We start from the raw sequence: 142,197 nt of genomic DNA on the forward strand, positions 1-142,197 counted from the left end.
AAGGAGAGGTTTCTATTTAGAGTGTAAAATTGTCTTTCACAGAGAGAAAATCCAAATTTCTTTATTTTTTTGGCAAAGGGCTCCTGACCTTCCTGAAATTTTGAGCTTGGAAGGTTATATCCCATACCCTTCTGAACTGTATGCTGTTTCCACCAGACCAGGATCTACATGGAGCAACTATCTCCTTTACTGTTTCCTACGGTTTTCCATCCGGGGAAGTAACAAGGTAAGTCACAGGTGAAGGGGAGAAGATGGAAGCTGAGCAGGTCATATGGAACAAGGAACAATGCAAGATAAGGCAGGTTAAAAGAAAAGGAGTATGGGCATTAAAAAATCATGGAACAACCATGCAACCATTACCCCAGGCAAGACACAGAAACCCAAGATAGTTCCCCCTTGCCCTTTTGCAGTGACTTATATACCCCCAAAGCACCACCATTCTGATTTCTAGTTCCATAGATTAGTTTGCCTGGTTTTGAACTTCATACAAATGGAATCAAACAATATGTATTCTTTTGGCTTTTTGTTTTTTCACTCAACATAAACATATGTTTTTGAGATTCAGTCACATTATTATATGTATCTATAATACGTTCCTTTTATTGTTAAGTACAATTCTGTTTTAGTCAGCTTTTTCTTGCTGTTGTGACTAAAAGATCTGACCAGAACAGTTTTATAGGAGGAAAAGTTTATTTGGGGGCTCACAGTTTCAGAGGTCTCTGTCTGGGCCACCCTGAATGTGAGCTAAGTACGCCCCCCTTCATTGAGTAATAAAGGGATTGAACTGGCAGCGCATGCAGTGCAAAGCAAGTGGGCCTTCCCTCAGCAAGGAAGTGCAGCTCTGGGCTTGGGCATCACCCATTGGAACGGGGCTACACCCCCCTGTTTCTTGTAACACAATCCCTTGCCTTATTTGGGTGGTATATTCTATCGAATGTCTTTTCCCTAATAAATACAGGGGTTCGGGGTAGCTCACTCTCTGTTGCCTCCCTAGCTCCTCTTGCCCTCCAGGGTGGGAGCTGACCCCTGAGGTCACAGAGCCATGTTTATGTGGTGTTTACATTGCCAGCCTAATTCACAGGGAAAGACTCCATCGCCCGCGAAGGAAGTGGGCAATAAGTCTCAGTCCATAGATAGCTGGCTCCATTCCTCAGGGCTTGAGGTAAGCAGAACCTCATGGCAGAAGAGTGTGGCAAAGGGAAGAGGGTCACATAATGATTAGAAAGCAGAGATAGACTCACTCACCAGATACAATATATACTCCAAAGTCACACCTGCAGTGACCCACCTCCTCCAGCCAAACTCTACCAACTTTCAGTTACCACTCAGCTAATCCCATCAGGGGATTAATTCACTGATTGGGTTATGGCTCTCCTAATCCGATCATTTCTCCTCTGAACCTTCTTACAGTCTTTCACTCGTGAGCTTTTGGGAGCACCTCACATTCAAACCATAACATATTCAGTTTGTGAATTTGTCTCAACTTGTTTATCCATTTTTCTGTTGATTAACATTTGTATTATTTTCAATTTTTTTGTACCTTACAATTAAAGCTACATTAAGCATTCTTGTTAATAGAAGACCACTGTACTGATGACCTCCATTATCTGCAAGCCAGGAATTGTCTCCCGTCTTTAGCACAATAGAACAGTATATTTGTAATAGGCGGAGATCTGGTACATATGCCACTTGGATAGTTGTACCTGAAATCTGATATTTCCTTGACTTACCAGAAGGTGAAGAAGTAACAGAAATACAGTAGACCATTCTGAGTAGAGAAATGCATTTACTTTTTATGCATTCAGTAACAGTCGTACATATGATGGGTGATTCATTTCTCTTACTGGTAGGACCTACATGGTAGTGTGATCCTTCCCGTACTTGATGCTACTTTCCATTTGCTGTCAGTTTGGAGATCACTGAACATGGACTTTGGGCTTCTCTGAGAGGAGACTTCCGCTATAAAACTTCTAATATCTTATCCAGAGTCATAAATTCCCCTGACTCGACAAAAGGTGGCTCAGAAACTCTAACCCATGGACTCTCCAACATGCATTTCCAATATTAGACAAGCTAGAATATTAAGCAGGTGATTGAAATCTGCCCGGGTTGTGAGGAGGAATGTCAGGTTGGGGAAAATTACAAAAAATGCTGTATCATACCACTTATCCAGCATGAGGGTTTGCTAGGCAGGATATGAATGTAAAAAAAAAATATGAAATATTAAGGTGAAATGGAAGAAGTCCAAGCAATCAACCACAGACTACAGGCAGAGTAGAGAGGAGAAAATATGTTCCAGAAGGGGAAACATTAAAGTAATTATAGAATAGAGCTCAGGAAAACTTGAAAGATAGGTGTGCTGGGTTTGAGAATATCGTGCTCAAAAATAGAGAACATGGGATTTTAAGATACCAAAGCAGAGCATTTCTGAGGGATGACAAATTTTCAATACAATATGAGAGAAATTAAGTAGTGTTTGGCATTAAGGAGACAAAGAAATTGTTAGGTTCAAGTGTGTGGGGGGGTCATCTACAAGGGTACAGACCCTCTGTGTGATAGAGGATGTTAGGTAGAAGAACTGTAAACCAAGTTGCAAGATCCTTATTGAAGGCTGGAGAGTGAAAAGGAGGCAGAAAGGGGCCACACCAAGAGGCAGAAAGCATGAAAGTAAATATGAAACATGAAGAGATACGATAAAAGGTGTAGTCATATTTGTTGAAATATATTTTATTACTTTGAGAAAAATATCTAACTTTTTCATTGGGACAAGAATTGAAAGAATACTGTTGGCAACAATTATATGGCAATGGCAATAAAGCACAAATAGTTATTAATTCCCATCAGAGAAGATTCCTGGTGGGTACTATATTTTTAAAGAAAGCTATTCAGATTTTTCAAACTTGATGATTTATTCTTAAGTGTAAATCATCCTGCTATTGTAATGAAATTACTTTCCAGACAACAAATTTGTAGGGAATTTCTCTTTTTTTGGCAAGGAAGATACCAGACAACCACCCTAGATTCACTGAGAGCATCTTCCATTCAGAAAGAGAGAGAATAGCTTAGAGTCATTAAAATTAGTCACTACCCCCAGAATCTTATGTGGAGTCATTTCAATTCCTTGGAGGCATCTCTCCTATATTATTTTTATGTCATTCAAAAAACTAAGGGTTGCATCTCTGAGGAGGATTGGTGGTTTGCTGTGTGGGGAGAGTGAGAATTATTTTGTGTTTTGAGAATTGAACCTTTTTACACTGCTTGAGTGCTAAAGAAAATATGTTGGTAGTTCTGGTCAGCAGGCATTAAACAAGTCCTACTTAAGTATCTGAGTCCAGATGACACTTAAGAGATAATTATATATAAAATAAAATGCTAAATATTAAATGCTGCAATATCCCTGGCCAAACTTCAACAGGCTTGGATCGCTCACTCTCCATCAAAGAACCACATCAATTTGTGCAGATCTGAATAAACACTGGCCTCACACAAAAAAGGAATAACATCCTCTGTGAAACTGTGGAGAACTATGTTGAACTTTGAGGACCAAAAAGTGTAAATCACATCACTTTCTCAAGGCTCACTAAGCAAAAGGCGAGCCAGGATTGCACCCACTTCCACTCACAATCACTGTGTGGCGCTGCTTTGTACTCTAAAGGCTGGTAGGCCAGAAGAAACCTTTGGTCAGCCGAGCAGACACCAACCTATTTGTGAACTCCAATTCACCAAGGTTGTTTTTTGTTTGTTTGTTTGTTTAAGTTTTAGATGAAGAAGTCTAACTCTCACAGGGTTGAGTATAGCAGCACATTAGTTATTCTGGCTGGCTTTTCCAATAGCTCCCTGGGTAGCAGACTTATCTGTGTCTGGAAAACAGCCAAAATCTAAAGCTCAGAATTTACTTTCAGATCCCCAGGAACTAAGAACACTCTCTGTCAGGCTTACACGCTACCAAGTCAACTCTCAAATGGTTGCATTTGGTTATCACTAATTAAGTGCAAGGAGATGTTAATGTTTAAAGCTCACAATTATGTTGGTTATAATCAGATCTCTATGTATCTAAATAATAACAAAATAATAATGATATTTTAATTTAAAAACAATACCTTGAAATTTATTCATAATTTTCTGCCCATATTATTGATTTTACTCTTCAACAATGATAGATAACACAAGAATTGTTATTATACCATGGCACTATATCATGGAACCTAAAAATGTAGACCCTGGACTTAGATAAAGGAGAATCTAAATTTGATGTTTGTTTAACTTCCTTAAGTCTTTTTACAGTCTTAGGGATACACATAAATAACCCAAGTTTCTTCCCATCCCAGCACATTGCAGAATTGCATTTGTATGTGCCTTTGAATTTAGATATGGCCATCTAATTTGCTTTGGCCAGTGAAATATAATAGAAAGTGATATATGTTGTTTCAGGGTAGTAATTAAGAGGCAAGGAAGAATTTTCAATTTCCCTCTGTCCCTCTGCCATGTGGTCCCATTGGCCTGGGTCCCAGAGTGAGGACAACTTGAGGCACACTCAAAACGGAACTGTAGTCTGGTCAAAAATTAAATCTTTGCTGTTTTAAGGCAATACAATATTTGGCATTGTTTGTTACAGCAGCATAACCTAGTCCTTTCTCACTGATTAAAAACCTCAGTTTCCTAATTGTAAAATTGTGATATAAATACAACATGCTTAAGATGTTATAAAGTTTAAGTCAGATGACATGTTTCTAAAAACTTAGTACCCTTCCATTCACATACTACTTCTAGATCAATAAGAGATACAAAAGGGAAAGTAGTAAAAAATCAGCTGATATCATCTAGATTTTTAATAATAGAACAAGGTCCTTTTCCCCAAGCAGTCATCTGGAGAGTCTGTAAAATGTTAATCATTAATTCAAATATGCATATTCTGGCTTCCAAATGTAGTCATTTTCACCAATATACATATTAACACTGTGATGACCAAAATTTCCCTTCTATTTGATATGCTTGTCATTTTTCAATAACAAGGTCTAATTGTAGGAAATTAAGTCTACTGACCTAGACTTTACTTTTTCCAAACCAGAGTAGCATTTCCTCATCAAGTATCTTCCAAAATTCTTCATTCAGTCCCATCTTAAAGGATTTTAAGAATACTTCCAGCGAGACACTAATGCAACTAATAAAACTAATAATTAATAATCCAATTAATGGGATCCACATCAGCCACAACATTGGACAATGTCCTAAATAATAAATTACCCTCTAGCTCTTACATCAGAGAATTATTACTACTGACCCAAACTTAAAATGGCATTTCACAAGTTTAGAGTCTGATAGAAAATGGAAAAAACATAATTAACCAACAAATGCCTGAATATCTGTTATTTTTTAACATTTTTAGTTGTAGATGAACACCTTTATTTTATTTACTGATTTTTATGTGGTGCTAAGGATTGAACTCAGTGCCTAACAAATGCAGGCAAGCACTCTCCCACTGAGCTACAGCCCCTGACCAGTCTCTGTTATTTTTAAGAGTTGATGTTTGGTTATGCTGAATATTAAAAAGAGCGTTTCTAACCTTTCTCACTGCATTAAGATTTTTAGTATACCACAAACTAAAATAAGGCATGTTTTGCTCTGCTCAGGCTGTTATAACAAAAATATCAAGTGGTTTATAAACCTGGGAGGTTTATAAACCACAGAAATTTATTTTTCACAGTTCTGGAAGCTAGGTGGCTACTGATTGTCTGATGAGGCCTCCTGTCCAGTGTGTAGATGGCCATCTTTTCACTGTATGCTCACATGCAGAAGTAGAAGGGAGCTTTCTGGTGCTCTTTTATAAGGACACTAGTGACTCTGCCCTCATTCCATAATCACCTCTCAAAAGCCCACCTCCAAATACCATTACTTTAGGGATTAGGCTTTAACATATGAATTTCACAGAGACACAAACATTCGCTCTAAAGCAAGGCATAATTTCTGTCCATAAGGATCTTATCATTTCATTAAGAAGATAATATATTAACATAAACTGTTAAGTAAATTAGCAATGCAAGACCTCAAATTCAACATGTTCATAGAATCCCAAATATCCCATACTATATAAAGACCCCAAACCAACTTTTGAAGGCCCTCAGTTGCTCAATAAGCTTATTTTTCAATGAGTTAATGAATGATGCTGCCGCCAATCAACAATTTATTTCCACTGAGCAATTGGCATTTATGTAACTGTTTGGCTATTTTACCTCATCTTGCCCATCTTATTTTATAAAAAGGAATGATAATATTAGTTCCATATAGTAGTGTAATTCTTATAAATGTAATATAATAGAACAAAACTGACAAATGTGTACATTTCCAAAATGTGGAAATAATGAAAGTGGTGTATCCATAACCTCACTGGATTTTCAAATGAGGAGGAAGGAAGCAATAAAGATTGAGCATAAAATACTCACAAAACGCTGAACATGCAGAACCTAAGTATGTGTCTAAACTGTGAGTTGTAAGTAGACCCCTATTCTCATCCTACACAAAACTCAAATCAAAATGGATCAAAGACTTAGGAATTAGACCAGAAAACTTATAACTGCTAGAGGAAAACATAGGGTCAACACTCCATTATGTAGGCGCTGGCACTGACTTCCTTGACGAGACCCCCAAAGCGCAAGAAATAAAACTATGAATCAGTAAGTGGGATGCCATCAAACCAAAAAGCTCCTGCACAACAAAGGAAATAATCAAGAATATGAAGAGAGAGCCTACAGAATGCCATGAAATCTTGGGCAGCTACTCCTCCAATAGGGGATTAATATATAGAATATACAAAGAGCTTAAAAAAACTTAACACCAAAAAAAAAAAAACCAGATAATCAATAAATGAGCAAAAGAACTGAATGGAAACTTCTCAAAAAAAGAACACGAATAGCCAAAAAAATATGTGAAAAAAATGTTTAACATCTCTAGTAATCAGGGAAATGCAAATCAAAACTACACTAATATTTCATCTCACTCCAGTTGGAACGGCAATGATCAAGAATACAAACAACAATAAATTCTTTGAGGTTGAGGGGGGAAAGGTACATTTGTACATTGTTGGTGGGACTGAAGACTAGTACAACCACTCTGGAAAGCAGAGATTTGGAGATTACTCCAAAAACTAGGGATGGAACCATCATATTGACCCAGCTATCCCACACCTTGATATTTTCCCCAAAGATCTAAAATTAGCATACTACAGTGAGAAAGCCACTTCATTTATAGCAGCACAATTCACAGTAGCTAAATTGTGGAATCAACCCAAATTATTAACCCATTTATTAACCCTGTCAATAAATGAATGGGTTAAGAAATTATGGTATATATTTACAAGGAAGTTCATAATTTACAATTATGGTATATATTTACTCAGTCATAAAAAATGAAATTGTGGTCTCTGCCAGTATGGACAGAAGGGGAGAAAATCATGCTAAGTGAAATAAGCCAAACTTAGAAACTCAAAGGTCAAATGTTTTCTCTCATTTGCAGAAGCTAAAGTAAAATAAAGGAAAGACGGGTGGGAAGGACAGGACAACAAAAAGAACCAATCAAATATATAATAACAGATGAGTGACTGGAAGTCTAGTGTAGTAGATGAAGAAGAATACGGAGAGGAGAGGGAGGGCAGGAGGGAAAAGGGGGGGATCATGAACTGAAATCAATTTCCATGTTTGTATGATTTTGTTGAGATGAACCCAGCCACGATGTGTTACTATAAAGCTCTAATTAAAAAATTAAAATAAATAAAATGTGAGCTATAGTTGGATAGTCTAAATTTCTTGGCTAGCTTGAAATAAACCTCCTTTTCCTTTATAACATGAAAATGTATTGTTTTGACTTGCCTATTCAACTCTTATTCACATTTAAAGGAATGCAGTATGATTCTGGTAGAAAATGATCCATGTGTATCAGCTGAGTGCTACAAGAGGGTAAGCAATATTGACACCCTAAGGAGGGAGACAAGCTTGTGGACTCCATCATCTAGGAAGGGGGAAGAGGACTGGAGCTGAAGCTTGGAAAATGAAGTACACATTAGATATACAAAGATGAATTGGAAGAAGAAATCATGTGTAAGAAGAATTGTCTATAAAGTATATGAAGACAGAATGCAGTAAGCATGTGAGCATAGACCAGGAAGGAGGCTTATTGATTGAATTTATGTGAGAAAGCAGTAACAAGATATAAGATTGGAAGGTAAGAACAGAATCAGTTAGGTTCAGATTTTATTCTATGAGTAATTAGGACCATTGAAGGTTTCTGGGTCAATTGAGCATGCTTTAGAAAATTTCCTCTAGCAGGAATACATAAGGTTGAAGAATTATAGGAATGTGTAGGGAAAGAAACTGTAGACAAAAACTCAATATATTAGAAGATATAATAATTAATTTTGTGTCAATTTGACAGCTAAAAGATGCCCAAATAGCTGGTAAAACATTTCTGGGTGTGTCAATGAAAGAGTTTCTGGAAGAGATTAGCTTTTGAATCAGTAGACAAAGGAAAGCAGATTTCCCTCACAAATGTGGATGGGCATCAACCAAACTCTTGAAAACCCAATTAGAGCACAAAGACAGAAGAAGGTTAAATTCCCTCTTCTTGTTTGAGTCATCTATCCTGTTCCTGGACATCAACCCCCCAGTTCTCAGGTCTTCAGACTTGGACTGGGACCTACACCATTGGCACCCCTGGTTCTTAAGTTTTGGAGCTTGAATTAAAACTACACCACTGGTTTTCTTGGACCTCCAGCTTGCAGATGGCATTTTGTGGCACTTCTTGGCCTCTACAGTCACAGGAATCAACCCCACTTAATAAATCTTTCTACTCTGCTTCCTGGTTGCTTTCCTCTGCCATGATATTCTGCATCATGTTGAGCTCAGAGCTATAGATCAGTCATCTATGGATGACCCCAAATAAGTGCTCCCTCCTCTACATTGTTCTCAGATCTTTTTGTCACGGTGACCAAAAAAAGCTGACTAAAACAGAAATTGATGCCAAGAAGTGGAGACATTGCTGTGACTAGCCTGACCATGTGATTCAGAAGCATTTGGAGCTGGTTTGCAGGGGGGAGGAATTTGAAAAAGTTTAGAGATGCAAGTTTGAAAACCTTTAGAATGTTTTAAGCAGAGCTTAATGGATGAAATCTTGGATGAAATGGGGTGAGAACTCAGAAGACCAGAATGGCCAATAGAACTGTGGACAGTAAACACTGGGCTCATGACATCTCAGAGGAGGAGGACTCTACTGGAAATTAGATTAGGGGCCAATTCATGTTATGTTGTGGTAAAGAATTTGTCTACATTTTCCCCATGTGCTGAGACTTTCCATTAGGCTGAATTTAAAGAAGATGGAATAATTATCTGGTGGAAGAAATTTCTAGGCAGCATAGCATTCAAGCAGTGACATGGATATTGCTGGAAGACTTTAGCCATGTTTACTGTAATAATCAGGAGCAGAAAGCAGAGCAGAAAGATTTTAAAATTTGGCAATTCAGCTTGAAAAGTGTAAGTAAAACTATGGCCAGGGAAGGTGTAGTGGTTAAAGAGATTACACCCACTAAAGGAATGCTAAGTACTTTACCCAGAAACAATTTAAAAAGATGGCTTGAGGGAAATTCATGAATTGGCAAAACCATATCCATCTCAGGTTCAAGGATGTTAAAGTCAAAATTCCTTTGAGAAGAGACCACTAGGGTGCCCTGTTTGCAGAGGTATCTAAGAAGTTATTTTCACCAGGCTCAGCTGCCCAGGTACTCAGAGGCTGCTGGAGCCATGTTCCCAGGAAGGTTGGTTACCCTTAAATGGAGGCAGAACTTGGCATTAACCACATAGTGCTTGTTCTCCAGGAATGCAAGATAGTGGAGGTAAGGAGTTGTGGAGGCTTCCATCAAGATTTCAAAGGAAGGCCTGGGAGGTCAGGCAAAATGTAGCAGGGTTAGAGTCCCTGTGGGGTGCCCCCTGAGATGGCGATGCATAAAGAAGTGAGAAGGATGCCAAAACTATAGTAGAAAGTCCCAAGATTAAGAGATGACAGCAATACAGGGCATCTTCTGAGGAAACCTGCAGGAATGGAGCAGAAACAAGTCAAGAGAGAGGCCCTGTGGGCTGCAATAGGCAAGGCCACAGGGGTGGAGCTACACAAGGCTTTTGGAGAGAACATCATAATGCCATATGCCCTAGATACTGGAAGCGGAGCTACAGGACTTGTTTGTCCAGCCGGATTTCAATCTTGCTTTGGTTTCATCCCCTCTTTCTGTGCTCCTGTTTCTCCCTGGTGGAAAGGAAATGTTTACTCTGCTACTATATATTGGAATGTGTAACTTGCTTTTTGATTCTTACTGTTACAGCTAAGAGTTTGTCTTTAGTCTCAGATGAGATTTTGGACTTGGACTTTGGGACAATGCTGGAATTGTTAAGACTATGGGGACTCCTGGAAATAGACTAAATGTATTTTACATGGTGAAATGGGCATACGCTTTTGGAGGCCAGGGGTAGAATGTTAGGGTTTAGATAAGAGGTGTAATCCCAAGAGCTCATGTGTGAGATAATGCAAGAATTTTTAGAGATGAAATTATTGGATTATGAGAGGTATGACCTAATCAGTGGATTAGCCCAAGGATATGGATGAACTGGGTGGTAACTATAGGCAGGTAGAGTGTGGTTGGAGAATGTAGTTCACTGCGGGTGTACTTTTGGAGTTACATTTTGTCCCTGTAACCAGAGCTCTCTTAGCTACCTGGCTGCCCTGTCATCGCTGCTTTCCTCTACCATGCCCTTCTGCCATGATGTTCTGCCTCACCTTAGGCCCAGAGCTATGACGTTGGCCATCTATGGACTGAGGCCAATGGAAGCATAAGCTCCAAATAAGCTTTCCCTCCTCTATGTTGTTCCTTTTGGATCTTTTGGTCACAGCAATGAAAATCTGACCAAAACGGGAGTCCAGTTTTTTCTTTTTTTCCCCTCTCTTTTCTGTTTTAGTATTTGGGCTACCTGAAGCCATTTTTTAGTTTCTGTTTTGTGTGATAATCCATAATGTAGACCATTCTAGTGACTGTGGGAAATGTATGTGTGGGACATATAAGTTTGCTAGGGTTACCATAATAAAACACCACAGACAGGATGGTATAAATGAATAAAATTTATTTCTCACATTTATGAAGTTAGAAATCCAAGATAAAAATGTTAGCAAGTTTAGCTTTTCCTAAGGCCTCTCTCCTTGGCTTCCAGACAACCACCATTTGCTTTTGTCCTTACACTGTCTTTCTGCTTTCTGTGTGCATCCCTGGTATCTCTCGCCTTCTTATGAGAATATACCAGTCAATTTGGATTAGGGCCCCAACCTTATGATCTCATTTAACTTTAATGACCTCCTTGCAAACTTTATCTCCAAATTTCTTCACATTGTTTGTAAGGTCTTCAAGATATGAATATTGGGAAGACACAGTTAAGTTCATAAAGGAAGGAAGGGTCATAGTAGTCTGCTTCATAGGCAGTCATCTCTGAGAGAGTTCCTGAAGGTTAGGGTTCCTCAAAGCATTCATTCTGATACTTTATCTAATGTATGCAATCACATCCACATGCCCACAAACAAATGTGTGTACACATGCGAAATCCAGAAAGAAAATGTCTGAGAGTAGTATAGAGGTAGAATCAATAATCAGTAAAATCAGTAATCCATAGAATAGAAATTAGGAAAAATTAAAATTATTAGAAACAAAAAATGATTAATAAATTTGAAATTGTATTGTGAAACAAAACATGCAGTTACATAAGATTTTGTATGTTATCTGACATTTATGTTTTCTAAAAGATAAACAGTGAAACATGAGAAATAAATAAAAACTCATTAAAATCTTTCTCTGTATCTCTATCTATATGCCCTATTGGTTCTGTTTCTTTAGAGAACAGTGATTAATACAGAAGGCTATAGGATGAGTATGAAAAAAAGTAATGAGAATTTGAGCTAATGAAAGAACTGAAAATAACAAGAAAGACAGTTGTAAGAGTTATCATCAAAGAATAGCCTGTTGGTGCCTGTTGGATGTAATGAGTGAGAAAAAATCTAATATAGTTTCAAAGATTTACATCTGAGCAACACTAGAACAGTGCAACTAATGCAATATGGAATTCAGAAGTGGATGCTCAAAGGTGAGAGGAGATGACAGAAGACGAGAAGGGAATAGAAATCACAACATTCTTCAATTTGATTTCCTGGGCTTGAGGCAATGGTGGGATAGTCAGCTTCAGGAATTTCCATATTAGGAAGTTTTAGAACATTCTAAGGACACAGGCCTATTACTAAACCAATAGCAGACTGAGTTCAGTCTGTCTTTAACGCCCGCAGTTACCTTTCTTGAGTTCATCTTCACCCCAGGTGTCCAGGAGTCTCACCTTCCTCAGTTTCTTTCCCCATGCCAGTTATCCCACCTTGGGGACTTATTTAAGCACCCTCCTATGCTCTAGCTAGCCTTCTCCCTAAGAGACTGGCACGTGGTCGCTAAATTCCACGCTGTTAAGAGAATGCCTGGTTATCCACAGATAGATCTCCCCAACAGCGTTTGCTGGTCTAGCCTGGAGTCCTCCCGCTCTGCCCCCCACAAGGAGATATGGACTTCAGCCATGTTACTACATCATAACCAAGAGTACCCAGGATAGTGCACTGGGCTCACCAGCCAAATTAGCCTCTCTGCTGAGCCAAATCTGCCTGCGCTGGCATGTCTCCCACTCTAGTTAGCAAATCAGGGGACCAACCTTGGCCCTTTCATGGCCTATGTGATCCTCCAGATTGATAACAGAGAACAAAAAACTGCTGAACACCAACTGTGTCCAAGTATGGGTACCCAATACAATCAAGCTAACAGAGGGGAAATGAAGTTCTTCAGAAAGGCCTTTGGATGTTGCCAGAGGCAGGGGCAGAGTCCCTGAAACTGCTACTATCCATCTTATTGAGAATAGCAATTCTTAAGAAAGTAGATCTTGGTGAGGTTTGTTTTAGTGATGGGGTGTGTGTGTGTGTGTGTGTGTGTGTGTGTGTGTGTGTGTGATCTCTAAAGGTGGATGCACTGAACTAGTAGGATCTACAGAGGATCACAGGCCAAAGTCAGATTATGAATCTGAAAGAATGTAAAATAATCAGGCAAATGCGGAAAAGCACAGAAAAGGTGGCATTCACAAGGAAACTGTAGCTACTAGCATTGCAAGCTGTCTGTGTCATACCTTGTGTATAAACTCTGGCCTCCTCAGTGAGCAGGCAGTGAGTGGCAATAGCAGATTGAGTGACCAGTGCCTGGAAACATCTAAATGCTTGTTTATGGTCAGTGACAATGATTGTTCAAAAGGTCTACCTTTTTATATCAGTATCAGGTCTACCCACCCTCCTTCAATCTTCAATCTCTCCAAAAGTGTCTGCATTTCAGACCAAGGTTATTAGAAGAGGGCATTATTTAAATCAAGGAATAAAGTACATAGTGAAAATTGTTGAGCATGGGGAGAAAAAACCTTGGGGCATTAAATTCTACAGGTTCACACATGGAAGGGCAGGTTACATTCTGCTGTTTTGAAGAGGTTTCATTCCCCTGATATATCTTTTATATAGCGTCAGAGTTTCCAAAACACCCTTTATATGACTACTGGAGAATTGCATGTTCAGCATTACCTAATTTGCTCATAAATCTCTTTCCTTTTAATCAGCTAAGTGGCTATCTGCTGAATTTCCCTGATTTATTGATATCTTTTGAGGGCTGAGGATATGTCCAGATACTAAGTGATTCAATGAGGATGAAATGGCACATCACCATAATTATGATAGAAACGAGAATCGTGACTAGGCATGCAAAACACCTTGTGAAGACAAGAGTAGACAGTTCTCTTTAAAGGGAAGGCTCCAGAGTTGCAGGGAAAACATGACCAAGCTAGTTTTTCCACAAAAATCTTCCCAACAGCTCTCAAAAGAGTAGCATTTGCATTCACCGACTCAGCAGTCCCACAAGAACCGTGATCCCTGAGAATATACTGAGCAGGAACCAGATTCTGGCTAAACTGAAAAATTTTAAATCTGCATCCTGTTTCTACTTAGCCCCCCAAATCTGTGTGAGCTGCTAAAGGTGTTTCAACTCTTCTGAACCCCCAGTTCTTCAACTGTTAAGCAACAGCAATCTCTGCTGAGGAAATTCATTATACCTTTTTTAAAAGAAAATAGATGTGGAAAAAAAAAAGATGCAGGAAAAAAAATACACTTGGGGTCTGGGGTTGTAGCTCAGTGGTAGAGCACTTACCTAGCATATGTGAGGCACTGGTTCGATCCTTAGCACCACATAAAAATAAATAAATAAATAAATAAAAGGTATCATTTCCATCTACAAATTGAAAAAAAAATCAAATACGCTAACAGGACAGCATGGTGGTGCTATAAAATGACACTGTTATTTATATCACAATTTCTGGATTGTTACAATTGTTAAAGCGCTACCTGCTGGAAAGGCCACTGATACATATCAATTGGATGAGATGCTGCTACCATCAGGTTAGAACTGTTAACTGTTACCAAAGAAAACCCAATTTCAAAATACAAATAGTGAACATGGCATAGGCAAAGTCCTCTCTTCTTATAGTGCTACCACAGTCCAGTTGCCCAATTTATCACATCTATACAATACTCGGGAACATTCTAGCAACTCTCTCATTCATAGGGGTCTTTTTTAATGCCATGAATATCTATTAAATTATTGAAAAATCAATATTGTTCTAATAGGCAAAAAGAATTTAGAGAAGACTCTCAGCTTAAGAATGTGGTGTTTCAAAAGCCTGCATATGCTCTTGATTTTCAAAGGAATCACCACATATTTAAATATTTATTTATTTGTTTGTTTGTAATTTATAGTGCTGGTAATTGAACCACCCAGGCATGCTTTACCACTGAGCTATGTCCCCAGCTCTTTTTTAAATTTTTAAATTTTGAGACAAAGTCTAGCCAGGTTGCCAAGGCTATTCTCAAATCTGAGATATTCCTGGATCAGCCTCCTGAATAACTGAGATTACAGGCATGCACCACTGTAACCTGCTCAATGAGTACTTTGTCATAAAAATCTAGCATGGTGGTGTGAACCTATAATTCCAGCTACTCAGGATACTAAGCCAAGAGGATCAAAAGTACAAGACCAGTCTGGGCAACTTAGCAAGAGCCTGTCTTAAAAAAAAAAAATGTTTTAAAGGGGACAGGCAGGTCTGGGGATATAACTCAGTACAGAGCATTAGCATGGCATGCATGAAACCCTGGACTCAAACCCCTGTACAAAGAAAGAAAGGGGGAAGGGAGAGAGGGAAGAGTTTGGGAAGGCAGTTTTAATAGGTTTCAGAGAATGAAAGTATATTTATTCAAAAAAGTAAAAATCCCATTGTGGCCATTCAGATTCCTCCAAATGACCTGTAAGCTCAGTATCAATTTCCCTCAATCCCACAGTAGCCCCCAAATAGGTATGTCTGCCTCACCTCACAGGAGACATGATTCTAAAAAATTGGAGATAAAAGATCTTAAATATATGAAGTCATTTAATGTCCACCAGGGGATTCAGTGAACCTAAGAAAACACACAATAACTATATTTTGTGAATTCAAAATCTTTATTTAGCCCCAATTGTTGTATTATACTTTTATAAAAAAAATTTTTTTCAAAGTTTTCTGAAAGTGTCATTTTGGTGGTTGATATTATACTGATGCTGCATGTTAACACTTTACATTGAAAAAGAATCATAAAAATCTCATGGCATTACAAACATTTTGGTAGGAAGTAGAGTCCTCTATCAACTAATGGAGGCTTCCTAGGCTCTGGGGCATACTATTCTCTGAAAAATCATTCATTTTATGTTTTCATTTTGATGATAATCTATTTTCTTTACCAGTTATACAAATAAAGTTTTCTCCTTGCTGTGATAATTTGCTGTAACAATAAAATGAGATCAATAGGGAATATTTCTGGGATTCATGAGAATTTTTGTTAAAGGATGGTATCCACATATTTGCTCAGGTTTGAGAAATCTTGGCATATGGCGTGAAGCTGAAAATGTAGAAGGGATGTTCACCGTCACAGACTTTAAGATCACAGTCTGCTCTGGGACCTGGAATGAAGGAACAAATGTGACCAGTGAGGACCTGGGAATGATGGAGGAGAAATATTTAAAAAGAGAGAGAGCATACAATCGAGAGGGTTCTAGGCTACTACATTCCAGTTTCATGCTTCCATATTATTCATTCTTTTATCTCAGAACCTCTCAAATGCTGCCCCAGCCATTTTCCCACCATATACAGTCAGTGGCCAGGACTCATCTGTGCCCAAAGGCCACAAGGCCTGTGGATTACTGCCTCAGCAGGACAAAACCCCAAAGTTTCCAACAGAGGAAACCTGTTCCAGAACCGCCCTGGACCATCCCTACTCCTGAGCACTTTGTCCAGGCTGGACAGCCTGCTTTCAGACCCTGCCCAAGGCTGGTTCCCTCCTGGGTATTCCCCCATTCTGCTCTCTCACATGTACCTCTGAGATACCCGCAGCAGGGCCCACACCTTGTCTCCCTCTCACCCAAAGGTTTTGGTCCTTATCACACAGAAGAAACAGGTCCTAGTCTTGGGTTCTGCTCTATTTTGGTATATCTATTTTTGATACATTGTTCAGTGTTCCTTTCTAAAATCTAACCACTGAGTGCAATCCATGCTATAGAGGGTTCATTCCCCCAAGTGTCTCTCAGCAGTCCGTGGGTTCTGCTTTCTCCTTTGCTGCACAGGTGTGTGCCATCCTCTCCAGCTACAAGAACGCAGATTGGGTCTCTGGGAGACCACTCTCCTCAAGCTTCAGTCCAAGGTTGTCAATTCCAATGCTGGTGACTGGGGGCACATTGCTCTCCGCTGGCTCTGCTGTGCGCGTTGGGGTGGAGCAGTACAGGATAAACCCCACCATGATGACAGTAAAGGACAGAATGTAGAGTCCTGAAAACTGGGAGAAGAAAAGAACAAACAATGCAAAGCGCTCCCGCATATACACACCTTTTGTCTATAGTCCTTTGAAGGTTACCTTCTCTTTACCTATTTCTGAAAGTTCTGTAAGAAGAAGCTAAATGCCCCAGACCCTCCCATGTATACTGGTGAATGCACAGGCTATCGAAACACCTGGCACATCATCCAACTACAGCCTTGCATCTTTAGGGAAATGGAACCTTGCCTTGCTTTGTGATAATTTAGATGTACCTCACCCTGAAACCAATCCAACAAAGTGGAGGAAATAAAAGGCCATGATGATGAATACCATGAGAGAGCCCATTTCAGATCCTAGACACAGTTTACCATATTGTTATAAAACAGAAGGACACAGAACCTAAGACAAAATATGGATGCACAGATGTCATATCTACTCAATAACTTCTCAATCTGTGTATCATAATTTGGATCTTTCGTGTCCTCCATAAAGCTCATGTGTTAGTCAATGCAGGAATTTTTTTTTTTTTTAGAGATAGAGAGACAGAGAGAGAGAGAGAGAGAGAGAGAGAGAATTTTTTTAATATTCATTTTTTAGCTTTTGGCGGACACAACATCTTTGTTGGTATGTGGTGCTGAGGATCGAACCCGGGCTGCATGCATGCCAGGCGAGCGTGCTACCGCTAGAGCCACATCCCCAGCCCCAGTGCAGGAATGTTCAGAGGTGAAATGATTAGATTATCAGAGCTGTAACCTCATCAGTGGATTAATCCATTTGATGGAATAACAATTTGAATGGACTACTGGGTGGCAACTGTAGGCAGTGGGGTATGGTTAGAGGAAGTAGGCTACTGGGGGTGTGGCTTTGGACTATATCTTGGGCTCTTTCTTGCTCATGTGTGCACATTTGTATTCTCTCCCTCCCTCTTTCCCCTCTCTCTCGCTCCGCTCCCCCTTCCAGTCTGGAGCCAGCCAACCATGGACAGAACATCTGAAACCATAATCCCAAAATAAATTTTTCTCCTATAAATTGTTCTTGTCAGGTATTTTGGTCACAAGGATAAAACATCTTGCTATTTCAATAAATTTCATTTTGTTATACTAGAATGAATTATCCTGTTTCTGTAGGAAATTATTACATAGTAAAATTTATGATGGACTGACTACACAGATTCAGATTTTTAGAGCTAGAAAGTGACTAAGACACCATTTTTCAAAAGAGTCTGAAGCCCAAAGAGGAGAGTGGGGTGACGACAGCCACAAGAATGAACCTGCAGGAGACACTGGCTACCCTCTCTGCTCCCAGAAGGACCAACAGAACTGGAGCCCACTCTGACAGACACACTATAAGAATGCAGAGCAGTTTTGGTGACTTCTTCAAATGATCCTTTTTAGGAATAAAAACATCTACCCAGGGCAAAATGCAATATAGACAGAAAGCTAATTCATTGGGTATATATTCCAAAAATGACATCTGACATACCTCCCAAAATTTAAACAAGTTATATTAGGTACCTTGTAAATGTTCTCTTATATGAACTGAAGATCCATACAAAAATTCAAGTATTAAATAAATTAATAAAATCAATATAAGTGGTTCCCTCTTATCCATGATTTCACCTTCCTTGGTGTCTATTACCCAAGGCAACAAGGATAAGAAGAGTACAATAAGACACATTTACATAACTCTTATTACAGTTTATTATTGTTGTCAGTAGTCATCATTAGGGTTACTGTGCCTAATTTATAAACTTTATCGATAGATAGATAGATATGGGGTTCAGTGCCATTCAGTTTCAGGTACTCCCTGAAGATTTTGGAACACACTGTATTTGCTTTTATATTAGCATGACAAATAAAGCACAGAAAGAAAATTACTGAAGTCTAATCAAGAATGGTGAAGTAAAAATTATGGAAACTACATGCAGGCGAGGTGGCACATGCCTGCAATCCCAGTGGGTCAGGAAGCTGAGGCAAGAGGATCACGAGTTCAAAGCCAGTCTCAGCAATTTATCGAGGCTCTAAGCAACTCAGAAAGATCCTGTCTCTAAGTAAAATACAAAATAGGGCTCGGAATGTGGCTCAGTGTTCGAGTGCCCTTGAGTTCAATCCCTGTACCAAAAAATAGATTTTTTTTAATTATGGAAACTATGTAGCATAAGTAATGCGTAATTAAATGCCTAGGATTTTTTTTTCTTGATAGAAGTAAATTCAGTTCATGAATGGTCCTGTTAAACTGATTTTAAAATGAAGAATGGGGGTAGAAGGGCATGTTATGTTATTCAGGTCAGTAGATGTATTGAATTCACTTAGGTTTTACATTATGTCCATTAAAAAAGGGTTTCAGTAAGGGGATTACAAAAAGAGCAGTAAGAAAACAGAATGGGCAAGGAAAAGGAAAGAGAAAGATTACAGAAAGAGATGAAAAGGAAAGCAAGACACATCCCTAAAGGTAGGTTTGTGAAATAAGTGACCTTCTATGGAACACCATTGGGTTTGACATGCTAATTTTCAAAGGTGCTTATTTCCTCTTAATATTAATCTTCATAAAGAACAGAAAGGCCACAGCTCTCCTCCCAAGGCCCGACAGCCTTCACCAGATTCAAGGATGTTTCAGAGCCAGTGACAACATCAAGCTGAGCAGTAAAGTTACCTTCTTACCACTGGCTTTAATTCTTATATCTAGCATTTAGCACGGTATCAACACACAGCTGGTGTCTAACGGATGCTTGTAGGGGGAACATTGATTCAGAGACTATTAGGGGAAGTTAAAGCTATTTAGAATATCCTAATTTTTTTTTAAGGTAGAGTCCCACAATGTTGCCTAGGCTGGTCTTGAACTCACAGACTCGAAAAAATCCTCCTGACTCACCCTCCCACGAACCTGGCATGCATCTCTGCACCCAGCTCATTAAACTTTTAAAGTCAGTATTATAAAAAGCAATCACACTCCCCTGTAAAGTGTTCAGAGGTACCTCTGGGGAAAGCTATATAGTTTGTTCAAAACATACCCAATTTGGTTTGGTGGTTTTCAAATGTTCTAAAGAAAAACACTGTATATCACTCTTAGGAAGAAGGGTGATGAAATGGAGGCACCTTTATTAGAATAGAGACTGAGGGAGTGTGGTAAGTCTCCTAAACCCTTTTTCCTTTATACAATTCTACCCTTTGAGTCTAGATCTATACAGGAAGTTTCTGGTAGCCACTTTATTCAACAGGTATTTACTTAAGGTCGATTCCAGAGGAACAGAGTGTTTAAGATCTGACACAGACAAGTGTAAAACTTTTAAACCTCTTTTCAATTGTCTTCTTCAAAAGAATCAAAGTTATTTTGGCTATACAATTTTTTAAATTGGTGGTATACTGGGCTTCCTTTAAAAACTGTCTAAAATGCTAGGTGTTTTCATTACTCCCTGAACTTTTTTCTACCTCTACAATTTAGTCTGAAAATCACTGCAGTCCTGCTCTTTGCTCTGTAAGTCTTGAAATGGCCTTTGGACAAAAAACAATAAAATCTAATCTGAGTTAGGAGTTAGCAACTAGACCAGCAGGGACAAAGGACCATAAAACAAAAGAACTGGAGAGGAATATATAGACTGCAAGTTCCCATTCTAAGAATAATACTTTAAAGTCATGTGCCCCAAAAATGACACAAAAGGGGGCTTTTTCAAGGGAGATTGAAGAGCAAATATTTAAGGTCTAATCTTAATTACTTATTATTAAGAGTTTATTAAATGACATATTTGTTAAGATAAAGAGTTTATGATAATGACAAGGGAACTTCCACTTAGAAGTTCTTTCTTTCTTTTTTTAGTTGTAGATGAACACAATAAATTTATTTATTTTTTTAATGTGGTGCTGAGGCTCAAACCCAGTGCCTCACACATGCTAGGCAAGCGCTCTACCACTGAGCCACAACCCCAGTCCTAGAAGTTATTTCTTTAACCTTTGCTCCTTTTTGGACAATATTTTACTTATGATAGGAGAGTAAAAGTTAAGCTACTAGAGATAAATCAATATGTTTGGTTAAAAAAAATTAAACAGCACTCGTGAGACAGGTCATAAATTTTACTTTTGCCCCCAAATGCTTTGTTTGGGTACAGAAGCTATCATGGGCCTGGAAAGAAAGTATGGAAACGCTGCCATCCCCTAGTGGCAGTCATGAGAAATGCAACCACAGAACCAAGGAGCAGCTCAGTTATCTTAAGAAGTATTTTGTAGCCCTTGACAATTGGGGGTGGGGGGGATGGGCCTGTCAGGACCACTTCTCAGATTCACTTTGACATTTGTTACTTTTTTGTGATGCTTCCAATAAACTATAAATACTCCTTCTGTCTTAATTCAGTAATATCTTAACCAAGTCTGCAAAGATAAAATCTGGTTTCTGTCCTCCATCGCTTTGCAAGACAAAGGTTTACAGTTCATAAGCAACAATTTCTGAGAACCCAGTGAGCTTCATGTATCAACAGTTCAGATAAGAATGTGAGTTCATGGCTGGTTCCTAGGAAAGAGCATACATCAGCATAAAGGATTACTATGTGGATACAAAGTTTACTAGAACAAAGAAATATAGCTGCTATCCCTTACTGAAATTAAAATTATCAGGTAACTGCCAACATGGTAACTATCTGCTCCACGATTATGGAGAAAGAGAGCAAGCAGGTCAACCAGCTTCTATTGTGGGTATGATGTGGGGGGAAAGCTTCTAAGAGAGCAGTTCTCAAAGTGTGACCCAAAGACCTTTGAGGGAACCCCTTGAGGGGAATCTGTAAATTCAAAACTATTTTCACAATGATACTAAGATAATATCTGCCCTTTTCACTTCCACTGTCTTACAAGTGCACAGAGGAATGTTCCAGAGGCTACATGACATGTAATCACAAGGCTGAATGAAGAAGCAGATGCAAGATTCCAACAGTTTTCTACTAAGCTGAACATTAAACAGATTCTTTGAAAAGTAAATCAGGGCTGGGTTGTAGCTCAGTGGTAGAGCGCTTGCCTAGCCTATGTGAGGCACTGGGTTCAATCCTCAGCACCAATCAATAAACGGGCCAAGGAACTAAACAGACACCTCTCAGAAGAGGATATACAATTAATCAACAAATATATGAAAAAATGTTCAACATCTCTAGCAATTAGAGAAATGCAAATCAAAACTAATCTAAGATTTCAACTCCAGTAAGAATGGCAGCTATTAAGAATATAAACAACAATAAGTGTTCGTGAGGATGTGGGGAGAAAGGCACACTCATACATTGCTGATGGGACTGCAAATTGGTGCAGCCAATATGGAAAGCAGTATAGAGATTCCTTGGAAAACTGGGAGTGGAACCAGCATTTGACCCAGCTGTCTCACTTCTTGGTCTATATCCATAGGACTTAAAAACAGCATAGTACAGGGACATAGCCACATCAATGTCTATAGCAGCACAATTCACAATAGCTAAATTGTGGAACCAATTTAGATGTCCTTCAGTAGATGAATGGATAAAGAAAATGTGGTATATATTCACAATGGAATTACTCAGCAATAAGAGAATAAAATCAGATAAAGGATGGAGTTGGAGAATACAATGCTAAGTGAAGTAAGCCAACCCCCAAAAAAACAAATGCAGAAATTTTTTTTTGATATAAGGAGGCTGATTCATAGTGGGGTTGGGAGGGGGAGCATGGGATGATTAGACAAATTCTAGATACGGCAAAAAGATGGGAGAGAAAGGGAGGGGTCATGGGGGTAAAAAAGATGGTGGAATGAGATGTACATCATTATCTTAATTACACATATGAAGACATGAATGGTGTGAGTATACTTTGTATACAACCAGAGATATGAAAAATTGTGCTCTATTTGTGTAATATAAATTGCAATGCATTCTGCTGTCATATATAACAAATTAGAATAAAAAATACATAAAAATGAAAAATAAAATAAAGGTATTATGTCCATCTACAACTAAAAAATAAGATATACTAATCTTTAAAAAATGTAAATCAATTTCATTTTTAAAAAATCTTAGACAACATAATTTTTCATAAAAATATCATTTATGCTATTATGTACTATATGAGTTTATTATTTTCTCAATGTGTTAATAAATGAATATTTTTAAATTTCTCAGCTTTAATTTCCAATATGATAAATAATAGGGAATAGTGACTTGAACTCTCAATTTTTAAGCATTTCAAAGTGTCCTGAGATCAAAAAGTATGGAAAATGCTGCCCTAAGAGTTCTCAAATAGGCTGTGAAGTCAAAAAAATATTTACTTATTTGGTTCTCTCTGATGTATGAGACAACATGATGAATTCATTAACTTGACATTCTCATTTTATAAATGAAAATGGCGGGGGTAGGAAGTTCAGTGAAAAGAAAATTGGATTGCTAGAAGAGAAAGAAGAGGATGACAACTTAAGATTTGGTCATGACTTCACCACTAACCAGTGGTAAAGCCTTGCTCACTAAGGCTAACCAACTTAACTACATATAACTTCCCTGGGCCTTTGTTTCCCATCTCTAAAATAAATAATATAATCAGTAATTCTCGAGAGAGGGTGATCCAGACTGAGGATACAATTTTTTCAAATTACATATTCATTCTCTTGCTTCCCCTGAGGACGCTGATTTATTTCCTCCCACCCTATTCCCCTTGATCATTAGTGCATTTAGCAGAAACTAATATTAATGATGGGAGTGGGTTATGCTTATGGTGTGCTGTGATGCTCTGGAGACAGAAAAAAATCTGAAAAACCTCTGGACTGAACTACCTTTCAGGTCCCTTATGATACAAGATTACTGCCAAAGAGGAACCCATTGCAATCACACACTCGTGATAATGTACCTTTTCCTCCTTCCTTTCCATCAGATGTTGCAGACTTTATATCTGGGCAAAGAGTGAAGAGAAAAGCCCCAAGTGCTCAGTCTAGTTTGCAAGGTCAATAGCATCTCTCTCGGATTGTTTGGTTATCACCTGGCAACACATATTAGCATTTCCAAAACCTAGTGTTCTTGGCTAAATCAAAAACAAAATGCAATGCATTTCGCCCTTTAGAATAACTCCAGAAGGGCGATTCTTATTTGGACCGATTTTCTAATTTGGAAACAAAAGGAGTTAGGCTTGTCCAGTGAAATCCTTGTCAAGAGGATGAGGTTTTATTTTTGGATAGAGAGTTTAAAGAAACCTGCTTAAAGAAACTTCTTTTCCACCAGGTAAGTGTTCTTATTTGAACATGATCTATTTTCTTACCTTATAACCAAACAGAAAGAGTCCAAAGAAAAGGCTGTAGAGATCAGCTGTCAGGATGCCCAAGTTGACAGAGGTGGCACTAGTGACTTTAATCACCAATGGCATGAAGCTGTATAGGCAAAACATACAGAGAGCAAATGCCACAAACAGCAGGGCTGTGGAAAAATGGAATATCTAATATTATGGGGGAGAAATCACAAGACAAAGTCACTTAAGCTTGGCTGCCATATAAAACTCCCTGATCCTTTAACACACTATCTACAAAGCTTCTCCTAATAGTAGTACTGCAAATGCGACTACAAAGTTCTCTGGAAAATAATAACAAAATACAAGCTGTGATGTAGATGACAAACCTTAAAAATCTAATAGAGTATTGGATGATGAAGACCATAATATCTTGCTTATAGTGTGACTGAGTTAACAGCTCTTATCACCCTCTGCTATCCTATCTATCCTCCCTGGGCAAATGATTCTGTGATAAAAGGTCAATAAAAACAGACTCAATGTCATGTGTCAAGAGAAATCACTCATTATCTTTTGTTCCTTTTATTTGTTTGGTCACTAGGGTATGGTTTGTGTAACTGGATTCAGAATAAAGTATTTTTAGAACATCCAAGACAGATATGAGAGATCTTTGTATTTTGTACATCACATTAAATTAAATGCTCCAAGACGGCACAATATAACTATCCTCTTTGGGACAGTGCTAGTCAAGTGGATGCTGATCACAATAGCAATGTTTCCGCTTTGTATCTACTTCTTTAACCTTGTGCTATGCTCAGTGCAAATATATACATATATTCATTTTCTCTCTCTTTCTCTCTCTTTCTCTTTCTCTCTGTTATTTAATTGAATCAAGTTATTCAAGCATGGTACATAATCTTCAGTGACATTTATGTACTGTTTAACTTCTTTTCACCCATCATTAAATACGGCTCAACTTTGTAATGTTTTGAACAACCAATAAAAAAAAAAATACGGCTCAAATCTTTCTTCACTCTCTTAACATTTTCTTCAGTTTTATTTTTGTGCAGACACCTAGCAATGTCAGATGAGAGGAGCAACCAGAGGTAGTGAGTGATTACACAACCTTTGATGCTTCCAGTTAATGCTTCACAAATTACAACAAGCAGATGGCAACTTTCACACGTTGGAGAACCTAAATACAGATCTAATTGAAAGCTAGTGTGACGAAGTTCAGTCATCAGTCTTGTTTAGAATTCATAGTTTGTTTTTTTTTAAAGCTATTCCTGGAGTTAAAAATTAAAAATTAATTTTATAAGGGTTCATCTACCAATTCTCAGAGAAAACTCAATGTAAATCTCTATCATCAGTGTGATTTTATAAAGACATATAAATATTATTAAAATGAAGCATTTGTTTTTTGGTGTGCCTTTTGTCAGTTGGGGATAGAACACGGATAACAAAATTATTATTTATTTACATACCAATTTTCCAGTCCCAGTGAATACTGGCAATATCCTTATATTCCACAATCAATCTAAGATAAAAACAAGAGGTTGCAGAGAGAGCCACATATTAATTTTTACTATTTCTTTCTTTTTTAAAGGGAGAGAGAGATGAGAGAGAATTTTTTTTTAATATTTATTTTTTTTTTGTTTTCGGCGGACACAACATCTTTGTTTGTATGTGGTGCTGAGGATCGAACTCGGGCCGCACGCATGCCAGGCGAGTGCGCTACCACTTGAGCCACATCCCCAGCCCTAATTTTTACTATTTCATAAGTAGTTTAGTTGCTATACTTCAGCAAAAGTATGTTGACTTTTGAATTTTTCTTAGGAAATAATTATCTTCAATAAAAATGACAAAAAATAAAACCAAAGGAGTCCATAAAGATATGTCAGACTTAGCCAGGTACATTGGCACACACCTGTAATCACAGCTGCTCAAAAGCCTGAGGCAGGAGGATTGCGAGTTCAAAGCCAGCCTCAGCAACTTAGCAAGGCCCTAAGCAACTCAGTGAGGCCCTGTCTCTAAATAAAAATATTAAAAAGAGCTGGGGATGTGGCTCAGTGGTTAAGCACCCCTGGGTTCAATTCCTGGTACCCCACCACCACCAAAAAAAAAAATGATATGTGAGACTCCTTTGCAAGTGTTCTTCAACAGCAATCAGCTATAGAAGGAAAACATGGCATACTCCTTTCCCTTGAACAAGATTAGAAAGTTAATATGTTAACATTTTTTCAAAAATAATTTTAAAAGAAAAAGTTCTTACTGGCAAGGCCTCCACAACATTGTAGTCAGGAATCCTATGGAATCCCACATGCATAAGAAAATAAAACATAATAATATTGATGTTTAACAATCCTCTAACAAATCTTTATCAGCTTTCTATTTCAGAAGTGAATTTGGGCTTAACCGAACTTATGAATATTAGTAGTTAGAAAGCAACCTCTGATATATTTGCTTAGTTCGTTCTTAAGAAAAATCTTAGACACTTACAACTGTATGCCACTGATAATTGTTCCAAATAAGCCCACCATTCCTAAAAATTCCTGTCTGCTCAGCTTCTTCACAATGTATTCTTCACACACATTAGAAATGGCATAGAGGGAAGCTCCAAGCAGGACCAAGAGGTCACCAATCAGCACGTCACTCCCTACAGGCAGGCAAGACACAAAGAGGAATATATTGTCAATAAGTGAACTAGGGGTTTACCTGATTCCTGTTCATATAAGTAAGATTTTTATTTAACCCTGGTTTCTAGAAGTTCATACAATTCTCACTATATGGCAAAGTTTTCATATTTTTACTCCTCAATAACTGGAAAATAATATATTCCATAATATGAGGCCTCAGAAAGTGATTCTATAACTTGACAAATTCATGGAATTTGTGGAAGGGGATATATTAAAAACCACAGGGCAGGAAGCATGGAAACGCTCTTGTCTAAATCTGACACAAAGTCTAAATTTCACCAAAGTCATCTACAGTGACTTTAGATGTCACCAGTGAACACCAAGTCTCATTTTTGATAAAAACAGAAAAACAAGAAGACTCTACAATAGATTTTTCAGTAACTAATCTAAATGTTCATACCAAAAGAAGATGATTGCAAATATACAAAGAAACAACTCTCTCATGAGACAAAACCAGAAACTATTTACTGAGAAGAAAAAAAAAAAAGAGCAGGGAATGACTGTGGGCCAGTAGGAACAGGAAGATTGTTTTGTGGAAACAGTTACAAAACACCAGAAACAAGTACAGCTGATAATAAAATGTAAAAGATAGTTAACCAGGACATGTTTACTGCCTTTGACTGCATCTTTGCAAAACTAAAAGTGCTAACATGAGCAAAACTTTTCTGTGACTGAACCACAAAGAAATAACACACAAGTTCTTACCTGAGTTGTCGTCCCTCCCAGCTAAGATGTCTGCACCAACCATGGTTCCTACCCCCAACAGACAGACAAACACAGCAATGAAGTGGATCACTCTGTATCTTGCACGAAGAACAAACCACGAGAGAGCCATCAACACAGGAATCCCAAAGCAATCCAAAAGCTTCAAGGAAAGAAAAATAAACAGCTTCAAAAGTCTCTCATAAGCTAAAAAATGGCTAATAATAATAGGAAGCAGTATTTCTTGGGCATTTATTATTGCCAGTCCTGTATGCTAAGTGCTTTACCTGGACTAACTCATTTAAAAATCCTTACAACAACCCTGTGAGCTTGGAATTATAATCACATTTTATACATGAGAAAACAAAAGCACAGAGAGAAGAAAAGAGTTGCCCAAAACCATATTGTCCAAAGTGGGATGGCTGGTTGCTGAACCCAAAAATTCTGTTCAGGGGCATATGCAATTTACCTCTACACTCCCACTTATGTTTATCCTAAAATCCAGAAGGCAAACTTTCCTTCCTGCATTCATCTCTTTACTCAGTCAACAAATATTTATTAAGCACTTGACATGTGCAAGACACTGTAAGAGGAGGTGGGAATACAGAGGTGAACAAGATAGATACAAGGCCTGTCCTCAGGAGTTATACAAGGGTAACAGATATGGAATAAATAATCACAAAACCAGATAAGTAACTGCAAGAGGGGAATGTGCTACAAAGAAGTAAAGGTCACATTGAAAGAGCAAGTAGAACCCTCTCCCTGATGAGTATGTGACCCCATGACATGAGACAATGGTTTGTTCAAACTCTTGCTTGTTTTCATCACATGCTCCTCCATCACCTGTTAATCCTAGGTCCAGAAAACACTTGTACCCTGATATTGCCCATCTCAAAGACAGGGACATTAAGGGTGTCAAAATTATAACAAATCCAAAACTATTTGCAAAATAAAAGAAAAATAAAGATGGCACTTAGTTCTTAATTTTGCAAAACTATGTAAATTCAAGGATAAAATATAAATAAGGATAATTCATGATGCATTCAAGTATATATATGCCTTACACAAATAATATCCCAAAACTGCTGGGTTTGGATTACCCTGATTTTTGTTGTTATTTAGTTGGTCAGTTTGGTTTGATTTGGTTATTTGTTTAACTCTTGTCCATGATTCTCTCTGAATCTGTTTAGTCATAGACAGGGCAGATCTCTAAATCTCCAGCAGCCTGTCTGATCCTATCTGCCTTTTACTGCAATATCATCACTGGAATCCAACACACCATGTAGAAATGGGCACCTTGCCTTGTTATTTATTCCAGCTGCAATTCTCTAATCTCCTAAGTGCTTTATTGAGTTTTCCTGAATAACAAGCCATTAAATGATGCAAATGATAATAGGCTGTCCCGGAAGACACCAGCAGAACCCATCATAGCTTAACAAAGTTCTCAAACAAAAAAAAAAAAAAAAAAGTAGAAAAAGTTCACTCGAAACTGTCACAAAAGACTCCCTATCCAAAAACTGCATCTTAAAATCAAACTTGAATCTGCTCTACCTGTAGCAATTTCAGTAGGCCACAAATGACCTTATGAGGAAGCTGCTGTCATGGGAAAAGCCTCAGACGCTTCGGCTCTGTCCCTGACATGGACCAGCTGACTCTGTGATCTCAAGCCAGTCACTCTCTGAGTTAAAACATGGAATGAAGGGATCAGACCAAATGATCTCAGGTTCACTCCTATTCTAAAATTCCATAACTTCTCATCTGATACCTAACACCTTCAGTCATTTATCCACATGAACCAAATTTTCAAAAATGTATTCTTGCTGACGGGTGTCTTCTTCGATGCCTTCAGTTCCAAGATTCCCACTTCATCTTTAAAAAGCATTATAGAGCCACAACAAGAGGGCACTAAGTGAGACCCTGAGGACAGGAGTAGGGAGACACGGATATAAAAACGAGTTAGATCATATTAGAAGCTCCGCAGCTCCACGCGGCCTGGTGACCCAGAGAGAGGCCTAGCCTGAGCTGGGGTTCCTTATTCACCAAAGTGTGACTCCACGGCTCAACATCAGGGTACATATAGGCTTGAAGCTGCCACTGCCCCAAAACTGGCATATCGTGGCTTCTATCAAGGGACAACAATAAGGACCTAGTAAGATGTCACCAAAGTCCCTGTGAGCCTGGCTGCACCAGAGGTATCTTTACTAGGGGTGCTAGCAGTTATCCTGTTGCTAAGGTAACAGGCAGTCTTGCATAGGGTTGCCTCTCTCTTGTTTCTCCTACTAACATCCTACCTCACAAACATCTCAGCCCACCCCCAAGCCACCACTTCTACCATTAGAAACTGTAAACCATTATGCAAACCCATCAACTATATGGTAGAAGATAACCAAACTCATCATTTCTGATTATAGCAACAAAACTGTAAATGTAAAAATAGAAACTAACGGATCTATGGTTGCACATTGGGTACATTGAGTGCTGTAATGTTAATCTCCCCCTTAAAGGTGAGGTATTGGTAACCTGCAGGGACATTATAAGACAATAGGGCAAAGCTGTAATACCTCAGATCTATACTGCAAGAGAGGAACACACAGAGACATCATGAAAAACCAAGGGAGGAAAGTGCCCCAAACAAAGCAAAATACTACAATAGAATCCACAGATGGCACAGTAGATGAAATGTCAGAGAAGGAGTTCAGAATATTCATAACTAAATGATCTGGGAATTAAAGAATGACCTAAATGAGCATATACAGGCAAAAATCAATCACACCAACAAAGAGATAAGAGAGCAAAGACAGGTAGCAAGAGATTACTTCAAGAAAGAGAGATTCTGGGGAAAAACAACAACAACAACAGAAATTCATGAAATGAAAGAAACAATAAGCCAAATAGAAAACTCAATAGAAAGCATCATCAACATACTAGATCACTTGGAAGACAGGACCTCAGACAATGAAGACAAAATACACAATCTTGAAAATAAAGCTGACCTCACAATGAAGATGGTAAGAAACAATGAAGAGAACATTCAAGAATTATGGGATAGCATCAAAACACCAAATTTAAGATTTATTAGGATAGAGGAAGGTTCAGAGATTCAAACCAAAAGAATACACAGTCTCTTCAATGAAATAACATCACAAAATTTCCCAAGCATGAAGAATGAATTGAAAAATCAAATACAAGAGGCCTATAAGACACCAAATGTACAAAATAACAACAGATCTACAATAAGACACATTATAACAAAAATGCCTAGCATACAGAATAAGGATAGAATTTTAAAGGCCACAAGAGAAAAAAAATCAGATTACCTATAAGGAAAGACCAATTCAGGTCTCAGCAGATTCTTCAACCCAGACTGTCAAAGCCAGAGATCCTGGAACAACATACACCAAGCTCTGAAAGATAATGGATGCCAACTAAGAATCTTATATCCAGAAAAATTAAGCCTCAGATTTGATAATGAAATAAAAACCTTCTGTACTAAACAAAAGCTAAAAGAATTTATAACAAGAAAGCCTGCACTACAGAACATTCTTGGCAAAATATTCCAGGAGGAGGAAATAAAAAAACAACAATGAAAATCTGCAAAGGGAAGAACGACAATAAAGGAAAAGCCAACCAAAGGAGAAACCAAGTCAAGTTAAATACCAAAAATAAACAAAATGACCAAAAATACAAATCAGGTCTCAATAATAACCTTGAATGTTAATGGCCTAGACTCACCAATCAAAAGACATAGACTGGCAGATTGGATTAAAAAAAGACCCAACAATATGCTGCCTTCAAGAGACTCACCTCATAGGAAAAGACGTCAACAGACTGAAGGTGAAAGGTTGGGATAAAATGCACCATTTACATGGTCTGCGTAAATAAGCAGGGGTTTCCACCCTCACATCAAATAAAGTAGACTTTAAGCCAAAGTTAATCAAAAGGGATAAAGATGAACATTTTATACCACTTGAGGGAACCATACATCAACAAGACATAACAGTTATAAATATGTATGCCCCAAACAATGGAGCATCTATGTTCATCAATCAAATTTTCTCAAGTTCAGGAATCAAACAGACCACAACACAATAATTCTGGGTGATTTTAACACACCTCTTTCACCACTGGATAGATCTTCCAAATAAAAGCTAAACAAAGAAACTGTAGAACTAAATAATACAATAAATAACTTAGACTTAAGACATATATAAAACATTTTATTTATCAACGAGCGAATACATTTTCTTCTCATTAGCACATGGATCCTTCTCTAAAATAGACCATATATTATGCCACAAAGAAACTCTTAGTAAATACAAAAATGTAGAGATACTACCCTGCATTCTTATCAGAGTATAATGGAATGAAATTAGAAATCAATGCTAAAACAAAAAATAAAAGCTATTCCAACACCTACAGACTAAATACTATGCTATTGAATGAACAATGGGTTGCAAAAGATATCAAGGAGGAGATTTAAAAAGTTTTAGAGGGAAATGAGAACACTGATACAACATATTGAAATCTCTGGGAACTATGAAGGCAGTTCTAAGAGAAATTTCATTGTGTGGAGTTCATTCCTTCAAAGAAAAAAAAGTCGAAAAATATATGACCTAACATTACATCTCAAAGCCTTAGAAAAAGAAGAACAAATCAACCCCCAAAGCAGTAGAAGACAGGAAATAATTAAAATAAGAGCTGAAATCAATGAAAATGAAACAACTGAAAAAACTGACAAACAGTTGGTTCTTTTAAAAAAATAAATAAAATTGATAAACCATTAGCCATGCTAATAAAGAGAAGGAGAGAGAAAACTCAAATTACTAATATCCGTGATGAAAAGGGAAAAATCATGACAGACACTACAGAAATACAGAAGATAACTAGAAATTATTTTGAAAATCTGTACTCCAAAAAATAGAAAATATCAAAGGCATCAACAAATTTCTGGAGGCATATGATATGCCAAACTAAATCAGGATGATATACACAATTTAAACAGATCAAGTTCAAGCAAGGAAATACAGGACACCATCAAAAGCCTACCAACCAAGAAAAGCCCAGGACTGGATGATACACAGCTGAGTTCTACAAGACCTTTAAAGAAGAATACCAATACTCCTCAAACTATTTCAAGAAATAGAAAAAGAGGGAGCACTTCCAAACACATTCTATGAGGCCAATATCACCCTGATTCCAAAACCAGACAAACACACATCAAAGAAAGAAAACTTCAGACCAATATCTCTAATGAATATAGATGCAAAAATTCTCAATAAAATTCTAGCAAATCGAATACAAAAACATATCAAAAAGATAGTGCACCACAAACAAGTGGAATTGATCTCAGGGATGCAAAGTTGGTTCAATATACAGATATCAATAAATGTAATGCATCACATCAATAGCTTCAAAGATAAAAATCATACGATCATCTCAATAGATGCAGAGAAAGCATTTGACAACATACAGCACAGCTTCATGTTCAAAACACTAGAAAAACTAGAGATATCAGAAACATATCAACATTGTAAAAGCTATTTATACTAAGCCCCAGGACAATATCATTCTAAACGGAGAAAAATTGAAAGCATCCCCTCTAAAAACTGGAGCAAGGCAGGAATGCCCTCTTTCACCACTTCTATTTAACATAATTCTTGAAACTCTAGCCACAGCAATTTGACAGTTGAAAAAAATTAAAGGGATATGGATAGGAAAAGAAGAACTCAAATTAGCACTATTTGCTGACTATATGATTCTATACCTTAAGACACAAAAAAATTACATCAGAAATCTTCTAGAACTAATAAATGAATTCATCAAAGTAGCAGGATGTAAAATCAATACCCATAAATCAAAGACATTTCTGTACATCAGTGACAAATCCTCTGAAAGGGAAATGAGGAAAACTACCTCATTTACAATAGCCTCAAAAAAAAAAATAAAATACTTGGGCATCAACTTAATGAAAGAGGTGAAAGACCTCTACAACGAAAACTACAGAATGCTAAATAAAGAAATTTAAAAAGACCTTAAAGAGGGAAATATCTACCTTGTTCTTGGATAGGCAGAATTAGTATTATTAGTATTATTATCAAAATGATCATACTACCAAAAGCACTATACTGATTCAATGCAATGACAATCAAAATTCCAATGACATTCCTCATATAAATAGAAAAAGTAATCATTAAATTAATCTGGAAAAATAAGAGACCCAGAATAGCCAAAGCAATTCCTAGCAAGAAGAGTGAAGCTGGTGGCATTACTATTCCAGACCTTAAACTATACTACAGAGCAATAGTAACAAAAACAGCATGCTATTGGCACTAAAATAGACTTGTAGACCAATGGTACAGAATAGAGGACACAAAGACTAACCCACATAATTACAGTTATCTTATATTAGACAAAGATGCCAAAAACATACATTGGAGAAAAGATAGCCTCTTCAACAAATGGTGCTGGGAAAACTGGAAATCCATATGCAACAAAATAAAGTTAAACCCCTATCTCTCGCCATGCACAAAACTCAACTCAAAGTGGATCAAGGACCTAGGAATTAAACCAGAGATCTTGCACCTAATGGAAGAGAAAGTAGGCCCCAATCTCCATCATGTCGGATTAGGCCCCAACTTACTTAATAAGACTCCTATAGTGCAAGAATTAAAACCAAGAATCAATAAATGGGATGGACTCAAAATCATAAGCTTCTTCTCAGCAAAAGAAACAATCAATGAAGTGAATAGAGAGTCTACAGAATGGGAGCAAGTCTTTACCACAAGCACATCAGAAAGAGCACTGATCTCTAGGATATATAAAGAACTCAAAAATCTTTACACCAAAAAAAAAAAAAAACAAAAACAAATAACCCAATCAACAATTGGGCCAAGGAACTGAACAGACACTTCTCAGAAGAGGGTATACAATTAATCAACAAACATATAAAAAAAAGTTCAACATCTCTAGCAATTAAAGAAATGCAAATCAAAACTACTCTAAGTTTTCATCTCACTCCAGTCAGAACGGCAGCTATTAAGAATACAAACAACAATAAGTGTTCTTTCGTGAGGATGTGGGGAGAAAGGCACACTCATACATTGCTGGTGGGAGTGCAAATTGGTGCAGCCAATATGGAAAGCAGTATGGAGATTCCTTGTAAAACTGGGAATGGAACCACTGTTTGACCCAGTTATCCCTCTCCTTGGTCTATACCCAAAGGACTTAAAAACAGTATACTACAGGGACACAGCCACATCAATGTTCATAGCAGCACAGTTCACAATAGCTAAATTGTGGAACCAACCCAGATGCCCTTCAGTAGATGAACAGATAGGGAAACTTTGGTATATATACACAATGGAACATTACTCAGCATTAAAAGAGAATAAAATAATGGCATTTGCAGGTAAATGGATGGAGTTGAAGAATAACATGCTAAGTGACTAAGCCAATCCAAAAAAACAAATGTTTTCTTTGATATGAGGATGTTGACTCATAATGGCAATTGGGAGGGAGCATAGGAGGAATGGAGGAACTTTAAATAGGGCAAAGGGGAGGGAGGAGAAGGGAGAGAGTTTGGGGGCAGGAAAGATGGTGGAATGAGTTAGACATCATTACCCTAAGTACATGTTTGAAGACACGAATGGTGTGAAGATACTTTGTGTACAACCAGAGACTTCAAAAATTGTGCAATATACATGTAATATGAAATGAATTGCATTCTGCCATCATATATAACAAAATAAATATATATTTTAATAAAATAAAAAAGAACAATAGCATATAGAAAAGATAGCCACATTGAAGTAAGCCTTAGAGAAAGGGGAGACGACTTCAAAACAGATTTCTAGATTATATTCTAGAAAAAAAATACAGTGGCAAAAGAGAGGAGAAGATAGGGTAGGGGATGGGCAGATGTGGCAGTAGAGTGGGAAGAGACAGGAGTAGAAACCCAAGGCCACACCATGAACTTCAATGAACAACCTGTAATTACGAGAAAGGAATCCTTAAGAAGGAGGTACAAAGACCTTCTAATCCAAATTTCCACATTTTCAGATTTCCCTAGTCAGAGATTTACTTTAACAGAGAATCAACTTGAATAAATCCAATCATAGGCATCTCTGCTGCTAGAAGCAAGATGCTTTTTCTGAAATAATATATTCTTTGCTAAGACCAGAAGTATGTGACTTGACAATCAAATGCTTAGGTTTTTCTAAGGGGCTTGAAAGGGTAAAGTTTCTAAGCTGGAAAGCTTGAATGTAAAAGATTAGGTATTATTAAATTCCTCTGTTACACCCAGATTCCTGAGATAGTTAAAACAACGCCCTACTGGCCATTTAGCCTAGGGCCCTGTGCAGTTCGTCACAGGGCCCGAACCAATCAGTTTGAATGTGTAACCCGCTTAGGAATGACCAATCACCCCCACCCGACCTGTTCCCGCCAATGAATGTGCCAATCACGTCTCAGAGTTGTTGTTCAATTTCCCCGCGCCTCATGATGATTTGTTCTGATGTATGCAAAGCCCACCGCCCTCTCCAAAAAGTGTACTTAAGCTCTGCTTGACCTCTGCTCTGGGCTCTGAGCTGCTCTCCCTTCTTGAGTGGGCACAGAGTCCCAGCGCGCTGGAATGGATCCCCAATAAATCCCCTTTTGCCAATTGCATGGAGTAAGTCTCTTGTGTGGTCTCTCCCTCCGACGTTCCGCCGGACCCCCCTTACAGGCTAACATATAAGAAATTGTTTTCAATAGGAAAAAGCATGAACTTCAGTTGCAACAGGTAAGCCGGGCATGTTGGTACATGCCTGTAATCCCAGAAGCTAAGGAGGCTGAGGCAGGAGGATCGCAAGTTCAAAGTCAGTCTCAGCAACGTAGTAAGGACTTAAGCAACTTAGGGAGATCCTTGTCTCAAAATAAAAAATAAAACTGGCTGTGGATGTGGCTCAGTGATCAAGCACCCCTGGGTTCACTTCCTGGTACCCCACCCCCCCCTTAAAGAAAATCCAAGGTAAGTATTTTGTTTAACTGTGTGTAGACCTTGAACTAATTAAAAAACTGTTCATCATTACTAGTCAGATATCAAAGTTTCTGAAAACTGAAATCAAGTAATTAAAATGTATCTGAGTTCACTCTCTAGCATCAAAAAAAGAAAAAGGTATCTGAAATTATAAGGGTAGATGTGACAAGAAAATGACATTTTCTATATGTACTCACTCCTCCTTGTGACAAACTTCATCCTTTACGTAACTCTGCTTATAATTTTTATGAAATTCTAGGTTCTTTGTGTGCCTCCTATGGTGTTCAGCTTACAGTTTAGATATGAGGTGTCCCTTGAAAGCTCATGTGTGAGATGACCCAAGAATGTTCAGAGGTGATATGATTAGGTTTTGAGTGTAACTTGATGGGATGGCTTATCCCACTGATATGGATTAACTGGTGGTGACTGTAGGCAGGTAGGGTGTGGCTGGAGTACATAGGCTACTGGGAGCCAGCCTTTGGGTATGAATTTTGTCCCAGGAGAGCTCCCTCTACTTCCTGTTACCACATCCTGAGCTGTTTTCCTCTACCATGCTCCTCTGCCAAGAGTTCTGCCTCACCCTGGGCTCAGAGCTATGCAGTTAGTCATCTATGGACTGAGAACTCCAAAACTGCAAGCCAAAATAAACTTTTCCCCCTCTAACTATTCTTGTCAGGAATTTTGGTGACTAAAACAATGTCTGTCTTAACAAATCATTTCCTATCTGGGAATGTTAAGCTATACCAGTGAAAAAACCAAAGGGTTTGCTGAGGATGATGCTTAGCACAATGTTATAGGGGGGAAAAAAGTATTTAATAAAACACATTCTGGGAATAACATTTAATGTATGTTCATATAGAAAAAATAGATTTTTGTCAGTCTTTACCTTTTCCAGTGAAATGAGTTTAATTTCACTTTAATTTTTCCACAGTTGCTAAAATTTGTAGGTCTAATACAAACTGTATAGTGAGAAAAGTAATATATCAAAAAGGTATAAATTCATAGAACTTCGAAGTTTAAACATGGAGTCCATTTCACTTCCATCTCCATATACATTTTGTTGCTAGTAATGATAAGTTGGTATTAATACATAGCATTCCCACTAACATTTAAACAACTGAAATTAAGTCTTCCTCAACTCCAAAAAGTTGGAAATTAATGCTATATAGGAGCATTTTTCTCTCAACCCTGCAAGAATAAAATTAATAAAGAAATAGGGATGAGAGTTCTACCTTTGGCTCTCTTACCCTCTCTCCCCAAGATGTTTAATAGGCTCCTTCAATAGGTTCCTTTGCTTGCAAACCTCCAATTTTTCTGTAGTATAAGGATACATCCACTTTCATGTATGAGCAACGCATAAAACAGAACTCCTGTCAACATCACAGTACCAACTGCCAACTAAATATTTGTGCTTATTTTGGTAGGAATTGTTCTAAACTGCTCTAGCATTAGTGGTTTAGGAAATGATTAATATGTATACATTTTTTACTAATTCCAGGCAACATTACTCATTACTGCATGTGCTCTACTGGAAAACAGATATCATACACCTGTGTTTAGGTTTTTCTTCAAGTAAACAGATTTCAATAAAATTAGTTAGCACACATAAGCACATGTTCTCCTCTTGAAGCTGTAAAACCCACAGTGGTCAGAAGGCTCCCTCTCACCTGGACACTGGTTAGAGTGGTGTATTGGTATGCTCTGACGATCGTGTAATTCGCTTCCACATCTGCCAGTCCCAGCAGAATGTACTTCCACCATTTCCTTTTCAAGATGTCTAAAAGGTTATCACTGCCTGGTTGAAAGAATGCTGGATTAGTTCATGTTACTTGAAAATAATAAAACACATATTCATCTGGAGATCAGAGCGTTCAAGCCAGGACTCTCTGATCTGTATTCTGTATTGTGTATTTTGAAAGTGGTCCCACCTAAGTTTCATTACCCAGAATCCAAACTCCTGCACCACCTTAGCAGAGTCATATTTTTTCTAGATGATACTCAAGTTAAGGTGTCACCATAGACCAAGTAGTCAATGAAAACACCAGAAAGAAATTGAGAGAAAAGTGGTTAAATTTTGTTTCCTGTTGTCAAAGAAGTACAATATCCAGATGAGCGTGGATGTCACTATTTCTGACTAGCCACAGACTATTCTAGGAAATGAAATGTTTTCCTGTGAATTAACTGGTTACTTAACCTCCATTCATGGGCTTCTTCAAAGGAAACTCTGCAAGTGGTCTTTCTTTTGAAAAAGATGAACTGTTAAGTGAAAGGAAGCCAGTGATAAGCTTAGGAAAAGGCCCAGCCATACAACTAAACAAACACCTTTTATTCCATCAAATCTTGTTTATTCATATTAACAAAGAGTCAATACTTTGGAGAATCGAGTGTCACAGGAGACATTGAGTTGGCATGGATAGGGGAAGCTTTATGGTAAAATAACCCATGAAGAAATCAAACTAGTGGGTTTCGGTTGTGGTTCAGTGGCAGAGCACTTGCCTCACACGTGTGATGCACTGGGTTTGATCCTCAGCACCACATAAAACTAAATAAACAAATATATTGTGTTCAGGTATAACTAAAAAATTTTTTTTAAAAAGAAATAAAACTGATGAGAATCATAACCAAATAAACATCATTAAAATCCAATTGGCAGGAATATCCTGAAAACAGAGTAAGTCTTCCTAGATGTAAGATCCATGGAAAGCACACAACAAGCATTCCTTAGGAGGACCTCATGATGCACTTATGAATCGCCTTGACTTCCTGAAGTCCAGGGCTTCCAGAAAAGAGCAAGGTCTAGGTCTGCAAACCATGTACTGGTTTTGCTTCCAACTTCTAGAACTCTTGCCAAATGTGGTGCTCCCCCACTCCCAAACATGTTTTCCCCTCTCACAACTAGTTTCTATTTTCTTTAAGAAAAAAAAAAGTCATGATCCTGACACATAGGAATTCCACCAATGCACTAAGATTCATTTTAACAAATGCCACACTGGTAATTTTAAATATGATGAAACCTAGTCAGCTGGGTTGCCCATTTTCTTCATGCTCCTGAACTGAATCTTTTTTAATTGATCTGGCGATACTATGTTCTTCTTTTCTTGTGAGAAGGACTTTAGGACTGCAAGACAAGCAGCCCCTAATACAGAGAGGTAATGGGAGCATGGTATCTGGGACAGGCTGCCTAGGTTGAATTCCTGGTTCTACCAGTTACCACCAACATAACCTAAAGCAAGTGATCTAAGTGCTGCACACCTGCTTCCTCTTCTGTTAAATGAGGATAATATAACACCTGAGCTATGAGGCTTCCATGAGTCCATATATAACAAACGAGTTAAGCGATCAAAATGATGCCTGGGGCTCTGGTGGAGCTCAGTGTGAGCCTCATGTGACCAACACCCTGGGTCTGATTTCCAACACCACACACACACACAAAAAAAAAGTCTAGCTTTTCCCATTTTTGTGTAACTAGCTAGAAACAATAATTCAACAATTTTCTAATGGGTTTCTAATGGTGCTAGCAATAATGATGTTAATTCTTTGCCAAGTTCTCATCTTTGTCACTCTCAAAATGGACTTGATCCACATGTAATCCATGCGTATGCAGCATTCTCCCCTTGGCTGGAGCTAGGTATTTTGGAAAGTAAAGTTCTTGACTTTTCAAGTGTTTCTGATATTGGCTCTTAATTTTATCAACCAGAGGAGAGAAGAAAAAAAAAATGAGATCTAACATTTACACTTTTTTTTTTTTACAACTTCTACCCCGTTACAAATAGCTGGTGCTACATACTTGATTTTAATCAACAACTTCAGAGAGTTATGCATAAATTTCTAGTCACTACTTTCAGACTTTAAAAGTGTCATTTTTTTCTAATAACTTTTATAATTAATGCTACTGTTTTCTTTCTTGGTTTTGCACTGTTTTATTTTTTAAGCGTCTAAAAGCAGAACATCTTTTTGAAGATAATTTTATTGAAAAGGTAATTTCCACATTTGACCTACCTGACTGAAATGCCAGCATCATTGTATAAATTAGGAACAGTAAGCAATAGTTGATAAAGCTCTGAAGCATGGGGGTGTTCACTTGGTACTTTTCTGTCAAATACTGGCTGGTGATGGCTGTCCCACATATACACAAGGACAACATCTGGCCCAGAGCAATGGTTTTCAAAATATTCCTAGAAAATAAAAGAAGATATCAGAATAACTTGCAAGTAAGTTCTATCCATAACACACATACACACATACACACACACACACACACTCTCTCTCTCTCTCTCTCTCTCTCTCTCTCTCTCTCTCTCTCTCTCTCTCTCGCTAAACACAAAGGGAAATATTAAATTTTTTGCAAGTAGTTCCTTATTTCATTTTATTGCTTACTTCATGTGCATAAAAATTAAATTATTGGATTTTGAGAGGCTACATTTTTATTCTCTTTTACATTTCTGACCACCTCCTCAGTCTCATGAAGACATGTTCCCCATTTAATTGACCATCCAATCAGTGATCATTTTAGTTAAGCTGTTATATGCTATTTGAAATGTGTGTGTGTGTGTGTGTGTGTGTGTGTGTGTGAGAGAGAGAGAGAGAGAGAGACTTCTTTAAATTCAGTTTTAACTCTAGTTAAATTCTCTCTGTTCGGTAAGCATTGGACAATTTGTCATCTTTTCACTCTCTGAAGACTCTGTTTCTTCAACTGCCCTTCTAGAAGCAGCGACTGTCAATGTTGCCTGCACATTAGAAGTTTAGTGCTTGGGGCTGGGGATGTGGCTCAAGCGGTAGCGCGCTCGCCTGGCATGCGTGTGGCCCAGGTTCGATCCTCAGCACCACATACAAACAATGATGTTGTGTCCGCCGAGAACTAAAAAATAAATATTTAAGAAATATTAATATATAATTAAATATTTATTTTTTAGTTCTCGGCGGACACAACATCATTAAGAAAAAAAAAAAAAAAAGAAGTTTAGTGCTTGGTAGTGGATCCTATCCCGGCTGAATCTTCAGATTAGAGTCCAGCCCAGGCCAACACCATGATGCAGTGAGAGACCTTGAAGCAGAAAGCATAGCTAAGCAGTGCTCAGATTTCTGATCCACAAAAAGATAATAGATACGAGTTGTTTTTAAGCCACAAAGATTATGCTAATTTCTTATGTAGCCATAGATAACTGGCCCTTTGTAATCACTAAATAAATATTTGTTAAACAAAAGAATGTAAATTGATTGTCAGTCCTTGTCAGTCCAAACATACACTTCCCTATTTTCCCAATAGTTTGCAATGGTCAGAAAAAGATAAGAAATTCTGAGAATGCCATGACAGAGAAGTTAGGCTAGAAGAAGCACCTTAAGAAGGAAGAGATCATCAATACAGAGTGTCAGACACTGCAGAGAGAATGGCAGGGTGGCTAAGGAAACAGGACGACTGGTACACTGGAAGCTGCTGGACTTTTGAAGGCAAATTTTTTGTTGGTGGGAATATCCAAAGTGGATTTCAACGGGCCGAGGGAACAGAAGACCTGCAATTGACTGCACCAAACAGACGGCTGTTTCCAAAAAAATGATGAAAGGAAGGAGAACAGGGATGGGCAAAGAGTTCAAAGAATAGGCAGCAGGGGTTGAGGACAGGGTTTTCATTGTCTTGCCAAGGATCAGGGAAACTTAGCATGTTTGGAAGGTAAACAACAGAAGGCAGCAAGGGTGAAAGCCTAAGACCCACAGGAAAGAAAATCAAGAGATGATGGAGACAGACAGTTCTTGGAAGGGTCAGGAACCAGGGCTGAGAACACTACAACCTTTATCAAAAATATTCTCTATAGAAATGCTTCCTTGAACTTAGAGAGATAAGAATTTGAATTCATTATCGTGTGAACCTCAGAGCTCACTGGTTCTCCACCCTGGCTCATACTACCATTAACAGGAGAGCTGTTTTAAAAGTACCTATGGCTCAGGAAGGAGCCGGTGGCAGAGAGAACTTTTAGCATGCACAAGGTCCTGCATTCAATCTTCAGCGGCAAAAAAAACAAACAAATAAATAGGATAAAATACTGGTTTCCTGGCCCCCCAAACAGACCGATTATTGGACAATCTCTATAGTGGAATCTAGCAATTGGTCTGCTTTTAGGGAGCCACGTTGAGACTGAAGATGCACTTCAACCTTCTCCTGTTACAGCTGCCACAGGAAAGTTCCCAGGGGAGATGAGGTGCCGAAGGGATCCAATCTGATTTACGGATTGCCTCCCTTTTTTTTTTTTTTTTCTTTTTAACGTTTCAGAGAAATTATGCTTAACCCAATAAGTCTTCACAGACATTCCAAGACTCTTCACCATGTCATCTGTGGTGAGGATGTGCATGATTATTTCAACAAAATATGTCATGGCTCTTTAAAACTCCTTTTAAACCCTCTGGTTTGGGGTCTGCAGTTGTAGCTTAGTGGTTGAGCCCTTGCCTCGCATGCATGAGGTACTGGGTTCGGTCCCCAGCACCACATAAAATAAATAAATAAAGCAAAGATATTGTGTCTATCTACAACTAAAAAAAAACCACCTCTGGTTTCGATGTCACCTTAGTAGCCTGGGCTCTTTGGTGAGGCTGAAAGCTCCAGGCATTGTTCTCTTTGGATCTGAGAATGCAAAGTAGAAACTGCAGGAGCCACAAGTGCCCCCTACACACTTTAATGCCACTGAGATGGGCCTTTCCATCAGCCACTGGTAGGGCTGCTCCTTCCTCTAATCGTGACCATATTCCTCTTTTTTTTTTCCTGGACTGTGAGGCAGCTCCTACCACCATCTTTAGAGCCAATAAAGAGAATTTTAAAACTATGTGCCAGGGGACAACTTTGTTGTGGTTGTTGTTGTTTAGATATTTTCTTAGTTGTTGATAGACTTTATTATACATACATACATATTTATTTATTTATTTATTTATTTATTTATTTATATTCAGTGCTGAGAATCAAACCCAGTGCCTCACACATCCTAGGCAAGTGCTCTACCACTGAGCCACAACCCCAGTCCCCAGGAGCCATCTTTTAAACACAACTAGCTATTGTCTTGCTTTACTAAAACAACCCAACTGCCACAAGAAAGCCTGATATAGTCCAGCCTTGCTGCAGTGATTTATGAATTTCTGTTAAATTACTGGATGTGTGCTTTCTTCTTCCTTTTACAGTACTGGGACTTGAACTCTGGCTTGAACTCTGCTCTACCAGTGAGCTACATCCTCAACCTTTTTTTTGTTGTTGTTGTTTAATTTTGAGACAGGGGTCTTGCTAAGTTGGGCATGCTGGCCTTGAATTTACCTCAGCCTCCCAAGTAGCTGGCTTAATAGGGATGCACCCCCCACCACCCAGCTCTAATTATTTTCTCTAGTGTTTCTTCTAGCTTCAGAACCTTATACTGTCACTCTGTCTCACTTTTTAAAATATTTTCCTTGTTCGTTCATTTCTTTTATTTCATTCAACATGTACTTGTTGTCCAGAGTTCCTAAGCAATAAGAGGAAACAGAGTATCTAACAGTTGACAATGTATTCTTTTCTCTGTAAGATTTGTGTCAGTAATTTGCCATTCACCTCAAACAAGGACAAAAAGAAGAAAAGTGAAGCTTGCTGGGTAAGACAACCCTAAGTACATTTGTAGAGCACCCACCATGTGCCAGGCCTTGGAGATGCAAAAATGAACAGGCACCCTCTGCCCTGAGAGGCTGGGTCTGCTGGGGATGGATGTCAAGAGTTCACCAGAGGGGCTGGTGTCCTGGTGAATGAATGCTCCCTTCCTGCCTTGCTGATCACTCCCCTCCTTCCTATTTAGGAGGTTTTAGTGATCTCACCACCAGCAAGATAAGACATTGACATTAGAGCATTTTTCATCCTCAGCCCTTCTTGATCTGCTTTGGTTGACTTTTCCACCCTCACCTGTTGCCATTTTTCCTTATGCTCTGTGCTGTACCTACATCAATGTACTTGAAATCTCTGAATGTGCCACAGTTTTCTGGCTCTGTGCCTTGGTATCTGATATCACTTCTGCTGGGAATGCCTTTTCTTACTGAGTCAGACTAGTGAATTTTTTTGTGTGTGTGTGACACTAGGGATCAAACCTAGGGCCTCCCATGTGCTTTATGCAAATCCTCTGCCACTAAGCTGCAGCCCTTCTCTGGTGAACTCTTTTTTTTTTTAATATTTTATTAGTTTTTTGTTTGTTTTTTTTTTTTTTTAGTTTTCTGGCTGAGTTTTTATTTTTAATTGCCATTGCATATCAAGTAAAAACTATAGACTTTCCAAAACATAATTCTCAAATTGAATTGGTTTTTCCTGGAGTAGTTATCTTTTTTTTTTTTTTTTTTGGTTGTTCAAAACATTACAAAGCTCTTGACATATCATATTTCATACATTCGATTCAAGTGGGTTATGAACTCCCATTTTTACCCCCAATACAGATTGCAGAATCACTTCAGTTACACATCCACATTTTTACATAACGCCCTATTAGTAACTGTTGTATTCTGCTACCTTTCCTATCCCTTACTATCCCCCCTCCCCTCCTCTCCCATCTTCTCTCTCTACCCCATCTACTGTAATTCATTTCCCTCCTTGTTTATTATCCCATTCCCCTCACAACCTCTTATATGTAATTTTGTATAACAATGAGGGTCTCCCTCCATTTCCATGGAATTTCCCTTTTCTCTCCCTTTCCCTCTCACCATGTTAATCTTTTCTTCCTGCTCTTCCTCCCTGCTCTGTTCTTAGTTGCTCTCATTATATCAAAGAAGACATTTGGTATTTGTTTTTTAGGGATTGGCTAGCTTCACTAAGCATAATCTGCTCTAGTGCCATCCATTTCCCTGCAAATTCCATGATTTTGTCATTTTTTAGTGCTGCGTAATACTCCATGGTGTATAAATGCCACATTTTTTTATCCATTCATCTATTGAAGGGCATCTGGGTTGGTTCCACAGTCTAACAATTGTGAATTGTGCTGCTATGAACATCAATGTGGCAGTATACCTGTAATACGCTCTTTTAAGGTCTTCAGGGAATAGACCGAGAAGGGCAATAGCTGGGTCAAATGGTGGTTCCATTCCCAGCTTTTCCAGGAATCTCCATACTGCTTTCCAAATTTGCCTCACCAATGTGCAGTCCCACCAGCAATGTACAAGAGTACCCTTTTCTCCACATCCTCGCCAGCACTTGTTGTTGTTTGACTTCATAATGGCTGCCAATCTTACTGGAGTGAGATAGTATCTTAGGGTGGTTTTGATTTGCATTTCTCTGACTGCTAACGATGGTGAGCATTTTTTCATGTACTTGTTGATTGATTGTATGTCCTCCTCTGAGAAGTGTCTGTTCAGGTCCTTGGCCCATTTGTTGATTGGGTTATTTGTTATCTTATTGTTTAATTTTTTGAGTTCTTTGTATACTCTGGATATTAGGGCTCTATCTGAAGTGTGAGGAGTAAAAATTTGTTCCCAGGATGTAGGCTCCCTATTTACCTCTCTTATTGTTTCTCTTGCTGAGAAAAAACTTTTCAGTTTAAGAAAGTCCCATTTGTTGATTCTTGTTATTAACTCTTGTTGTTGATGGACCTTTATTTATATGTGGTGCTGAGAATCGAACCCAGTGCCTCACACATGCTAGGCAAGTGCTCTATCGCTGAGCCATGACACCAGCCCCTCTGGTGAACTCTTGACATCCATCCCCAGCAGTCCCAGCCTCTCAGGGCAGAGGGTGCCTGTTCATTTTTGCATCTCCAAGGCCTGGCACATGGTGGGTGCTCTACAAATGTACTTAGGGTTGTCTTACCCAGCAAGCTTCACTTTTCTTCTTTTTGTCCTTGTTTAAGGTGAATGGCAAATTACTGACACAAATCTTCAGAGAAAAGAATACATTGTCAACCCTTAGCATTGTCATTCCAAATATGTCAGAGCGAGTGGCACCCGAAACTTTACCTAATACAGAAAGAAACCAATTAAAGAGACAAGTTAACAGAGACAAAAGAGTCTAGAGCAAAACTTGGATTCCTAGACCAGAAAACAATGTTTAATCAAGATCCCAAATGTAGAAAAAGATACATTTAGAAGGAAATAACTCTATTTTGGACATACTGGATTTTGTTTAATTGCTAGACAGCCAAGAAGAAATGTCGAGTAGGCAGTTGGAAGTTGGGGAAAGAACCAAGTTGGAGATAGACCTGTGCCTGGCTCTCCAGCCTCATCTTGCACTACTCCTTCACAGATTGTTTAATTTTTAACATGATACCTTTGTTTAAAATATAATGGTAGAGAACTAACCTAGAATGTGCTAGGTTAATGGTAGAGAACTAACCTGGCATGTGCTAGGTTTGATTCCTAGTACCATCAAAAAGAAAAAAAAGTAAGGTATGTGTTATAATGTATGTATTATTTAAGAATTAATAACAAGAAAAGAAATCTGTATGTCTTCAGTACAAACATAATTTTTCCCAAATATTTTCAAAATGTGGTTGGTTGAATTTATAGATATAGAACCTGCAGATATAAGACCAATTATCTAATATACAATCAATATGTACCATGTAGCTACCAGGTAGCTTAAGAAATAAAAATTAACAACATCAACATACCTCTCTTGCATTCTCCCCAATCTCTGAGCCCTCTTGAGAGGTAACTACTTTCCAGAACTTGATATTTATTATTCTCATCCATTTTTATTACCATGAGTATCCCTAAGCAAATATCATTGCTTTTGTTTGTTGTTAAATTTTATATAAATGGCATTATGCTGTATATGTATACTTCTGCAACTTGCTATTTTGATCAACATTGTTTGAGAGTATCATCCCTCCCTTTTCACTACTATGTAATATTCCACTGTACAAATATATCATATTTTATTCATTCTCCCAGTATTAGATTTTTAGATTGTTTTCCAATTTTTTATTGTTCTTGTGAACAAGGCCTCTACAAACATTCTAGTTTATGTCTCCTGATTTACATATCTATCTTTCTAGTTTTTAACAAACCTGTACAAATGGATTACAGATATACTTAAAATGTAATCTCCCCAGCACTCAGGACTGCCTGATGGGGCTATCTAAGGCATCTGGAGAGATTCCAGTCAGTTGCTTTTACTTCTGGGAACAGTGAATTTAGAGTGCACTGAAAATATAATGACTTTCTATTGTGCCTTAAGAGTTTAAAGCAATCATTTAATCTGGAGTGGAGTCATTGGTCTTAGGGCATAAGCATCAACTTTACTAGTTTTGCAGTTCAAAGGGTTATATTCTTCCCTGTAGTTTTAGTCTGTCCATTCCAAAAGGAAGGAACTTCCACCTTTCAGGAGGAAGGAATGATGTCAGAAACTTTCCAAATCCAAAGACTAAGCTATTGAAAAAAACAATTCACCAAGATGAGCAAAATATTACGGACATGCTCTTGGAGGGGAGGTACTTTTTTAGGCATGCTGTAGCCACAGGCTAAAGTGGTAACCCAGATCCCGAGGTTGCTGTCTCTTTCTTTTGTGCTCACTTTTTACTAAAGGGGCCTGTTGGCCTTGATCTCAGGCTGTAATTGGGTCTATCCTAGACAAAAGAAATGCACCACTTGGTCCTGTATAGTGCACTCAGTGTCTGAAGGAATAAGAGGACAAAGCCAAAGGTTGAACAGTTCATTCATTACTGTCATTCATTATGTGTTCATTCCTTAGTGTCCTTCCTCCCAGCCACATATTCCCCTTGGTAAACATGAAGGACAGGGTGCCTGGCAAAGGGAATTATCCCAACTTTCTCATTCTCCCAATATCTCATTGTGCAGTGAGTATAACCGTAGCACACACTCCCAAGTATCATTATACTCACGCTACAAATGGACAAAACGAAGCTCAGAAAATGGTTCAGAAACTCACCCAGTTAGCCAAGGGCAGAAGAAATCAGTTTCGTTTTGTTTTGTTTTGAACTAATCAAAAGATTCAAATTCCCTTTAAGAGGGTTGGGGAGTTAGGGAAAATTCCTCTCCTCCCCAGAAAGAAAATCTTAGAATTATCGAACTTTGGTACTAATGCCCACCTCTTTAAATGGAGGAGACTGGGACCCACAGGAGGGATTCATTCTGCCTAAGGACAGACAGGGAAAAAAATGCAATGCCCAAATCTCCTGACCATTAAACATCTGCTGTGCCTCCTACAGCACATGGTCTTGAGATAATAGGTGAGGTCATCCCTCACAGTGGGTATCTTCCTCCTCTCTGCATCATTTCTCCTCAATCTCCTTCCTCATGTCTCTCTCCCCAGCCGCCTGAACCTCTCTGTTGTGATTCCATAACACAGCCCATATCAGAAAACCTCTTCTCTGAAACATTCTTGGCACCTCACATTGCTGTCAAGAAAGAGCGAGCCACCCCTGGTCTCTCCCCTCCCTTCAGTAACACTGCTTCCCTGTGTATAATGGGGGAGCTAGATTTCCAAAGGAGAAGGGACAGGAAATCTAATCAAGTGGCTGATAACCTAATCATATTCAGACTATTTTTCACATCCCATAATGGACCTGAAAACAATTATAAATTCGAAATGAGTGAGAAAAAGAAGTGTGGCATCACTAAGTTCTATTCACAAACCGACTGAATTCCTCCAGTAAGCTCATATTTGCATTCTAAAATAGTGCAATTAAGCAAGCTGTCCTCCAACTATAAAGTATACCATCTTCTAGAAAAAAAAGAAGAGTCACAAATTGAGTATGGAGATTTAAAGTTACAGGAATGCACTTCTCTTGGCTCCAAATCATAATGACCTCATCTATAATGGAAGAGCAGGAGAGAGAGAGAGCAAGATCAAGTGAGCAAGTGAGAGGGAGAAAGAGAGGGCATACAAGCAAGAGAGAGGGAGAACCGGGAGGGGATGGAAATTAAAGAAAAAAAAGGGAAACACTCAGACTTGTAATGAAAGACACAGCAGCTTCAAAACACGTTTTGTTGCTTATCACCTAACATTCATATTTACATTTCACCATGAGGTCCTAATTTGGGTGAATTCTGAACAGAGGGACACTACACCAGAACAAAACCTGTTCCTGTCTGAGGGAAGCTGCCAGAATCAACGTGCATCTGACCATGGGATATATCCTGTCATGGTTTTTCAAACGGAACCTTCACTGAAGTGAACTTCAATGGCAGGATATGGTCCAACGGTAAGATATATTTCCCAAGGCGGCATCATGCTGTGGGAGGCAGGCCACCAGAAAGCACAGCAAACAAAAGAGCTATGGATCACTGGAGGCAGCAGCACAAGAAGGTAGGAAAGATGTGAGTAAGGCCACTTCCAACCACTTTATTGTTTAGATAAGAACCTAAGAATTTACGGAATGAAAAAAATAAGAAGAAGAAGACTGTATGTAGTGCTGGGGACCTAACCTCCACACACTAGGCAAGTGCTCTACCACTGAGCTACATTCCCAGTCCTTAAAGCACTTTAATTCCCCCTTCTTTCTTCCAGAAAACCTAAAGTACGTAACTTAATATCCCTTCTACTCCAAAACACATACTCATGCATATGCTTTCCAATGAAACCATATCCTCTTTTATGCACTTATTCCTTCAGTAAATTCTTCAGTCATATATTGAATGCTAATATGTGTATATTATATATATTGTCACCCACCAGGAATTTAGAATTTAAAAGACCCACATATGGGGCTGGAATTGTGGCTCAGAGTGAGAGCGCTCACCTCGCATCTGTGAGGCACTGGGTTCGATCCTCAACACCTCATTAAAAAAAATAAAGATATTTTTTAAAAAGTCATTAACATTAAAAAAAATAAAAATAAAAGACCCACATATTTCCCAGTCCAGACCTCTCTCTTCTCTCCAGCCCAAATCTGGGCCTCACACTGGGCCGATGGCTCTTCTTCCACTAAGACCCTAAGCTCCAAGAGAACAGGGACCCTTCATCCTCTACGACTAACACAGTGTCTGGCACACAGGGAGGGATATTTACCATTGTTGAACATCTTAAGGAGTTTCTGTCTAGATAAAGAGTCAGACCTAACAACACAGAAGGACAATAAAATGGGAAAGTTAAAAATAAAAGCAGTGCTTGCAGCTAAGACGAGAAGGGTCAAGATCTCCTAGAGAAGGTTCAGAGAGGAGATACTTGATTAGAGACTAGAAAGATGAACGATTTCCAGGAAGATTCAAGAACACAGGAAAGGCTATAATCTTGATTTCTGCCTAAATCAAACACTAGTTGGACATAATATATACATGAAACACAATGGTGGAGTTCATTCATTTCTTTAGCACTTGTTCATGGGCAACTTCAAGTCAGATGAGAAGTCCTCTACTTGGACATCAAGACCCCAGCTCAGAACAACAGAATCACATTCTCAGGATGCAGGGTCTAAAATAGCAGCCTATTTTAAAAGCCTCCTAGATGAGTCTAAGATTCAATCAAGATAGCAAACCATCAAATTATTCTCTCCTTTTTATTTGATGGGGGGAAAGGAAAAGAGTTCCAAGCTGGGCACAGGGGCACACACGTGGAATCCCAGTGACTTGGAAGACTGAGGCAGGAAGATCACAAGTTCAAGGCCAGCCTCAGCAACTTAGTGAAACCCTATTTCAAAATAAAAAATAAAGGGCCTGGGAATATAGCTCAGTGATAAAGTACCCTGGGTTCAACTCCCTCAATATATTAAAAAAAAGAGAGCGAGAGAGAGAAACATCCAAATGATTTATAAAATGCATTGTTTGGATGCAGATCACATATTTCCTTCACATTATGTCTCAATAAATCTGCTGCTAGGTTGCACATGGTCTGCTAAAGGTAGGATTTAATATTAAAGACTTCTATAAAGCACAGCTACTTTGGATAATTTTTTTAAATCCATCACATCTACCACCTATAAATATCTGGTAAAGAATAATAATTTCCATAACATCTATAGAAATTTTATCACATATCCATAAAGAAATATTCATTTAGGCCAAGCCCTTACACTTAGCACATAAATCATCCAGTTGTTTTCTAGAACATTTCAAATAATATTGGAAACAAGCTCAAAATTAATTATAAATAGTTTTTTCTTTACATAGTGAAAAGAAGCCTCAATGACCTGTTTTGTTTCCATCTCTGCAGGCTAGAGATGTAGCTCAGAAATAAAGCACTACCGGATTCAATCCCCGGCATCCAAAAAGTAAATAAATAAAATAAAATAACTTTTAAAAATTGGGGCTGGGGATGTGGCTCAAGAGGTAGCGCGCTCGCCTAGCGTGCATGGGGCCCGGGTTCGATCCTCAGCACCACATACAAACGAAGATGTTGTGTCAGCCAAGAACTAAGAAAAAATAAATAAATGTTAAAATTCAAAAAATAAAAATAAAATAAAAATAAATGAGATCTAGATTTAAATTTGAAACATGAACGAGAACAGAAACAGGTATAGGCAAGTGAGAACGGTGGTTTACATCAAGCCTTGTTCTAGAAGTCTGAGGGTGATTGCTCCTGAGATGTGGCCTTCAAAGGAATATGCCTTCCAAATATACCAAAGAATCCTAGACTTCAAAACAGAGACCCTAACTCTACCCTTTTAAAATTCTTTTAAAATTATAGTTGTTCTTGTTATTTTAAATGGATATTATACCATCCACCCATCTTATGCACTCATTGAATTTTATTTCCTTCCTTCCTCTGCCTTGCCCAGCCTCTCAGTAACCTGCCCAGTAGAATTTTAATGATGAAAATATTTCATATGTGCACTGGTATGGTTTGTATATGGTCTGAGTGTGTCTCCCAAAGTTTCATGTGGCAGAAGCTGGATCCCAAATGTGGTGACGTTGAAAGGTGGTACAAACTCTAAGAGGTGGAGCCTCTTGGGAGGTGATTAAGTTTTTGAGAGGAATTGATGTTTTTCTCGTGGAAGTGCATTCTCCCAGAGAGGAATGTTATAAATAAGCCTGGAACCTCCCCTAAACCTCTCTGGCTTCCTGTCTCACCATGCAGCTACTCTCCCCTTTCTGCACACAGCTGGTTCCCTTTCCATTTCTCCACCATGTTGTGACATAGGGGAATCCCATCAGGATGCTGGTTGGACCTTTCAACCACCAGAAATAGTGAGTCAAATAAGTTTGTTTTCTTTAAAAGTACACAGTCTTGGGGATTTTGTTCTAGCAACACAAAATGGACTAATACATGCACCATCAAATACACTGCTCTAAGCCACGTGTAGCTAATGAACTCTTAAAATATCACTAATGTGGATGAGGAACTGAATTTTTAATGTTATTCAACTACAATGTAAATTAAAACTGTCATATGTGGCTACTGGTATCAAATTAAATGGTGCAGTTATAAAAGAGCACTGTGCAGTATAAGTTACTGTAATAATGGAAATGTTCAAGAAGTAACTATTGAGCATTTGAAAGGTAGCTAGTATGAATGAGCAACTAAATTTTTCACTTATTTTCATTTTTATTTATTTCTATTTAAATAACTACAGATGGCAACTAGCTCTGGTACTAGAAAGCACAGCTCTAGCCCAGTACCTCTCAATTGTTAATGTGATATGAATCACCTAAAGTTCTTGTTAAGTTGCATACTTCTGACTCAATGCATTTGGAGACAATCTTGAGATTCTGCATTTCAAATGAGTGCATAGGTGATGCCCATGTGGCCAGTCACTGGACCACACTTTGAGTAGCAAATGTCCAACAAGGCTTTACAGCAATGTTTCCAATTCTGAGGTTGAGAGACCTCAGACCCAGCACCCTTTGAAAGAAGTGACAGCAATCCTTGTACTGTTGGGGATCTTTATAAAACTTCAGGAAGTCTAAAACTACTTCTGACCATTGCTGGTAAGAATGCAAAATGAAACAATCTCTATTGAGAGGGAGGGAGTTGCAATTTTTGGCAACTTGAGCTATTTTATCTCTAGGAACCCATCCCAAAGCTATGTCATCAAAAATACAAAAAAGTATATATACAAAGCTATTAACTGCAACACTGTAATAGCAAGACTAAAGAAGAAACCTAAATGTCCAACAAGGGACTGAAGTAGTAAACACAAAGCAGTACTGTACAGCTATGATACAGGGCAAAAAAAAAGAAAAAGAAATAAGACAAAAATTTCTATACGCTGCTATAAAATAACTGCCAGGTGCACTTAAATAAAAGAAGCAAATGTGGGGCTAAGTGGAAACAGAATACTAATATTTATCTATAATTCATTACTAGTTTTGTATTTATGTATTTATTTACTTATTTTGGTTCTGGGGACTGAACTCTAGGATGTTTAACCACTGAACCACATCCCCATCCCTTTTTATTTATATTTTTATTTTTAAAAATATTTATTTTTTAGTTAGAGGTAGACACAATATCTTTATTTTATATTTTTACGGGGTGCTGAGGATTGAACCCAGTGCCTCACACATGCTAGGTGAGTGTTCTACCTCTGAGCCACAAACCCAGACCCCCTCTTTTAATTTTTTTTTTTTTTTTTTTTTGAGACAGTCTAAGTTGCTTAGGAACTCACTAAGTTACAGACGCTGGTCTCAAAATTGTGCTATTCCTACCTCAGGCTTCAGAGTCACTGGGATTACAGGCGTGTGTCACCACACTTGGCTTATTATTTTTTTGGAGCGGGGAAGGAGTACTGGGGATTGAACTCAGGGGCACTGAACCACTGAGCCACATCCCCAGCCCTATTTTCTTTTTATTTAGAGACAGGGTCTTACTGAGTTGTTTGGCACCTCGTTTTTGCTGAGGCTGGCTTTGAACTCACAATCCTCCTGCCTCAGCCTCCCGGGCCACTAGGATTGCAGGCGTCCAACACCGCACCCGGCCTGTCTTATTAATATTTTAAAATTAAAAAATTAAAATTTAAAAGTTAAAGTTATTCATAAGGTTGGAAGGGAGCAAAGTAAAAGATATCTAAATATATCTTGTTTTCTAGATTTGTCTTTGGAACCATGTAAAGACTGTAAAACAATATGATTATCTAAAATAAACTTTTAAGGTATATCTAACTAAAAACTTAAATTAAAAATGAATTTGATGTTTTAAATTGGTGGCAAAACCAAACGGAGGCCAGCTGCAGTGGCACAGGCCTGTAATCCCTGCAGGTCGAGAGGCTGAGACAGGAGGATCAAGAGTTCAAAGCCAGCCTCAGCAATTTAGTAAGGCCCTAAGCAACTTAGTGAGATCCTGTCTCTAAGCTAAAATATTTTAAAAGGGCTGAGGATGTGGCTCAGTGGTTAAACACCCCTGGGTTCAATCTCAGGTACCAAAAAAAAAAAAAAAAAAAAAAACAGGGGAATTATTTCAAGTGACTTTAACATATGCTAATTTAACAGTACATTCCTAACAGAAATACACACCACAGGAACAAAAAGAACTGTAAGACATCTTAAACTGTTTGGCAATCGTGTTCCTATTATTATGAGACTGTGTGTGAATACTGTGGAATAAAATAAATAAGAAATTACATGGATGTACCAATGTTAAGGAAAAAGGAGATGAAGATTTAAGACTGACGAAATGGGTTAAGACCCTATAATTCTGAACTTAAAAGTTAGAATTAACTCATGAGATATTCTATAATTATTCATATTTCCCACCTCTGTCCACTGAAAAGCCCTGAAACAAACACCAACCCACTGACTTATGAACACCCATAGAACCCATATCATGGTGACCAAGTACTACCTCCCACTGAAAAGAGGTAGGGTTCTTTGAGAATAGCTGATTTCAGACCTAGGGCAGGAAATGTGACAAAACAAGCCTGGACCATCAATACCAAAGCACAAGAAAACTACCAAATACATGACAAAAAGATATTCTGAGTATGATAAGAATAACTGCAATGGACTCACACACCTCAAATATGTTTAAATCCACTAGTTAGTAATAGCAATACTTAAAAAAAAAAAAACTCACTGGAATTCGGAAAATGCTTAAGAACCAATTTTAAAAGCTAGTAAATAAGCCAGCGTGGTGGTAAAGGGTGTGGAGGCACAATCCTGTTATCTCAGCCAATTGGGAGACTGAGGTAGGAGGATCACAAGTTCAAGGCCAGCTTCAGCAATTTAGCAAGGCCCTAAGCAACTTAGTGAGACCCTATCTCAAAATGAAAAATAAAATGGATTGGGGGTGTAGTTCAGTGGTAAATACCCCTGGGTTAAAAGTCTACGGTACCCTAAATAAATAAATAAATGATAGTAAATAAAGGGAAAGATGAAACATTTACCCTACCTTTTCCTGTACATTTCAAAGAGCTGATGAAAGCGAGTTTAATCTTTGTAGAAAAATTCTTTAAATGATAGAAATAGAATATCACTTTATAAGTCTTAATTTTTAAAAAATGGATTTGGATAATAAATGTCAATAGCTACTAACATAACAAAAAGAGAAAACAAACACTAAGTGCTTCCTAATGGCAGTACACAATACCTGTGAAATATTCTCACCAGTAATACAATCACAAGTGCTTTTACCTGGCATGCATGAGCCAAGCCCATGAAAATAGTCTGGGGAACATATACTTCATTAGGAAAAAAAATACATCCTTATTTTCAGTAACATGATCTGAAAATTTAACAATTCCTTCAATTATGAATGTAGATGACTACTGTAGTACTACAGTATCTATGACTTTGCTGCCAAAGAATTCAGGAATTAGCCAGGCATGACACACGTCTGTAATTCCAGTGACTCAGAGGCTGAGGCAGGAGGATCACAAGTTTGAGGTCAATCTGGGCAATTTAACAAGACCGTGTCTCAAAATAAAAATGAAATGGGCTGGGAATATAGATCAGTGATATATTCTGAATTCAATAAATTCAATCTGGGTTGAGGAGGGAAATATTTATTCTAAGAAAAAAGTACGGTTTCAAAAATATAAATTAGAGAAAAAACAGCTTTTTTAACAAATAGTACTGGGAAAACTGGTTATTCATATGTAGAAGAATGAAACTAGACCCTTATCTCTCACCCTGCACAAAAATCAACTCAAAATGGATCAAAGACCTAGGAATTAGACCAGAAACTATACAACTCCTAGAAGAAAACATAGGGTCAACACTCCATCATATAGACACAGGCAAAGACTTACTTAATAGGACCTCTGAGGCTCAGGAAATAATGCCAAGAGTTAATAAATGGGATGGCATCAAATTAAAAAGCTTCTGCACAGCAAAGGAAACAATTAGGAATGTGAAGAAAGACCCTACAGAATGGGAGAAAACCTTTGCTAGTACTCCTCTGACAGAGGCTTAAATCTAAAATATATAAAGAACTTAAAAAGCTTTACACCAAAAAAATAAATAAATAATCCAATTAATAAGTGAATTAAAGAGACTTCTCAAAATAAGAAATAAAAAGGGCCAAAAAACATATGAAAAAAAGTTCAAAATCATTAGCAATTAGAAAAATGCAAATCAAAATTACACAGATTTTATCTCATACCAGTCAGAATGGCAGTCATCAAGAATACAGAGAGGAATAAATGAGGGAGAGGATATGAAGAAAATACAGACACTTTACACTATTGGCGGGATTGTAAATTAGTACAACCACTATGGAAATCAGTCTGAAAGCTCCTCAAAAGAATCACCATATGACCCAGCTATACCAACTCCTCAGTATTTATCCCAAAGAATTAAAGTCAGCATACTACAGTGACGCGTGTATACTCATGTTTATAGCAGCACAATTCACAATAGCCTAACTATGGAACCAACATAGGTGTCCATGAACAGAGGAATGGATAAAGACAGTGTGCTATATATAGATATACACAATGGAGTTTTATTCAGCCATAAAGAAAAATGAAATTATGTTATTTCCAGAAAAATGAATGGAACTAGAGACCACTATGTTAAGTGAAATAAGCCAAACTCAAAGGTCAAGGGATGCATGTTTTCTCTCATATGCAGAAGTTAGAGAGGGAAAGGGAAAAGAAAGGTCACAGATCTCATAAATCAAAGATCATTAGAACAAAGGAACCAGGGGTTGGAGGGAGGGGACGGAGCAGGGAAGGGCTGGGGAGTGATACTGGCCAGATTATATTGTTATATTGTGTGCATATATAAAAATGCAGCAAAAAATCTCATCATTATGTACAACTATAATGAACCAATTAAAAAACGTGAAAAAGAAAAAAATACTGTAAATCCACCAGAAAGGCACAATCAACAAAAACCATAATATAGAAAACTCTGTATAACAACAACAAAAAAAATGTTTCTTCAAAAATACACCAAAAGCAAAAAAGTGAAGGAGGAAGCCTCCAGAGAGAAAAATATATAGGTAATACAATCCACTGCAATGTGTGGAACTTACTTGCACCTTGACTTAACAAACCATTAAAAAAAATGTATGAGCCAGAGGCATGGTAGAACAGGCCTGTAATCCCAGCAACATGGGAGGCTGAAACAGGATTATAAATTCAAGGTCAGACTCAGCTATTCAGCAAGACCAAGAGTATGCCTCAAAAAAAGTGCAGGGCAGTGTGGGGTGGGTGCTGGATGCAATCCCCAGTACCACAAAACAAAAGACAACTGAAATTTGAATATGAACTGGCTGTTTGCTATTAAGGAATTATTGTTAATTTTTAGATGAGATAGCAGGATTATGATTATGTCTTTAAGTCTTTATCTTTAAGAAATGAATACTTATGCATAATATTATCGGATGCCTAGATTTACTTTAAGACCATCAAGGAAGGAGGAAGTGCAGAGGTATAAATGGCACAAGATGAGTTACTGACATTTATTAAAACTGGGTGATGAGTACATCAGAGGGAACAGCCTCTACTTTTATTTCAACATTCCCACAATAAAAAAAAAAAAAATTTAAAGGAAACATTTCAATGGTAAGGTTTTTCAGACACACCAAAGCATCACATATATTTACTAGCTATAATTATACCAACAAGTGTGGTAACACTCATTTTCTTTTGTTAAGGAGAAGTCCTAGTTTCTGATTAGTTAAGAGACAGAGGGAAACATTAATTCATTAGTACTTAACAAATGCAATTATGGGAGAAAGTGTTAAGATTTTTTAAAAAACAGGATTTCTGGCCCAAAAAAATGAATAAATGAGGTTTATGATGAAGGAAAAACATGAAGACTGCTGATCCACTATAAAGTGTCTCCCCTAATTCTCCTTCCTATGTGTATTTGGCTCCCCAAGTAAGGTTGTAGGCTCCTAGAAGGCAGAAACTATGTTACTTTCATCTCTGTTCATCCTGTATGTGAATTAGTATGGGCTGAATTGCTGCAAAGGTTAAGAAAAGGTCAACAAAGAAAGCTGGCCTTTCTGAAGGCCCATTAGTCCATCTATAGCAAATGGATTATAAATAGAAATTATAATGGATTATAAGAAGAAACCATTCCACAGTGTAATTTAGAAATGTGCCAACCCATACATGACTATTAGAAAGCATTCAACTTAAAAATGTAGGGGGTTGTGGTAGAGCTCAGTGGTGGGGAGCTTGCCTAGCATGGGCCAGGCCCTGGAATCAATCCCCAGCACCATAAAAATAAATTAAAAATAAAATGTAAAATAAGTCATAGTGTATAGTGAAATGGGACAGAGTGATAGTGATCTGATATGCTGGGTAATATGAATTAAAAAAAAAAGGGGGGGGGGACTTTTCTTAGAGTTGTGGAGTCCTTTTCCGCTACCAATACTTCTCATCTTCTTGGAAAACAGATATCAAGAGTAGAAGAAAAGGTTTCGGAGTGAGGAGGTCATATAATTTATTTTGTCCTTGTTCTAGATTTACCAAGAAACTTCAGATCTCATATTTCACGTGTGTGTGCGTGTGTGTGTGTGCATGTGTATGTGTCAGATCTTACATTTCTTATGTTGGTTTTTTATTTGGAAGGATCCTATTATGACCAGCTTCAAATTTAACAGGGTCGATTCTCATTAATTAGTACATTAGTAATTGTTTTCAAGTATAAATGTAAGTCTGAATAGCCCAAGTACTTTCTCCAGAGCCTGGTCACCCTCAAGTGAACTAACTGAAGTTCCAAACAAGGAACAGGAAGTCCATCAAGGAACAGGAATCCTGAGATCGAGATGTCAGCCTTATCTACAACTCAAGAAGCATATTCACATAGTCCAGCATCTAATGAAGTAACAAAGCAAGCTTTTCTAAAAAATTACCCCACACATTTTGTTAGGCCAAATACATTTTCTTATATTTGTGATTACAGAATAATGTAGTAAGATATCCCTGATTTCAGCAATTTTTTTTCTCTACTAATCTTCACAATATATCATACTGTACTTCTTAGACTAGAAGAGGGGAAAACAGTGAACCAGTCTTGCAGCATTTTTCTCAACACAACAAAAGTGCAGAGAAGAGCAAGCCTAGTGTGGGTCTAGATCCCGCAAGAAACCCACTGAATTACATCCAGTCACTTTAGTTGTAATTCAGGATGTTCTCAATGAAAACAATCTTCAAACTTTGGCTTTCCCAACACTGTTAGTTCCTGGAACTGTTTCATTCTGTTCTGAATGTGCAGGCTTAGAGCTGGGAGTGGTGGCTCCTGCCTGAAATCTCAGTGGCTCGGGAGGCTGAGGTAGGAGGATTGGGAGTTCAAAGCCAGCCTCAGCAAAAGCGAGGTGCTAAGCAACCCAATGAGACTCTGTCTCTAAATAAAATACAAATAGGGCTGGGGATGTGCCTCAGTGGTCAAATGCCCCTGAGTTCATACTCAGTAACACCCCCATTCCAAAAAAAGAGAAGGCTTAGAGTTGAAGGATACTAGTAGAAGGGGTAGGAGATCAATGACTTGGATGCACTGATGAATGGATCAAATTACCTGATTGCTTCTTAAAGAACCACAGAATCTGGTAAGTCTTCTTTATCCATTTCATGTGAACCAAGTTTTCTAACAAGGAGAAATCTATTTTTTAAATCTTTGTTAAAAAAAAAAAAACTAGCAAAGTAAAGGGACCAGGAGAAAACAGTATTATAACATTCGAAGACTTCTCCTCACTCCTCACTTTGAATCCTTGGGCTAACTTGGATTCACAGCTCACCTTCCTCTTGTTTCCCCTCCACCTCCTCTTACCCTGTGATTCTCCGTTGACATTAAAGGTTTCCAAACTGCTGACTTAAAGCTCCCTGGATTTGCCAGTAGGGCATCCATCATCATCAGGTATTATTTATTTATCACATTCATGCTAATGGACCCCATCAGAATACTTTGTTTTTTATAGTGCTTCATAGTTTACAGAAACTTTTCTATACCCTACCTTGTTTGATTTTTGATCCATCCACCAATGCTGCAGGATGATACACAAGGAAACTAAAGCTAAGAGCGGCTGAATGGGTCACCTGACGCTGTTCGAAAGTGTCAGGTACAAAATTCAAATCCACTGGCACTAAGTAGAGTGCTTTTGCTAACCACATTCCTCCTACACGAAACTATTAAAATAACTCCAAACTAAAGGATCTATCTTTTTTTTGTTTCCTCCAACCAAAGAACTGATAAAAATGAATGAAGGTGCAAAAATAACAGGCTGGATCATACTGATTTCTTCTCTTTTTATAAATGCCTGACCTTTTACCTAATCATTAAACACTACTTTGGTATAATATTTTTCATACAATCTATAATACTGCATTTCATAATAACTACAGACTCAGTTATTATAAGATTATAATTATCTGAATTTTGCATGCAAATATATATATACTAACACACTTTAATCAGTTTAATAGATATTGCCCACACTACTGACATGTTCAACTTTCTGCAATCCCTGGCAACTTTAAATCATCACGATATCATCCCACTGAAAATAAGACAGAAGCTATCAATATCAAATCCTCTAGAAAATTACTGTTAAACAGAAAATCAAATAGATGCTAGTTGAAGGGTCTAAACCATTCAATGTCTTGAACCTTAAAAACACACACTTGCAAACAAAGATGGAGAGAGAGGTGGAGAAAGAGCAAATAGCCAGTGGAGATATTTGAAGGTAACTGCACCTGTGGAATAGACAGGGCACACCTGGTAAATGCAGTCTTATCTGAGAGCTGGACTATTTCGGGAACACTCAAATCCAGGTTGTTCCTGGCACTTTTTCAGAAGAGGCCTTTGCAATAGCACTCACTGCAAGTCTTCTACAGAGAGATTGGAATATGGGAGAATTTTCCTTGTCTGTTTAGTGGAAACAGTCCAAACCTAGAATGCAACTTCAAATACCCACAGTGACTTTTATTGTCATCCCTTTAATGATGTCCAGTTCAATTCAGCAATACTTTCTTAATACCTAGAGGGATGCTAACACTATGCCAGGCTCTGGGAATAGAGACAAATAAAGCACCTGTCTTCATGGAATTCATAATACAACAGAGAAGAAGAACAGTGAAGACATCATTACAAATATGGAGAGTGTGCCCAAAGAGATGAGCGGGTAGGATAGGATCCAACCTAATCTGGGATTTCATGGAGATTTTCATGAAGTATTTCATGAAGTAATACGTCATCTGAGACTTACAGAGTAAATCAGGCATGGTGGTGCATTCCTACAATCCCAGTTGTTCAAGAGGCTGAGGCAGGAAGTCAAAAGTTCAAGTCCAGCCCAGGAAATTTAAAGAGACCCTCTCAAAATAATTTTTTTTTTAAAAAAAGGATGGGGATGCAGCTGGGAGGTAGAGCACTTGCTTAGCAAGTGTGAGATTCTGGGTTCCATCCACAGTGGGGAAAAAAGAAGAAGAAGGAGAAGGAGAAGAAGAAAAACTAAAGAGGAGGAAGTAGTGGAGGACAAGTTTTTCAGGTCAAGAGAAGAGATGTGGGAAGTGTCATTCCAGCAGCCGGAGCAGCAGTCCTCAGCATGACCGGAACAAGGAGATGCAACTCTTCCAAAGGAATTAGGAGTTTCCTAATTTTTTCCAAACCTATGGTACAACTTGAGCAGAGTCAGTATCAATTATTCTTGGTTGATTATTTCAAACGTGAAAAGTTGGGGTTTTAAAAATCTGAGAAAATGTTTCCTTGACATTTTATGAATTATTGCTTCATTTTTACCAACACCCAGGTAGTCTTCTTTCTTTGTGCTTTAAAGCTATTTTTTTTATTGGAGCCATTTTAAGTTTTATCACTAATTCTGGGAGGGAGAATATTGGCCTTCCAAAAACAGCCGAGTCCTCTCCCCAAACCTGTAAATAGGATAACTTACAGGACAAAGGGTCCTTTGCAAATGTGATTAAGATGAAAAAGCTTCAGATGGGGAGGTCATCCTGGATTATCCAAGTAAACTCAATCTAACCACATGAGCCTTATAAGGAAGAACCTTTTCCAAGTGTAGTCAGAGAGTCAGAGAGCTGCTGGCTTTGAAGATCTAAAGGAGCCATGAGCCAAGGAATGCAGGCAGCATCTAGCAGCTAGAAAAACTCAAACAAATTGATTCTCCTCTAACTTTTCTAAAAAAGAATGCAACTCCACCAACATTTTGATTTTGGCCTAGTGAGACCTGTGTTGGTCTTCTGACCTATAGAACTATAAAATAATAAATGTGTGGGTTCTTTTTTTTTTTTGGATGTGTGTATGTGGTACCAAGGATTGAACCCAGGGGCACTCTAACACTGAGTCACATCCCCAGCTCCTTTTTAATTTTTATTTAAAAAATTTTATCAGAATACAGGGTCTCACTAAGTTGCTGAGGCTGACCTCCAACTTGAGATCCTCCTGCCTCAGCCTCCTGAGTAGCTGGGATTATAGATGTCCACCACCACACCCAGCAAATTTGTGTTGTTTTAAGTCACTATTTGTAGGCATTTGTTATGAAAGCAATGGAAAACTAGCACACTAAGTCAATAATGTATGAGATACTTGAATCATAATGTTAGACCCATTCAGATTAATCTCAGTGAATTTCCTCACTAGTAAGATAATCCCATCAAATAAAAAGTCCATTAAATAACTGCATGCAAAGCTGATCAGGAATCACCCTGGATTAAAGCACTTTCATCGTTTGCCAGGGAAAAGATAAAACCATGCCATCAAGTGGCACTAAACCACTTTTATGCAGACCAAAAAAGTAAAAGTATAAATCCAGTGATTTCTTCATATACAGTATGACCTGCATGATTCTTAGATAGTCAAGAATAAGGGAAACCTGTTAATGCTCTCCCACCTCCTATACAGGAAGAAGGGAAAGTACCAGCCACTGTGCTGACCTCTTACACATATGAACTTACTGTGTTTTCACATAATACTACAAACTAGGTAGCATTTTGCCAAAGTTTATGTTTCTTAACCAAGTTCATATGACATATAAGTAGCAACACTAGGTTCAAAATCTAAATATGATTCTACAGCCTGTGTTCTTTCCCTTCTGCCATGCTAAGAAAATGAAATAAATAAAAGTAATAAAAGTGCATAGCAGGGGCTGGAGTTGTGGCTCAGCAGTAGAGCACTCACCTAGCATGTACAAGGCCCTGGTTCAATCCTCAGCACCACATAAAAATAAATAAGTAAAATAAAGATATTGTGTCCAACTACAGCTAAAAAATAAGTATTAAAGAAAAAGGTGCATAGCACCAGAATGATAACCTCTAAATTCTTATGGCATTTTGGTTATAACCCTTTTTCCCATTTCTACATTCTTCCTGTGAAGTTTTACATATTGCATTTGATTTACCAGATTATAAATAAAGAAACTGTGTCAGGAATATTTTTTACCCCTTCTCCCCATATACACATAGCCACACAAAATATCTAGTAACAGTAGAATGAGGATAGTGATGATGATGATGATGATGATGATAATAATAATAATAATAATAATGACATCTCATAGTCATTATGCACTATATTCCAAGCACTATGCTAACAATTTCACAGTCCTAATTCATTTATTGTTGCTATCTATAGATAAAGAAACCAAGACACAGAGATGTTAAACAACTCACCCAATATCACACAACAGGCAAATGATAAAATCTGGAAAACAACCCAAGTGTGACATTAGAGCTCATAACCACTGCTATATGGCAAAAACACTACTTACATCCATTAGGGATTCAAAAACACTTTCATCTTATCTCAACAAAACTGAGGTGGCTTAATAAAAGTAATTATGTGCCAGGATCATACTAAGTGCTTATATATGATGTTTCATTTCAATCTCACAAAAACTTGCTGGCCGTAGTGGAGCATGCCTGTAATCCCAGCTGAGGAGGCAGAGGCAGGAGGATCACAAGTTCAAGGTGAGCCTCTAAGCTCTGTTTCAAAATAAAAAATAAATAAATAAAAAGTTCTGGGGAATGTGGCTCATTGGTAGAATACCCCTGGGTTCAATTCTGAGTATCAAAGGAGAAAAAAACTCTCATGAGATAGGGATGATTAGCACAGTTACACTGTTGAGAAAGTGAGGTTCGGCTATTCAGAGAATTAACTTATCCAAGGTCAGAGAATTAGTAAATCTACATTTTTGCCAGTCCATACAATGTCTCTCTCATAATATTAATAATAGTAAATATATAATATTGAGGATTATTATACTACATAGGGAGATGAACTGATATAAAATACTCCAGCATCTCTAACAATGGGCACTGATTAGCACAACCCATTTGATGATATGTTCTACAGTTATTTAATAAAGGGTGTTCTGATGAAAATAAGAAAGAAAGCCAGGCAGGTGGAGCACACCTATAATCCCAGCCACTCAGAAGTTTGAAGCAGGAGGATCACTAGTCTGAGGCGAGCCTCAACAATTTAGGAAGACCCTGTTTCAAAATAAAAAATAAAAAGGGCTGGGTTCAGTGACCTGGATTCAATCTCCAGTACTGCAAAGTTAATGAAGGAAAGAAGCCATAAAGTCTAATTTTTTTAATTATTTTATAGTTGTAGGTGGACAGCATGCCTTCATTTTATTTGTTTATTTTTATGTAGCGCTAAGGATCGAACCCAGTGCCTCACAAGTGCTAGGCAAGCACTCTGCCTCTTAGCTACAGCTCCAGATCCCATAAAATCAATTTATGATAGTCTTCTCTTTGTCCTTCTATTTTTGTAGATCTAGATTCAGGGAGGGGAGTCCTATCCTGTGGGCAGTATGTGAAGGATTTTGCCTCTGTTTCCAGAATATTCCCTCTCCCCAGACTCCTCTCTGTGAATTCCATAAGAAGCACCCAGGTGGACACACAGGAGCTCCAGTGCGGCTGGAAAGGTGGGTGCAGGGATGGGGGGAGGGCAGGATTAGGAAGCGTGGGATTGTTACTGAATCGTAAATGCACTGCTGTTTCAAGTCTGGATTACAAGTGTTTATGTCTTTGGGACGGACACAACTCCCCCCTCTCTACCCACCCCAATCTGGCACAAGAACTGAGAACAGACTAACCCTGCTCTCAAAGGCAGCCAAGAAGCCATATCCCAGAAAATCCTTAATACTGTCTGACCATTGAGGCCGAATAAGAAGTTTTGTTTAACTGTCATAACATCTAAACTTACTTCTTCATGGATTATCCAAGCAAAAATTGTTTTCAAAACTTGACTTTTCCATTGTTTTTTGTTTTGTTTTGTTTTGTGTGACTTAAACTAGAAAATGTAATATTCAAATGAAGACATAACAACTGGCCTGCCTTTGGGAGAATGAAGCCAACAGTGAAGGAGAAGAACAAAGAGAGACAGAGAGAAAGAACCCTGGAGTGGTTTGGTCTCCGGATCCATCTCCTTCCCTGGTCTCCCTGTGGTGTGGCAGTGTGGCCTTTCCTGATCCTGTAAAGCGATAAATGCTCTTTTTTCCTAGGCCAGTGGTGAGCTGGATTTCTCAAAGAACTGACCTAATCCACTCATCAAACACCACCCAGGCTCCTGAAAAAAAACTAGAGTCTAAAACTGACCTACAGAGCTCCTGGGGACCTGGCCCAGTGAGAGGAACGGAGGCGGAGGGGAGATTTCCTGTGAGTCATCCAGCCTTTCAACACCCCACAGGCCTCAGATCCGAAACACTGTCACACTCCTCCTCCTACGTCAGCTTCCACTGCTTTCATCCAGCCAACGCTCATACTCTCAGACTTCCCCAGTGAACTTCCACTCTCCAAGGGAAGCCAAAGAGCCTGGGTGGTAAACCTGCTGCAAGCCCTCTGGTGGTGTCTTTAAAACTCACAGAAAAGTGTACAGAGGGATCTGTTTAATATAAATATAATGTGCAAAAAGCGTGTCCTGTTCACAAGAGTGAAAAACCTGGAAACTTCTAAATGCCCAGAAACAGAATGGATGGAGAATGATGTGCTCACAGAAAGAATATTATTCAGAGAAAAAGTGACTGTTCTGCAGCACCATGCAACAAGACGGAGTAATCTCAGCAATGTGATTTAGAGGAGAGATCTCAAGATTACACACAGCATGGTACCCTTTCTATAAAGTTTAAAATCACGACAGGAACCCTTTGTGGACATACATAGAAATACAAAACTATATGAAAATAAGAGGATTCCAGATGATGATGATCTGTGGTTGAAGAGTAAGGGATTGGAAGAGGGATTATCTGCATGTAAATTTAGTTTTACAAAACTTGAAAATCCTAGTTTTAGGGCTGGTGGTTGGAACATGGGTCAACAATGGGAGTGTGTCATGAGCCAGGAATTATGATTAATCCACTTCAGGGCACTGGAGGCTAAAAAATTAGTCAAATGATGTTCCAGGAAGATACTCTTATTTATCCTGTGATGTACATCTTTCTGGTCCCACTGGAGACACAAATAGCCCAGAGCAAGCCTGGGATAAGATTGCCCAAGAACTGTTTTGGTTTTTTTTTTTTTTGTTGTTGTTGTTGTTGTTGTTGTTGCTGTGCATCCCTCAAGAAACAGGGAGAACAGTGTTGAATACCAGGTTGCATTCCTCACTACTGTATGACTTATCCTGTTAGGGAAAATTATCTAACCTCTCTGCCTCAGCTTCCACATATGTCAAATGGGGCTGGCAATTATAGTATTAAAATGCTGACTGCAGAAAGTTAGCAGAAGGATTACATGAATTAATTCTCCCACCCCCAAAATCCTGAAATGGTGTGGGTGCTCTAGGTGCACAAAGTCCAATTTAATCAAGTTTGACTTTTATTATTATTTTTATCTCTCACTTGATTCCACTGTGAAAAACTTAGAAAATGCTGTTCTCCCCAAGTATATCCTAAGCTCTTCTAGAGCAGAAATGTTTTAATAATTCTCTGGGAAGACGTACTACACCCAGCATGAAAACAGCCTTAAATTTGCAGTAAGGACTTGGACTTAAGAAATTGAATCAATTTGTTTTATAAATACACCCATATTTTAGAAAGATGTTTTGGGGTTTTTTTAATTTTTTTATTTTTTAGTTGTCAATGGACCTTTATTTTTTTTATTTATATGTGGTGCTGAGACTGGAACCCAGAACCTCACACATGCTAAGTAACTGCTCTACAACTGAGCTACAACCCGAGCCTTAGAAAGAAGTTTTGAAATGGATTTTTCACGTAAGTCTCATAAAATCTGTCTCTGTTATCAATAACTGACACAGGTTTTTGCGACATACCACTTTTCCTGGTGACTTTCAATTAATATAGACTCCTGTAACCACCCAAAATAAACATCCCAAGATCTGCAGATTAAAAACATCTATAACTTATTAAAATGAAAACCATTCAAGTCTTTATTCAGAGTCTATTCACACTTTCACAGTAAGTGAACTGAGTTATCTGGTTCTTATAGTGTTAATGGGTTAGAAATCATAATTTAGAAAGAATACAGGCTTCTGCAAATATGCTTAGTAACACACACACATCATATGTTGACAAGCTGGGAGAAAAAGTTGGAAAAAAATAAGTAATTCACTTAAATGCACCTGAGCATATTATTGCCGCTCAACAGAATCAAGTTCATGATGATCCTGAATCAAGAAGAGATAGCATCACGTTCAATTTATGAAAAAGACTACTGCTATATATTTTAAACATGCCATGAAGAATTTCAAATAATGTTTTATTTTTTTCTTTCTTGGCAAAATCTCTAGGATTTGTTGCAAATGGACCCACTAAGTAATTAAATGGTTTGGCCTACCCTGGAGAGTTGTTCAGTACAGACCAATTAAGTGTTGGAGAGCTGCTGCCAAAAATAAATAAATAAATAAATTATGAACGAATGATTTAGCAGAAGTGAGAAATCCATTACATAAATGCTGCCGTTCAATTGGGTTAAAAAGTAAATTTTAATGCTTAGAAGAGTAAATTTGAAGTTATTTGGGAAATTGACCTGTGTGAAATGATAATTTCCTCCTGATGATCCTCAGTAAATAATAACATAAGAAACTTGTAGAGTCCTTTAATAAACTTACCAAAACTTACAGACACAAGCCCATTTTCCATGTATGTGCTTACCTTGGAAACAGCTTTGAAATTTCCTCCCCAGAAATAGCCTAATCTTACTTCAGTCCTAACTTATACATCTTACTTACCAAATCTAGTTGCAAATAGGTTTTTACTGTTCCTTGAAATCAATTCTACCTCCAAAATGGAAAGAACTGCTGTCATTTGAGGTCTGTGCCAAGAACAAAGTATTGCAGGAAGTTCCAAGATGAATGGCAGCCTCTACCTGAAGGTACACTGGCAGGCTGGTGAGAACTACATTTCACCCTGCAATACGGTAAGGGCAATGATGAGTTAAAAATAGTACCAGACAGGAAGGGCACCCAAAGAAGATGTCTGTGAAGAGAAATTGAAAGAATTCAGCAAAGACAACTTTCCAACTTGATGCTGTCTACAAAGATTCTTTAGGATGCCAGGAGAAGAGGTCAAACATCAAAAGCAACCCAGGAGGGGACCACAGGGCAAAACTGCATGCACAGGAGCAATCACAGGAGCAAACACAAGTGAGAAACGCAGGTTCTGGGATATGAGCCTGGAGGGGCTGGTGATGGGGCCCTTATGGTTCATACCAAAAAGCTTAAGCTCTCACAAGAGGACAAATGTGATGAGACACCACCGATGTGAGGCTTCTAGAGAAATCAAATTCCCAGACATGAAATGTAGAACAGGAGTTACCAGGGGCTGTGCAGGGAGGTGACACAGAGTTGTTTGACAGCTATGGAGTTTGGGAGGATGACTAAGTTCTGGAAATACACATTGGTGATGGTTGCACAACACTGTGAAGGTACTTAATGCCCCTGAATTGCACACATAAATGCAGCTAAAATAGTAAAGTTTACGTTACATATATTTTATCACAATAAAAAAAAACAACCATGAACTGACATAGTGCAGCACACCTGTAATCCCAGCAACTCGGGATGCTGAGACAGGTGGATTACAAATTCAAGGCAAGCCTCAGCAATTTAGTGAGACTCTGCCTTAAATTGAAAAAAAAAAAAATGCTGGCAATGCAACTTGGTGGTAAAGCACCTCTGGGTTCAATTCCGAGTTCAAGAAAAAAAATGAAAAAATAATAGGTAAAGGAAAAAGAAGAGACAGCAGGAGGGGAGGGGCCAGCAGCTACAGCACCAACTTGAGCTCTTTCCAGTAACCAGTGGCTTTCAGACCCCTATTAGCTATAGAAATCATTCTTCAGACAACACAGCTGTGGACTAAATGTTTGTGTCGTCCCAGAATCCATGTTGAAACCTAATCCCCAGTGTGATGGTAGCTGTGGGAGAGGGTCAGGGAGGTAATTAGGCAGTAAGGGTGGAGTCTTTATGATCAAGATTAGTGCCCTCATAAAAAAGACAACAGATTGTTCTCTGGCCCCTTGGGCTATATGAGGACACAGTGAGAAAATAGCCTTTTATGAAGCAGGAAGTGGGCCTCCACCAGACACCAGTTTGCCAGAGCCTTGATCTTGGACATCCCAGACTTCGGAACTATGAGAAATAAATTTCTGTTGTGTATAAACTACCCAGTCTATAGTATTGCTGTTATCACAGCCCAATTGGACAGATTAAAAGCCCAACTATAAAACTGACAATAGCAGCAGATCTGGTGGAAGCCCCAGAGGCCCTCCCAGAATCACACAAACTCCTAATTTTCCATTGGTCCCCCATGGTGAACCCTAAGGAACCCCAAGAGCCTCACCTTCAGTTTGCAAATCACTGGTGTAGGTGATGTGAGGAATATCTAAGAAGCTTCCACTTGAATATGATACAGTGAGATGCTGGAAATAGTAGAGACAGTCTGCATTTGGAATCAAATGACACTCCCTCAGCTCTGCCTTGCAGCAGCCATTTGTCCTAGGCAAGTTACTTACCTACTCTTGTCAAGTGGGATTAAAAAACCTATTTTATCATGAATACCCAGAGGAATGAGAAGTTGTGCTCCATTTGTATACAATATGTCAAATGCATTCTACTGACATGTATAACTACTTAGAACAAATAAAGTAAAAAATTTTAAAAAGCAAAAAAAAAAACATATTTTATAGGAGTGTCACAGGATTGATGAAATGTAAGTAGGAGAGCTGATACATGGTGAATTCTCACATAGTGACAACTATTGGTGCCCTTTCTTCTTAGCTGGTTATCACTCTGGATCCTGGGAAGTCAGAGGACTGGGGAGGAGGAAGGCAGGTCATGTGAATGGAAGCTGCTGTAAGAGTCCAAGTAAGAGATTAAGATAAAGGCTTGCACTGAAGTAGTGAAGGTAAGGATTCGAAAAGGAGAAGGAATCTGGGAATATTCTGGAAGTGTTGTCAAAACGGAGAACAAGCACTGGCAGCCATTGCTGCTTCCTTCAAATCAACATGTAAAAAGGAATGAAGGAAAGCAGGAAGAATCCAGAGGTTGTCTAGAACTGGTCTGGAGGCGGGAGAGGACTACAGCCGGAGGCGGAGCAACCAGAGGCCTAAAGGAAGGCCCGCTAGATTTGCATGGGGAGAGATACTGCCTGCCCCTTTCACATTTCCTCAGAGGGTTGAGAAATTAACCAAACAGGTCAGGCTGTCCAGCCAGTGATCATTCCTCCACCCACCTGCTCCAAGCTCCTTGGGCTAATGGGCAACAACCTAGAGAAGTTGCCTCCTCATTCCAAGCAGCTGATAAAACAGCCTAATGGAAGTGCACCGAACAACAGCAATCAACAGGGGTTCTGTGATCCACGATTTCTCCATCCTGGGGTACATCCCTTCCCCTCTACTTAAAGTTACCTGGAGGGACTCACCCAGGCCTGGCCATCAGCTCTCCACCACCACACCCAGAGCAACAATAAAAACTCTTTCTCCTCTAATCAAAATAAATAAATAAATAAAAGAATCCATGGGACAATATGTAAACCTCCTGATGGAATACAATTAAATAATAAGCATCTTCAGGTGCTTCTGGGCACTCAGACTTTTGTTACAGCACTGGTCATTTGAGTTGATAGTGATAAATGACAAAAGTAAAAATTAAGGGCTGGGTGGTGGCTCAGTGGTGGAGCACTAGGTGGAATCTGTGAGGCACTAGGTTCAATTCTCAGCAATGCATATAAATAAATAAAATAAAGGTCTGTTGACAAATAAAAATATATAGACTTTTTAAAATATGGAACACTTCATGAATTTGCGTGTCATCCTTGCACAGGGACCATGATAATCTTCTCTGTATCGTTCCAGTTATAGTATATGTGCTGCCAAAGTGAACACCTAAAAAATATTTTTAAAAAGTAAAAATTAGGGGCTGGAATTGTGGCTCAGCAGTAGAGTACTCACCTAGCATGCGCATGTGTTCCATTCTCAGCACCACATAAAAATAAATGAATGGAATAAAGGTATTGTGTCCAACTACAACTAAAAAGAGTTAAAAAAAATTTTAAAAGAAAGTAAAAATTAAGAGCAGAGGCTTTTTTGGGACTATGTGGCACTCATTATCATGAATCCTAACACATAAACTTAATGAGCAACCTGAAATTCTTAATCAAAGAGAAAAGCTGTTTGTACCTTAGGGAGGCAGATAGCTAAGAGTTGGGGTCACCTAGAATACATGCTTCTCATGATGAAAACAGAATGAATTCTAGGCCCCCAACTTTGTTCTGTATTTGGTACCCAGTTGCTAAAAGGGCTATTCTTACCACTTTTTGGTAAAAGGAGTAGAAAAGAGCCATGCAATTACAAACCAATCCCTTTGCATCCTATCCATACGATGGTAACACATCATCTCCATTCACGAACTGCTCTGCATCCCCATAGTTCCCTCACCACAGATAGGTATTCTCTAAACTAAACTAGTTAGTCACTAGGTTGGACAAAATTGCCATCCAGAATTGAAGTGCCTAGATGTTTGGCATAGGTAAGACCAAAAACCTAAATGAACAATTCCAATTCATTCTTTCATTCATTTGTGTGCTAAAGGTTGTAGGAGATATAAAAATGAAAATAATATGATTCCTGCTGTTAAGGAACTCTATCCACTGGAAATGCAAAAAGTCTCCAGACAAAAGTAAAGAAAGTTAAAAAAAAAAAAGTAAAGAAAGAAAAAAGGAAGTACATTTGGAGACAGAGGAAATCTCATATTTAAAAAGTAACTAGACGGGTGCAGTGGTACATGCCTGAATCCCACCTATTCAGGAGGCTGAGGCAGGAGGATCACAAGGCCAGCCTGGACAACTTAGCAAGGCCTGTCTCAAAATAAAACTAAAAGGGCTGGGAGTGTATTTCAGTGGTAAAGCAACATGTACAAAGCCTTAGATTCAATCCCCAGGACCACAATAAATAAATAAATGGGCTACTAGAGCCTCTAAGTGTAAAACACACCAGGACTCTGAAAATGTGAGAATATTAGGAGAATTGCTAATGTAATTATTGCTACTTATTATATCTTGCTAAACTGAAATCTGCTATATAATCTGGCCCAGCCTCAGGGCCACAGGCATCTCCTGGAGCAATCACCTCAGGCACTTTCCCATCACCCAGGAATGGAGAGAACTAATGGTGACAACAACCTATGCAGGCACTGAAATGACCAGACTGTGTGCCCACTCCTGTGTAGCCATGTATAGTCACCCAACTAAATTTCACACAGTACTACAAGGTAAGTACTGTCCTGAGGTTGGGAGGTAATTTTGTTTTCTTGGTTTGTTTAGTTTTTAGTTTTGATTTGTTTTGGTTTTGTTTTTGTTTGTTTTTACTACATTTTATTTTTGGTGTTGAGGACTGATTCCAAGGACTTGCATGTGCCAAGCATGCACTTTACTACTGAGCTACACTCTCAGCCTCTGTAGTTACTATGATTATCTCCATTTTACAAATTAAAAAAAAAAAAACTGGAGCACAGAGAAGTTAAGTGACTTGCTCAAGTCTACCCAGCCAGGATTTGAATACAGAATATGTGTCCTTGGCCATACCATTATACTACCTCAGAGCTGAGCACTTTTAGCTACATTATCAGGATATACACAACTTTTAGGAGACAAGGTGATGGGGGGCACAGGGGATTGAATTTAGGGGCACTCAACCACTGAGCCACATCCCCAGTCCTATTTTGTTTTTTATTTAGAGTCAGGGTCTTACTAAGTTGTTTAGCGCCTGGCTGTTGCTGAGGCTGGCTTTGACTTCACGATCCTCCTGCCTCAGCCTTCGGAGGCGCTGCTGGGATTACAGACATGCGCCACAGTGCCCGGCTAGAAACAAGGTGATTTTTGACCCAATGTCCCCTTTAAACATGTGCATCTATTTAAAACTATACTTATTTATATGACAAGAATGCATATACCTTTATTGATCTAGTTTTGGAAATAGTATGGCTTTTCAGAATATAGCTTTCAGGATCTCCAAAGGGAAAAGATAAAAATCAAATGCTCATTTTAGGAGGTGCCTGGCCAGGAGAGTTTAAGGTGCAGTTTAGATCAGAATTTACGGTCACCTCTCCTTACAGGTCATTTAATGGTCCTAGCCAAATTGTTTAGCCTTCTTTGTTTCTCCATCTGCAAAGTGGGTATAACAATAGCACTATCTCCTACTGGGGGGGATGAGATGATACTATCCATACAAATTGCTATGCACAATACCTGGCGCAGAATGAATGCTCAATAAATGGCTTTCATTATTTAGGTCCTGGGTTATCTGTATTTCCAGAATGCAAGTCCTCCAGTAACCACAGAAATGCTTTCCCCAGAGTCGCTGCCAGCTCCTTAAGAACATTTCTCCCTCAGAGCGGGAGTGACACCAGAAACAGCCTTCCCTGGACTCCAGCTCCGGAGGTGGCCATGTCACCTAGCTTCGGGCCCAAGAAAGAGGCAGGTTCTGTTCTGCCATACTAAACTTAACCTGGATTTGTTACCTGGGTGAACTCAGTGCAGATCACGGCCCCCAGTCTGACAGGATCAGAGGCAGAAGGAATGCGGGCGCCTTGCCAGAAGTGGAACTCATCCACCTGCCAAGCCCGAGGATGGGTACCCCTTCTCCACAGCATCCGCCGGGAGGCCACCGGGGACACGACCTAACAATGCCAGTAGGGTGAATGTCACCCAGATCCTCTGAAATGCAGTGCCACGACCTAAGAGAGCGCCAAGGGAGGGGCTAGAAGTACCTAAGGAAGCCAGGTGAAAGCGCAACATCCTGGTGCTCGTGTTGAGCGCCCAGAACCAAAGTCCAAGCCGCCGCCACCTCTGCCTCCCCGCTTGCCAGACACGTGCGAGCCGGTCGCCAGGCGGTCTGGCCCGCGCTCGGCTCCGGTTCCCGCCTCCCGGGCCCGCCGCCGCGCGCTCCCTCCACTCACCAGGTGAAGAGTTTGCCTTTTATCCTGCGCAGCAGGCTACCCAGCGCGCCCGCCTCTCCCAGCGCGCCGGGCAGCGGGGTGCCGGTACTCGCCGGCGACTCTGTCTCCATGGGGACCCCTGACTTGTCCTGCGCCCGGAACCCCACGAAGTGCCGGGGCCCGGAAGACAGGAGGCGGCGCCTGTGCAGCCGGCGGGGACTGAGCTCGGGCCCTGCGCTGGCTCTACCTCTTTAGCTCGCTCGCCGGCTGGCTCGCTCGCTTCCCTCTCGCTCCTCGGTCGGGCTCCTTCCGCGACAAATCATTAACTGTCAAGCCCCAAGGGCCAGACAATACATTTGCAGATTGCAACCTGGCACCACGGGGGCAGCAGCAGGAGAAAGGGCGATTTTTTTTTTTTTCACCTTGGCAGTCGAGCCTCAGTGTTTTGTGGCACCTAATATGCCTTTCAGGTTTTTATGGTTCCTTGTTTCAAATCAGCAAATGGGGTGACCCGAGGTTATTGTGACTGGCTCCACAGTGTCCTCACTAAAGACAGAGGTGGTAACTACCTGAACTTCGCTAACTAGCAGGACCGACTGACCTCTCCCTTTATCTCGCGGTCTCCTCCCTCTGATTTATAGAAGATAGCCAGCCCCTTTGAAAGAACTAAAGGGACATTTCAGGTGTGTGTGTGTGTGTGTGTGTGTGTGTGTGTGTGTGTGTGTGTGTGTGTGTGTGTGTGTTTCCTTGCAAAGCAACGGTAAGATCCTTAAAAGATCCTGGAAATGTGTCTTTGTGGCGTGGAGCTCGGCACGTCTCTTTCCTTACTGGTACGTTAGGTTTTCCTTGCAGCATTCGGAGCTGTCTTGGGGGTGCCAGGGAGGGAAACGCTACCGACCCCTGGCGCTCAGCCAGGATGCCGCTGCCAGGGCCACACCTTCCGATGCTTCCCCAGGACCCCGGAGGATTAAGGATTAAAAGAGACTAAAGCCTAGGGTGGGAAAGTTCCAGGCTCTCCCAAACAGAAGGAAATCAGTAAGTCTGCTGGAGTCCTTGTTTCCGGAAAAAAGAAGACAAAAGAAAAGGTGTTGATACTGTTTGTTCCCCACTCCCCACACCCACCCCACCACCTCCTTCCTTGGAAGAGGTGGAAGACAAGGAAAAAAAAAAGATATATATATATATATATATATATATATATATATATATTTTTTTTTTTTAAGAAGTGTAAATGAATGGGCAGTTTTCTGTAAAAAGATTCTTTAAAAAAAATAAATAAATACGTTTTGAAAGATGAAATGTAGCTTCAGGAATTCCAAATTTACCAACTACAGGAACCCTGAAGTTTATTTTGCTTGTTTATTTGTTTGCTTGTTTCTATTGCTTGATTTTTTTCTTTAAACTGGGGATTGAACCCAGGGGAGATTTACCACTGAGCTACAACCCCACTCCTTTTACGTTTTATTTTGAGACAGGCTTTCATTAAGTTGTTGAGGGTACCACTTGCTGAGGAGGGCCTTGAACTTTTGGTCCTCCTACCTCAGCCTCCGGATGCGCAAGGATTACTTGGGTGTGTCACAGGGACCAGCTGAAACCCCAAAGTTTAAAAGAAATGATTTATTTTAAAAAATGTTGAAGTGAACCTGGTGTGGTGGTGCACTGCTATAATCCCAGGAACTCTGGAACTTGAGGCAAGAGAATGATGGAATTCAAGACCAGCCTGGGCACCTTAGTGAGACTCAGTCTCAAAATAAAAATAGAAAGAGATGGAAATAGAGGTAAGTGGTAGTGTGCTTGCTAGCATGTTCCAGGCCCCTGGGTTCCCCCTGCCCCCCACTCTGTGTGTGTGTGTGTGTGTGTGTGTGTGTGTGTGTATGTGTGTGTGTGTAAATTGCTGAAGTGAAATGGAGGAAAAACCCCTGAAAACTAAGTCATCCATAAAGGACTAACTAAATGGTATGAAACAACCACATCATGAAGCATTATGAGGACATCAGAACTGTGTTTAATAGGATCTCATTTTTCTAAAGCCCCAGCGCATTAAATCCTGCATATTGACAATGTTGAATTTTACCCAAGCCCTGTGCTCCTGGAAAATAGTTATGGCTTAAAAATCTCCCACACTGTTGAGTTCCTGTAAACAACACAGTACAAAGAAACACCCCCATGTGATTTTTTTTTTAATGAAGACTGAGTTTTTAAAATACATTTATTTATTTATTTATTTTAATGTGGTGCTGAGGATCAAACCCAGTGCCTCACACATGCTTGGCAAGCCCTCTACCACTGAGCTGCAACCCCAGCCCTGTCCTCCATATGATTTTTATAAGACCCATAAAGTCCCTTTGGGACAAGGTGAGCCTCAGATCTTCTAAATTCTTTCATATATATATATATATATATATATATATATATAATATCTTATATACTATAATTTACATATATTATATTATATTATATATGTATATACACATACAAACATACATACACACACACATAACATTGGAGTTCTTTTGACATAATTATACAAGCATGTAATATAATTTACTTCAATTCAATCCTCAGTACTTCCCTTTCCCCCACCTCCTCCCTCCCTCCCTCTCTTCCCTTTCCTCTACTATTTTTTATCTCACAAATGATTGGCTGAAATGTTTGTCTCCACTGACCAACCAAAACAAAATTCTTGGTAAAATTCCTTTCCTTTCCTGGCCTCTGTACTTTCACCTACCCTAAGGCTGAGCAAACATGTAAACCCTCCTTAAGGCCCTTCCTTATAAGCTGACCTCAGGGCAAAACATTCTCTCATCTACTAACAATCAAGCCACCCTTACATTTATGCCCCCCACTTACTCATGGAATAGCTGCCCTCTTTCTTTTTTTAATATTTATTTTTTAGTTTTAGGTGGACACAATGTCTTTATATTTATGTGGTGCTGAGAATGGAATCCAGTGCCTCATGCATGCTAGGAAGCACTCTACCACTGAGCCCAACCCCACCCCTTAGCCCCCTCTTTCTACTGCAGTAAACCCCACCCCTCACCAGGCAATAATTCTTTCAAATAAAGTCTCTGCTTGCTAAGTCATATTTTTATTTGACAATATATAGATGGTTATTGAGCACAGAGAAAAATATAGGATGTTTGTCAAAATAAGTAACCACGTAACCTTAAAAGAATGTGTGACAAAACATGAGGGGTAAAGAGAGAACACTTAACATACATGAGGCCCTGGACAGCCATCTTAAGTGACAACCATCATTTTAAGGAAAGTTTCGCTTTCCCTCCCAAAAGCGTTTCTGAGAAAGGCTCACCATTCTCTCATACCAACCCAAGCCCTAACTACCTGCATTAGGGTACGCCCACCTCTCATTCCTGAGCCTTCCCCCATAAAAGTCCCAAAACCCAAGCCTGTTTTGCCTCTCTGCGCTGTAGAGAAAGGGTCTTTATTTGTCAGCTCTGACAAATAAACTCTTGTATGTATCTCTGTCTAGTCTCCATCTTTCATTTCTTGCTTACCCATCTCTTGCTCCTCACTTTCCCTTCACTAGGTACAAGAAAAGAGAGTGAGTGAGAGGTGAGGGGGGAAAAAAGAAATTTGAAAAAGAAAAGAAAAACTTTAAGAGGGAAAAAGGAGAAAAGGTAAGTGGATATGAAAAATGGAAAAAAAAGTGAACCTGCTGTATATGGTAGCACACACCCATAATCCTGTCTACTCAAGAAGCTGAAGCAGGAGGATCTCAAGTTCAAGGCCAGTCTGAGCAAGTTAGCAACACCCTATTTCAAAATAAAATTAAAAAGGGTTGTGGATTTAGCTCAATGATAGAGTACCACTGTCTTCAATCCCCAGCGCACACCTACCCACATACTTATGCAAGAAGAAGGAGGAGGAGGAGCAGGAAGCATAGGAAGGAGCAAAAGAAAAGTCTCTGTAATCTAAGGAATTCAGGAAGCAGGAGGATCGAAAGTTTAAGGCTAGTCTCAGCAATTTAGTAAGAGCCTCAACAAATTAGCAGGAACCTGCCTCAAAATAGAAATTCAAAGGTCTGGGTTTGTAGCTCAGTGGTATAATGCCCTGGGTTAGAACCCTAATACCAAAAACACAAAAACAAAAATTGATGGTAATTTGCTAACAGTAGCCATAAGAAACAAACATAAATATAAACATACTAATTTATAAAGGTGATAATATATTATCAAGTAAAAGAAAGCAAGTTGCGGAGTATTAGTATAATGTGTATGCATTTTAATGAAAACCACCAATTAGGGCTGGGGACGTGGCTCAAGCGGTAGTGTGCTCGCCTAGTGTGCCCGCAGCCCGGGTTCGATCCTCAGCACCACATACAAAGGAAGATGTTGTGTCCGCCGAGAACTAAGAAAAATAAATAAATGTTAAAAAAAAAAGAAAACCACCAATTAAATAGCAAAATATCTTTGCAAATACATACACACACATATAAATATATTTATACTCACTTGCGCTTACATGATCAAGAAAGGTAGGGTGTGGAAGAATACATATTAAGTAACTAATAAGGATTAAATCATGGGAGTGATCAGGAATTGAAGTTGGATATAAGGAGATGTGACAGTGGTCCACTTTATGCTTTGAATATAGGCCTTGTTCTGCCACTGCAATTTATTTTTTAAAATTATTTGTAAAGAACATATTACTTTTTCTTCCTCTCTCCCCATGCCTCCCTATATTCTTTCTCTCCCTAATCTCAGGGGAAACAGGATTACCTTTCTTCCCCATCCTATGCAGATTTATTTGTCCCTTTATAGGAATGAAGTAATTCAGACTTTGGGGATGGCACCAAAAAAAAATCTCAGAAATGACTGTCTTCCAAATTAACAAGTGAATTACAACTTCTGGACAGAACATGTGGAATATAGCCTTTGAATAACCTCTTTAAAAGTCCTCTACTCTCCTTATTGTGCAAAAATCACAGCCTCTGGAACAGGAGTCCCCTGTGTTTCTCCTTTGTTAGCAAAGCAATAAAACTTCTTTTTCCTTTTTCTCAAAACCATATCCTCACTTCAGTCAGAATGGAAGCTATTATGAAGACAAACAACAATAAGTGTTGGCAAGGATGTGGGGGAAAAGGTACACTCATACATTGCTGGTGGGACTGCAAATTGGTGCAGTCAATTTGGAAAGCAGTATGGAGACTCCTTGGAAATCTGGGAATGGAACCACCATTTGACCCAGCTATTCCTCTTCTCGGTCTATACCCAAAGGACTTAAAAACAGTGTACTACAGGGACACTGCCACATCAATGTTTATTACAGTACAATTCACAATAGCTAAACTGTGGAGCCAACCTAGATATCCTTCAGTGGATGAAAGGATTAAAAAATGTGGCATATATACACAGTGGAATTTAACTCAGCATTAAAAAATAACAAAATCATGGCATTTGCAGGTAAATGGATGATGTTGGAGAAGATAATGCTAAGTGAAGTTAGCCAATCTCCCCCAAAAAAGATGCTGAATGTTTTCTCTGATATAAGGAGGTTGACTCATAGTGGCATAGGGAGGGAGAGCATGGGTGGAATGGATTAATTCTAGATGGGGGGGGGCAGGAGGGAGTGGGTAGGGGATTAGCAAGGATGGTGGAATGTAATGGATATCATTATACAAAGTACATGTATGAAGACTTGAATTGGGTGTCAACATACTTTATATATAAACAGATATACGAAAAATTGTGGTATATATGTGTATTAAGATGGGGCTGGGGATGTGACTGAAGCGGTAACATGCTCACCTGACATGCACGGGGTACTGGGTTCGATCCTCAGCACCACATAAAAATAAAATAAAGATGTTGTGTTCACCGAAAACTAAAAAATAAATATTAAAAAATTCTCTCTCTCTCTCTCTCTCTCTCTCTCTCTCGCTCTTAAAAAAAGAATTATAATGCAAAAAAAGAACAACAAAGTACATGTATAAAGGCATAAACTGGTGTGAACATACTTTATATACAGAGATATGAAAAATTGTGCCCTATATGTGTAATAAGAATCGTAACGCTTTCCACTGCTGTCATGTATTTAAAAATTTTTTTAAACTATCCTCATCCTTGTTATTGGATTGGCATCAGGGACAAGGGCTGAGCTTTCAGTAACAGAGAAATTGTCTTATATATCTTTTCCCCCCCAGTACTGGGGATTGAATTTATGGGTGCTTTACCATTGAACTACATTCACAGCAGCCACTTTTTCTTTCTTTCTTTCTTTGTTTATTTTAATTTTGAGACCTGGTCTCACTAAATTGCTAAGACTGGCTTTGAATCTACAATCCTCCTGCCTCAGCTCACCAGAGTCCCTGTGATTACCAGAATGTGCCACGGTATCCAGCTGCCTTATATATCTTCATTTTCTTTTGACATACCTTTCTTCTTCTTTTTTTTTTTTGTTTTTAAAATAGCTTCAATTTTTAGAAATTAATATTTTAATTTTGTGATTTAAAAAAAGTATTCATTTAGCTGGGTGAGTGCAATGGTGCTTGCCTGTGGTCCAGCAAGCTGGGAGGCTGAGGCAGGAGGTTCACAAATTCAAGGTCAACCTCAGCAACTTAACAAGACCCTAAGCAACTTATTGAATTCTGTCTCAAAATTAAAAACAAGAAAAATGGCTGGGGGTGTAATTCAGTAGTAAATTACCCATAGGTTCAATCCCCAGTACCAGAAAAGTAAAATAAAATTCAATTAGGGAATTTTTCAATAGGCCACATTAATCTTAATTTAAAACATGTTAGGCTCAATGTATCACTTCCAGAAGAAGATGGAGCCAGAAAATATTCAACCACTGGTACAGATTCTAAAGTTAAAAAGTTATATGTATTTTCTAAACACAAAGTCCTCCTCAAAGAGTAGCAAATAGTAGTACTTTCTAGCACGAAATGAGCTCATTCCCTTACTGAGGAGTATTGATCAGTCTACATTATTTTGGTATCCGGATTAAAATACATTGAGTCGATCTGTTGGCACCAATCCACAAGTTTTTGTCCAAGGAAATGTACTGGAAAAAAATTAGGGGCTGGGAATTTTGCACATAATAATCTTACTTCTTATAAGTCAAAATAATAGCAACAATAGTAACTACCACTTACAGAGCACCTACCATATACCAGATACTTATATTATTTATTGTGTGTGTCAAACAACCCCAAATCTTTGTGGCTTCAAACACAATCATTTTATTATCTCTTGTGGTTTTTGTGGGTCAGGAATTCAGGAAAGCATGGGCCAGGCAATTCTGGCTCGAGGTTTCTAGTGCAGTTACATTTGAAGGCAGTTGAAGTTAGAAGGCAGGGGTAGCGTATGAGAATAATGTTGAAAAATCTAGCACCTGACCAGCACCTCTCTGTATCCACTTAGTTTCAGGGACCCTCCATGTAGACTAATTTGAACTTCCTCACATCCTGGTGACATCAGGGTATTTGGTCAGCTTACTTAGCAGCTGGTCCCTCCCCACAGACAAGGGTCCTAAGAGAAAAGAGGCAAAGCATATTGTCAATATCCTCCTATCAAAGACTACCAGAAAGTCTCTTCTTACTAAGTAGGATTTGTATGGTTTTTTAATTTGATTATGTGAGCAAGGAAGAAAGCATAGGATACAGGTCAATAGAAGTAACCATAAAGAGGGTGGAGATGCAAAAGGCAAGACAAAAAAAAAAAACTTTACCTAAAAAACAAAAAACAACTCCAGCAAGCATGACATAGTCCCTTTATGGAGTGTGTGCTTTTGTATAAATATATAAGATTAAAATATGGCTTAGATGTTCATGAATATATATGTAGTTAGACAAGTTGAATTTGTTACTCCTTAGAGTAAGAAAGAATACACAGCATAAAGGAACAATGGATGTTTTAGAAGGTATTAGAAAGAACCTGGTATAGTGAGCCCACAACTGCATCCATTAGTTCCACATTCTTGGATTCACCAACCTCAGATCACAAATACTTTTTTGGGAGTAGGATGGAGGTGAGGGTACTGAAGCAATCCAGAGGTGGTTTATCACTGAACTATATCCCCAGCCCTTTTTTGAGACAGGGTCTCTCTAAGTTACTGAGGCTGGACTAGAATTTGCCATACTCCTCAACCTCCCAAGTCTCTGGGATTACAGTCTTGCATCACTGTATCCAGTTTACAAATACTATTTTTTTTTAATTGTATTTGAAGAGTTACAGCCGTGTGTGTGTGTGTGTGTGTGTGTGTGTGTGTGTGTGTGTGTGTACTGGGGATTGGATCCAGGGGCTTTAGCACTGAGATAAGTCCCCAACCCTTTTTTTACTTTTTTATGTTGAGACAGGGTCTCACTAAGTTGCTTAGGGTCTCACTAAGTTGCTAAGACTGGTCTTCAACTTGCAATCCTCCTGCCTTAGCCTCCCAAGTTGCTGGAATTACAGGTTTGTGTCACCCTACCCAGCCAGATTTTTTTTCCTTGTCATCATTCCCTAAACAATGCAGTACAACAACTATTGAATATCACATTGTGTTAGTAATTATAAGTAATCTAGAGATGACTTAATGTATACTGGAGGAAGCCAGACATAGTAGTACATGCTTGTGGTCCCAGCTGCTCAGGAGGCTGAGGCTGAAGCATGGTTTGAGCCCACAAGTTTGATAGTAGCCTGGGCAAATATTTTCCAGCTCCTTTTTTTTTTTTTTTTTTTTGAGATGAGTCTCACCAAGTTGTTCAGGCTGATCTTAACTTGCAATCCTCCTACCTCACTCTCCTGAGTTTCTGGAATTACAGGCATGCATCACCACACCCAGCTTATTCCATTGTATTTGCTTGTTTGTTTGTTTGTTTGTTTGTTTTTCTGATTATGGAGATTAAATCCAGGGGCACTTTACTACTGAGCTATGTCTCCAACATTTTTTATTTTTTACTTTGACACAGGGTCTCCCTAGGTTACTGATGCTTGCCTCCATCTTGGGATCCTCCTGCCTCTGCTTCTTGAATTACTGGGATTACAGGCTTATATAACTACACCAAGCTATTATTTTAATTTATTTGTTTGTTTGTTTCTCTGATACTGGGGATTGAACCCAGGGGAACTTTACAACTAATCTATATCTCCAACCCTGTTTATTTTTTATTTTAACACATGATCTCACTAGGTTATTGATTGTGGCCTTGATCTTTGGATCCTCCTGCCTCTGCTTCCTGAATTACTAGGATTACAGGCTTATATCACCATGCCCAGCCATTATTCCACTTTTATACAATGGAGCACCCTTGAATTATGGTGCTGTGGGAGGGGGGAAATCCTGGATCCAATCCCCAGTGGATATGGACCACATAGGATGGGAGGAGCAAGATGGCAGCCAATTAAGATCCTCTGGTAATTGTCCCTACAAAAACACAAAGTTGAACAACTATTTATGCACCAAACTACCTTTACAAGCCCTAAAAAAGTCAGGTGAGAGGCCATAGTGCCTGCTTTTAGTACAAGGAAATGAAAACATTCATTGAAGAAGGCAGGAAAAAATAGAGTTCCCTACATCACTCCTGCCCCAACTCTAAGCACCCAGTGTAGAGAAAGAGGCATCCTGCTTGGGGAAGGAAAAAAGAATGGAGTCTAGACCTTGGACTTGAAGCCCAATACCAGATTCACCACAGTGAAACCCAGTGCCCCGTGGCATACCTGCAGAATGAGCTGCTAGAACTTTTCCTCAACACAGCTCCTTTCAACTCAGGCAGTAGATAGGCATCAAGACTCCATCCACTGGAGAGCAAGCAGGAAAACTAGCACAGGGGTTTTCCCTGGAGCCAAGTGCCAGGCTCACCAAGATAAGACCCACCATCTGGTAGAAACCAAAATCCCTATAAACAGACCAGAGCTTATAGATGGTTCCTCTAGATAGGCTTTGACATTAGGCAGAGACATGCACACCAGTGAAACAGACTCAAGTTTTGGTCTGCATCATTTCTAGCCTTGAAATGGCTTAGAGAACACCCACCCTCATCCTGAAATTGTGCAGGACACTGTGACTGTGAGGCATAAGGAACCTTTGTGACAGCCTTAGTTGTCAAGGTACTGTCTCTACCACCTGTTCCCTACCTTGAGCAGCACAGCTATCTCTAGGCTAGTACTGAGAGATGGGTCATTAGAACTGCCCAGGTAATAGGCAGAGACCTGTACACCAATGGGATATAACCCTGTTTCAGCCTGCATCTCTGCCACCTTTGGTGTGGGCTTTGATGTACCTTGAAACCATGTATATCCTTGCAACTGTGAGACTCAAGCATGACCCAGCTTAGCATCTGCCAAAGGACTGCCTTCACCAGAACTCTCCCAACCTTGGGCAACATAATATAGTGTAAGATACCATTTGCCAAAGGTGGGACAGACTTTACCCTGAAACTTAGTGCTACGTTAGTGAAAACCAATGGCCTCCTAATGGCCCCCATACCCAGGTCTGTCTGAGGATGGAACAACTGGAATATCTCCAATGCCAGGGGAAGACACATGGCCCCAGCCTATCAGACTTCTGTTGCAGCTAGCATCCCCTGTGGCTGATTGCAGCCGCCTTGAGTTAGGAGTCTACCACAACAATAGGTAGCTACCAGCTGTATAAGTCTTGATCTTACTCCCAGTGTTATGCTGGTCTTGGCAGGCTGGGAGCTCAGGGTGTGACACAGCTTGGGGGTTATTGATGGCTACAGGTGTCACATAGGAGCCTGAAGCTGGTCCATCCATGGTCCTCTACCCAGAGCCTGGCAGAATCCCACAGTGACTGACCATAGTTGGTATATGGGCCTACTCAACCTTACACAAGCCAGGGAAAGGCTTGTGGGAACAGACTACTCTTTCTAGGGACTCTCCTAGTTCTTTTTTGAACAACATACCAACCGTGTATTGGGACAAACCTGGGCTTGGATTGCCCTCTAGTACTATGAATGACAAATCAATAGCAGACTCCTAGAAAATTAACCTGGGTATAATCCATTGCTAAAACAGTGGAAGTGACTACAGGTTCAGAGAAAATAAGCTGGCTTTCTTATTTCTAGAAAGACAGGCACAAACAAAGTGAACTTAGGATTTTAACGCCCCAACATGTCTCATCAATAAGCATTGAAAGGTTTCAGGAAATCACAACTTCACCTAATAAGGTATCAGAAACTGAACAAGCCATAATTAGTATGGGAAAAATTTCAGAGAATTTAAAAGAACTATTTTAAGGAAACTCAATGAGATTGAGGAAAATGAAGAGAAACATTTCAATACTCTAACACAGAAACTTACAAACAGAGAAAAGCAATTAAAACAGAAATTTTGAGGCTGAAAAATGCATTTGGAAAAATTAAAAAACATGAAGGCAAGCTGGGATTGTGGCTCAGTGGTAGAGCACTTGCCTTGCATGTGTGAGGCACGGGGTTCCATCCTCAGCACCACATAAAAATAAATAAATAAAGATATTGTATCTATATACAACCAAAAAAAATTTTTTTTAAACATGAAGGCATCAATAGTAGGATAGGCCAAATAGAGGAAAGAATCAGGTTAAAGACAAACTATTTGAAAATACACTGTTGGGAGAGGAAAAAAGAAAAAGAATGAAGAGGAATGAAGAAAGTTATGGGAATGCTGAGACAGTTTTAAAAGACCAAATATTCAGATTATTGCAGCTTAAGGACTTGAGGATGAGAAAGGGATAAAGTTATTTTTAAACATAATAATGATAGCCAACCACAGTGTTCAAGGCCAGCCTTGGCAAGTTAGTGAGATCCTATCTCAAAATAAAATTACAAAAGGGCTGAGGATGTGGCTCAGTGGTAAAATACCCATGGGATCCCCAGTACTACTACTACTACTACTACTACTACTACTACTACTTCTTCTTCTTCTTCTTCTTCTTCTTCTTCTTCTTCTTCATCTTCTTCTTCTTCTTCTTCTTCTTCTTCATCATCATCATCATCATCATCATCATCACCTCAGGACACTTGCCAAACCTAAAGAAGGATATGAATATTAAGGTATAGGAATGTCAAATATCACCAAATTTTACTCAACCAAGTGTACCAAAAGACATTTTATAAACCTGGAACAGTGGCACGTGCTTGTAATCCCAGTGACTTTGGAAGTTGAGGCAGAAGGATAGCAGGATCAAGGCTAGCCTTGTCAACTTAGCAAGATCCTGCCTCAAAATAAAAAATAAAAAGGGATAAGGATGTAGTTCAGTGCTAGAGTGCCCCTGGGTTTAATCCCAAGTAACTAATACACACACACAAACACACACACACACACACACACACACACACACAAAGAGAGAGAGAGAGAGAGAGAGAGAGAGAGAGAGAGAGAGAGAGAGAGAGAGAGAGGGAGATATAAAATTTCACAAGCTTTTAAAGGAAAAAGATAAAGAGAAGATTCTCAAGACTGCAAGAGAAAAGGAACAAATATTAGGACATAAGAGTGCCCTAATTTACCTGACTGCAGACTTCTCAGCAGAAATCTTATAGGCCAAGAGAGAGTGGCATGAGATTTTCACAGTACCGAAGGAAAAAACAACCAAGAATCCTGTCCCCAGCAAAGCTATCCATTAGAAGAGGAGAAGAGATTAAAAAAAAAATCTCAAACAAAAGCTGATAGAATAGATTTCTACTAGATCTGAACTATAAGAAATGCTAAAGGAAGTTTTTCAAACTAAAAGAAAGGGGCATTAACAAGTAAGAAGAAAACATAGAAAGGTATAAAACTCACTGGTAATGGGGCTGGGATTGTGGCTCAGTGGCAGAGCCCTTGCTTCTCAAGTATGAGGCACTGAGTTTGTTCCTCAGCACTACATAAAAATAAAAAAATGTATTGTGTCCATCTACAACTAAATATACATATATATATATATATATATATATATATATATATATATATATATATATATAAAACTCACTGGTAAGAGAAATTATATGAACAAATTCAGAAGGCTATATAATATTACAAGCATAGTGCATAAACCATTCATATTTACTTTGAAGACTAAAAAATAAAACAATTAAAAATAACAGTAGGTATGGTGGTACACACATGTAATTCCAACTAATCAGGAGGCTAAGGCAGGAGAATCACAAGTTCAAAGCTAACCCAGGCAATTGAGCAAGACCCTGTCTCAAAAAAAAAATTTTTTTTAAAGATCTGGAGATGTAGTTCAGTGATAAAGCACCCCTGTGTGCAATCCCCAGTACAATAAGTAAATAAAAAATAACAGCAGTGTGTAGTGGTACATACCTGTAATCCAGCTACTCAGTAAACTAAGGAAGAAAAGTTGCAAGTTTGAAGCCTCGGCAACTTAGCAAGACCTTGTCTCCAAATAAACATCTAAAAAATGCTGGGGACATAGTTCAATGGCAGAACACTTGTCTCATATGCATAAGGCTCAAGTTCAAGTCATAGTACTGCAATAAAAAATTAAATAGTAGTAACTACATTAGCAGAATTTGGTGGCATTAGTATATAGTCCCAGCTACTTGACACACCAAAGCAGGAGCATCACTGGAGCCCAAGAGTTCTGGACCAGCCTGGGCAATACAATGAGATAAGTGTCTCAAAGGGGAGAAGGGAGACTGGGAGTTGCTCAGTGGTAGAGGGCATGATTAACACATACAAGACTCTGAATTCAACACCAGTACCACTAAAAAAAAAAAAAAAAAAAAAGGAAGGATGGAATGGAGCTACATTAATGTGTTAAGACCTAACACATTAGTTGAGGATGTAAAAGGGATAAAAAGTTATTTTTTATAATAAAAGATGTAAATGGGATAACAAAATATAAAATGCAGAGAAAAATGGAATGCAATTGGAGAGTTTTCTTATGGGTACTTCTTCACTTATTCTTTTATTTGTTTGATTATTGCTGTTCTTCTCTATACCATCACATTAAGTTGCTATCATTTCAAAATAGCTTTTTATGATCAAATTATGTTTTTGTAAGCCTCATGATAATAAAGCAAAAATCTACAATAGGCAAACTGCTAGCTTTCCATCCCTGTGACAAAATATCTGAGAAAATCAACTTAAATAAAAAATATTTTGGCTCAAGTTTCAGAGGTTTTAATTCATGATCACTTGTCTCTGTTGTTTCTGAGACTGTGGTGAGATAAAACATTATGACAGGGAGCACATGATGGAGCAAAGCTATTCATCTTGCAGTGGGCAGGAGGCAGTGAGATAGGAAGGGATGGACATAAACTACTCTCTTCAAGCCGGGTACAGTGGCTCATGCCTGTAATCACAGTGGCTCACGAGGTTGAGGCAGGAGGATCGAAAGTTCAAAGCCAGCCTCAGCACAAGCAAAGCGCTAAGCAACTCATTGAGACCCTGTCTCTAAATAAAATACAAAATAGGGCTGGGGATGTGGCTCAGTGGTCAAGTGTCCTTGAGTTTAATCCCCAGTACCAAAAAAAAAAAAACAAAAAACCATCTTCAAGGACATACCCCCAATGACCTACTTTCTCCAACTATACCCCATCTCCTAACGTTTCCACCACTTCCCAATAGCCCATTAAGTTATTGATCCATTAATGAATGAATACATTGATGAGATCAGAGCCCTCATCATCCACTCACCTCCTATAGGCTCCACTTCTGCAGATGACTACACTGGGGAAAAATCTATAACACACAAGATTAGGGAGATTTAAGATCCAAAACATAACACAAACCAAAACTAATAAGCTAGGAATCAAAACACACTACTAGAGTAACTCACTTAACTACAAAGGAAGACTGTAAGAGGAAGAAAAAAGGGAGGAGGGAGGGAGGTAGTAAGGAAAGAAAGAAGGAAAAGAACTATAATAAAACTAGAAAGTAAGTTACATAATGAATGTAGTAAAAGCTTACCTATCAATAATTACCTTGAATGTAAATAGATTAAATACTCCAATTAAAAAAACATAGAGTGACTGAATGAATTAAAAATTAAGACCAAACTGTATTCCTTATAAGAAACTTCACCTCTAAGAACAAAGAGACTTAAACTGAATGGATGGAATAAGATATTTCATGCAAATGGAACCCAAAGCAAGCAAGAGTAGCCATGCTTATATAAAATAAATTTTAAATCGACAGTAAAAGAAGAGTCAAGAAAGGTCATTACACAATGATGAAAGTATTAATTCACTAAGAGGAAATATTAATTCTACATTAATATATAGTCTGGCATGGTGCAAACCTGTAAATCACAGCTACTGAGGAGGCCAAGACAAAAAGATCAAAAGTTCAAGGCCAGCTGGAACAATTTAGCAAGACCTGATCTCAAAATACAGTTTAAAAAGGGATAGGGAGGGACTGTGGATATAACTCAGTTGGTAAAGTGCTTGCTTTGCATGTGCAAGGCCCTTGGTTCAATCACAAGGCCCTTGGTTCAATCCAGCACTGCAAAATAAACATATAAATTTACCTTATTATATAATATATTAATTTTATTATATATATTATATATATATATATATCCATCCAATGGAGCACCCAATTATATAAAGCAAATATCAATAGGTACTTTAATACCCCACTTTCAGAAATGGGAAGACCATTCAGATAGAAAATCAATAAAGAAACAACAGCATTAAATTGCACTCTGGGCCAAATGGACCTAAAACACATCTACAGAACAATTCATCCAACAGCTGTTGAATGCATATTTTTCTCATGAGTACATGGAACATTCTCTAGGATAGGTCATATGATAGACCACAAAACAAGTCTCAACAATATTTAAAAGATTGGAATCATGTCAAGCATCATTTCTAAATACATTGCAACAAAACTAGAATTCAATAACAAGAAAAGCTTTGGAAACTATAGAAATCCATGGAAATTAAACAACTTATTTTTGAGCAACCAATGAATCAGAGATGAAATCAAAATGGAATTTTAAAAATTTCTTGAAACAAGCAAAAATGGTGATACCAAAACTTATGTGATGCAACAAAAGCAACACTAAGGGAGATTTTTATAGGAATCAATGTCCACATGAAAAAAAGTAGAAAGAAAGATAGAGTGGTACATACCTATGATTCCAGCTACTTGAAAAGCTGAGGCAGGATCATTGCATGTTTGAGGCTAGCCTGGGCAATTAAGTAAGACCCTTTCTTAATAAATAAAATTAAATAAAATAAAATTTTTTAAATAGAAAATTTTAAAATAAATAATCTATTTCTTCATCTCAAGGAACTAGAAAAATAAGAACAAGTCAAATCTAAAATAAGCATGAGAAAAGAAATGATAAAGAGCAGACCAAAATAAATGAAATGGAGAAAAAAATGAATAAAAAAAAGATCTGTTTCATCCAAATTCACTAAAATTCACCTAAACACTTAAAAACTAATACCAACACCACTTAAGTTGTTCCAAAAAATAAGAAAAAAAAGAGAAATTCTTCCAAACACATTCTACACCACCAACATTACCCTGATACCTAAACCAGATAGAACACACATAAAAGAAAGAAAAGAAAACTGAAGGCAAATACCCTTGAGGTACATAGATGTAAAAGAATCCACAACAAAATGCTAGAAAATCAAATTCAACAGCATATTAAAAAGGTTATTAACCATGATCAAGTGGAATTCACCAGAGATGCAAGGATAGTTTGATAAATGTACATCAGTAAATATGATATAATTTATCAACATAATGAAGGACAAAAATCATATAAACATCTCAACAAATGTGGAAATGCATTTAATAAAATTCAATATCCTTCATGATAAAAACGCTAAATAAGTCAATATTAGAAGATTCATATCTTTAACATAGTAAAAGCCATTTATAATAAGACAACAGCTAACATTATACTGCATGAAGAAGCTCAAAGCTTTCTCTCTAATATCTGATATAGACAACTTTTCCATTTTTATTCAACCTCATTCTGGAAATCCTAGCCCAGACAATCAGGTAAGAGAAAGAAATAAAATACATCCAAATTAGGAAAGAAGAAATAAAATTGTCATTTTTTTTGCAGATGGCATGATCTTATATGTGAACCCTCCCCCGCAAAAAAAAAGACACCAAAAAAACCTGTTGGAATAAGTGAATAATGAATGAGTTCAACAAAGTTTCAGAATACAAAATCAACATACAAAATTAGTAGCACTGATATGTACCAATAGCAAATTATCTGAAATAGAAACCAAGAAGACAAGAATAGGGTACAGCTTTGGGGTAGAATGTTTGTCCTGCATGTACAAAACTCTGAGTTTGTTTCCCAGCAACACACACACACACACACACACACACACACACACACACACACACTCACACAAGTGAATTTTAAGCCAAATGTGGTGGTGCATGCCTATAATTCCAGAGATTAAGGAGGCTGAGGCAGAGAATGATTACAAGTTCAAGACCAGTTTGTGCAATTTAGTGAAACCCTATTTCAAAATTAAAAAAAAAATTAAACACATAATGATGTACCTCAGTTGTAGAGCACTTTCCTAGTATGTGCAAGGCCCTGAGTTTAATTTCTAGTATCACAAGAAAAGGAAAGAAAGAAAAGTGAAGGAGGGAGGAAAGAGAGAATGATAGAAGGTAAGAAGGAATGAAAATCAAAAAAACATCTGGGTATGGTAGCACATGCCTCTAATCCAAGCTACTTAGAAGGCTGAGACAGATAGATTACATGTTCAAGTTCGGACTAGGCAACTTAACAAGACCCTGTCTCAAAACAAAAAGAAAAAAAAACATTTTTAAAAGGCTGGAGATGTTGCTCAATAGTAGAGCCCTTTCCTAATGTGCAAGATTATAAATTCAATCTTGCGGGGATGAGAGAGAGAGAGAGAGAGAGAGAGAGAGCACATTACATTTACAATAGCTACAAAAATACATAATAAAATATTTATGAATAAATTTAACCAAGGTGGATGATCTAGTGTGCTTGCGCGCTCTCTCTCTCTCTCTCTCTCTCTCTCTCTCTCTCTCTCTCTCTCTCTCTTTCTCTCTCTCTCTCTCTCTCTCAACAGGGTCTCACTAAGTAGTTGCTTAGGGCCTCACTAAATTGCTAGGCTGTCTTTGAACCTGTGATCCTCCTCAGCCTCTTGAGCTGCTGGGATTACAGGTGTGCACCACCATGCTCAGCCAGAGATGGAAGATCTCTACAGTGAAAATTATTAAACATTGATGAAAGAAATTGAAGATGACACAATAAAAGTAGAAAGACATTCCATGTTCATGGATTGGAAGAATTAATATTGTTAAAATACCCATACTACATAAAGTGATTTACAGATTCAATGCAATCTCTATCAAAATACCAATGACATTCTTCATAGAACTTTAGAAAAAAATCCTAAAATGTATATGGAACAACAACCAAAAAAAAAAAAACCTGAATAGCAAAAACCATCTTGAGCAAAAAGAACAAAACAGAAGGTATTATATTACCTGAATAGCATGGTATTGTCATAACAACAGAGACCAATGGAACAGAATAGGGAATCTGGAAGTAAAATTATACAGCTACAGCCAACTGATTTCAATAAAGATGCTAATAACATGCTTTGGAGGAAGGCTGGTCTTTTCAATAAATGGTGCTAGGAAAATTGGATAGCCACATGCAGAAAAGTGAAATTAAGCCCTTTCTCTCACTAGTTACAAAAATCAACTCAAAATATATTAAAGACTTAATGTAAGACCTGAAATATGAAATCAGTAGATGAAAACATAGGAGAAATGTTTTGGGACATTGGAATGGGCAATAATTTTTTGGAAAAGACTCCAAAAGCATAGAAAATAAAATAGATAAATGTGGATTTTATCAAACTAAAAAGTTTCTTCACAAAAAAGTAAATAATTAACAGGATATACAGACAACCTACAGAATAGGAGAAAATATTCATAAACGATACATCTGCCAATCCAGAATATACAAGGAAGTCCAAAAACTTAATAGCAAAATAACGAGTAGCCTTATTTTAACATGAGCAGGCTGGGGATACAGCTCAGCTGGTAGGGTGCTTGCCTTGCATTCTCTAAGGCCCTGGGTTCAATCCCCAGCACTACAAAAAAAAAAAAATCTTCCTGAGATCCCAAGAAATACTAACTTTGGGGCTGGGGTTGTGGCTCAGCGATAGAGTGCTCGAAGCACTAGGTTGAGGCACAAGTTTCAATCCTCAGCAACACATAAATGTAAAACAAAAGATATTGTGTCCATCTAAAACTAAAAACTAAATATAAAAAAATGAAAATGAGCAATATATCTAAATAGATATTTCTCAAAAAGAACACATACAGGTGGACAAAAGGTATATGAAAAGTGCTAAGCATCACTAATCATCAGGGAAATGCAAATCAAAACCATTTCCCAGTAAAGAACTGTTACTATTAAAAGACTAAAGACAATAAATGTTGGTGAGGGTGTGGAGAAAATGTAACTTCTGCACACTATCAGTAGGAATGTAAATTAGTACAGCCATTATTGAAAAAAGTACAGAGGTTCCTTTAAAAATTAAAAATGGAACTAACATATGATCCAGCAATCCTGTCACTTGGTATATATCCAAAGGAATGAAATCAATATGTCAAAAATGTATCTGCACTCCAATGTTCCTTGCAGCACTTTTCACAGCGTACAAGAGAGAAACAGCTGAAGTGTCCATCAACTAATGAAAACATAAAGGACTAGAGATGTAGCTTAGTGGTAGAGCTCCTGCCTAGCATGTGCAAAGTCCCAGATTCAATCTCCAGCCTCATACAAGAAAAGAAAAAAGAAAGGAAAAGGATATATTGTACATATACACTATGGAATCCTATTCAGACTGTTATTTTTTTTTTTCTTACAGATGAAATCCTGTCATGTGTGACCACGTGGGTGGAACTGGAGATCATTATGTTAAATGAAATAAGCCAGGTACAGAAAGACAAGTATCACCTGATATCACTCATGTGGAATCTAAAAAAGTTGATCCATAAATGGGCATGGTGGTGCATGCCTATAATCCCAGTTACTTGGAAGACTGAGGCAAGAACATAGTAAATTCAAGGCTAGCTGGTAAAACTTTGTGAGACCCTGTCTCAAAATAAAATTTAAAAAGGTGGGTGATGTAGCTCAGGAGTAGAACACTTTCATGGCATGCTGAATTCAATCTCCAATCACACACACACACACACACACACACACAGACACACACATACACACACACAACTGATCCATAAAATTTGAGAGTTGTATAGCCATTATATAAGCCAGGGAGAGTAGTGGTGGGGAGGAGTAGTGGTGGGTGAGGATGAGGGAAGCTTGATCCATGGATGTGAATTTACAATTTGATAGGAGTAAAAGAGTTCATTTTATTTTATTTTACTATTTTTATTTTACAGTCCTGGGGATTAAACCCTGGGTCTTGCACATGCTAGGCAAGCACTCTTCTCAGAGCTACATCCCCAGCCTTTTTAAAATTTTTGAGACAAAGTCTTGCTAAATTGCCCAGGGCTTGCCTCAAATTTGCAATCCTCCTGCCTCAGCCTCTGGAGTAGTTGGGATTACAAGTGTATACCACTATGTCAAGCTAAGGAGCAAGAAGTTAGAGAGATTATGTACTGTACAGTTCAAAAAACTGGAGGAAAGTATTTTGAAAATTTTTACCATAAATGATAAATATTTGAGGAGATAAATATGTTTAACCTGATTTAAATATTACATAATGTATAAGTGTATCAAAACAGTATATGGTACCCCATTAATATGTACAATTTTATGTTTTTATGCACCAGTTAAAATGAATAAAGTAAAAATTTGTGACTTTTTTTCTGCAACCATTGTTTTAGGTAGTTATTTTTATAAATCGTTAATGTGAACTTTCTAAATGTAAGCTGTATTTAAAATTCATATTGAAGACTCGTTTAAAAGTTTTGTTTTAGAAGATCCTATCTGTGTCATCCTACTAAATATATTTACTGCCAATACCCTTAAAGCTCACAAAGACAAATATCTGTCTTATTCCAGCTTAGCCTCCTTATTTTCTCTTTCAGAGGTGTTCTGAGAATCCTAGTCAGTGCCAATCTGTCTTCAATTTGAATAGGAAAAAGTACACACAGTATCAAACAAATGAAAATGTCAGAATTATTTGTTATTAAGCAGAGTGAATCCATAGAACTCTATGCTTAGATGGCAACTTTGTTTGAAGATTTCACATTTTACCATTATCTCACCATAGGGCATGCTTCAAATCAATCAACTGGATATTGGCTTAATGCAAATTATGTATAGACTGCAGTTCTAGATATAATCTGTGATGTTCAAGATATGAAAGGTGTGGGGTGTGTGTGTGTGTGTGTGTGTGTGTGTGTGTGTGTTACTGAGGACTGAACCAAGGGGCATGCTACCACTGAGCTACGTCCTCAGCCACCTTGTAAAATTTTGAGACAGGGTCTCACTAAATCATACAGACTGGTCTTGAACTTGTGGTCCTGCTACCTCAGTCACTGGAATTATAGGCATGATCCATGTCTGCCTATGAAATATGCTTTTACCCATTTTTCCTTGCCCCGCAAAACACAGCTTTAGAACATGTACTAAGTAGCAGAAAGAATGTAAGAATAAATCAAACTTAGTTCTTGCCCTCAACAAAATAGGAAAAGAAATGATTTGTATACACACTAAATGATCTTACTATCTTTTTTCTCCCTATTCCTACACCATACTAGGGATTGAACCTAGTAGTGTTCTACCACTGAGCTATATCCCAAGTCCTTTTTATTTTGAAAAACTAAAGTCATTAAGTCACTTAAGAAGAAAAGACTCCAATAAATGAGCTCTTTACTGATTATTCCTTACAGCTTGCCAGCTCTCACTTCACCCCCTCTTTTTTAAATTAATTAATTTATTTTTAATAAATAACACATTAGGTATGTATGAGGTATATATATATATATATATATTCAAATATATATATAAGGTCTATATATGTATGTGAATATATATATATACACACACACACACACATATATATAAGGTATATATGCAGCAGAATGCATTTTGATTCATTGTACACAATTGCAGCACAATGTTTTTATCCTCTAGTTGTGTACGAAGTGGCATCCCATCATAGTGCAGTCATACATGTACCCAGGTTAATGAGGTCCATCTCATTCCACCATCTCTCCTACCCCGATGCCCCCTCCCAACCTCACCCCTTCTTTTTTGCCCAGTCCTGAAAGACTTCTCTTCTGTTCACCTCTTTTCCAGATCCCATTGCCCTAATCACTTTTCCTGAGGCCAGTCAACCTCTGATATAAGTACCGAAGAGATAATGAAAAGGAAATAGACATAGTTTGTGCAAAAAGTCACCAAAAAATAAGGGGGGAAAGTCAAAAGTCATCTGAAGAAGTTTTAAATTTTGTAATTAACCATACCTGCCCCTTGTGTAAGTTAATATCTTTAAATACCAACGATTGACTGATGACTCCCAAATTCATATATCTAACTGCTTCTTTTTTTTTTTCTTCTTAGTGGGAAGGTACCAGGGATTGAACTCAGGAGCACTCAACCACTGAGCCACTAAGCCTCAGCCCTATTTTGTATTTTATTTAGAGATAGGGCCTCATTGAGTTGCTTAGTGCCTTGCTGTTTCAGAGGCAGGCTTTGAACTCGAGATCTTCCTGCCTCAGCCTCCTGAGCTGCTAGGATTATAGGCATGTGCCACTGCACCTGGCTTTTCTTTTGTTTTGAGATTATGAATGACTTTCTTTCTTTCTTTTTTTTTTAATAATGGTGGGATTTGTTGTTGCATATCCATACATGCACACAATGTGATAACATGATTTGGTCAATATCCTTCCCTAGCATTTTCCACCCTCTGGTCCCTTTCCTCTATTCTACTGATCTCCCTTTGCTTTTCATGTGATCATCTCTCACCTTTTCCTCCTTTTTCCTTTCTAGCTTCTATATATGAGAGAAAACATATGACTATTGACGTTTGGAGTTTGGCTTACGTTTATTAACATGATGGACTGCAGTTCCATCCATTTTTCTGCAAATGACATGTTTTCATTTTTCTTTATGGCTGAATAAAACTCCATTATGTATATATACCACATTTTCCTTATCTATCCATCTGTTCATGGACACTTTGACTATTTTTAATCATGTGACTATAAACATAGGTGTGCATATATCACTATAGTATGCTGACTTTAATTCTTTTGGATAAACCAAGGGGTCATATGGTGCCTCCATGCCTAATCTTTCAAGGAACCTCCATACTGATCTCCATGACCTTGTACTAATTTGCAATCCTACCAGTAGGTAAAAGTGTTCCTTTTTCTCCACATCCTCTTCAGTATTTATTATTATTTATATTCTTGATGACTGTCATTCTGACTGGTATGAGATGATACCAGAGATTAGCAGTGTGGTTTTGATTTGTATTTCCTTAATTGCTTAAGATGTTGAACATTTTTCCATATATTTTTGGCCCTTTGTATTTCTTTTGAGAAGTGTTTGTTTAATTCATTTGCTTGTTTATTAATCGGGCTATTTGACTTTTTTAGTGTTGGGTTTTTTGAGTTCTTTATATATTCTAGTTATTAATCCTCTCTCAGAAGAGTAGCTGGCAAAGATTTTTCTCCCATTCTGTAGGTTCTCTCTTCACATTCCTGTTTCCTTTGCTGTGCAGAATCTTTTTAATTTGATGCCATTCATTTATTAACTCTTGGCATTATTTCCTGAGCTGTAGGGGGTACTAGTTGCTGCTGCTTCTTTTTTGTTTGTTTGTTTGTTTTTTGGTACTGGGGATTAAACTCAGGGGTACTTGACCACTGAACCACATCCCCAGCCCTATTTTGTATTTTATTTAGAGATAGGGTCTCACTGGGTTGCTTAGTGCCTCGTTCACTATTGCTGAGGCTGGCTTTGAACTCATGAACCTCCTGCCTCAGTCTCCTGAGCCGCTGGGATTACAGGCCTGCACCATCACACCCAGCCCTACTTGCTTCTTACAAGTCTTTGGGAGGCAGGTACCAGGAATTGAATCCAGGGATGCTTAACAACTGAGCCACATCCCCAGCCCTTTTAAATTTTATTTATTTTTATTTTTGAGATAGGTTCTCACTAAACTGCTTAGGGCCTTGCTAAACTGCTGAGGCTAGCCTGGAACCTGCAATTCTCCTGCTTCAGCCTTCTGAGTTGCTGGGATTACAGATTTGTGTACCACTCCTGACTTCTAGGAAGTCTTAAAGGCATCTCAAATATGACCCTAACAAAAGTATCTGTTCCCTCATTTCTTGCTTTTTCCACCTTACTCACATCTTAGTATATAGCTCTTTAATCTGTCAGTTCCCAAGCTAAGCATCTAAGGATCATACTTTGTTCCTCCTTTTCTCTTCTTCTCTCCTACTCAATCCAATAGATAATTCTTAAATTTTGCTTTCAAATCTTTACTTACTCACTCCATCTTTACTACCATAAACCAAATCACAAAAAATCTCTATCCTAGACTATAACAGTGGCTCCCTTGGAATTGTTTGGTGCTCCCCTTTCCTTTTGCCCTTCCATCCCTCCCTTATCTTTTGGCTGAAGAACAGTCCATCTAGAGGCTTTAGATCCTCTGAACCCAGATGGCATTTGTAACACCTTCCTCAGTAACTGGTGCAGGAGATCAAATCAACTATGATATCCTGGAGAGGATATCAAATCCTTGCAGGGGAAAACCCTGCCCAGCCTGCAACCTCACTGACCACTCCCCTCTCACTTTTCCTCCCAAATATGGTACTAAAGCAGACGGCAGCCCAGACATTTGAATCCAGTAACAAGGCCACTGCAGTTTATCTTCTTACTTAATTCATTCTTGGATTTCTACAACCCATTATCCAAGTTATCTGTGAAATAAACTTCATAAGCAGTCAATGCTGCCTGTTGTATTTAGAAAAAAGTTTAGGCTCCTGGGCTGGGGTTGTGGCTCAGTGGTAGAGTGCTTGCCTGGCTCGTAAGAGACACTGAGTTGGATCCTCAGCACCACATAAAAATTAAATAAATAAAATAAAGATATTGTGTCCACCTATAAATAAAAAATGAATCTTTAAAAAAGTAAACAATCAAGAAAATAAATAAAAAATATCATAAATAAAATAAAATTGAGAGCTGATCTCTTTCAGCACACTCATTTGACTTTATTTTAAATCTTTCGCTCTATATGGAGTCTATTATACTATTCTTTCTACTTTTGTAAGTGGTTGTTTAAAAATGTCCATACTAAAAAGGGTTTTTTTAATGACATAAAATTAAAAAGAACAGATTTAAAAATTATATTTAAAAAGACATAAAGCCACAAAGGAGTGTGGGAAATTTAATTTTTAGCTTTCCAGCCTTTGCAACTGAGGAAGGAATACTAGGAAGAAATTGGATGGACATCAAGTGCTAAGGCATCACATCATCACACAAATAAAACACAAACAGATGACATATAAATTAGAAAGGCCCTGTCCCACATTAATTCTCTCTAGTAACTGGGATATTTGTATCTGTAAAATACAGTGTCTCCCTTAGATAATGCTTGGAATTCACTTTGGTATGGTTATTTTATCAGTTCCAGAATTACATCATAGTCCCAGAGTTTATTAGCAATAAATCTTAGAGTGGATACTCTTGGAGCTGATATCCACAGAATTAATTCATTCATTCATTAATGCATTTAGTTCTTTAGTCTTTTCAGATTTGCTCTCAAGGCCAACAAATGCTGAGAACACCTTACCATAACCCTCTTTACAAATCTTCTTCTCATTGAGGAACAACTAAATAGCCTAATTGAAAATGTCAAAGGAAAGAAATTCAAGGGAAAAATACACAGCAAAACAAGTCTCATTACCTAGAGTTGTTGCATGTAAAATCTATGTTAGAGATATTATTATTGTTGCATTATTATTCAAATACTTAAGTGCTTTTAAAAACGTTCCAAGCAATTAAAAGAGAAGAGGTTTGTACTTTGGGGATATAATGAAACATCATTTAAAAGTGCTGTTGTTAAAAAAGAAGTAGGTAAGCACTTGAGAAATTTGGACATATTTCATGGAGTGCACATAAAGATATTTTAAGCTCAAGAATGAGCTAAAAGTCTTATTGAACTGCTGACAGTTTTAAAAATTATTGAAAAACTATAGTAGAACACAGAATTGGAAAGGCAAACACAGTGCCATCCTACATCCATTGCATAAGCACTGTCCCTTAATGTTTCTTACAATTATCCTCACAAGCTCAGGCCACTTGTCAGCAAAAATTAAATGGCAGAGTTATAGCAATATTATTACTGAGATGCTGCCTACTTTTACAAAACACTCTTCAAGACATTTACTAATGCACTACAGTGTATTGTTATAAATAATTAAAATCAAATAAATTCAAAAAAGCTAAATAATTTAAACACTTGTCAAAATAAATCAGCTAAGAATATACTGAGGTTTAATGTATTTTATTTTCATACTTTGATTTACTTGTTTTCTCATTAAATCAGATATAATTTAAAAAACTGTTAAATCTTCCATTCATATATGCCAGATAACACCATCTTTATTGCTCTACAAAATATTTTAGAAACGAACTTTAAAATATTGACAAAAGGGACTTAAAAACTGGTCATGAAACTTGGGTGGATTTTCCACAAGTTACAAGTACCCCGAATCAAATGGTAGCCCTGTGTTCTCCTGAGTACAGAAAAGTTTTCACAGAACATATATTCAAACTTTTTGAAAATATATACAGTCCCTGGGCTTGAAAACATGTGTATTTTTTCTCTCTGTTTTTTTAATGAGTACTGGGGATTAAACCCAGGAACAGTGAATGCTAAGCATGAGCTCTACCACTGTTAAATGTATTATAAGGTGTATGAATATATGTTCTTGGTGTCAAGAAAAAAGAAATTTATTAGAGAAATAAGGCATATGCATTACAAATTAACTGACAAAGAAAGGTACTAAATGTGAAGTGCTGTAAATCATACAGATTTAGAGCTAGACAAGAAGGCTCTGGATTAAATCAGAGAAAGCTTGAGAGGTGGGCAGTTCCTTTCTCTGAGCTTTAAATGCTGTTTAGGATGTAGATAGGTGATGAGTAAGAGAGAATTTGGAAGCCAGGGAAAAAGTGGAGTGTATTATCTAACAGGGAAGAATAAGCAAAACAGCTTGGCGGCAGAAAGAGGTTTCAATGATAGGACACTGAAGAAGAAAAAAAAAGGAAAAAAGAAAAGCTGGGACTGAATTGTGAAAGATTTTAGATTATAAATCTAGAAATTTCTGTTTCATTCTATAGACAATAGAGTCATGGTAATAGGAGTACAAAAGAAGGAACCAAAGCAAAAGAAGTTTCTACAGAATCTATAGAACTGGTGATTTCTTGGCAAGCAAAAGGAAGAGATGAAAGATGAAAGATAACACAGAGGATATATTTATTTTGTTTATTATGGTAAGAAACATAATGTGAGATCTATCCTAGCAATTTTTTTTTAAGTACTGGGGATGGAACCCAAGGGTGCTCTACCACTGTGCTACAACCCCATCACTTTATTCATTCATTCATTCATTCATTCATTCATTGAGATAGGATCTCACTAAATTGTCCAGATTGGCCTTAAACTTACCATCCTTCTGCCTCAGCAACCCTAGTTGCTCAGATTACAGGTATATGTCATTGTGCCTAGCTACCTTAGCATATTTTTAAGTGTACAATACTTTAGTTTGTTGACTATAGGTGCATGGTTACGCTGTGGGTCTCTAGAGTTTATTCATCTTGCTTATTTGAAATTCTATGTCTGTTGATTAGCATCTTCCTACTTCCCTCTCCCCCAAACCCCCAGCAACCACCATTCCACTTTTCGGTTTCACGAATTATATTGTTTTATCTATTGTGTTTCAAGTATTTGAATAGACGTTTTTACAAAGGAGACACACAAATGTCCAACATATAAAACTATGCTCAAAGTCACCAGTCATCAAGGAAAGGCAAGTCAAAATCACAATGAGATGTCACCTTGCATCTATCAGGACGGCTATTATCAAAAAGAAAGCAAATGGTGATGAGGATGTGGAGAAATCAGGATCCTTCAACATTGTTGAGGGGAATGCAAAAATGGTGTGGCCACTATGGAAAACAATACAGACGTTCCTCAAAAATTAAAAAGAAAACTCAGGTAATCCAACAATCCCATTTCTGGGAATTTACCCAAAAGAATTAAAATCTGGACCTCAAAGAGATACTAACAAATCTTCATGTATTGCAGCACTATTCATAATAATCAAAATGTGGACACAAGCCAAATGTCCATAGACAAAATGTAATATACCCAACCTGAAGTTTTTTTTAAATTTTATTTTGTGTGTGTTTTTTTTTTTTTTTTTTTTTTTGTGGTACTGGGGATTGAATCCAAGGAAACTTTACCACTGAACTACATCCCCAGGGTCTCACTAAGTTACCCAGGATGGCTTGAAACTTTAAAAATTTTGAGACAGAGTCTCCCTAAATTGTCCAGGTTGGCCTTGAACTTGTATCCTCCTTCCTCAGCCTCCCGAGAAGCCAGTCGGGATTACAGGTATGCATCACCGCTCCCAATAAACCTGAAGGTTTTGAGGAACTTAGAGAATATACAAGGGACAGAAAAAGAGAAATCAGGAGTCAATTTGTGAAGAAGAGAATGAGTTTGATTTTTAAGCATGCTGTATTTTAAGGACCACTTAAGCTTTCAAGGAGTCAGGTCTGGGCCTGAAAAGATAACTAGAGAGAAAAAAATTGGGATTCATTTGCCTAAAAAGGATGGTTAAGCCAATGGAACTACTAAATTCTCTGAAAATAAGAATGCAAATTGAGAAAGACATAACCAGACCTAGAAAATGCCCTTACTCACAATGTAACAGGGGTTCACTTGATGCTTTGACTATATCCCTTGTGGCTTTGAAACTTTCATATTTTTTTTTCTTTTTCCCAACATTCTTCTCCCTGATGTCTCCTCCCTGATCTTCTTTTCCCTAACTTTCTCCTTCCTGATCTTCTCCTCCCTGATCTTTTCCCTGAACTTCTCCTCTCTGAACTTGTTTTCCATGATCTTCTCCTTCCTAATCTCATCTTCTCTGAATCACCTCTGTAAAAGAGCCCTGTTCCTGCTGATGAGCAGAATCACAGCCTTTGGGACAGGAGTCCCTGTGTTTCTCCTTTGCTAGCAAAGCAATAAACCATCTTTTTTCCTTTTTCTCAAAACTGACTTCTTATTATTGGATTGGCATCTGAGACTAGGACCGAGCTTTCAGCAACAAGAAGATAGGAAGAGGAAGAAAGGCCATCATGAAGCCAAAACATTTAATACTTTATTAAATTATAATTTAATAATTAAATTATAAAATAAAAATATGTAACATTAATGATGACAATGACTATTATTTTAGAAGTTTGTCCCTCAATGTTATTCAAGAAACTATAAGATACTGAAAATTTACTAAAGGAAAACAAAAAAGGAATAGTGACACCAAATTTTTAGGAATTAGACCAACAGAAACTATGATATGTTAAGAGACAGAGATAGATAAAGTTGCAGTGTTTTTAAGTTAATGTATATCATTCATTTGGGTGAGATGAAGGTTAATAAAGTATATGTATACAAATATTTAAGTTTATATGAAATTCTAGGAAGAATAAGATAAAATTATTCACAATCAGTAAATCACCTGTGTTATCTACCTGAGTCAATTAGCTAATTGCATTTTTTTTTCAGTAAATTGACTAAGATAATTGAATTAGCATGTTGGATTGTCTTAGAATTATGTGGTCACATGGACAAAACCAAACATTCAAATAGAGCATAGTAAATTTCTAATAATTCACTTAGTACAGATAATCCTCAAACCAACTCAATCATTGAGTCTCTGAATTCTGAATGGGTTTGTCCCATTTATGCATTATGTCAAGCAATAATTATGTTTGTGAATAATTGCCTTATATAAGCATAAGACTGTTGTTGGGAATATTTTTATGGAACCACCAAATTATTGGAAGAATTTAAAGACAGTAAATATCCTTATCTAATAATATTAAAACCAGGAGGCTGGATAGTAAAATAGCACAGGTTTGATAGTCAGGCAAATTTAGACTAAGAACATTAAAAAGAATTTCATTACATGAGTTGATATATGTGCATTAAGTGCTTAATTAATTAATGCTGAATAATTTGTTAATGAAGTTCTGACCTCAGATGCTATTGGATAGCAGAGAAAACTAGGTATATAAATCTCCAATAAAATAATGCAAAAATAAAAATATATATTATTATTATTAGGTGCTTACCAGATGTTAAATATAGTCTTCATTTCATAGAATAAGAAACTGAAGTATAGAGAGGTCATATAAATTGTTCAATGTCACATAGTTAGTTACTAAGGGATAAAATCAAACCCAGATTTGCTGACTGCAGAATCTGGGCTCTTAAACACAGATGTATACAGTCTTCAGATAGAGTTTTGATTAAAAGGTGCAATGGAAATAGAAAGGAAGCACTTCTTGATGCGGAAAGGCAAGAGATAGCACAGAAAAGGTGAAAAGAAATCACAAATGAGTTTGCTTCCACATCATGCACAACCACAGGAATGGGAAGTTATACTTTATGTATTTATAGTATGTCAAAATACATCCCACTGTTGTGTATAACTAAAAAGAGCAAATAAAAAATTTTAAAAGAAAAAAAAAGAATGAGTTTGCTGACAAAGTAGAAAAAGCAGAGAGTTGGAGTGCAGGGATGTAGCTTGGTGGTAAATCACTTCTCTAACATATGCAAGGCCCTGGGTTTGATCCCCAGCATCACCAAAAAAGTAGGAATTTGGTAGACAGTTAAGGTGATAGAAAGGACGTTATGGTAATTTTTTTAAAAAAGAGGAAGATATAACTAATTAGAACAAACAAATTAAAACATTTTTTAAATAAAAAAATTAGAGAAAAGGGCGGTGGCTGTGGCTCAGTGATGGAGTGTTTGCCTGGCATGTGTGAGGCATAGGGGTCGATCCTAAGCACCACATAAAAAATAAATAAAATAGGGCTGGCAATATAGCTCAGTTGGAGCGAGCTTGCCTTGCATGCATAAGGCCCTGGGCTCAATCCCCAGCACCACAAATAAATAAATAAAATAACTTAAGGTATTGTGTTCATCTACAACTAAAATATATATATATATATATATTGGTTGCTCAAAACATTACAATGATCTTGACATATCATATTTCATACATTTGATTCAAGTGGAGTATGAATTCTTATTTTTACCACGTGTACAGATTGCAGGATCACATTGGTTATACATCTACGTTTATACATACTGCCATACTAATGTCTGTTGTATTCTGCTGTCTTTCCTAACCCCTTCCTATCCCCCTTTAAAAAAAAAAAAAAAACTTTTTAAAAATAAGAGGAAATTGGGGCTGGGGATGTAACTCAGTAATTCAGTGATAGAGTGCTTTGCATGCACAAGGCCTTAGGTTCAATCTCCAGCACACACACAAAAATTCAAACACAAAAATTCAAACACAAATTATGGCTGCTTGGTTCACAAAAGGCACAGAAAAAATGTAGTAAAAAATGAGTTCAGAAAGTTCATCCAGGACTCCATGCCACAGAGGACTCCATATTTCCTGAAAAGTCGAAGCACCAGGAAACATGAGAATGTCAAGATCACTCTGTCGCTAATGAGCGTGATACACAGGATGGGACAGAACCACTAGTTTGGAAGCAATTGTAATAATCCAGACAAAGGATAATAAAACCCAAACTAAGGGTAGAGTGGAGGGGATAGAGTTTGAGCACACTTAGGAAGTAGAATCTACGAGGTTTGGCACTGATTGAATGTCATGGGTCAAAGGGTAGAAAAGTCTAGCTAAGTCCCTGCCCTTTGACTAAGGCAACTGCATAGAAGATGATTTATTCCATTTACAGACTCTAAGAAGATGAGTAGGTCTGAAATGGAAAATCATGAATTTTACATTGGACTCTTCCTGTTTGGGATGCTTCTAAGACATCATGATGGAGATGCACAACAAAGTGGTAAAAAAAAAAAAAAGTTACTCAGAAGGGATTTCTTAGTATCTGCTAATATTGATTGAATATTCCTTTATTCACAAAACATCCTTTTACATGTGGAGAAACAAAAGCATAGATTTAATAGCTATACCAGTGTACATAATCCTACACCTAGTCACCAACAGAAGCTGCCTTGTGAATGCCAGTTTGACACCCAAACTTGGACTCTATCCACTAGACTGTACTGCCTCCATGTGTATCCAAGTTGCAACAGCACAATAAAAATTACATCTACTGCACTGTTTTAGGCAGCATTATACATATTCAAACACTTGGTGGCCAGAGTAATCCAATGGATTCTTAGTTTATGTAATCTTTAAGGAATCTTTTTGGGAGTTCCACCATAGTCTGGTACTTCTCACAATAATACTTTTGTGTGACATAAGAAAATATTCAATAATCTGAAAGGATTATATTTTAAGCTTCATTAAGTTACCAAGAAGAAATGCACCAAATACATATAAGGATTAAAAGTAAAATGTAATTACTTGTTATATTATCTTCCCATGATTTTTAGTCAAAAGTGCTAAAAATCTTAATTTTTAGCTAGTGTTAATAAAAATAAAAGCACTTTTAAGAATTATAGTCCGAAAATTTACAGGAAAACACCAAGACAATGAAAAATGAATTTTTAACCTTTGGGGGATTAGATTCACACACATTCTACAAAATATTGTTGTTACTTGCCTATGCAAATAGAAGAAATGCCTCCCTTCTTCAAAAACACCACAAAACGGGGCTGGGGATGTGGCTCAAGCGGTAGCGCGCTCGCCTGGCATGCGTGCGGCCCAGGTTCGATCCTCAGCACCACATACAAAGAAAGATGTTGTGTCCGCCGAAAACTAAAAAATAAACACTAAAAAAAAAAACAAAAACCCACAAAACTCCAAAGGGAGAAAAGGATTCTAAGGAGGGAACAGCAGAGAGAAATGAGGAAAATACACTGATCTGAGAGTTTTTTGTGGAGTTGGGGGGGGGGTACTGGGAATTGAACCCAGGGGAGCTTGGCCACTAAGCCACATCTCCAGCCCACATAACTCTAAGACAATCCAACATGCTAATTCAATTAGCTTAGTCAATTTACTGAAAAAAAAAATGTGATTAGCTAATTGACTCAGGTAGATAGCACAGTTTTTTTTTATTTTGAGACAGAGTCTCACTAAGTTGCTAGGGACTCACTAAGTTGACGAGGCTGGCCTTGAATTTGCAATCCCCATGCCTCTGCCTCCTGAGTCATGGAATTATAGGCAAATTTAACCACACGTGGATGATCTGAGGCTTTATATGTCAGATTCTCTTACCTTCTGAGACTTGAAAAGGAGAAAGAGGTTGCACAGGGTTTTAAGTGAAGTAGCTAGAATTCTAACCCAGGTACAAAGTCCACCTCTATCTTTAAATGACACGCTCTTAATTACCCTATTTTCTGCTTTCAATAAAGAACATTAGGCATGATCTTTTAAAACCTTGAGTCAAAATGTGTGCATGTCTTTCATCAGCCATCACCCAGAGAAATCATCTTCCCCAAAAGTATAATCTGAGGGGAAATCTAAGATGCATGTCACCTACCTTTTCATTCTTTCAATTATTTAACAATTAAGTATGAAGATCTTAATTCATGCCAGGCACTGTCCAAGTACCGTATGTACACAGTAGTGAAGAGGGGGTAGGGAAATGAGACAACACATAGGAGAATATTAAATCATCGTAAGTGTTAATGATAGGAGAGAAAGAGTGGGAAAGCAGAAATTGGTAATCATCTTGAGAGGTGCAGTGGCGCACGCCTGAAATCCCAGCAGCTCGAGAGGCTGAGAGTAGAGGATTGCTAGTGTAAAGCCAGCCTCAGCAACATAGCAAGGCCTTAAACAACTTAGCAAGACCCTGTCTCAAGGTAAAATATAGCTAGGAATATAGCTCAGTTGGTAGAGTGCTTGCCTTACATGCACAAGGCCCTGGGTTTTAAAGTGCTGAGATGTGGCTCAGGTTCAACACCCAGTACTAAAAAAAAGTCCTGAATTTTAAATCAGAATTTAGATTTACCTTGGTTTTTGTCATACACTAGTTTTGGGCAAAGTACCTCACTCCCCTGGATATTAGTTCCTCATCTATCAAATGAAAATTTTCTTAAAATAGTGTATTAAACATATATTGGGGGCTGGGGATGTGGCTCAGGCGGTAGCGCACTTGCCTGGCATGCGTGCGGCCCGGGTTCGATCCTCAGCACCACATACCAACAAAGATGTTGTGTCTGCCAAAAACAAAAAAAAATAAATAAATATTAAAAAAATTCTCTCTCTCTCTCTCTCTCTCTCTCTCTCTCCCCTCTCACTCTTTCTTAAAAAAAAAAACATATATTGGGCTGAAAATATAGCTCAATGGCAGAGCACTTGCCTAATCCCCAGTACTATACATACACATACAGAGAAACACATGCGCACACACACATAAAAAGAAAACAATTAAAAACTCTTAGAAATTGAAGTATGAGAGCAAAAATAAAAATTCAACAGAAGGATCGAAGGATAAAGTTGAGGGGATTTGCAAAAAAATAAACTAAAAATGCAAAAAGATAGAAAATATGGGATAAACATTGAGGAAATCAAACAATATATTCAAAAGATATTACCTCCAATTTTTAAACATTTGGGAAAAAAAATATAGAAAAGGAAATTCTCACAGAAAAAAAAATCCTTGAAAAGTAAGAATGAAAGGGCCTATAACAACAAAAAAGCACATCACTGTAAAAATCTTACAAAAACAGAAATAGAGAAAGTGTCCTAAAAACTTCCAGAGAGGAAAAAGGCAAGAAGGTTATGCACAAACATAATAGGAATTAGAATGGCATTGAACTTCTCGATTACAACACTGGAATCTAGGAGATAATAAGAGAATGACTTCAAAATTATTTAAAACTATCTAACTTTATCTGGGGAAAACATTAAGTATGAGGGAAGATAGACATGAAAGTTCTCAAAAGAATTACCTGCTATATACTCTTTTTTTGGGAAACCTGGAAAATGTGATCTGCCAAATTGAAAAGTATATAAAGAAAGGAAATGTGGTATGACAGATGCAGGGGATTAACTCATTAAACGATTCTAACCTCCTCTTAGTGTGTATTTCTGGAATAAAGGCTGGAAATCTTTTTTTGGCGGGAGCAGGGGTTATTGGGGATTGAACTCAGGGGCACTCAACCACAGAGCTACATTCCCAGTTCATTTTATATTTTATTTAGAGACATGGTTTTACTAAGTTTCTTAGAGCCTCACTATTGTTGAGGCTGGCATTCAACTCACAATTCTCCTGCATCAGCCTCCCAAACCACTGAGATTACAGAAGTGCACCTCCACCCCTAGCTAGAGGCCAGAAATCTTAAAACAACATTTTCCCCAATGCTTTTGAATTGAAGACTTCACTTTTTTTTTTTAAGGAGAGAGTGAAAGAGGAGAGAGAATTTTTAATATTTATTTTTTAGTTCTCGGCAGACACAACATCTTTGTTTGTATGTGGTGCTGAGGATTGAATCTGGGCCGCACGCATGCCAGGCGAGCGCGCTACCACTTAAGCCACATCCCCAGCCCTCACTTTGTTATTCAGATGCATGCACACAGGACTTGAATCCTAGAACTAGGCTAAGTGAAGCATGAGAATATGGCATGCATGGATGGCATCTGGATTTTGCTGGCATGGATTTGTAGTCCCAACAACTGTAGTGGCAGCTTACTGATTCCTCTACCAAAGGGTATTTCTGGAAACGAACTTTGTAAAGTGATTTGATGATTCACCAGCATCCCAATGTGGGTATATGTACCAGCAACTTGGTAGTAGTCTTGTTTTGAGAGTCATTTTTATAGGCCCCAGTTTCTTCTCTGGTCCTTTCAGCAGCTATTTTTGGCACTGAATCCCTATATTAAATACTTTTCTGCTTGAAATATCTGGAGTGGTTTCTGTTGTCTATTTCAGAAGTGGTTATAGATATCAGACATTCATGGATAAGAACCTGGGATTATGTGGTCTGGATTAATATGAAAGGAGTGGAGATTCATCACAATTACAAGATAGGATGCTGATGATCCGTGCTACTTGGTGGCAAAGTTACTTTCAATGTCATATGGGTGAACTGAAAAACGTGTCTCTTTTTTTTTCAATACTGGGGATTGAACACAGACCTTGTGTGTGCTAGGCAAGCATGCTACCACTGAGCTACATTCCCAACCCCTCTCTTGGGGGGTTTCATTCTGTTTTCAGTATTATAGATCGAACCACCAACTTACATCCTCAGACTTTCTTTTTTGAGACTGGTCTCAAACTTGCAATCCTTCTGTTTCAGCCTCCCAAGTAGCTGGGATTACAGGCATGCCCAGTATGAAGTGTCTTTTGTAGGCATGTCTTTGGTGGACAAAGCAGTTGAAGCTATGGCAGAGTATAATGTAGTAAAGAAATACAAGGGCTATAGAATGAGATTACTGTTTCTAACAAAACTGGATTTAAAAAAAAAAAAAAAAGAATCCAAGAGTTTCAGGTTACATTTTTCTCCACGGTCCCTTTGAATCCAACCTGTGGTATTCATTTTCTCCCATCCCTGGATAAAACTCAGACTGGTGCTCAGATTTTTCAGGCCTTTCTTAGGTAATAAAAAGTCCTTTTAGTCACTTCAGTTACGCAATGCACATTCCATTCAAAAATAAATATCAGAATAACAAAGAACAGAAAAAAGTCATGCCTAACTGGCCGTGTCATGATCACGGCATCTATAGTTTCTGGACTTACAGATTTTAAACCTGATCTTTATTTCATGTGCTCTTTGGTAGATTTTGTGGCAGGTTGCATAAATGATACACTACCAGGAAGCTTTCATGTGCAAGTCCCTTGCCATGTGTGCCTGTATCTGTGTTCTGGCTAGTTGTCTGACTCCTTCTTTAGTCACAGGCAGTCAGTAGTACAACTACAGGGTGTCCTCTTGAATGGAATTCAAGATAGTTCCACGCTGACTTTCCCAACTTTCTTTGGGGTCACATAAAATCCTTAGTCATCTTTTTCCCTAATGAACAAGAAAGGCAGGGTAATACCAACACATTACCAACTGTAAGGTGTTTTCATGATTCACCAGCATCCTAATGAAGGCAGATGTAGCAGCAACTTGATAGTACAATCTCTACTTCGCTCTTCATTGGAACAAGCAGCCAGCCAGGTCTTCACTCTTTGGATTTCTCAGGTGAAATTAAACACACCCTAAACTGCAAGGGATATCTACTGAGCTTGGCAAGCATCTGTTGAGGCTCTTTCCCTGGAATTGCGATGAGGACAGAAGGAACTCACAGAACACTACCAGCCCTCTCCAAAATCCTCTCCTCATCACCAGCACCCCATGGCTCTTTATATTCTCCATACAGGTAGGAGTTTATGAATTGAATGGCCAGTCTAGTGTGTGTCCCCTCTGACATTTTTGTATCTTGGATCAAGTACTTACTTTGTAATATGTTTTCTGTTGAGCAGGGGATTCAGTTGAAACTTCCATTATGTTGGTACACTCTGGCACAAATAAAAATCATGGACTTTCAGACTACATCATCTTTAAGGTCTCTTGCAACCCTATAAACTGAATTATATGGAGGTAGTTGAAAAAAAGGGTAAAATGCTTATGGTGGTCACATAGAGAGGTGCAGAGAAAAGAGACACGTGTGTGACATGTTGTGATCAAGGATGGGTGGGCACAGCCTCTGGCCATGCTCCCTATAGACTTTCCTTGAATGCCTTGGAGGATGAGGAGGAGCTAGCTGAAAGGATGACCACTTAAGACCAAAACAATTACAGATCAGACACCTGAAAAAATCAGAAGAAAGTGGTTTGGAAAAACAAAGAACATTTTTTTTTTCTTCTTCATTTTGGGATCTTTCAGATGTTAATGAAATACAATTTAATATATTTAACTCTGAGGAGGACTATTATAGTGATTCTGATAATATACCAGATCTCTGTTTTTTTAAAAAATAAATAGGTACTCTTTTGCACTAATTCCATAAATTAATTATTGAAAAATGAATGCTACATCCAGGCTACCCATTCTTAATGAAATGTTACTAGATACAAAATGTAGTAAAAGCCATATCTTTTCTTTTCTTTTCATTTACTGTTTTTAGTTGGAGTTTGACACAATCTTTCTTTCTTTCTTTCTTTATTTATTTATTTATTTGTATGTGGTGCTGGGCATCGAACTCAGGGCCTCACATGTGCTAGACAAGTGCTCTACTGCTTACACAATCCCAGCCCAAACCTTCTCTTTTTAAGTGAACAACTTTTATGACACAACAAATGGTCAGGGTTATATGAAAAAAAAAAAAAAAAGAATCCACATTTATACACTTCACTGTATCTACACCTGGGAGCAGTTCTCTTCCAAATCATACACCGAAGCTGCACTTTTCCAATCCTCCTTTGCATAGGCATCCCAGTCACACTTAGCACTTAGGCTAGCAGAAGTAGCAGCTCTTCTTACAGATGGTGCATTTGCACTCTGCACTTGCAGGAGCTGACATAGATACAGGAGCTACTAAAGGCACAGGAGCTGTTGGGGTCCTTTGGGAGCCCTGGTGAGGCTGGAGATGCCAGCTGAATTGGTGGAAAGTGTGTCCTAAAGCCAAATTATTTCTTAAGAGCTCTAGAATTTAGCTCCGATAGGGTGAGTATGTTCAAAACACTCTTTGAGAGACTTTCAATCAGAAATAATTGGCATCTGAGAGGGCTTAGAATATCTTTTCTCTCCTCTAATAATATCAATTGTTTTGTTTTGGGGTACAGGGACTTGAACCTCAGGGACACTCAACCACTGAGCCACATTCCCAGTCCTCTTTTGTATTTTATTTAGAGACAGGGACTCACTGAGTTGCTTAGCGCCTTGGTCTTGATGAGGCTGGCTTTGAACTCTCGATCCTCCTGCCTCAGCCTCCCTAGCCACTGGGATTACAGTGAGCACCACCACGCCCAGCTAATAATATCAATTTCTGAGCATCTTTGTAAAGCAAATTTTTCTGAATGATTTATATTTGGGACTAGAGTAAAATTTGCGTCTATATTCACAGTTCAGAAATTCCCACAAAATTGCTTTCCTTAATGATCTTGAAATTCATTGCAATGATTTATACCTTAACCTTTGAAGCATTTAATTTCCAGTGATGGGAAAAATGAGGTAAGGAAAAACTAGGAATGATCAATCATCAAATTAGTCATCTTCAGTAAAACTCAATTTGATAAGTAAAAATTATATATCATTGATTTAAATTTGCATTTCTTAGATTACTAGTTAGGTTGAACATTTTTTAGTCCTTAATAGCCATTTGTATTTCTTTATTTGTAAATAAGCTGTTCACAGGTAAAAATAATTTTTCAATAAATCAGATATCAATTTCCAATGGAATAAAGAAAAATTGTGTCCTTGCTCCTCTTTTTTTAAAAAATTTGCACTTTAATGACATGACACTGCTTTGGATGAATACATCACTGGCCCCTGGCCGTGAAACAAAAAAACAAACAAAAACAAGAAATCAGCCTTAATCTTAAACATGAATCACTATTAATGTTTCTGCTATCATTGAACAATTCTCTATTTTCTTTTTTTCCCTATGACTTTCATTTTTATTTATTTATTTGTTTACTTATTTATTTTTGCATTATAATTCTTAATACACCATTATGTCATAATTTATCATATCTCTGATTATATATAAGGTATGGTGACACCAAATTCACATCTTCATGCATGTATTTTGTATAATGATGAGGGTCTCCTTTCACCATCCATACTATTCTCCTTCTCCCTCTCTTTCCCTCCCACCCCTATTCCCTATCTAGAGGTAATCTTCCTCCCTTGCTTTCCCTCCCAAACCCATTTGAGTCATCCCCCTTATGTCAGAGAAGACATTTTTTTTGTTTTTTTTTTTAGGATTGGCTAACTTCACTTAGCATAATCTTCTCTAATGCCATCCATTTCCCTGCAAATGCCATGATCTTATTATTTTTTTATTGCTGAGTAACAGTCCATTGTGTATAAATGCCACTTTTTAATCCATTCATCCACTGAAGGACATCTAGGTTGGCTCCACAGTTTAGCTATTGTGAACTGTGCTGCTATACACATTGATGTGGCTGTGTCCCTGTAATATGCTGTTTTTAGATCCTTTGGGTATAGTCTGAGAAGAGGAAAAGCTGGGTCAAATGGTGGTTCCATTCCCAGTTTTCCAAGGAATCTCCATACTGTTTTCCAAATTGGCTGCAATTCTCTATTTTCAAATAAGAAATGCATCTAAAAAGTCAACAGTTCTGAAAATAAATTATTACATTTGAAAGACAGACACTAAAGTTTAACTTGCCTATCAATTATAAACTTACACAATTTTACCCATTGGGTTACCTATAGGTATTTCACTTTGAATGGGTGAGATAGGGATTTAGTTTCTCAGTTTAATTGACTAAAGTTACACTCTGCTATATATAACTTTGGGTCTGGAAGGCCCTTTCATCTGCATGTTGTAGTGAATCTCAAACTATATCCAGAGGGGAATCTAGAACCTGACCATATAGTATAATAAATGTGAGAACAAAAAGAAGGAAGTTGAAGGTGAAAGAAAACCAATGATGATCAAAGTCTGTCTTTTATGCCATTCCAATCAATTTAAATTTTATCCTTTCAGCAATGTGTGGGCACACAGAGAAGGGATTTGGAGCATTTTGAGCTAGGAGTAATATTATTAGACTATTTTAAGTTAGAAAGATTCTTCAAGTGATATGATGGATGGGTTTTGGAGGTGAGCAAGACTAGAGGAACAACTCTCGAAAGAAACAATGAAGGTCAAAATCAGGACAACAATGTTGGAAAGGCAAAGAAAAGATAAGTTGGAAAGATACGTACAATTAGAATTGACCAGAATGGGATAAACCTAAATGAATTCAGAAGTAATAGTTGGGCATAATTACAAGACTACCAACAGCTGATATTAGAAATGGCATTCAAGAGAGGTGACCTGAAAAAATGCGGCAACCGAAGCTAAAGATGAGTCATTTACCACAGCCATACAGAGTTCTCATGAAAGTTCTGAGATTCACATGCACATTAGGTCTGAATAAATGTACATAGTTTTAGTGGAGTGTACAGAAATTTAAATGATTCTTACATGTCAGGTATAATATGGATCAGTTCTTCCTCTCATATCAAGCAAGATGTTTTCAATCTACTCACTCAGGCATGGAAATGAACGAAAACTTAATCTTTCCTCAGCTCAATTTAGTCTTCATCTTGAGCCTCCACTCCACCTGATGATACACTGTGGTTATTTAAGATATTTTTCATAATTATTATAAAATTAAACTTTCTTTTCCTTTTTTGGTGGGAGGGGCAGGGTGGGGTGCCAGTGATTGAACTCAGGAGCACTCAATCACTAAGCCACATCCCTAGCTCTTTTTTGTATTTTATTTAGAGACAGGGTCTCACTGAGTTGCTTAATGCCTGGCTGTTGCTGAAGCTGGCTTTGAACTCTATCCTCGGCCGAGTGGTTAAGATTACTGGCATGGGCCACCATGCCCAGCTAAAGTTAAACTTTCAATTCCGGAATTTTCCCCATTCCCATATTTTTCAGGTTATTTATATACCTGAATGTTAATATGAGCTTATTGGATTGAAGGTAGGGAGTGAAATTGCATATAAGCTCAGGTTAGAGATAATAAAGTCCTTCACTAATACAATGGCTATAAAGTCTTAATTTTGTTTGTTTGTTTTAGGAATTGAGGATTGAACCTGGGGCACTTTACCAATGAGCTACATCCCCAGCATTTTTTGAGACAGGCTCTCACGAAATTGCTTAAGGTCTTGCTAAGTTGCTGAGACTGTGTTATAATCACCAGAGTCTTAATTTTAAAGTGCAGAGGAGTATCTCACTGATATACTCATAATTGCAAATATAATACAATAATATAAGAGCTATACAGGATAGAAAACTATTACTGCATTTTAAAGTATAAATTGGTTTATGATTCACTGTAGTCTTTTCTGTTCATTTCTGATTGTTTTTCCTATTCAGAAAATGATTATGATCCTATGTATCAAGAGAGAAAGAAGGAAAGAGAGGGATAAAGGGAAAGAGGGAGAGAGGAAGGAAGGAGAAAATAAAGAAAAGAAGAAAGGAAGAGAGAGAGAGAAAGAAAGAAGGAAGGAAGGATAAAAAGAAATTTTGGTAATTTTTTAGAGTATTGAGAATTTCATGAACATATATTTCAAAACCTAACTTCTAATTTTATGAAATAATTTCAGTTCATTCTATTCATAAACCCTGGAAAAATTCTGTCTCAAACACTCCAAGTAGATAGATGAGACTAACTAATCAGTTCAAATTAGAACTTTGGTTCCAGCTTAAGCAGTCTCGGATTGTGAGAACCAGATATTAAAAATAGTGAAGGTATTAATCACTTCATATGGACCCCTCCATAGTCTATCTCATGATTCTCAGGTGGAGTCACTAGGAAAATATTAGTTCTGATATAAAATTTATTATCAAAATTTATCTTTGGTTGGAAAAGGTTATGAAACACTCTGTTCATAAATGTGAAATTACAACTGATAACATCCTGTCTTCACTCTCCAAAAACAGAAATTTATTTATTTTTTTTAAATTTTCATCCAAAGTCCTCTATATTCATGTCAGAAATAGAATACTATTATCTTTTTTTGGTAGGTACTGGGAATTGAACTCAGGGGCACTCTATCACTGAGCAATATTCTCAGCCCATTTTGTTTTTCATTTTGCAGCAAGGTCTAAGTTGCTGACGACCTCACTAAATTGCTGAGGCTGGACTCAGACTTGTGATCCTCCTGCCTCAGCCTCCCAAATTGCTGGGATTATAGGCATGTACCATCATGTGATGGCTATCTTTTTATTTAAAGACGAGTTATCCTGATTTTGACTTCTAGAGTCAAAATCTTTGGCAACTTTAAATTTATACTATATATATTTATTTGGTGTCTATATATTTCAGATACCATATTTGGGTATGGCTGTAAATAAAACAGAACAAAACAAAAATCCTTACACTCGTGGAGTTCACATTATCTTTGGGGAGGTAGACAATAAACAGAATCAATAAGTAAAATATATGGTACATGGTGATAAATGCTAGGAACGAAAGTAAAACAGAGAAGGGCATGTGGGTGTACTTTTAACGGAATAGGAAGGGAAGGTGTACATCTGGATATGAGATATCCCCCCTGTGTCAATACAGGAATGTTCAGAGATGAAATGATTGGATCTCGAGACCTAATCAGTCCATCCTACTTCAAATGGGCTGGTTGGGTGGTAACTATAGATAGGTGGGGTATGGCTATAGGAGGTAGATCACTGGGGGCTACTCTGGAAGGGTGCACCTTCCCTCCCGTCCCTTCCCTTCCTTCCTGGCTTCCTCAGGGGGAGAAATGTTTCTCTACATGCCCTTCTGCCACAGTGTTCTGCTTCACCCTAATCCCAGAGCAGTGGAGTCAGCCGACCATGGACTGAAACCATGAGCCAAAATAATTTTTTCTTCTCCTAGGTTGTTCTTGTCAGGTATTTTGGTCACAGTGACTGAAAAGCTGAGCAATACAGAGAACTTCATGAATTTTAGGGCAAAAACTGAGTGAGACAAAGGTTTAAAAATACAGATAAAGATGAAGGGAAAGAACTATGCCAGAGGGACCAGCAACTGCAAAGGCTCTCGGAGAGCAGCCTCCTAGTATGTTGGGGGGATCATCAAGGAAGCCAGTATGGTTGTTATGGAGACTGTAAGAGGAAAGTAGAAAAGGGGACCCAAGAGGTAAGAGAAGACATTAGAGGACTTGAGCAAAGAATATGATCTGACTTGTTCACAGGCTCATTCTGGCTGCTAGGTTGAAATTAGCAGTAGTAATAGAGGACAAAGTCTAAGTAGAAACTATTATTTACAAAAGAGACTTGGACCATGTGGCTGAGGTGGAAGAGGTAAGAGAAATGGATGGAATATGGCTTTGTTGACTATGTGGTCTACAGATTTTGCTGATGGAATACTTAGGGGGGAAATAAGAAAGAATAGTTAAGGCTGAGATTATTGGCCTGAGCAACTAGAAGAAAAATGCTTCTATTTACTAAGGAGAAGAGTGGTTTCTTTCAGATGTTTTCTCATCTGCACATCACAGCACCCACAAGGAGCATATAAAGCACTTCTTAGAATTCAACCTAACAATCATAAACAGCACATGGGGAACTTCTTAGAATTTTAAGTGAATCTCAGAACCAGAATATGCATTAGAGACCATCTAGCTCACTGGCTTTTTTGTAAAATTTTTTTTTTTTTTTTAGCTGATGGACAGAGTACTTTTATTTTGTTTTCTTTTTATGTGGTACCAGGGATCGAACCCAGTGCCTCATGTGCTAGGCAGGTGCCCTACCACTGAGCCACAACCCTAGCCCTAGCTCACTGGCTTTTGAAATATTTTACTTTTATCCAAAATAAATAAACAAATAAATTCTTACATCTTAGCCAAGTACACACATTTACACATGCACACATTTAAGCGCACGCATACATGCATACATGAGTATCACTGAAATATATTTCACAGAACAAGCATCTTGATTATGTATGGTGGACTTTGATGTTTTGTTTCAATTCAAATCCTGTTTTCAATCTGAAAAACAATGTTGTAGCTGAACCTTCTCTTTGTCCAAATGGAGGAACAGACCAAGAAATCAAATGGTTTTTAAAATGTTCCCCAGATTTCACAGCAATGCTGGAACTAGAACCAGTTCTTTTGACACCTGGTCCAGGGTTTCCCACAACAAAAAGAAGCCAGAACCTCTTTCTAGCACTTCCTTTTTTTAACTTTCTTTTAAAAGTATTTATATTAAAACAGAATTTCCTGAGAAACACCCTAATTAGCTTTCTAAAAGGTGCCCTACCTACTAGTTTTATTTACTGAAACTTTTATAAACACAAACATTATAATATTTGTCATCCAAATATACTTAAAACTAAAGTCATTCACAGAGTATTCAAAGGTAAATTTCAATAATCATAAAATTATATCAAATTTTAGTTCTTCATAAAGCTCATGAGATTTTACACTGCACATACATTGAAGTTCAGATTAACACAGAATTATGGTTAATATATCCACCTCAATTCCATGAACATTTATAGTGCATCTAATGTGCTAATTGTGTTGTGCTGGCAAAATAACAGGGAATGAATGCATTCTTCTGGCTTTTAAGAACTTACAATCTATCAGGAGAGAGAGTTCAACTAATACCATAACTTAATATGAGATTTATTATAGATGGTCAAGAGCAAAGAATACTCTTTGCTTAAATGCTGAAGGTACACAGATGAGGGAAAAATCAGTTCTCCTGGAAGCTATAGATGGTTCAGAAATACTCAAAAGGAAGGTCATATTTGTTCTAGGCTTTGAAAGATGAATTTAAATTTACTATCCAGTTGAAGAGTGAAAGGGTTATAAGGGGAAGGAAAAGCATGAAAAAAAAAAAGAAAAAAACATTTAGCATAAATAGCATGTCACATAGAGGAATCACCTCATTAGATCGGGGATACCAATGATTGGTTGTACATAATCAAATATTTAGACTCTTTCCTAGATGAGTCATCAAAGCTGTTTAATAAAGCAATTCTAGAAGCAATGTAGAAACTAAATGAGAGGCTGTAATGGGTTGGACTGTGTCCCCCATAAAAAATATACATGTTTAAGTCCTAACCCCTAATCCCTCAGAATGTGACATAGTTGAAAACAGTCTTTACAGATGTTGTCAAGATAAAGCCAGTTGGGTGAGTCCTAATTCAGTATGACTGGTGTACTTACAGAAAGGGTAAATGGACATGCAGAGACATGCAGAGACTGCGACGATAATCCTATAGGAAGTGGAGGATAGGAGGAATACATGTACAAGCCAAGGAATTCCAAGATGGCTAGAAAACCACCAGAAATTGGGCAAGAGGCATAAAACAGATTCTTCCCTACAGAAGAAAGCAACCCTGTTGACACATTCTGGATTTATAGCCTCCAGAACCATAAGATGGTAAGTTTGTGGTGGGGCATGGTGGAGCATGCCTGTAATCCCAACAATTTGGGAAACTGAGGCAGAAAGATCACAAGTTCAAGGCCAGCCTTAGCAACTTATCCAGGGCCTAAGCAACTCAGTGAGAACCTGTTTCAAAATTAAAAAAAAAAAAAATGACCGAGAATATAACTCAATGGTAAATGCTCCTGGGTTAAATTCTCAGCAGTCCCTACCCTCAGGGGGAAACACACACACACACACACACACACACACACACACACACACACACACACTAAGTTTCTACTATTTTAAGCCACTTTGTACCTTTTTTTATATTCCATTACAGCAAACTTAGGAAATTAACGCAAAGTATATTGAGTGATATAGTTTAAAGTGAACAGAAATTGGATATAAACGGTGACAGTGAGATATGTTAGTCAGCTTTTTTGTCGCTGTGACCAAAATACCTGACAAGAACAACACAGAAAAGGAGACATTTATTTAGGCTCACAGTTTCAGAGATTCAGTCCATGGTCAGCTGACTCCACTGCTCTGGGCCAGGGTGGGTGGAGCCAAACTTCATAGTGGAAGGGCATGGTAGAGAAACATTGCTCCCCTCATGGGAACCAGGAAGCCAAGAGGGAGGGGAAGGGGCTGCAGGGTACATGAACCCTTCCAGGGCATGCCCCCACCACACTGGACCTGCCTACAGTTATAAGCCTACAATTACCTGCCCCTAGTAAGTTCATTCAAACTAGGATGGCTTGATTAAGTTGCAGCTCTTACAACCCAATCATTTTGCCTCTGAATATTCCTGCATTAACAGGAGCTTTTGAGGATACACCTTGCATCCAAACGATAATCTGTGCTGTTCATAAAAAGTCATGAATCTAAAATACATTAATGAGGTAAAAGAAACAAGAGTGCTAGGTGTGGTGGCAGTCACCTGTAAACCCAGCTACTCAGGAGGCTGAGGCAAGTAGAATACCTGAGCTCAGGAATTCAAGGCAAGCCTGGATAATGTCATGAGACCCCCCCATCTCCAAAAGGAAGAAGAGGGAATGGAAGAAAGAAAGGAAGGAAAGGAGAGAGAGAGGGAGGAAGGAAAGAAGGAAGGAAGAGGGCTTAGTGATGGACTGAATATGCCAAAGAAGAAGGAGGAGTCCAAGATAGAAGAAGCTTTTATCCTATCTTAATCAACCGTAAGTGGTGTCTAAACTACTTTGGTGTCTTTGTTACATTTCTCCCAAGGCCAGGGATCTTATAAATATCCTCTTACTACTTCCCCTGGATAGTGTTAACAAATCAAGCTGTGCTTCTGACCTTTTATTCAAACCTTTCTTTGGGCTGGAATTCCATTTTTCATTATGTTAGTTTATAATATCTTTACAATATCCTGTTCTTTATATCCAGTCCCTTTAAGAGACTTTAGTTGACCTGCCCACTTTTTTCCCATTTTAGTTTTGTCCTGAATGTTATCTATGAAATTATTCTTAGCTATGAATTCTGTCACCTTTAGATCAATTCTGTCTCTTCACTGTATACAGCACAACCCCCACCCCGTTACAGCTCAGATTTAATACTACAAGCTCTCACTTATCTAGAGAGCTAAAATAGATACTTAAGCCAGGAACCAATCTGTAAAACACAGAAAAAGAAAACATGTCGGGCTGGGGATGTGGCTCAGGCGGTGGCGCGCTCGCCTGGCATGCGTGCGGCCCGGGTTCGATCCTCAGCACCACATACCAACAAGGATGTTGTGTCCGCCGAGAACTAAAAAATAAATATTAAAAGTTCTCTCTCCTCTCTCTCTCTCTCTCCTCTCTCACTCTCTCTTAAAAAAAAAAAAACATGTGAAGAATGATACTGAGTTCACTTTTGGACATTGTACAGAATAGGTACTTTTTCCCCCCACAAAGACAAGACATTGACCCCACTTTCCTCAAGACTACAACTACTTCATACATCTAATCAAAGCAGATGGTCTAGTACATGTTCCTATCCAAATGACCAGATATTTTAACATGTGTATTCAGCTTTCTATCACTATAACAGATAACTAAAATAATCAATTTATAAAGAGGAAAGGTTAACTCCAGAGAATAGTTTTAGAGATTTCAGTCCATGAGTGGTTGGCCCTATAGTTTTAAGCCTGTGGCAGCACATCATGGCAGAAGCCTATGGTAAAGTCAAGCCACTTACTGCATAGCTGGGAAGTGAAAGAGAGAGAGGAAAGAGACTGGATCCCACAATCCCCTTTGAAGACACACCTCCCAATGATCTAAATACTTCCACCCACTAGATCCCACTTCTTAAAGGTCCACCACCTCTGAATAGTGCCAAGCTGCTGACCAAGCCTTTAACACAACCTTTGGTGAACATTTAAGGTCCGACTTATAGCCGGTATAAACACCTTTTCCAAACTGAACCAACAAAACTGTCTCTATAGAGGAACAGAAATTAAACTCTGCATGTGTCTAAATATCTAACACAAAATTAATGCAACAGCTATAGTCTTCCCTATAGACTATGCAGCAGAGAAAAAAATTAAGCAGATGTTAGAAGGAAGTAAAGATGAGAGAGATGGAGAGATATGGGTTCTATAGTGTAGTTTTCTTTTTCTTTCTTTCTTTCTTTTCTTTTCTTTTCTTTTTTTTTTTTTTTTTTGTCCCAATACCTTTCTGATGCCAGCAACTTTTCTGCTTGTGAATTCTATAAAAACATGTCTACATCCTTAGGACAAGTGCACTCATCTTTTTATATTACCCTCACTGGAGTTTGTTTCAAAGAAGCCTAAACAACACAGATGTATTCAGTATAAAATGTGAACTTCTAAGAGGAGAGTAGTTGGAAATACAAGTCTAAACTTAAAGCAGAAGTTGTAGGAGAGTGTATTGTTTGGGTAAGGGAGTAACTGAAATCACTGGAATAGATGAAGTTCTTCATAAAGGCGCAAAGAGATGAAGTAAAAAGGGGGAAGAGATGAAGGATGAAGATCAAAGAATCTTCAATATTTAAGATATGGATCATAGAAAGAGGAGTCAGTGAAGCAGTTTAAAAAGAACAGAAAACCAGGAAAAATTATTTTGTGGAAACCAAGAAATAGAAGTGTTTAGGTTGTACTACAGAAAACTGAGCCACTATTAGTTGAAACGGGTGTTAATTTATTTGTCTCAATGAGCTGTACAGAATTGGTATAATACATAAGCAAAGTCATCAGGGACCCTGATTCCTTCTCCTACCATCTTCATGGCACAAGATGGTTGTTACACCTTCCAGGGAGTAAGAAAGAAGAAAAAGTGAAGGGTGCCATGCCCTTACAAAAAGAAGAACTTTACAAGACACGACACTACACACACACACACACACACACACACACACACACACACCTCAATGGTCAGAACTCCGTCACTTGGTTATTCATAACTGAAGGAATGGTAGGAGGTCAAGGAGAATGATAGCTAAAGATAGGTGATAGTGGTGTGGGAAGTGAGGATAGTGAAGGTGGGGAGTTGGATTTAATAATTACGAAGTTCCTAGCAACCTTATCTAAAGCAATTGTTTCATGGGTATATTAGGCATAGGAAGTATATTAGGGTTATACTAGACTTACTGAAGACAAATTAGTAGGTGAGAAATGAAAATAGATGGTTCTTTCTGATGTGTGAAAAGGAGAATTAATGGAGAAAGCAAAAATCTGAAGGAAATGCATAATGAAGAGGTGTTTTGCTTGGTTTTAAGATTGTGGATAATTGTATTACGTTTATAGGCTGAGAGATAGGAACAAATGGAGAGCCAGAGAGTTGAGGTATAGAAGGCATAAAATGAAGGTCAATTGTTAGGGGAAAGCCCAAAAAGATAAATGACAAGGCATTCTTAAAAGTAACACCTCTTACTCCAAATCAAGAAAGGAAGTAAGGACAAATAACAGTAGTGGTAGCAGTTAGATATATCTAAGAAAAAAAAAGTGGAATTGTTGAAAATTTTGTTTCAGTAAGCATGAACTTTAAAACCATTTTTTTAGGTTTATTTATTTTTTTATTAGCACTTTATAGTTATACATAGTAGTTGGTCATCCCAACAAACTCATACATGCGTGATAATCGGTTTCAGTTCATGATCTCCCTTCCTCCTCTTCTACCAGACTCCCTTTCACCTATTAATTTGCATTTGATTGTTTCTTCATTTAATCTTATCCTTCCCTCCCCCACTTCTTCTTTATCTTACTCTAGCTTCCGCATATGAGAGAAAACATAGGATCTTTGGGTTTGGCTAATTCCACTTAGCCTATTCTCCATTTTCATCCATTTACCAGCAACACCATAATTTCATTTTTTAAAAACAGTCGTTTAACTTAGATTTAACTTTTTAAGAATACGTTTTGGATTCACTACTATTTAATTTGAGGAAAGGCATGAGAAGGTAGTAACTTCTCTCCAGAATTTAGTTTTGCTTTATTTTCTTAGATGGTTGACCAAACAATCCGAGACTAACTGTAGACTCCCCGCTCCCCCCCACCACCCCCATTATAGAGAAGAGCTGGAACTTTTATGAGCATCTAAACATTTCACTTTTTTTCTCCCTTCCTTCTCCAAGGTCGCGGGCCCCAAAGGACCTGGAGGAAATACGCGATATTTTTCTCAAAAGACAGTGAAGAGACCACGGTGGCAAACAGCAATGGGTAGTCCTTATTAGAAGCATTCAGAAGTAGTTCCGCAAATTTATTTTGATCATGTTTTCAACTCCTTTGCCTTAGAACACTTAGGAGCTGGCGCTCAACAAGACTAGACAATAGAAAGACGCCAAGCGGGACCTTCAGAAAGGCGGAATGTAACAAATCGATTAAAGAAAAACCAGGAGAACAGAATAAAGCTATGGCCTCCTGCTCTTCCAAAATCAGAGCCCTAATCTGACAAGCCCGCCGGGACGCCCGTAAGATAATCACTCTCACTTTTCATTGGCTGACCCTCTCGGAGTTGAGACCTTGATTTATTCTCATTGGTTGTTGCTGCCGTCACGTCCTTTCGCCACTCCCACTTTCGCGTCAGCGCCCAGTGAGCTTTGGAGTAAAGTGATTTACAGCGGTCAGGGGCGGGAACTGCGTGCCGCAAGCCCCCGCCCCGCCCCCCAGCCTGAGGCCCCGCCCCCGCCCAGCCGGGCCCCGCCTCTCCCTTCCAAGAGGGCGGGGACCAGGCGGCGGCCACAGCCGCAGGAATATGCTGGAAGCCGGCAGGCTGGCGCCCGGGAGGTGCTGAAGGGACAGTTCCCGCCGCCGAACTTGCCCGGCCGAGCGCGGGTGGGGCGGCCCGGAGCCGGTGGGGCACGTGAGCCATGGAGACCATCTGGATTTACCAGTTCCGCCTCATCGTGATCGGGGACTCCACCGTGGGCAAGTCGTGCCTCTTGCACCGCTTCACCCAGGGCCGCTTCCCCGGGCTGCGCTCCCCTGCCTGCGACCCCACGGTCGGCGTGGACTTCTTCTCCCGCCTGCTGGAGATCGAGCCGGGCAAAAGGATAAAGCTGCAGCTCTGGGACACGGCGGGACAGGAGCGGTTCAGGTAGGGCCGCCTGCGCCGAGACCACGGGGACCCAGAGGGCGGGCAGCCACCCCGCCTGCCCGCACGGCCCCTCCCCAAGCGCCGGCCCCGCCAGCCCTGGTCCGGAGAGGCTTTGGCCCTTCCCTCCTGAAAGTGCAAACACTCCATTCTTGCTTCCCCTTTGCCCCTCCTCTTCCAGGGACGACTTCCTCCTCCGCAATTTCTCACTTCTTTCTTTGGCGCCCACTTCCTGCGCCCCCTTTCTATTTCTCCTTTCCCGCCTGAACCGGGGTCACCCTCGCGTTCCCTTCTTCCCCAACTCTTTCTGCCCCTGATGGCATTTTGATCCCCTTGGGCTCCGCCGCTGTTTTCTCCCCTGCCCGGCTTCCAGTCTGAGCACTCTCGGATCCGATCACCTTCCTCCAGGTGCCCCTTTTGGTGCCCTAACCAAGAGGCGCCCTGTCGACGCGGCCGGGGAGAAGTGTGAAGTAGTGTTCCCTGATTCGTGATTGATCCTTAAGCTTGACAGCAAGCAGAGTCCCAACCCAGGCTACTGCATGAGCTCACTGGGCATGGTTCACAGGGAGATGGATGCGGTAATGGTTTGAACACCTCACAGCACCGAATGTGGTCATCAGAAAATACTGGGCCGTGACCCGTGGGAATGGTTTATAGGACAACTACATGCAACATCAGGACATTGGCACTGCTGAAGTTGTGTGAGTGTGTGAGGTGGGGGTGGGAGGTGTTTAAAGGTTCGAATTGTCTTTAGAAGTTTGTCACCATTGGTTCGTTGCTGGGGTGTGGGGATATATCTATCTATCTACTTACAGAGAGGCGGGGGCGGGGGGAAAAGAAATTTGCCAGGAGCTTCTTTATTTCACTTATGATCGCTTCTTAATGTTCCAGGGTGATAATAGAACAGAAAATAGATTTCTAAATAGAGAAAGAGGGACCCAAATAGTCTCATTCTAAAGGTTCACTGGGAGTCTAAAGGATTTCACAAAGGCAGCTCATGTAACTAAATAGTAAATGAAACTGTGCATTTCTTGGATATTTGAGATTGATCCAAATTTATAGCACATTTTCAAATCCTATGATTCAAGGACACTTTATTTTAAAGGAAAGTAAGAAAGCAGATATCTTATAGTATTTTGGTTCTTAATGATCACATTATCATTTGAAACTCATTTAAGCAAGCATTTTGTGTTCCTCAGCAAATACTCTGGTCGTGAAATACAGTGTTCCTTGAGGGGACTTCCCAAACATGGCTTCCCCTCACCCCCAGCCAGCATCCATCCAAATGAGATCAGCCTACATCTTGAGAATGTCCAATATTCAGAATTTTGGCTTTCATTCCTAGCTGTGACACTGATTCATAGAGATAATAAGGGAACTGCTTAGCTTGCTTATACATTAGTTTTTTTATGTATGAAATGGAAAGTTGGTAAGGCCTATCTTCTGACAGGTGTGAAAACTTATTGATTTGATTTATACAATACTTGAGATTCCATGAAGAAATTGTTTCTTTTTTTCAAGAAGTCTTCTTTAATTAAAATAGCTTTTCAAACTTGTCATTCATCTGCAAAAGGCAGGTGTCATTATGATCTCGAAGATAAGTTCTTCTCAGTTTTAACTCTCAGGTTGGTTGTAAATTTTTCACTTGTGATCTCAATCAGAGATGAACTTTGAAATGTTTCAGGTGTAGAAAAAAACTTTTATTAAGTAACTCTTTCTCTATCCTCTAAACAGTACAATAAAAACATGACATTTGTGCCTTCAACTTCAAGTAACTTCTAGGAGTTACAACTACAAGAAACATAGGTAATAAAATCTTACTGTGTCTAATTGTTTGCTTATAAGTAAGTGGCTCCTCAACTTTTTGACAAGAAAGTAAAGGATAATTAATTTGTTTGACTTTAAAGACCTTTTTGCTAAATAGATGATTGGGTTTTAATGCTTTTGAGAAGAATGTAAATAGTAATTCATTTTAAATACATTATTAAAAGCACACTCATTGTAATGCAAGGACATTTAGGGAATGTTTACTGACAATGAGTCATACTTTATTTTGTTTGGCTCTTTACCAAAGATATATTCACAAATACATATTTCAGTAGCTATGTCCAAATGCTTAGCTTTTCTATCATGTAGCAGAATGTTTTACTATAAAATTGCATTTAAAGTGATTACTATTAAATCATCTTGTATCTTTATCCAGAAAAATATACTTACTTTGAATAATAGATATTCTTGCACATTTTATTTCATAGAAAATGATACTTGAAGATACATTCCTGTGATTTCTCATAATCACACCATGAGAAATTTGTGGTAAACACTGTATTTGGGGGACTAGGCTATAACTCAGTGGTAGAATGTTTGACTCCTATGTGTGAGGCACTGGATTCGATCCTCAGTACCACATTAAAATAAATAAAGATATTGTATGTCCATGTACAACTAAAAAAAATAGTAAAAAAGAAACTGTATTTGGAGGTTTATTGGTGGTTAGACATAAACTTACAAAAGGATCCTACTTTAGAAGCTTATGGAGTAGCTTAACATAAAAATATGGAATATTACTCAGCAATAAACGATAATAAAATCATGGCATTTACAGGTAAATGGATGGAGTTAGAGAAGGTAATGCTAAGTGAAGTTAGCCAATCTCAAGGAGGCTGATTCATAGTGGGAGAGAGAGAGGGAGCATGGAAGGAATAGATGAACTCTAGATAGGGCAGAGGGGTTGGAGGGAAAGGGAAGGGGCATGCAGTAATTAATGATGGTGGAATGTGATGATCATTATTATCCAAAGTACAGGTATGAAGACACAAATTGGTGTGAATATACTATGTATACAACCAAGATATGAAAAATTATGCTCTATATATGTAATAAGAATTGTAATGCATTCTGCTGTCATATATAAATAAAAATAAACAAATAAAAAATATGGCTCAGAACAATAGAACAGCTGATAATTATGATCATGATTAGCTTTTGTTTTCAGTCTTTAGATTAACGTATTCTAGTAAATGATAACTACCTATATGACATAAAAAGGAACAAACTCAAAGTGAAAAAAGTTTTCAAACAAGTGTATATGTGACCATATTCTAAACTATAATATAAACTTAGATATTAATTTTCTGTTATTAACACTTTTTTAATGAAGGAAAATGTTAAATTTCTGTATTAGGGAAACTCAGAATTACCATGCCTTCAATAAAAATAGAAGTTTATTTTTCTCTCATATAATACCTAGGCCCCATCTCTTATGTAATAATAATATAATCATCATAATCTCAAGGTAAGTGGTTCAAGTTTGTGTAGTAATTCTGCTCTAGGTATCATGCAGATACCTTATCTTTTAGTTTTCTGCCATCCCTAGGACATTTTCATCATCTGCATGCACAAAAATTGGATTACAGGCACACCATGTAGGCTCAAAAGAGATCTAAACCAAGTGATGTTCCTTTTAAAAAAATTAGACCATTTAGACCGTCACTTCCTTAAAGAGAACTTTAGTTACAAGGCCACACAGACTAGGCCACCATGTGCCCAGGAGGTAAGGAAGATGTTTGGCATTGTTGTTGGGAACACTATCAATCACTACTTTTAATAGTTTTTTTTTTTCTTTTTCTTCTCTTTCTCACCTCCAATACTGGGAATTGAACCCTGAGTGCTCTACCACTTTTAAAAAATATTTTTTAAAATTTTGAGGCAAGGTCTTACTGAGTTGTCCAGGCTGACCTTATTCTTAAAATTTTCTTGTCTTAGCCTTGGAGTTGCTAGGATTATAGGCATGTATCACTACATCTAGCATCACTTTTTAAAAATTTTAATCACAGGAGAAGTGTCACAGTAAAGAAAATAAGAATAATGTTTAATACAGTGCTAATAAGGGTAAGTATAGTAGTAGGCTGGAAATATGGAAAGCATTAAATATAAGAATATAAATTTTGAACTTTTTCCATAAAAAACATTTAAAGTAATAAAAATATAAAGTTTTGTGATTTGGATGTGGTTTGTTTCCCAAAGATTCATGTATGGAAGCTTGGTTCTCTACATGGCAGTATTAGGAAATAGTGGGACCTTTAAGAAGTGGGCCTTAGTATAAGGTAATTTTGGGGTTATTATGGGTATCACCTTTGAAAAGAATTAAGTAATTCTTATGGGACCCCAGTTAGTTCCACAAGAGTGAACTATTATTAAAGAGTTAGTCTGGTTCCTCTCTGCTCTCTGGTTTCCTATCTTGACATGTGATCTCTCCCTTTTACACATTTCCACCATGATACCATCCCCTATGACATGATGTAGTCAAGGAGAGCCTCACCATTCCCAGAGCCATGTTGTTGGGACTTTTGCCTCCAAAAGTAAACTAAATAAACCTCTTTTCTTTATAAAACCTCTGATATTTTATTATAGTAACAGAAAATGAACTAATACATAAAGTGAAATAAGGAAGTAGCAATGTTGATGATAGGAATATGAAATCTCCAGGATTCAAGACAGATTTGGCCTTTTTACCACATTGTCTGTGGTCTTGGGGTGTTGTAGTTATAGCCACTGAATATAAAGTTCAGAGAATAATGTCCTCCTCCTGCAGTGCTTGCAGGGTATTTTCTACAGATCATGTCCATTGTGATTCTTTTTGAAAGATGAGTTCTGTGATCATATAAGTTTGGACATTTCTGTATTCCATATAACATTTTTTTTAAAATTCATATCTAAGCTCTAAGAATTGCAGCAAAGGAACCTGTTTAACTTTGATTAAACTCCATTTCCCAAATTTATTTGAGGGGCTATTTTCAAAATATGAAAATCTATGATGACAGTGTTCTAAGGACTGTCATTTGGAGAAAGCTCCCTCTGATGATGAATTGCTTTAGTCACTTGGGGAGGGTGGGAGGGCAGAATTATTACATATTTAAAGTTTGGAGTAATGGAAGATATGCAAACATTAGTTAGACAGCTAATTAACTTGGCAAAGTGGTATAGATAGTACCTGTTACATAAGAGTCAGCCCTTTATTTGCACCCCCTCCCAAAACCTGGGGTGGTTTCCAGTACCACTCGATTTACTGGGCTTCTCCCTATCCGACCACATACTTCAACTCCTTTCCTTCAACTCCTCTTCTGGTGTGTATCTTTTTCTTTATCATATTTCTTAACTCTTTCTTTAGTTCCCAAACATCTGTGTGTTTGGAAGTATGAAAATTTCAAATGGATTTCCCCACTAGCCTGTTTCTATTCTTGAACTTTGTTGACTCCCAGTTCTCTGTCTCTGAGCCTCTTATTGAAATTATTGAAGGAGATAATCTAATTGGGTGTTTAGCCAGTGAATCAGTTCCCCTGCAGATTATTGAGCTGCACTCACATATAATACAATATTATATTGTAATATAAATACACTATGTAGGCATTATGAGTCACATAATGCAAATGTGTCTGTAATGGTACACTTTTTTGGAAAGAAAAATTGACAGAAGAGGAAAGTGAGCAGTCTCATCCCAAAATGACTATTTTGTGGTGTCTTGGAGTAAAATGTATGTAAGAATAAGGCAACATCATTTCTAACAAGTGTAACAGAATGTAAAAAGATGATCCATGTAGCCAAACATTTTTATACTCTCAAGATTATTTTTAGTGCCAAGCACGGTTGTGGCACATGCCTGTAATCCCAGTGGCTCAGGAGGCTGAAGCAGGAGAATCTCGAGTTCAAAGCCAGTTCCTTGCTTTTGCTGATGCACTAAGCAACTCAGTGAGACCCTGTCTCTAAATAAAAATTTTTAAAAGGGCTGGGGATGTGGCTCAGTTGTTGAGAGCCCCTAGTTCAATCCCCAGTACCGCCTCCCACTCCAAAAAAAAAAAAGAAAGAAAGAAAACAAAAATATATGTATTCTTTAATTCTTTCTAAAACAAAATACCTATAAAGCCTATACTTTATGATTTTAATAAATCTCCATCTAAGTGTCAGTAACTTGTGATCAATTCTGACAATATATATGATTCAAGAACATTCACTTTAAAAATTGCTACCTTAAAACAGTCTTCCTGGCCTATTACAAAATATGTGATTAATTTCTGCACTTTCCTATAGGAACTCCAGAAAAATGTGATGTAGAAGACAAAATATGTTTTAAATTTAAAAGGATTTCTTTAGTTTAAGCTATAAAAGAGTTTTGAAATACAGATAGTAGCTGGACATGGTAGCACACGCCTATAATCCCAGCTTCTCAGGAGGCTAAGGCAAGAGGATTACAAATCTGAGACCAGCCTGAGCAACACAGTGAGACTTTATTTCAAAATAAAAAATAAAAATGGCTGGAGATGTAGCTCCAGTAGAGTACCCCTGGATTCAATCCCTGGTAACCCCACCCAACCCCACCAAAGTGCAGATAGTAATTTTGTAGATATATATTACTAGTTAAGTATTGGTAGCTAGCTGGCATATTTTTTTTATTGTTGGTCATTCAAAACATTACACAGTTCTTAATACATCATCTTTCACAGTTTGATTTAAGTGGGTTATGAACTCCCAACTTTACCCCGTATACAGATTGCTGTATCACATCAGTTACCCTTCCATTGATTGACATATTGCTTTTCTAGTGTCTGATGTATTCTGCTGTCAGTCCTATTCTCTACTATCCCCCCTCCCCTCTCCTCCCCTCTCCTTTTCTCTCTCTACCCCTTCTACTGTAAATCATTTCTTCCATTTGTATTATCTTGTCTTACCCCTCCTTTCCTCTTATATATCATTCTCACTCCCTTTCCCTCCCACCTCTCATCCCTGTTTAATGTAAATCTTCTTCTCAAGCTCTTCGTCCTTACCCTGTCCTTGTTTACTCCCCTTATATCAAAGGGGTCATTTGGTATTTGTTTTTTAACGATTGACTAGCTTCACTTAGCATAATCTGCTCTAATGCCATCCATTTCCCTCCAAATTCTATGATTTTGTCGTTTCTTAATGCAGAGTAATACTCCATTGTGTATAAATGCCACATTTTTTTTATCCATTCATCTATTGAAGGGCATCTAGGTTGGTTCCACAATCTTGCTATCGTGAATTGTGCTGCTATGAACATCGATGTAGCAGTGTCCCTGTAGCATGCTCTTTTTAAGTCTTTAGGGAATAGACCGAGAAGGGGAATAGCTGGGTCAAATGGTGGTTCCATTCCCAGCTTTCCAAGAAATCTCCATACTGCTTTCCAAATTGGCTGCACCAATTTGCAGTCCCACCAGCAATGAACAAGAGTGCCCTTTTCCCCACATCCTCTCCAGCACTTATTGTTGTTTGACTTCCTAATGGCTGCCAATCTTACTGGAGTGAGATGGTATCTTAAGGTAGTTTTGATTTGCATTTCTCTGACTGCTAGTGATGGTGAGCATTTCTTCATGTACTTATTGATTGATTGTATGTCCTCCTCTGAGAAGTGTCTATTCAGGTCCTTGGCCCATTTATTGATTGGGTTATTTGTTATCTTATTGTCTAATTTTTTGAGTTCTTTGTATATTCTGGTTATTAGGGCTCTATCTGAAGTGTGTGGATTAAAGATTTGTTCCCAGGATGTAGGCTCCCTATTTATCTCTCTTATTGTTTCTTTTGCTGAGAAAAAACTTTTTAGTTTGAGTAAGTCCCATTTGTTGATTCTAGTTGTTAACTCTTGCGCTATGGCTGTCCTATTGAGGAATCTGGGGCCCAATCCCACAGTATGTAGATCGTAGCCAACTTTTTCTTCTATCAGATGCCGTGTCTCTGATTTAATATCAAGCTCCTTGATCCATTTTGAGTTAACTTTTGTGCATGGCGAGAGATAGGGATTCAGATTCATTTTGATGCAAATGGATTTCCAGTTTTCCCAGCACCATTTGTTGAAGATGCTATCCTTCCTCCATTGCTAGCTGGCATATTATCTTAGTTTGATTTAAAATCATAACAGTATTCTCTTAAACATTCTTAAAATATAATGATTATTTCTACTTTTCTTCTTATGGTAGTGACTGATTTTTAATTTAGGGACATCTTGCTAAGGCAAATGATCACACTTTTGACAGAAAGTCTTTAAGACCATATGCTGATCAATAGTTAGGGCACCATCAAAAATACCTCAGTGCTGGGCTGGGGATGTGGCTCAAATGGTAGCCCGCTCGCCTGGCATGCGTGCGGCCCAGGTTCGATCCTCAGCACCACATACAAACAAAGATGTTGTGCCCGCCAAAAACTAAAAAATAAATATTAAAAAAGATTCTCTGTCTCTCTCTCTCTCACTCTCTCTTTAAAAAAAAAAAATACCTCAGTGCCAAAAATATTGAGATAAGGAAATGGAGACTTCTCTTAGCTGAGTGCATCAGGAGTCAAATGAGAAAGCTTTCTATCAAAGTACATACAGAAGGTCATCAAAGACTTTTCTTGACAAACTGTGAGCACTGTTCCTATTTTTTTCCTACTTTTGTATGATTGGTCATAATATGTTTTAAAATTATCTTTTTCTACCCAGAATGTGAAAAATGGCTTTTCTTCTGATTCTTTAGCTTCTCCAAAAGTATTTCCTTTTCACAGGACTTAGGGTAGGATGTCCTCAAATAGATAAAACTGAAGTATAGCCTTGGTGACAGACATACAAAAGAACAGTGAATGGTCCAACTGAAACCTCTTCTCTGCAAACAGATCAAGAGAGAATGCCATAAAAGGGAGTTAGTAGATACTAAGAACATTCTAGCTATAAGAGAAAGCCATATGAAGAAAAATTATAGATTCTCAAATTATAGGCATTGCCTATCATTTTTCTTTAGGCTTGCATTTTTCAAAGTGATGTTAATAGGTGTCATTTGAGAAAAGCCTTTCTTGATCTTTGAAAATGCCAGGTCATTGCAGTACTCTTCAGAGCTCCCCACTACTACCACTCTGATGCTAGAGATTGAACCCAAGGCCTCAATCATGGTAGGCAAGCACTCTACCACTGAGCTACACCCTGAGCCTTTCTCAGGTCATTTAATATACTAGTATATGTTGTGACCCCCTGAAGTAGATATAGTGTTTCCCAGTCCAGAGTGCTTTTACAGAGAGGATTTTGCTATAATAACGTTCTACAGAATGCACTTTTGGAACTTATACTTTAAAGTGTAGGCAGTTCCTTTCTTCTCTCATGATTCTCTATGTCACTTTTACTAGTGTTTCTAGGGGATATCATCAAGGCTTCCTTTTTAAATACTTGATTTATTATATGTTAGGGAGACTTCTAGAAGCTCTTGAGAGTCCTTTGATTTTTGTCCTTCATTCAAAACTAAAAGATTTTATGTTCTTGTCTGACTTTTAGCCACTTGTCAAACTTTTACACAGATCATAAAAATCATTAGTATTTGTTTTAAGCACAAAGCCTTCAAATAAAAACCACTAGAAAACCTGGAATATAAAGAAGCAAATAGTTAAACATTCATAACTAGATATTTTAGATATAAAATTACTACAGAAAGGCTTTGGGAATAGGAAAACATAAGTTAATAAAGCTATGTGGAAGCTAGAAAGAAATAAGGAAATAAAAAGTAGGGGTGGCGGGGAGATCCCATAAAAATAGAAGGGAGATCAGTGAGGTAGAGGAAGATGATCCAGGGAAGGAGGGGAGGTTTGAAGGTGGACGTACTGGGAATTGAAATGAAAAAAAATTATATTCCGTGCATATGTCATTATGTCAAAACTAACCCCACTATTATGTATAACAATAATACACTGATTTAAAAAACATTTTTAAAAGTTAATGAAGTAAATAGCTGAAATTTAAGAAAAATTTTAGAGAACAGATGGCTACACACTGAAAAGAGAATTAAAAGTAGAAGAGAAGGTATAATTAATACTATAGCAGAGAATTATTGAAGGTGAAGAAAATTAGAGAAGAATTAAAAACAAAGTCCAAGAAAGTGAGGAGGAAAAAACCTACAGAGATCAGCTACACTGTGCTTAACATTTTTTTTTTTTTTTGTAGAAAAGTAACTATAGCACAGAATCTGACAGGGACATAGAGATGATCTGATATAAAAGTATCATTTTTAAAAATAATATGGTTAATATCCAGAGAACCTTTGACTTACCCAAGGCCTCATAGCTTGTTGGTAGTTTGCACAAGAGCCCAGTTCTCCTAATGTGTGTTCAGTGCTCTTTCTACTATACTAGATTTCTTGTTACGGTTGAAATGAGTTTTAATGAGTGCTATGCAATTTCTATCCTGAAAGTATTTCTGTTTGCATACAACCCAACTCCTTATCCCCAAAGACCCAAATCTTGAGTTTATTGCTGTATTCAAAAAACAAAAGGGAAAATAGCTTTACATGTTAGTAGCAGTACTGATAATGAACACTGACACTGAAGTGGAGAAACTTACATGAGGTATTTGCCTCATTAGACAAGGAGAGGTGTTGGAGAGCAAATACTGGATATAGTGTTCTAAAGTTTTATAAGTATAGTGAACATTTCCAATCCTTAAATGCTTGCTTGCTTTCTTAGAAGCAAAATTAACCAAGATACTAATTGTGGAAATATATACATTTATTTAGCTTAACTACATACCAGTCACTAGAGGTATAAAAATAATACTGTTTCACATTTAAAGTCCTTGTAGTGTCTGTAGTAGATAGAAAACAGGCTGTACTCCTATTACAGAAACCACCAAAATATGGCAACTTAAATAATAAAATAGAGCCTAATTACTCTCTCCTGTAATAGAATCATATATTATAGAATGAGCACTCCTGGGTAATTATGGTGGCTTTGCCTCAACATCAGTTTCCAGGAATCTCCAACATTGCCATTGCTTAGCAGGCAAGAACAGGCAAAGGATTTCTTTACAAATGGCTTCTTCTTCAAGTAGATGAACCTTAGTTAGACTGCACACATTACTTATCAGATCCTGTGACTCAAAGTAGTGCCATGACCACAAATAACTGCAAGAAACACAAATGAACATAATTTCTAAATGGGTTTCTGAGTACCAGCTAAAACTTTTGGGGTTTTGTTACTAACGGAAAATAGTAGAACAGATTCTGGGGAATAGTTAGGATAGTCCTTCTTACAGACTTTTTTAAAAAAAATATACTTTTATTTAATTTATTTCTATGTGGTACTGAAGATTGAACCCAGTACTTCATACATGCTAGGCAAGCACTTTAACATCAAGCTGCAACCCTAGCCCTTTTGCAGATTTTAATAAAGAAAAATAATCAAATAATTACAGTAAGGGATAGTAAGTACTAAAATAAATTTCAGTGGCAAAATAGAGGGAGGAATTGCCATCTGTGTTTAGAGTAAAGGCCAGTTTCAGAAGATGTATCCCAAAGAAGGTGGTGCTTGATGCTGGGACATGATGGATATGTCTGTAATAAATGGAAAACAGTAGGAAACAATAACAATAGAAAAAGACCTGGCTTCTAGTAAAGATAGCAGACTGAACAGCTATATCTACTTTAGTTTTTTTTTTCCTGAAATTGCTAAAATCACAATAATAATTTTTTTAAACCATAAACCCTCCTGAACAAAGAGATAACAGCAACAAAATTTGGGAAGAAGGAAAACTGTTGGGGCATTATAAATAAATGGTCAGACTCAAGATAACTGAATTATGGGGCTGTGTAGTTCAGTGGTAGAATGTATATGCATGAGGCACTGAGTTCAATCTTGAGCACTGGAAAAAAATTTTTTTAATGATTTCTAAACTAATGGTTGAAAAAAATCCACAACCCACTTGATGCATACCATTGAATCCTTCAAAGACTCACAAAATGGTGGCACCAGATACTTCTGGAAGTGGGAGTGCTAAAGGATGGATCACTATCAGTCTGTTTAAGAAAGATTGGATCTTCACATCCCCTTACATCCTCTACACACCAAGGGACTTCTTCCCCCATGTTGTCAAAAAACTGAAAACTAATTCTTGAAAAGAATTAAACATAAGGCCTTTGGATGAAAGCACCAGAAATGATTGGGGTTGTGGTCCCTTGTTAAAAAGTAAGAACTTTAAGTGAATATATGCATGGTAGATGCCCTCTGCCCTCTTCCCGGACATAGCTTCCGGTAGTAGTCAAGCCTTCGCCCTTCAGACAGGACATTGGTGAAGTCAGTTCTGACTAATCTGACCAAGCCACAAGGAAAGTCTTAAAGATACCAATATTAGAGTTTCCACCAACTAAATAATCCTGACTAATCATTTTATAATGAGGCCTTTAGTCTCAATGGAAAATTATAAGAAATAATAGAAAATCTTTAATGTGAAACCTTGAGACAAACCAACAGGAAACAACTGGAGAAACAAAAACTTAATAAAGGAGATGGGAATATTTAAAAACTAAACAAAAATTGTCTTTAATTTCCTCAGAGAGATAATAAACGGAAAAAAATTGCAATCATTAAAAAGGAACAGGATACTAAAAAGAATATTCTAAGAACAAAAGAGCTTTTGAAACTACCATTAAAAAAAGAAGTTGAGGGGAGCTGGGGTTGTGGCTCAGTGGTAGAGCATTTGCTTAGCATGTGGGAGGCCCTGGGTTCGATCTTCAGCACCACATAAAAATAAATAAATAAAATAAAGGTATTATGTTCAACTACAACTGAAAAAATAGTTGAGGGGCTGGGGTTGTAGCTCAGTGGTAGAGCACTTGCCTAGCATATGTGAGGCACTGGGTTCAATTCTCAGCAACACATTAAAAAAATAAAGATATTGTGTACATCAATCATCTACAACTAAAAATTTAAAAAAAAGAAGTTGAGAAAATCTCTAAAAAAAAAAAAAGGACAAAAGACAAAGGCAGAGGGGAAAAATTGTTTATTTTAAATAAGAGAGTCAGTCTAAAAAGTTCAGTGTACAAGTATTAGGCATTCCATAAAAAGAGATCAGAAAAAAACAGAGGGGAGAAATCAAAACAATAAAGAATTTACCAAATTTATATGGGTAGTATAACATAAATATTAAGAAATGATCTTACCGAAATTATGGTATAACAATATTGTTAAGTTCAAGGAGTGGGAAACGTACACAGGTAACTTTGATAAAAACACAAACCTAATAAAAGAGAGAAACTAGAAGGCAAAGAACCTCATCTGTTCAATTGACTTGGAAATAAAAGCTGGATAATTTTAGAGATGGAATGAAGTGAGAAAAGAATAAACATCAATTGTAAATTCTAGGATATAGAGAGATATAGGAAATCATGAAACAAAGCAGTATGGAGAAATCCATATAGAAGCAGACAGCAGTCACAGAAATGGTAGGAGAATTATAACCCAAGAAAATATACCCCTTATGTTAGATCATATAATCCTCTCTATGTTATATAGAAAATAAAGTAACCTTGAGAAGCTAGACATCTCATTATTGTTATGGAAACAGAAAATCAGAAAGCAATGGGATAAGTGCCTTTCCAAATAGAAAATTTTTTTTCATTTTTTTCACCTAGAAGAGAGTGAAGCTAGAAACCTTTTTCATTAATTTCCAGATAAACTTTCAGTTTTTACACATAACTTGTTCTACCTTCCAAAATCCACTAAAAAGGACAATTTGATAGTTCTTTAGAAAATGTGGACAATTTCAACTATAAGTTTATGGTGTGTGCAATTATTCAATCTATGACCCTCTTTGACCTTACTTTCAGTATCAAAAGGAGGTGAGATTTTTTTGTATTTCACTCTTTATTCTCCAGTTTCCTCAACCTAATAGGGTATGAATTTACTAATTCAATTGTTTGTTTATTTATTTACAAATATTGGTAGTACACTTGCATATACAGTTCAGTTTTAAACACTAGGAAAAGAGTATCCCTCACCAAAAAATAAGTCATTTATTCTCAGTTGTCTTCAAATGGGAGGAGTCAGGTTATAAACAAATAAGCTGGAAAAATTATAGGATGTCCGAATATGTTAATCATAACAAAGAATAATAAAGTATAAAAGGCAAATAGAGACTTCTGCGTTGGTAAGAAGCACCATTAAACAATAAAGAATTTACCAAATTTATATGGATAGTATAACATAAATGTTAAGAAATGATCTTACCAAAATTATGGTATAACAATGTTGTTAAGTTCAAGGAGTGGGAAACAGGCAGTGATAAGTACACAGGTAACTTTGAAAACACAAACCTAATAAAAGAGAGAAACTAGAAGACAAAGAACCACATCTATTCAATTGACTTGGAAATAAAAGCTGGATAATTTTAGAGATGGAATGAATGATGATCTGTCATAAAAGGAAAATAAAAGGTGGCCACAGAACAATTGGTTCATGTATCCATATGGTCTATTAGGTCTTGTCAGTATTATATAGAACTTCTATAATCATAGACTAGGTTTTTCATAGAAAGATCCTGGAATTATACCAACAAAAAGAGTTCTGATGTTTGTTTGGATGATAGCGTCCATTTATAATCTCAGTGACTCCAGAGGATAAGGCAGGAGGATTTTGAGTTCCTAGTCAGCCTCAGCAACAACGCGGCACTTAGCAACTCAGTGAGACCCTGTCTCTAAATAAAATACAAAAAAAGCTAGGGATGTGGCCCAGTGGTTAAGTGCCCCTGGGTTCAATCCCAGTATCAAAAAAAAAAAAAAAAAAAAGAATTACCCTAAGTGTAAAGTGCCAGGTTTCAGGATCTTAGGCAGGGGCAGGGATTAGTCGATAGTAATCAGTAGTAATGAAAGGTATGGGAGACTTGTATTTTAGTCTTTGGAAATCAGTTCTGAGGGCCAGCTTTATAAGGCAAGAGAATCAGGTAAATAAAACATCAACACAGTGACTATTCCCAGAAGGACAGAAGGAATATAATGTCATGGTGAATAAGAGGCACTCACAAGGCTAATGTGCTCATAGGCTACTAGCTGCCAACAGCCTTTGGCATTCTCTAAATGCCTATTTTAAAGTTGGCCAAACCACAAGAAGGGCATTTCCAGGATGAAACATCTGGTTCATTTTTTATCTAAGTCAGCAAGTGCTCAATATTTTGTGGCTCTTTTAAAGAGTTCTATGTCCATAGCAAAGTTCATAATAACATACAAGATATATAGAGATATATATATATATAGATATAGATAGTACATAATATATATAAAACCTTGCCACTTACATTTAAAATTTTACTTATAAGTAACTTATAAGATTATGTCTAAATCACTTGTCTATATATTATTTCAGGGAAAAAAATTAAATATAATCTTGAGCATTCAGATGCCTATAGAATTTGTCTTTCATGTGACAATAGCATCTTGTTTTCCGTGACTAGCAGGAAAATAGGTAACTTGTCTGAGATATCATTTACATTTTTTTAGAATCTTAATAATCATATCATTTGTGTCAAAAAGATTATAAATTCCC

The 142,197-nt window shown here is 38.0% G+C and overlaps 2 protein-coding genes and 1 non-coding gene across 5 annotated transcripts in view; 1 reads left to right on the top strand and 2 right to left on the bottom strand.

The window, feature by feature from the left end:
• Positions 1-15,612: 15,612 nt before the first annotated feature.
• On the bottom strand, positions 15,613-75,743 carry Slc35f2 (solute carrier family 35 member F2). Of its 3 annotated transcripts, XM_078046948.1 has the most exons (9): positions 75,222-75,743; positions 69,000-69,177; positions 40,593-40,768; positions 38,261-38,388; positions 27,581-27,740; positions 26,679-26,835; positions 25,664-25,716; positions 24,216-24,370; positions 15,613-16,995 (listed from the first exon to the last, which is right to left on the bottom strand). In XM_078046948.1, exons 3-9 carry the CDS (start codon positions 40,735-40,737, stop codon positions 16,807-16,809), a joined length of 987 nt encoding a protein of 328 aa, XP_077903074.1. In that variant the 5' UTR covers positions 40,738-40,768; positions 69,000-69,177; positions 75,222-75,743; the 3' UTR covers positions 15,613-16,806. The 3 variants fall into 3 exon arrangements, with proteins under 3 accessions (XP_077903074.1, XP_077903073.1, XP_077903075.1); XM_078046947.1 differs by lacking the exon at positions 69,000-69,177; XM_078046949.1 differs by lacking the exons at positions 69,000-69,177; positions 75,222-75,743 and adding an exon at positions 74,784-74,923.
• LOC120890240 (U6 spliceosomal RNA) lies at positions 72,045-72,151 on the bottom strand. The gene has a single exon (XR_005734481.1). It is a non-coding gene; the product is annotated as a U6 spliceosomal RNA (small nuclear RNA).
• Positions 75,744-126,456: 50,713 nt separating the features above from the next.
• Positions 126,457-142,197, top strand: part of Rab39a (RAB39A, member RAS oncogene family) — a 31,042-nt gene continuing 15,301 nt past the window's right edge. The window contains exon 1 of the mRNA XM_005329073.4: positions 126,457-126,864. Within this exon, the coding sequence (XP_005329130.1) occupies positions 126,638-126,864 (227 nt within the window). The 5' untranslated portion in view covers positions 126,457-126,637. The remainder of the gene's footprint in view (positions 126,865-142,197) is intronic.

Source organism: Ictidomys tridecemlineatus, chromosome 4 (genome assembly GCF_052094955.1).
Source record: "Ictidomys tridecemlineatus isolate mIctTri1 chromosome 4, mIctTri1.hap1, whole genome shotgun sequence".
NCBI lineage: Eukaryota > Metazoa > Chordata > Mammalia > Rodentia > Sciuridae > Ictidomys > Ictidomys tridecemlineatus.

Excerpts from the sequence above, each read along its gene's own strand:
- Slc35f2 (XM_078046947.1), bottom strand. The coding sequence starts at position 75,331 with ATGGAGACAGAGTCGCCGGCGAGTACCGGCACCCCGCTGCCCGGCGCG. Across the intron at positions 25,717-26,678 it reads ATTATCAGTGGCATACAGTT|ATTGATTGTGGAATATAAGG; the intron begins GTAAGTGTCTAA and ends TTTTTATCTTAG. Across the intron at positions 16,996-24,215 it reads TCTTTCTGTTTGGTTATAAG|TTTTCAGGACTCTACATTCT; the intron begins GTAAGAAAATAG and ends TTCTTCTCCCAG.